The sequence below is a fragment of the Typopeltis vanoorti genome, chromosome 19 (genome assembly GCF_054136105.1).
Source record: "Typopeltis vanoorti isolate ZY-2024b chromosome 19, IOZ_Tvanoo_1.0, whole genome shotgun sequence".
Lineage (NCBI taxonomy): Eukaryota > Metazoa > Arthropoda > Arachnida > Uropygi > Thelyphonidae > Typopeltis > Typopeltis vanoorti.
Window position 1 is genome coordinate 95574680 of NC_143567.1, and position 112575 is coordinate 95687254.

At 35.3% G+C, this 112575-nt stretch overlaps 2 protein-coding genes across 2 annotated transcripts; both read right to left on the minus strand.

The window, feature by feature from the left end:
- Positions 1-4403: 4403 nt before the first annotated feature.
- LOC150096371 (putative ammonium transporter 3) lies at positions 4404-66585 on the minus strand. The gene is made up of 8 exons (XM_090409044.1): positions 66567-66585; positions 66266-66475; positions 45684-46233; positions 37538-37609; positions 35003-35054; positions 27961-28021; positions 12842-13158; positions 4404-4655 (listed from the first exon to the last, which is right to left on the minus strand). Exons 1-8 carry the CDS (start codon positions 66583-66585, stop codon positions 4404-4406), a joined length of 1533 nt encoding a protein of 510 aa, XP_090265170.1.
- Positions 66586-77758: 11173 nt separating this feature from the next.
- LOC150096372 (putative ammonium transporter 3) lies at positions 77759-107385 on the minus strand. Its single transcript, XM_090409045.1, has 8 exons — positions 107359-107385; positions 96538-96653; positions 89938-90487; positions 85834-85905; positions 85105-85164; positions 84278-84351; positions 80892-81208; positions 77759-78076 (listed from the first exon to the last, which is right to left on the minus strand). Exons 2-8 carry the CDS (start codon positions 96641-96643, stop codon positions 77759-77761), a joined length of 1497 nt encoding a protein of 498 aa, XP_090265171.1. The 5' UTR covers positions 96644-96653; positions 107359-107385.
- Between the last annotated feature and the right edge of the window lie 5190 nt (positions 107386-112575).

The following is a 112575-nucleotide window of genomic DNA, read 5'->3' on the forward strand; positions in this document are numbered from 1 at the left end:
ATTCTAAACAGATCATTCAGAAATCACATACATTGATTAAACAGACCAAGAAGATGTGGTTGTTAATCCCTTCTATCTGCAATATCTACTCCTTTAAGCCAAATAGTCTAAGGGAAGGATAAATTGAGACTAAAAAACTAGTTTTCCTGATTTTATAAATTTTAAATCAGTCCTCGAACCATGCCCACTGTTCGTCTTTATTTTCATGACTGTGAATTATCATATTTACTCCTTCTCAGCCATTTAAAATATGTATGCATTTGAAATAGCTATTTTTTATTTACATTACTATCCAGTGCTATAAGGATTACTTGCTTCATGGCTGTACTAATGCAAAAGGGTGACTACTACTTTGACTGCCGTCCATTTTTCATCCATTCAGTTCCTTAAATTTGTATTATACTATAGCATGTTTTGCAATCCACAGTTTTCTTTCAACCTATCTGAGTAGTGATACTTTTTTGTGTGTGTGTATGTATATATCTCCCCATCACGAACAATTATAAACCTACAGCATATTAATATCGTGGGTAGCACAAGGATTTTTTCATTTTATTATTTTTTTATATACTTTGGAAACCCCACTCTAGAGGACAAACATGGCATTTTTTTTTCAAGTCACTTCAGACCTCTATGCAATGAAATTCATCTCCCACCTAATGACATTCATATCCATGTCTATGGGAGATGAACCTGCTGATAAACTCTGCTAACCAGGCTGTCAAAATGGACCAGAAATTGACTTCATGGTTTTCACAGGATTTGAAAAAGCTTTATTAGGACTTTTCAATTGAAGATGTGTTGCTGACCTCATACAGAAGTGGCAGGATTTCCTGCTCCTGATAACACAGGTTTTTCATCCTGCAAAGCAGACAAACTGGCCAGAAGAACACTTGTAATCTACAGCCACAGAAGACACTGTAGAGGATTAAACACACTATCACAGCATTAATTAGGTTTCAAAGGTGTCAGGTTATTTGGCTGTGAGAAGCCTTTGAGCCTAATATGAAAAAGGAAGATGGGAGATGAGATTTAATTTATAGCACTTTTTAGTTCAGTTAATCCTGAAGATTTGTACTTGATTTATTTAGGAGCATAACATCTGCATAAAGAGCTGAAGAATAAAACCATTGAGATACTTTTTAAGTATGACTCAGACTAGAGAAAGGAAAGATCAACCATAGCATTCAGCCTAGAATAAGTCAAATTTCTTGAATGGCAAGAAATTTAAGTGTAGTGATGTGGGCAAATGTCAAAATGAAAATTTGGAAAATTGAAACTTATGTTGCTTACTCTTGTAGATAAGCTATACTTGGTTATTACATAGCTTTTAATTTTTCAGGAAATGGCAGCATATATTAGAATATTTTAAAATAAACTTTAATCAGTACTTCTTATATTTTGGCAATGTTACATTGCCATCATCAGGGATCACAAAAAACTGATATGTTTACAGGCACTAACACTGGGCAAATGAGACTGAATAAAGGCAACAGAAGTCAAGCCTAGAGTCCTAAATGGTTCCATCCCCCCTAGTGGGCTAAATTGGGTTGTCTTGGCAATTGGGCTGACTATCTTAAAATGTACGCTTCCCAAATTTGGGTAGTCTCATACACCCAAATTTGTTGAGATTTGGAAATTTCTTCATTGCTGAGACAGATTCAATGAATAGTCTTTCATACTTGTATTTGCTGTGGTGTAATATAGTGGTCTTCTTCCAACATATGCTGTGGTGGATGTCCTAAGCATGGTCACAAGTCCTGAGTGGCTGTATTGGTGGAACTGGATGTAGTCCTTGCAATTGGATATCCTGATATTGGAGTAGTATTCCAGTTTACATTGGGAAGGAAAACAACAGTCTCCCATTCCTAGATAATCGGATTACATGCTAGCCTGATGGATCCCTGGCATTCTCCATTTACAGAAAACCTACACGTACAGGTAGATACATTCACCAGCAATCGCACTGCTCCCCCTTCCCAGCAATATCGGATTATTGAGAGTTTATTTTTCACTTGGTTAGACTATAATAAGTTTAGTTTAATCCTTTATCCAAGTGTGAGCAAACAAAATTTGTGCCTGAAAGTATCTTCAGGGTACTACTGGGGTAAGGTAGTACAACACCAGGCAACTCGTTGCAAAGGTGGATAAAGATCTCATCACTCTTATCTCAGTATCTCCCATAATGCAAAGCACATCTCCTTGCGGATATGTGTGAATATATCTGCAAGGAGATGTGCTTTGCATTATGGAAGATACTGAGATAAGAGTGATGAGATCTTTCTCCACCTTTGCAACGAGTTGCCTGGTGTTGTACTACTTTACCCCAGTCCTGAAGATACTTTCAGGTGCAAACTTTGTTTGCTCACACTTGGATAAAGGATTAAACTAAACTTATTATAATATCGGATTATAAAAACCTGTATAACAGGGCAAAATTAATCAGTTTGGATAACAAGGCCCTAACTACTGAACTTGACCATATCCTTTGACACTTTCTTAGCCAGTGGTTATAATCCCCAAAAAATATTAAAACCATGTAACCACGACCCCTTTCCCCTTCCCTTTCAAAGCAGAGATTACTCAAAATCAATCACCATTCCATATATGTGGGGCACATCTGAAAAGCTAACAAAAATCCTAAAGAAATATGACCTTACAATCAGTTATAGCCCACATAAGAAATTGGCATCTCTTATCTGCTCCACAAAAGACCAACCACATCCCAAAGACCTACCATGCTCTGTATTAAACTTGATTATATTAAACATTTATGATTATTTTGCTCTGTTTTATACAAGAATAGGAAAATATTTTGAATACTTATTGCAAATGAAGGTAATTTTATTTGCAATAAGCATTAAAAATATTTCCTTAGTGTTTTATATATATTAATCTCTCACACACACACACACAACAGGTTTCAGAACTTATGGCACTTCAGTGTATGGACATTATTAAATGTACATGTTTATTAATATAATTGCACTTTAAAATTGTTAATGGCAATCAAAACAGTTATCTGGTTAACAATGGGAACAATATTTTGAATAATAATCATATAAAACAAGCTAATCTCAGAGATGGAAAAAAATTTCAATTAAAATGTCTTATAAGCTGCTAAAATACCTCAATACTATGAGATTTTTCCTGACTTTTATTTTATACAAAACAACAAAAGCAGTGCCTTTGGTAAGTCCTAAATTATAGTCAAATAAAAACAGTTTAAAAAGAATATCAAATTGTTTCTGATACTGCCTGTATGCTAATCCAAAAGCTGTGCAGTTATTTCTATCAGTTTTATGAATGTAATTGCCAAATTTTTTAAATCAGTTTGAAAATTGGAGCAACGAGACAATTTCTGATGTGATATACATATGCACAAATAAATTGCATCAGTTCTCCAAGGATAAGCTTTGCTGGCATTTAGCAGTTAAATACTTCAGTTATTTAAATGCATTTTTTGAACTGAAATAAATCCCAAACATCAAATAGGGTTATATTTTGTAGTGTGCTTATGATCATATGAATATTTTTGATAAATTTATTATTAATGAATGTTTTTGATAAAAAAATACATTTATTAGCCACTGATATTATACTAATTACTGATTAGACTTATAGTTGGCTAAGCAATGGCTAGTTGCTTCTTCACAGATAGTTTATCTGCAAAGAGAATAACGTAAAGCAAATCTCATATAAAACTTAATATTTGTTCTGCTCTGTGTAGATATATACTTACTCGGAAGAAATAACCAATCATTGGTAAACAAAAACTGCTAGGTTTAATAAGTAATTACTGTAATGTTACTGAATAAATCAATTTTTTAATTTTTTTTTTTAAATTAAGAATCATTCTGTAATTATATGAATGATTGATTGTAGACTACTTCAGAGTATTTGTGGCCATTTCTTGATAGACTAATAATCTGACTAGGTTAACTAAGTTCGTTAATTTAGTGAATATAAACCATTTCTCTGTTATAATATTTTTAATTATAGTTAATTTTAATTCATATTTATATTACATATCATTTTTAAAAGACAGACAAAAGAAAGCTTTTTGATATATTAAAATCAAGGAATAATCAGTGAATTTTTTATGATTTTTTTTGTATTATGTTATCTAATAAATAAATTATATTTTATAAAGACATGAGATCCACAAGTTTCTATGATGATATCATGTCAACAATAATGTGAAAATGAAATCAATAACCTTCATTAATTACACTGAGTTGAGGAAAAGCATATAGAATTTTATACAGTTCTTTAAGCCTTGATACTTTGATCTAAATATCACAGCTACTACCTATTGTGGTCATGAGCTGATTTGTTAATAGGCAACTTAAGGTTTTGACTGCATTTATTTATGTATAAATATATTTATTTAGTTATTTCTCTCAAGACCAGGCTTTTTTTGGTGTTACATTTGTGCTTCTGGATTCTTCAATCTTTTCTTTTGCTTTCATTTTTGACATGACCTGCTCCTTATGTGTTACTATCTTTTTTTCTTTGTTGAGAGGAATAATAGCTGCTACCTCAGGCAACTCTTCTTGTCCTTCATCATAATATATGACGTTATGTTCTACTACATCTGCTCCTTTTAATTCATCATCCGGAGACATCCGAATAGGGATGAATTTATTAATCAGCTGTGGAATAAAAATATTTAATTAGTACTTTCTGACTTAAAAGATATGACTATGAAGAGTAGAGGAGGTCTCAAACTAAGATTGGTTTCAGGGCCATATTTTTTGTGTTGCAAATGTCTGCAGATCTGCCATATTTTTAATTTCTTCCCCTTAAGTGTTATGTCCTGGCATGACCCAATTGTGAGGCTTTATAGAAACCTAATTAATGCTATTGTACAATGGTTAATCCTATCTACATAACTCAGGATTCATATTATGTCATCATGTTCATGTTAGGAATTTTTATTACAAGTATGCTAAACACATAAGCATAGTTAAATATTGTTTATTAATTAAAACAGTTGGCAATTAGCAAAAAAAAAAGCAATTTTTATAATAAGTATGAAAGATAAAGTTGTAGCATTTGCATATTTTATAATAATAAGTATGAATACGTATGAATATAAATATGAATAAGTATGATGATAGCACAGTGGTAAAAAACACTGACCATGCATGCAGTCAGGAATACATATCCATACTTGAAGTAGAAAAAGCCATCAAAGGCTTGAAATGTGGAAAGGCAGCTGGAGTGATGATATTCGACCAGAAATGCTGAAGTATGGTGGAATAAGAGTCTTACAGTGGCTGCACTGCATAGTTCAGAAAGCCTGGACAGAGGGACGAATTCCCGATGATTGGAGTAAAGCTCTCATAGTACCCATATATAAAAAGGGAAATAAAACCGAATGTGAGAATTACAGAGGTATTTCCCTACTGAGTGTTCCTGGCAAGATCTATGCAAGTATACTTGAGAAACGGTTGAGAAGAATTGTGGAAGAAAAGCTTGGTGAAGAACAAGCTGGATTCAGGCCAAACAGAGGCTGTCAGGATCAGATCTTCACTTTACGACAAATAGTCGAGAAAGCATGGGAATATAACAAAGATATGTATTTAAGTTTTGTCGATTTGGAAAAGGCATATGATAAGGTGCCAAGAGAGAAGCTATTCAATACGCTGCAGTTATATGGTGTTAATGGGACATTATATCAAGCAATACTTAGTCTTTATTTGAGTTGTAAGTCAGCAGTTAGAATTGAAGGAAGTACAGGAAGATGGTTTAATGTTAAATCTGGTATGAGACAAGGATGTACGTTATCCCCTCTGTTATTCATTATCTATATGGATCACATTATGAAGGAAAGTGGTATTAAACATGATATCAGAATTGGAGATGTTAATGTCAGCTCTTTGCTTTATGCGGATGATGTTATACTTCTAAATAAATCCGCTACAAGTCTGCAAGATTCTCTGACTAAATTGAATAGCTGTTGTAATAGACATGGTATGAAGATCAGCAATAAAAAGACAAAGAGAATGAAAATAGGCAGAATCATTGAAAATGTCAACTGTGTTGTGAATGGAGAACCTGTGGAACAAATGAAACATTTCAGCTACTTAGGCACAATTTTTAGTGAAGATGGTAAATTAAATATAGAAATAGACAACAGAATCAGCAAAGCTGGTATGGTGGGAAGTCAATTGAATAAATTCATATGGAATAAGAGAGAAATTAGTCGGAACACTAAATTAGCTGTATACAAGACAGTGTTCAAACCAGTTTTAACTTATGGATCTGAGAGCTGGGTCAGAAGTAAAACACTTGACCAAAGACTAGAGACTGCAGATATGAGAGTCCTGAGAAAGATTATAGGCGTGAACAGATGGCATCAGTGGCAATATCATATTAAAAACGAGGATATTAGGAAAGAACTTGATATTGTCAGCATCCAGGAATGTGTTAGCAGAGCTAATCTCAGGTGGTATGGTCACCTAAACAGAATGGGCGAGGAAAGATTAGCAAAACAAGTGTTCTCTGCCAGGTTGGCAGCAAAACGACCCAGAGGAAGACCAAGATATAGGTGGATTGATACGGTACAAAGTGCCTTAGACGATAGAAATATAAGATCTGATAATGTTGGAGTCTTGACAAGTAACAGACTGATTTGGAGGAAAATTGTAGATAGGAAGTTAGTAGTGATATAATTTTTTAATGTAGTACTATCATATCCTGTACACCCCTTGTGGGTATATGGCAGGAATTTGATGATGAAGTATGAATACATTTATAATAAGTATGAATTTAAAAATTCACTCAGATTGAAAAGGTGCTTGTAAGTCCTTCATTTCTTCTTATAATAATATCTTTGCATGTCTTGCTGAGGAAACTAATAGTCTCCTATCACATAACTCAGGATTATTATATACTATATATACTATAATCCTATCTAAATAACTCAGGATTCATATTATGTCATATTCGTGTTAGGAATTTTTATTACAAGTATGCTAAAACATAAGCATAGTTAAATATTGTTTATTAATTAAAACAGTTGGCAATTAGCAAAAAAAAGCAATTTTTATAATAAGTATGAATTTAAAAATTCACTCAGATTGAAAAGGTGCTTGTAAGTCCTTCATTTCTTCTTATAATAATATCTTTGCATGTCTTGCTTAGGAAACTAATAGTCTCCTATCACATAACTCAGGATTATTATATACTATAATCCTATCTACATAACTCAGGATTCATATTATGTCATATTCGTGTTAGGAATTTTTATTTACAAGTATGCTAAAACATAAGCATAGTTAAGTATTGTTTATTAATTAAAACAGTTGGCAATTAGCAAAAAAAAGCAATTTTTATAATAAGTATGAATTTAAAAATTCACTCAGATTGAAAAGGCGCTTCTAAGTCCTTCATTTCTTCTTATAATAATATCTTTGCATGTCTTGCTGAGGAAACTAATAGTCTCCTATCACACCATTATCCTTGGTCTTGTTGCTCCGTTATCCTAATGGACTATGGGAGCTGATCACTCTGCATGTCCATTTAAGGGAAAATACACACTGCATGCCTGTTTACCCTGGTATTGTTGCTCATATATGATAATGAACTATGAGAGCTGTTCACTTTGTATGTTTGCTTACGTCACTCTCACCTAAACTTCATTGTGGTTTTCGTCATTCTCACCTAGATTAATAGTGGTTTTCTTGAAATAGGTAGATCATGATGTCATGTGCCTTTCTCTGCTGTTACATAAGTGAGGTTTGCGTGAAAAAATGCCTGTTTCCATTTCAGATCACAACCAATTGTTTTAATCAGAGATTGATATAGAATGTCCATCTGTAAATTGAAAGATGCTTACTTGCCAATTTGAAAGTACAGTGATACCGTACTTTACAACACTTCGATTTATGAAGATTCACTTGTATGATGCTTGTCAATTATGACTAAGCCCATTTATACAATGCTGGATTTGTTCAAACAGTGATTTTAGCAACATGATGCTCCTTTGAATCAGTCAGTGTGCAGTTTTCATGAAATGTTTATTTATGATGCATTGCTTGCTACATCTCTTTGCATTTCTTTGTGTTTTACTGTGAATTAGTTTATAATTCAGTAAACTTTATAACTGTTATTTTATTTTATTGTTGTTAGTAATGGCAAATAAAATTCAAAGTAAGTAAGGATGTTGTCACTTATAGTGAAAAGAAAACGCATAAATTTGGTGATGTATACACTGCTGGGTAAGGATGCTAGTAGTACATGGGATATAGTTAAGGATCATTTGGAAGAAGGAGCATTAAATTGTATACCTAGGGTAAGGAGGGTTAATCGGGTAGGAGTTAGATAATATCATTATTTAACTATATTACTTAAGATAATATCTTAAGTAATATCATTAAGCATGAGCTGCAGAAGAAGAAAATGCTGTGGAAGGTATATAAAGAGAAAGGTGACCAGCATGGCAAAGAAGACAAAATCAGATTATGAAAAATCTAGCCAAGCTGGCCAAAGGAAATCCCAAAGAGTTCTTTCGTTATGTAGCAAGTAAGAGGAAGAATGACTATGGAAGATTAACCTTAATGAGTGATGATGGTCACAAGGAGACAGAAGCAGATAAAATAGTTGAGTTTCTGAGTGACCAGTTTGCAAGGGTATACATCCTAGTCAGGTTACTGCTTTAACATATGTGACACCCTGACGTGGAAACAGAGGTGGATGAATTGAAGGTTCTTAGGATATTGAAGAATCTCAATGTCAGTACAGCTGTGGGATTAGATGGGATATTAGTTAGGGTTTTGCAAGAATGTGCAAGGCAGGGGAACTGGCAATGCCTTTGACTAGGCTCTTTAATTTAAGTCTCAACTCTTGTAGAGTTTCAAGGGAGTGAAAAGAGGGCAAAATAATTCCCTTGCATAAGGAAGGTTCTAAGACAGCTGTAGCAAATTAGACCAATCAGTATCTAAGGTGTGGTTGTAAAAGAGAATTCAAGAATGGGGTAGATAAAAATATGATGCTGTATGAGGGTCAACATGGCTTTGTGAAGGGTCAGTCATGCCTTTGGTAATTTACTAAATTTTTTTATAATAGAGTAACATCTGAGTTGGAAAAAGGAAATGGCTACACTATGATTTTTCTGGATTTTGCAAAGGCATTTGACAGAATACTGCATGGAACTCTGTTATGTAAATTAGAATAAATGGGGATGGACATGATGCTTCATGATGATTTAAATGGGCTGTCAATATGGGCAAAAGATAATGGGTGTCAGTTTAATTTGGAGAAATGTAAAGTTATGCATTTTGGAAAGTATCAATATGGTACAAACCATCTATTATATTGATGGTATTGTACTCCAGGAAATAGAGGAAGCTAGAGATTTAGGAGTGGTGGTAGCAATATGTCCCTAAACTTTAACCCTGTCTAAGGTAGCCCATAAGATTACCTGACTATTGAAGAACACATTAACATGTAGAGATAAGGAAGTTGTTACTCCTCTTTATAAGGCCATGATACACCACATCTGGATTACTGTGCTCAAGTCTGGTCCCCTCGGTTTCTTTGGGAGAGGAAGCAGTGTAGAGGATTTGGAGACAAGTGACCAAGATGGTGAGTGGCCTGTGGAAAGTTCCCTATGAGGATGTGTGGTTGCAGAAATTGGTTGATAAGAGAAAAAGAGAGGAAACATTTGAAACATATGATAGAAACATTTAAGTTGCTTAAAGGGTTTTATAGAATTGATGCAGGGGAAATGTTTCAGTACTTGGCTAGAGGGAGCAGAACAAGGGGTCATCCCTGGAAGCTGAATAAAAGTGTGGTTAGTAGGGGTGTGAGGACTAGATTTTTTGCTTGTAGAGTTGTGAATGAGTGGAATGGGTTGCCATTCATTTGCAAGTGCTTTGTCTGTTAATGGGTTTAAGGAGAGGTATGATTGATTTGGTCTTCCACAATGAGTCTTCGGACTGTATAGAGGTGTTCGTATAATAATAATATAGAGATAAGCCGAAGGATAAACTTACTTTGTACTACTGTTGTTAGTGAAGTGAATAGTGCTACACTAGTTAATACTATAGTTATCTGTAAATGTGACATCTGTATTGCTGAAATGGAAAAATTTAATTGTGTAGACTGATGAACAAACTGGTTGGTGTGTTTCCCTTAAGCTAAGCTATTCACAATGAATTTTTTGTTTGCATATAATGTGATGTAAATAAATGCTTCATTTACATCACAGAACACAGCGATTTGTTGTGCATATCCCACAGCATGGCCACCTCGTTCACCTGATCTCAACCCCTGTGACTTTTGGTTGTGTGGCCATCTGAAGCGTCTGGTGTGTGAAGGACATGTTTCTGATTTAGCAACCTTGAAAGACAGAATAATGCAACGTGAGGTAAATCGATGAAGATCTGTCACGTTTTGCTGTGGAAAATGTTATTCACAGAATGCAGTCTTAGAACATCTGAAAGGAGGACATATTGAACTACATCTGTAAGTTATACGAACACGAAAATTGATTTGTTGTGTTTTTTCTAGCCATTACTGTTTAATTAATCCCAAACCACATGTTTATAGTGCCAAATGTTCCCTGGTGGCAGAATTTTGTACTGTTTTTTATCTTCTTTAAATAAAAACCCCATATTCCAGAGTACTCACACCTAGTTTGGTTGAATTTCGTCCAATACATTTTTCGCTACAGGACTCTGAACATCTCTTTAATTATGGCCATCCTGTATATTAAGTATGTATGTGTGTGTGTGTGTGTGTGTATGAGAGAGAGAGAGAGAGAGCTCTTCTCTGGAAGTTGTCTTCTGTCTTAGGTTCAGTAGTTTATGGGAACCTACTCTATAGAGATTGATGGCTTTCTTAATGTATTGATTAGGTGGCATAATTATCACACTGTGAAATCCCACATTGTAGAGAATGAAAAGTATTATCTTTGAGGGCTCTATGAAATGGACTAAAAACTTGTTGCAAAGAGATGATTGCAAAAAATCATTTATGCGATGACTTTTGTTTCATTGTTTATGATGAATATAACTATCATTTGTCATTTTAGCAGCTAAATATTTTTGCCGAATAGCAACTAATTACTAATCACAATGTTGGTAGCAAAGATGATAATATCTAAAGTTCAATGATCTTTATGATGCAAAGTGATTCCTTTAAAGAACTGTTACATAAGGCCGATCTGATATGGAGGTAGCAGAGTTTTTTCTCCTGGAAACTTCGGTTTTTCATCCCACGTACAGACAAATCACCTTCAGAACACACAATATACAGACAGAAAATACTGTTGTTGGTGATGATGGGTGGTAGATGCCGCTGTTGGTAGTAGTGTCATAGTAGGAGAATTAAATAGTAGGGGAGAGGTTGAGATGTATTTAGTAAAGTAGAGTGCTCTCCCATGATGAGAATTTACAGGGTGTTCGGGATAAATTTGACATATTTATAATTAATTATATTTTTCCGTAAGTTACATGTATTAACACACACTTCTCTTCATTTAAAAGTTTGGACCCTTCTTCATTCATATACAAGATGTCAGAAAGGATGGATAGCTGGAACCCACCTGAATCATGGAAGAGAATAACTTGTATCATGATGATTCGTGCCCGCCATCAAAATAAGGATATTACGACTGCTGCCCAATGCTCCCTGAATACAGTAAAAACAATCAGGCATGAACTAGAGACTTGCAATGGTGACTACGAGGATGTAGCAAGAAGAAAGATCCCTAGCAGACGATCTGACTGCGTTCGTACAGCAGAATTCCTTGCAAATCTGCAGGAACAGGTGTTGAAGAACCCTGGCATTGGAATTCGGGCTTTGTTCGTGGAGTTGCTAACTGTAGTCAAGCCCTGGATAACAAGGGTAGCCAATGGTAGGCCGTATGTATGGCAGCAGGATTCGGCCCCTTGCCACACCTCTGGGAAAAGTCAAAAATGGTTGTCTGAAAATTTCTACGACTTCACCAGTCCAAATGTTTGGCCTCCAAACTCCCCAGACCTTAACCCCATGGATTATTTTGTATGGGGCGCAGTTGAAAAAGACACCAATCGCACTTCCAGTAATACAAAAGCCCAGTTAATGGATAAAATTAAAACAGTTTTTGCGGCCCTTCCCAGGGAGACTGTAGCATCAGCTTGTTCGAGGTTCCGAAGCAGAATTGAAGCTGTGATCGATGCTAATGGTGGTTATTTTAAGTAAATCTTGTTGATAGTATTGTAATTAACTCTGCCTGTAATGTTTTTTTGTCAATTCATTAAATTTAATAGATACAAAGAAGATTTTCTTTTTCCTTACGAAACTGTCAAATTTATCCCGAACACCCTGTATATGGAATAAGAGAGAAATTAGCCAAAACACTAAATTAGCTGTATACAAGACAGCATTCAAGCCAAGTTTAATTTATGGATCTGAGAGCTGGGTCAGAAGTAAAACACTTGACCAAAAACTAGAGACCACAGATATGAGAGTCCTGAGAAAGATTAGGGCATGAACAGATGGCATCAATGGCAATATCATATTAAAAACAAGGATATTAGGAAAGAACTTGACATTGTCAGCATGGCATGGTCACTTAAACAGAATGGGCGAATAAAGATTAGCAAACCAAGTGTTCTCTGCCAGGTTGGTAGGAAAAAGACCTAGAGCAAGCCCAAGATATGGGTGGATTGATACAGTAAAAAGTGCCTTAGAACAGGAGTTGGCAATGCAGTGCCCACAGTGAATTTTTAGTGCATCCTCAGAGAAATTGAACTCTCTGGAGGTGTCACATAATAATAATAAGAAGAAGAAGAATATGCAATAAGATAAATTACACATGCAAGAATGTAGTATATGAAAGACTTACCCAAAGAAGAATGAATGTTGTTGTCATACTCCAGCTAGCCACCACAAGAATGGCTAGTAATTGTATTCCAAGGAGATAGAATCCTCCACCATTAAAAACACCTTTATTACCTTTATTAAGATTCATTAGATTGTCATTATGGATGAATAAACCTACAGCTATCATTCCCCATATGCTTCCAACAAAATGAACAGGAATTGCACCAACAGGATCATCAATATGTATATAATCAAACAATGGCATTGAAATATTGGTGAGTAGAGAACCAATTATACCAATGACTAAGGCTTCCCATGGCATAAAAAGAGCACATCCACCTATAAAAAAAAAAAAAAAAAAAAAAAGGAAAAAATAATAATGTGGCCTTATTCCTCTTTCCACATGGCAATTGTATTTTTCCTGTCATTAAACAAAACAGTCTGAGAACTATGCAACTAACCAACATAAAGCATTGCCTATAGTTATCTTGTACCAATTCTTAACTAACCCATCCCCCCCCCCCCCACGTGACATTCAGACGACTAAAGGAAAGGATTATAAAAAGTTTCACACTTAACATAACAATTTTGCTTCACTTCACATTACAAAAAAGTGAAGCAATATTGTTTCACACTTGACATAACAATATTGCTTCACTTTTTTGTAATGACTGAACCTACTTAAAATTGAAGAGAATTTTCCAAGGCTCATCAGTATTATCATTTTCTGTTCTGTGTTCTCAGTGGGTATATCAGATATTATAACAATCTGACACATTAAGATTTCATGAATAGCTTCTGATCAGTCTGTTATTTGATCAGGTCTTAAATTTCATTCTTTCCATACATGCCTAACTGCATCAACTCGTCTATTATCTTAGGTCATTTCCATGCTATTTTTGCTCTTCATACACTTGTCCCCCATTCCGTTTAAGAAACCTTGTATATTAGCTCTTCTTCTGCATTGTTAAATATTAACAATGTCAGATTCTTTAAAACTGATATTTGTTTTTAATATGGTTTTATCATTTATGCGATTTGTTCATTCCCAAATTTCCCTCAGAAATCTTCTTTGAATTCATCATGTATATGAGAGCCTGTGTAGCTCAGTGGAAGTGGTGTTTGCACTCCTCAGCAGTAAACTGCTGGAAGATAGACTTAAGTTCAAGTCTAGTGGCCAATTAGAGGAACTTTTTCTAAGCCTTTTTTACGACCCGTTCCTGAGTTAGTCTATTTCTGGCACAGGTAAGCATGTTTTTGCTGGCCTAGTTGGCCGAGTGGTTAGTGTATCTGCTCTCCAGCCAAAAGGTTGCGGGTTCGAATCCTGCCGTGGGCATGGATGCTTGTGATTGTCTATGAAAATACTAGTGGTGGTGGTGGTGGGTGGTAGATGGCATTGGTGTAGTTGCAGTTTATTATAGTTGGTAGAGATAGAGTTGTGGAGTAGGTGCCCTCCCTCAATGAGTCTTTAGACTCCCTGGAGGTGTCATGTAATAATAATATATGACATATTATAAAGGCATATGTACCAAGAGAGAGAAACTGTTCAAAATGCTACAGTTGTATGATGTCAATGGGACATTATATCAAGCAATACTTAGTCTTTATTTGAGTTGTAAGTTAGAATTGAAGGAAGTACAGGAAGGTGGTTTAAGGTTAAATCTGGTGTCAGGCAAGGATGTGCATTATCCCCTCTGTTATTCATTATCTATATGGATCACATTATGAAGGAAAGTGGTATTAAACCTGATATCAAAATTGGAGATGTTAATCTCAGTTCTTTGCTTTATGTGGATGATGTTATACTTCTAAATAAATCTGCTGCAAGTCTGCAAGATTCCCTGAATAAATGAATAACTGTTGTAATAGATATGGTATGAAAGTCAGCATTAAAGACAATGACACTGAAAATAGGCAGAAACATTGAAAATATCAACTGCATTGTGAATAGAGAACCTATAGAACAAGAAAAACATTTCAGCTACTTAGGCACACTTTTTAGTGATGATGGTAAAATAAATCTTGAAATAGACAACAGAATCAACAAAGCTGGTATGGTAGGAAGTCAACTGAATAAATTCATATGGAATAAGAGAGAAATTAGCCAAAACACTAAATTAGCTGTATACAAGACAGTGTTCAAACCAGTTTTAACTTTTGCATCTGAGAGCTGGGTCAGAAGTAAAACACTCGACCAAAGACTAGAGACCACAGATAAGAGAGTCCTAAGAAAGATTAGAGGCATGAACAGATGGCATCAATGGCAATATCATATTAAAAACAAGGATATTTGGAAAGGACTTGACATTGTCAGCATCCAGGAATACATCAGTAGAGCTAATCTCAGGTTGTATGGTCACTTAAACAGAATGGGCGAGGAAAGATTAGCAAAACAAGTGTTGTCTGCCAGGTTGGTAGGAAAAAGACCTAGAGCAAGACCAAGATATGAGTGGATTGATATAGTAAAAAGTGCCTTAGAACAGGAGTTGGCAATGCAGTACCCACAGTGAATTTTTAGTGTGCCCTCAGAGAAATTATTGTAAACTGCTTTATTTGTGCCTATTAAGACGAGAGACTGCTGATCATAAGTAGTTTGAGTTGTTGATGTCATCATGATATCAATGCGACTGCTCTCACTACCCTTCACACCACTTCTAAACGTTGTTAGAACCCTTTTTTTTTTAGTATGTCTGTTTGTTGAATCACTCCCGCTATCAGTGCAAATATAAAATACTTTGTTTACAAAGATATTTTTAATCCTTTACAATGTATCAAGCAGGGAAGATGGCAATCTGATCAGAATGAAAAGAATGAAGATATCAATTCTTGGACTCCCAGAGGTTAGATGGAAAAGAGATATAAGAACAGATGATGGATTTAGATTTATTTACTCAGTAGGAGAACAACAACAAAAGGGTGTTGGAATAATGTTGGATAAAAGGATAGCTGATATGGTGGAGGGATATTGGCAGAGATCTGAAAGAGTGATTGCTTTGAAAATAAAGGCCAAACCTAGAAATATCCTCATAACTCAAGTATACTTACCAACAACAGATCATACAGATGAAGAAGTTGAAGAGATCTATCAATAAATAGAGGTATGTTTACATTTGAAAAATAACAGAGATATACTGATAGCAATGGGAGATATGAATGCAAAGATAGGGAAAGGAAGAGAGGATGGGCCTTGGGGCTTGGGAGAAAGAAATGAAAGGGGAGACAGACTGGAGTTTTACAGAAAACACATATTGATAGTGACTAACACCTGGTTTCACCAACATGAGAGAAGACTGTATACTTGGAGAGCACCTGTACAGAGAGATGAAGAAATCAGATTGATTATATATTAATTAACTCAAGATATAGAAATGTAATAAAAAATGCAAAAACTTATCCTGGAGCAGACTGCAATAGTGACCATAACCTGCTCACAATTAAAGTAAAAATCAGATTAAAATGAATAAATAAACAAAATGCAACTAGAAAAATAAGAATTGATGGACTAAAAAGGAAAGATATCAGAGAGAAATATCAAGATGAACTAGAAAATATGATCAGCAGTATTGATACTGATAGACCCCTAGAAGTAATCTGGATTGATCTAAGAGAGAAAATCAAGGAATGTGCTAAACGTCTTCTGGGTTGAGGCAGAGAGGAGAGGAAGAAAGCCCTGGATTACTGAGGAGGTGATAGAAAAAATGGAAGAATAAGAACAATGATGAAGCCCAAGTCAGGTATAAAGAGATCAATAAACAAGTAAAACTTCTGGCTAAAAAGGCAAAGGAAGACTGGCTCAATCAGGTCTCTGCAAGGAAATAGAGGAAAATGATACAGCAAAGGATATGAGAAAGGTCTATGAAGGTTTTAATTTGATTTCATGGAAGAAGAGAAGGATAGAAAGCAGTGCTTTGAGGGATGAAAGAGGAAAGATTTTGTTGAAAAAAAATAAGATGGAAGAAGTATGTTACAGAATTTTATGGGGATGAAGGTAATATGGAATATGATCAGATAGAAAATGATGATCCCCCAGAAATTAAGGAATCGGAAACCGAAGCAGCCATTAAAAGAATAAAGGATAGGAAAGTTCCAGGAGTGGATGATATTCAAGGAGAGTTACTGAAGGCATTGGGAGAGAAAGGAATTAAACTTCTATCATCATCTTTAATAGAAGTCTGGAGGAAGATAGAATACCTAAAGACTTCGTAAGATCTATTTTTATTCCTATTCCCAAGACTACAGAAACGATGGATTGCAGCAAGCACAGAACTATTGGCTTGATTAGCCACGTTGCAAAAGTCCTAATCAACATAATATATAGAAGAATGGAACAGATGATAGAGAGGGAATTAAATTAAGCATTTAATTTTTCAGGGTTTGGTTTCAGGGGAACCAGGGAAGCTATCACCACACTACGGATATTGGGGGAAAGAATGATCAAGTACAATAAAGATTTTTATGTATGCTTTGTGGACTATGAGAAAGCTTTTGATAAAGTTAATCACTCTGTTTTATTTGATATTTTGCATAAAATAGGAATCGATAAAAATATGAGAATTTTGTTCAGAATATTCCAGAGGCCTTGGAAGATCTGAAGGATGGAATAAAGATAAACGGACATCTGATAAATAATAAGATATGCAGATGACATTGTACTTATGAGCAAAACAGAGGAAGGCTTGCAAAGAATTTTGAACAGACTGAATAGGGTTGGAAATTAGAGATATAAAATGAAAATAAACATTCAGAAGACAAAAGTGATGAAGATTTCAAGGAAAGGAAATGATTGAATGGAAATCACTGAACGGACAAAGAGTAGAAAATGTAAAAAGTTTTGAATACTTTGGGAGTTGGATAACAGAAGACAATAGATCTAATTATGAAATTAACAACAGAATTAAAAAAGCAAAAGCAGCATTTTTCCAAATATGCCACATATTAGGGAATAGCAATCTGAACAAACAGTCGAAATTAAGAATCCTCAAGACAATGATCTGGAGCACGGGGACATATGGATGCCAGTCCTGGACGATCAATAAGGAGATGAGTGACCGACTGAATGCATTTGAAATGTGGTGCTTGAGAAAAATGGATCGTATCAGCTGGACTGAAAGAGTGAGCAATGAAGAGGTTCTTAAAAGAATCAAAAGAGACTATATGGCTAGTATCCAAAGAAGAAAAATAGCATTTGCAGGACATTTCCTAGAAGAACCCCTCATAAAATGATGAGAGGTTCTTCGGGAAAACTTCCCAGAATAGTATTGCAGGGGATGGTGGAGGGAAGGAGAGGAAGACCCTGACTGCAATGGAAAGACAACAATGTTAGAAGCTGCAGATTCACTTTTTGAAGATTTCAAAAATAAACCAAAATAGTTTCGGCTATAAATACGTTGCAGTTATCAGCAAGAACTGTAACTAGAAGAACTGAATCAATTGCAGTTTATTTAGAAACAGAATTAGCAAATGATACGAAAAAATGTGTTTTCTTTTTGCTACAGCTGATGAATTGATAGACATAACAGATACATCACAATTAGCAATTTCAGTAAAAATGGTATTTGATGATTTTTCTACAAAAGAATAATTTCTTAAAATTCTTTCATTTCACACTAGAGGAGAGGATATATTTTCCATTTTTAAAGATTTTGTACTATACAAAAAATTACCAATTCACAAATTAACTTCAGTTACTACTGATGGTGCACGAGCAATGACTAGTAAGGAAAATGGATTTATTGGCTTGTGGACAGGACCCTTTATTTCCTAAATTTATTGCGTATCATTGTCTTATTCATCAGGAAATGTTATAGGCTAAAACTGTCAATTTTAAACATGTAATGTCAATTGTAACAAAAATTATTAATTCGATAAAATCAAAAGCAACTCAACACAGGTTATTTAAATTACTTTTGAAAGATGAAAATGCTGAAAATGACAACCTACTATTACATACTGAAGTGAGGTAGTTGAGCAGAGGTAAAATACTTGAGCAATTTATTATTCTTTTGCTGCAAATAAAAGATTTATTACATCAAGAAGGCGATTTTTATGAAGAATTCGAAAATAAAAATTGGTTAATAGATCTTGGGTTTCTAACAGATGTAATGGCAAAGTTTAAATATTTAAATCTACAATTACAAGGGAAAAATTCCCATATTGCTGATATGATTAGTGCAGTCAGTGCTTTCAAGTGTAACTATTGAAATCCCATCTGATGAAAAATTCGTTGTCACATTTTCCAAATGTAAAACATATCAATGAAAGTTTGAATAATGAAACATTTAGCACTACATCGTATATAAAAATCATAGAACACAGTATTAGAAGAGTTTTCTTCCCACTTTCAAGATTTTGCGACTTTAGAACCTGTTAGATTTTTCCTAAATCCGTTTAACATTACTGAAGCCTCTTTCAAAGCTTTCCGTGCTTCATTTTCAACAGTTGCCATTTTTTCTTCAAACAGTTTATCCTTCATAAGTTCCTGATATCCGGACCGATAAAAATACCTTCTTTCAATTTTGCTGTAGATAATCCCGGAAATGTTGCACAGATGTATTTAAAACACTATCCTTCTTTATACCTGCTAAAATTTCCAATTACTTCGAGCTAAGTAATACAGAAGACTTGGAAATGGAAATAGTTAATTTACAAAACAATTTTAAAAGCTCATCACGATGACAAAATGTTCTGGAAGTTAGTAGATAGAAATACTTTTCCTATTCTGAGAAAATGTTCGCTAAAAATTTATTCATATTGTGCAACTACATACAACTGTGAGACCCTGTTTTCAAATATGGCATATTTAAAATCAAAATATCGATCTCAACTTACAGACTCGCATTTGGATAATTGTTTAAGAGCAGGTACTTCAAACTATCTGCTTGATTATAAAAAATTAGCAGATGATGTAAAAGGCCAGGTTTCTCATTAAATCCTATTGAATTTATATTTTTTGTATTCATTTATTTTATTTTTTATGGTATTTTATATTCATTCATATATGACAAAAATATGATGTTAAAGCAAGTAAAATAAAATGTTAAAATTTGAATTCTTATATTTCTTAAAAACAACTAATCATAGAATCTCTAAGCCTGAAATGAGAGAAAAAATGCCTGTGTCATGAGCCCTCTGTAATTTTCAAATTTTATATTGCACTCTTCGTATTAAAAAGGTTGCCACCCTCTGCCTTAGAAGATAGAAATATAGGATCTGATAATGTTGGAGTCTTGACAGGTAACAGACTGATTTGGAGGAAAGTTGTAGATAAGAAGTTAGTAATGATGTAATTTTTCATGTAGTACTATCATATCCTGTACACCCCTTGAGGGTATATATATATATATATCAGGAATTTGATGATGATGATAATAATATATTGCTAACTTGGTGTTTTAGCTGATTCTTGGGTTTGAAACTTCTTCTGATCATTGTGAATGTTAGTGAAAGTCTCTGTAATGGTGGAAGATGATTTTTGTTGCACATGTGAGATCATTACCAAACTATTGAGAGGTATCAGTAGCTTGAAAGGGTACCATGTTGGTTTGCAGTTCCTAGATTATCTAACCCTTGCTGAAAATCTGTTGGGTTTAACTACACATGTTTTGTGGACTTGGAGAAGGCATACATGAGTGGAATACATTTAAAAAAAAAGTTTGTGTGTAAATAGATTATAAATAAGAGTTACAGTAGTGTACAATCCTGCCTTACATCTGATATAACATTAAACTTCCAATATATCCTTAAATTCTAACTGTTGGTAAAAGGTTCTGTTTACGTTATGCAAATTTTGTGTCCTAAATAATTCTTTCCTTGATATTAAGATGGCCTGGTTGGCCGAGTGGTTAGTGTATCCACTCCCCAGCCAAAAGGCTGCATGTTCAAATCCTGCAGTGGGCATGGATGTTTGTGATTGTCTGTGAAAATACTAGTGGTGGTGGTGGGTGGTATATGACGTTGGTGTAATTGCGGTTCATTGGTGGATACGGAGAGTTGTGCAGTTGATGCCAATAAGAAACAGAAGAAAGAATAAGTGAAGGAAGACTCACCAGAGAGAGATACAGAGATATTCGTCTACCCCCCCTCCCCCTATATTGAGATAGTCATATACATTACTGTTTCACAAATTGAAAACCTTGTCTGATATGGTTACATGAAGACTGTTGAACAGTTGTTTTAATCTCTATTAGTTTCATGTGCATTATAGTACACTTCTTCAGAAGAGTGAAATGAAAATTAAAAAACAGGTAATATTGGAATCCTTTTATTATTATGATTCATGACCTCCATGGGGGTCACAAGACTCATCATGGGAGATGCACTCTAGAAAATGCAGTTATCATACCACTTCTTGAACTCATTCACTGTTCTTGCTCTCTCACCACTCTACCAGGCAATGCATTCCACGGTTCACCTACCATCCGTGCAACGAAACCACTCCTCATCCCCTCTTATCCATGACTTCCTTTCACAACTTCCAGGGATTGCTCCTTGTTCCACCAAACATAGTGTGTCAACCCTGTAACTACCTCTCAACAGTTTAAAGGTCTCAATCATGTTAAAAATACCAAGCAATTTTAAACCTAGTTTTACTCCATTTCCCAAGTAACCAAACAGACAAACAAGTCAAGTTTGCGCCTGCAAGTGATGCAAGTCTAGCTGATCCTACAGGTAGTGCAAGATCAAGGCAACTCGTGGTAAAGGTGGTATAAGCTCTGATCACTAATCTTAATATTTACCCTTAATGCCAAAACACATCTCCAAGAAGGCGATGTATGATGTTTTGTATTAATTTTGTATCAGACCTTATGCCACCTTTACCACGAGTTGCCTTGATCTTGCACTACCTGTAGGATCAGCTAGCGTTGCATCACTTGCAGGTGCAAACTTGACTTGTTTATCTGTTTGCTTACTTGGGAAATGGAGTAAAACCAGGTTTAAAATTGCTTGGTATTTTTAACATTTATCATACCCAAGGTAAAATACTTTCTACGGTCTCAATCATATCACCACTCCTTCTATCTTCTAAACTTTTTCAATCCACATTCTCTCAGTCTTTTCTCATAACTAACAGTGTATCCAATATCTTTATCCACTCTTTCTGCAGTCTTCCCAAAGTTAATCCCCTTCAAATCATGGGGACCAATATGGTCTAATCAAGGCTTTATTTCCTTGATCAGTTCTCATTATTGCCTCAATCCTCTGGTTTACCATCGCCACCATTTCAATATGTTCCCTGAATTTCAGGTTTCAATTAATCATCACTCCCAGATCCCTTGCCTTCCTCCACTTCCTCCAGTACAATTCCTCCAACAGAGTATGGAGTATCCCATCAATGTATCCCCAACTTCAAGACTTGACATTTAGCTGAATTAAACTGATACCCCCCATTCATTGCCTATCTTTCCTTTTGTTTCAGATCCTCTTGAAGGGCTGCCACATCTACACTATTACTAATAACCCCTTCTAGCTTCACATCAGCTACAAACTACTAAATATTGCACTGCAATCCATTAACAATGCCGTTGATATAAAGGTTAAACAATACAGGTCACAGTACTGAGCCCTGTAGGACCCCACTTGTAACCAACCTTCTGTTTCCATCTTCTGTCATCTTCATATCATATTCTGTCGAACCATCTCTCAGTGATTTCAATAATCTTTGGGCAGGCTGATGCTATCAGTGTCACCAATTCATCTCTTTTATCTGGATACTCCTGACATTTATATAAAGAATCATCAAAGCACTGTCACAGTTTCTATAACTCATTATCCCCTCCATACTCTACTGGATTCAGCATTACATGATGTATTCTCTCTTCTTCCAAGCAACTATTCCTACAGGAAGCCACCCTTACTACAATCCACCCAAGTCAGTGTGCAGGTGCAGGGATGCACCTGCACACTGACTTGTTCAGAGAACAACATTCTCTCTGGATGCATATATTCTTCCGTATTCAAATCTGTCCTCAAATGCCCTCCATGCATCCACATAATCCAAGCCTCTCTCTTTTGATACACTCTGGCTGTCATATATTCATTATTGATGCTTTTCTCCATAGCTCTGAATTATTATACCTGGGCAACACACTCACTATCTTCTATCTCTCTGTCTTCTTCTATACAACCTCAAGGATGAACTTCAGACTGCTCGCCACCTGATTTACATTCCCTCTCAAGTCATTTGTGCTCGCCATCACAGTAATCTCCGACACTCTTTCGCCTTGCTTAATTGTCATAGTCACACTATCTATCTTGGCCACCATGAATCATCGAGTCACTATACATTATACTCCTTACCACTCTGTTTCTTTCTTGCTTACCTGTCTCCCTCACTCTCTCTCTCTCTCCTCCCCCTTCTGATATTTTTTCTCCTTGTTCTCCCATTTACCTGCCATCTTATAATTTTTCCATCCTGGTTCCTGCACTGTCTCACCTTTCTCTTATTCTCTTTCAATGGTTCTCCTGTTCTCTCCATTTCTATCATTCCTATACTCTCTCTCACTCCTACTCTGATTCACTTTGCATTCATTGTTTACATCTCGTAATCTCTTCTCTTATGCTTCTCAACTTGTTCCTGATACATTCCACTTCTTCTTTCACTGTATTTATCTCTCCCTTTCTTTTTGCAAGTTACCTACGCTTGCTCAAAATTCATCATCTTGGTCAACACCATCTTTCAAACTGCACTCCCTACTTTTATATTCTCATTCATATGCCGCTTGTTTTCCTCACCCTTGATCACACTACTCATCTCTCTCTCAGTCAGTATTAACCTGTTCCTGACATAACACTGCTGAGGTCCATTATGCTAATTTTTCCTAAGCAAAGAATGTTTGCACTTGAGGTATCTTCATGACTAGTCTACTTATATATAGAAGCTGTTGATTTCACTTCAGTTACCTCAGTGTACAAGGTAAAGGATTAAAACAAGGATATAATTTATTGTCAAATGTCGTATACTTGTATCCTGGCAGTAAAACTTTACTATAGTTATCTCTGATCCAGAGATTTTAATAATGTCGTGGAACTTCTATGTAGAAAATATGATGTACCCTTGGTATCTTCCTGGGCCTGGCTCTCACTGATGAAACTTCAATAAATATCAGAACCAGTCTGGTTAATGGTCCTTCCCATAATTTTTTGCATTATGGGATGCTGAGGCAACTGATGTGAAGTCGATAGCTTTTATATACAAGTAGACTAGTCATGAAGATACTTCATTCACAAACTTTGTTTGCTTGGGTAAAGGATTAAAACAAGAACATAGTTTCTTGTTATATTAATTAGGAATTTTTTCACATTTCCAATGATTCTTTGAATGCTCTGATGAAAGAAATTGTAATCAGTGTATGCCATTTCTGTACTAGATGATTTGTTTGCGTTGTATGTACAGCTAGGAAGTTTTTTTTTTTTTTTTTAAAACTTATCCTCAATATGTTTTGACATGCATATCTTCCCTGACTGGCCACTTTGTCTCACATTAGCAAATTCCATAGCAACAAGTTTAAGTAGTTAATTGGTGAGGTTTTTGAGGGTGAAGGAGACTAAATCTTGTTTACTCAGAAGAAAACTACTTTTATTCCTTGTTGATTCAGTATTTTTGAGATGTTTGTGAGAGATCCTATGTAAGGAAGTTAGACTACACACTGAATCCTTACAAAAATAGTAGAAAAGAGCCTAAAGATGACTAAGAGACTCTTTTACAATGTTCTCTATTTATTTTTTATTATAATTGTTTTTGGAAGCATAATGGCTTCTTTTCTCAATACTGTTAGCAGTGCTTTGTCTTGTAGGGAATTTATGATTCTGTATGTGTTATTACAAAATCAGTGAGTATAACATTTCTTACAGTACAGAGAAAAGAAGTCAAGAACTCACACACACAAAAAAAAAAAAGGTAGAAAACATACTAAAAGAGCCTCCTAAAAAAAAAGAATGTAGAGGGGCAGTATTGCTCTGCCCATGCATATGATGATATGTCATGAATAAAATTTAAAAGATATTGTGGCAACAAGGAGTAAAAGTGGTTTTCTTCCTGGTAAACAAGATCTTGAGTTTCTTTCACCCTCCAAAACTTCTCCATTCACCACTGCAAAAAAAAAACTTTGCATACACAAGACCAGTTGTTCTTGTGGAATTTGATATGCTGAACAAACAGGCCAGTCAGAGAAGATATGCATGTCAGAATCCATCAAGGAAGAGCATGGAAAAAAAAACCTCCTGCACAAAAGGTCATAATCAAGACAAGCAGCATGTATAACATAGATAGACCATCAGTACTATGGCATTGTATAGAAATAGCATACATTGATTACCATTTTTTTATTTAAACATTCAAAGAATTATTGGAAAAATGTTAAACTCTAATCAGTGTAACAAGAAACAAGGTATGACCTTGTATCAGGTTAGGTTGTGTTTCATCAAAAACCTGGACATGCAATTTTTGGCCATTCTATACATCACATTGCTAGTCATCACAATATATTAAGTATGCATGTGCAGCATTGTTAGTCTATTTCAGTTCTGTATTACTGATACCATTAGCTTGCTTGTTGCAAATCTCAGTCAGTATGATATTTCACTCTCCTGAAAAAGTATATTAGAATGCTCAGAAAACTAGTAGATTTAAACTTAAGTGTTTAACAATTTCCACATGGTAATTGTACTGGACAAAAACTTTCAATATGTTCCCCATCCACAGAAGTCTTCAAAGCAATACTGTTTCATAGAGTTGCAAAACAACATGTAGATAATTTTGATAAGGCTAGAATTTTCTTCTCCCTAGTGTTGTATGCATGTATCAAAACAGATGTAAAATTTGTAAAACAGTATGTACTTGGCATTTTAAAGCGAGATCAAGCTTCTTTTCTTTATTTTTGGAATTCATCAAACTTAGATTACTCTTACTGCTCTGGATAGTTTCTCTGTTATGGAATGAGACACATCCTCTAAAACTCAACATTCTGTTAATATTTCATAAAAGTTATTGAATAAGAACAGCTGATAAGCAAAATGATACTTAGATTAAAGACTTTAAGTCTCATATGGAGCTTTCACTATTTTTTTCCTCTTGCAAAACAGACAACCAAGCTGAAGAGAATACATAATTAACAGACATTATTAATATTATTATTACCCAAGACCCCATGGAGTCAAAGACTCCTCTAGGAGGTCCTTTTATCATACATACAGCTCATCATACCATGCTTTAAACACAAATTCTCTGCAGACACCACACTCTCAGGCAAGGCATTCCAATCATTCACAACTCTGCATGAAAAAAACCTGCTTCTCACACCCTCTTTATACAATTTCCAGGGATGACCTCTGGTTCTCCCCTGATCTCCCACTATTTTCTGTAGAACCTCTCCAGCATTGATCTGATAACAACCCCTTACTAACTTGTAGGTCTCTATCATATCTCCCCTCTTCCTCCTGTCCACCAGACTGCAAGTTGCATCTTCTCAATCTTTCCGCATACTTGACATTCCAGAGGTTGGAAACTACCTTAGTCGGTCAACTCTGGACCCTTTCCAACATCTCTTCATCCTTCTGAAAACCAGGTGACCAAATCTGGGCACAATAGTCTGTGTGTGGCCTAATCGAAGCATTATACAGTGGAACAAGAATCTCCCTACTTCTACAAGTCAGTGTCCTCCGCATCATTCCCAGAAGCCCTTGTGTTGTCTTCACAATTTTGGTTATGCGTCCCCTAAATTCAGATCCTTATCCGCTATCACTGCCAGATCTCTTATTTCCTCCACCTCCGACAATATATCCTCACCAAGCATAAATTCTGCATCCCATTTTTGTTTTCCAAATTTTAAAACCTTACATTTTGCAACATTGAACTCGCATCCCAATTCCTGTGCCCAATCACTCACTCAATTTATTCAAGTCTTCTTGTAAGGCCACAAGATCTCTACTCTTCATGGTTCGTCCCAACTTTGCATCATCTGCAAACAACTGAATATCTCTATCCAAATCTTCACCAATATCATTAATATACAAGTTAAACAACAGTGGCCCTAAAACAGAACCCCGAGGCACACCACTAGTAAATGTATTTTCCTGGATATCACTCCCCCATACACAACTTGTTGATACCTATCAGATAGCCAGTCTCCAATCCAATGCACCAATCTAATATCTAACCTCATCTGCTCTAGTTTGACTATCAACTTATCATGAGGTAATCTATCAAAAGCCTTTGCGAAATCCAAGTATATTACTGTGTATCCTTCTGCTCTGATTATAGATTACAGAGATTGCCCTATCATTACTAAAATTAGGTTAATAAGATGCCAGGCTATTAGCCATATACAAAAGATTTGATTCATCATATTATTTGGTGAGAAAGCCAACATGGCATAGTATTCTTGTCAGATCTTATCATGTTGTGTCAACAAGGTTCTTACTTTGTTTGCCTATGGTACTTATGTGTTATAGGTTTCTAATCTCTCATTATAGGGGTTAACATAAAAGGAAAAATTGCATGAGCTATAGCTCATATGTTTAAGTAATGCTTTATTAAGTATCTGTTATTCAGCAATTTCAATATGCCATCAACGATGAAACACCATTTTAGATGGTCAATAAAATTATCTATTACTAAAAAGAGTTGGGATACCAAAAACTTATATTATCTTGTATCCAATGCTTTAAATGTTCACCTTTGTTTATTTATTGCACTTTTCAATGAATAGGACTACTTTTCCTTTCTGCCATCAGTTTTGAAACCTAAATATACGTGATAATCTCAACAAATAGTTACTATTCTATTTTAAGTGAGTTTTCACAATAAGAACTCATAAAATGAACAGTTTATTATAAGAAGTTTTGCAGTTATGAGGTTCTTTTATGCATTATTGCTATGGAAGCAGCTTCAGTTAAGAAACTGAAATATGGAGCAACTATTATCAGTTTTTTTTTTATCCACTTATATTGAGCCATATCTATAATTAAATATATACTTATCCATTAAAATTTAACATAGTTTAAAATATGAAATTCATGTGATGGGATACTGGTCTTATGAATTGACATTCCAAATAACTGGCATTTTTAAGCTCTTACATAAAATTCTAGTAAGATTTAATGGAAAATATAAGTAATAATTTCATGTGCATTTGATGAAACTACCTGTAATAGACACAAGAGAGGACATAATGCCATTGATGAGATTAAAGATGATGAATTTCTTCTTTTTTAGGACATAGCTAAAAAAAAAAGAGGAAATTATGTTAGTTTAAAAGGAATGTTGTAAAGATGCAAATGACAAAAATCTTTCATGGGGAAAGTTTAAATTGTAAACACACACATTTCTGTGATTATTTGGACTAATGGAAAGAAGAGGATGTATGGATAATAAAAAAAAAAAAAAATGCAAATAATCTGAACTTTATATTTTGTGTTTTACAAAAATACACTCATGAGCCAAAATATGACTACCCAACTGTTTCTGACTAACCAGACATATGGTTGGCTGGTGATGGCAGTATTCTAGTATGGGAATTGTTTTCATTGATTTATCTAGGTACCTCTCTTCCCCACTGAACACACCTTGACTGCTAATTCTTACCTGGGCATTGTTTTGGACCAGGTATTGCTCTACATGATGATGATGTTCAATGCATCTGGACTCTTCCAGCAAGACATTGCTAGTATTACGTTGTGCAAGCATGGTTTGAATAGCATATCCAAACATTCTGTGTTCTTGTTCACTAAATTCTCCTGATTTGAATCCCATTGAATATTTCTGGGATCACATGGAATGCAGCGTGTGCTGGCCAATTCCAGTATTTTTGCTCATTCACTGACATCCAGGATGCTTATTCTGTCTAGTTTGGCCAGAATATCTCAGGCCTTTCATAGTCTGGTGAAGTTAATGCCAAGATTAGTGCAAACAGTTTATCTCATCCAAAGGAGGTCCAACATGCTACTAGGTAGGTGGTCATAATATTTTCCTCAAAACATGATCTCTTATGACTTTGTATAACAGCTTATGCTAACTAATGGATTTTGGGTTAGAAAAATCATCTGAAAAATTATGTATAAGAAGAAAGTTTTTAGCATGTACATCCCAAGAAAATGTGACCAACTGTTGGCATGTTACTAAATTACCACTCCGAGGAATACACTCATTGCTCCTTTGGTAAGACATACGCTAAGAACCACAATCTTCTTACACACTTCACACTCATTGTGTTCTTTTACAAGTGCCAATGGATGGATCACATTGGTGTATGTGATTTTATGAACCAAATTTTCTGTGTATACACTATCTACCAATAATTGTCCTTACACTTTAGCAATTTACAATTGATACCAGCAGGCAAACTCTAATATTGGGTATGTCTGCCTTTGGCTTTGATCACCTCCTGCATCCTTTGAGGGAGGCATTCTACCAATTTGCAGCAGACATCAGGTGGAATTTGTCATTCTTCCATCAAAGCAGCACTGAGTTCTCTCAATTGGTGCTCCAGTTTGTCCCATAGGTGTTGGATGGGACAAATTATGTTTTTCATGAAACCATGTTTCATCAAATTATAATTTGATGAAACATGGGAATTAAAGGGTTTTAAGATATGCTCCTTCTTGTGATTATATCAGTTGCTTTAATATCATTTTTATTCTAGGTGTTTATCAGAACTTTTCAGCTCCCTCCCCTCATATATTGCATAATTTTATTATTCAAATCTTGGCAAATTAAAGAATCATGTGTTGGATAATCTGTAAACTGAATAATCGAGAGTACACTGTATATTCAACTTCTGCACAAAAGATTGTGTATACAAACCTGTAGTAGATCAGTGTCGTGTGGATAAGAAGAAAGAATGGAACACTATAATTATCAAATCCACCCGATCTTGAAATATTACTCAGACATTTTGGGTTGTGCATCCCTGATCCTATGAAGGTTCATGCTCTCCAGAAGAGGACAATCTAACTGATAAACCCTTCCTCAGGAAACCAGATTGTGTTACAAAAGGTTAGAGGTGTAAGCAACTGTAACCTATTATGGCAGAAACTGGTTTCCTGGTTTACACCTCAATCCAAGAAGAGAAATGTTATGTTTAGAGATCTGGGTATTATGAAGAGTAAGGGACAGTGAAGTGAGATCTTTCTTGAGAGAAATAAGATAGGAAATAGTAAGTGCAAATATAATGTTTGTTGTTGTTCTTGATATCTTTTGTCCATATCATTAATTTAGTTTAATTCTTTATCCAAGTGTAAGCAAACAAAGTTTGCACCTGAAGTATCTTCAGGACTGAGGCAACTTATGATAAACGTGGACCAAGCTCTCATCACTCCTTGTCTTAGTATCTCCCATAATGCAAAGCACGTCTCCTTGCAGACATGTATAATGCTATGCATTAAGAGAAGGGCCACTACCCAGACCGATTTTGACCTTTATTGAGGTCTTGTCAGTGGGGGCCAGACCCAGATAATAAGGTGGTACACCTTTTGGCAACTCATATAGGTAAATATGACTTCTCTATTGCTTCTGCCTTAGTATCACCACCTCTGAGTCTGACTTCCACTGATGAGACCTCAATAAAGGTTGAAATCAGTCTAGATAGTGGCTCTTCCCTTAATGCATAGCATTATACATCTCCTCAAGGAGATGTGCTTTGCATTATGGGAAATACTAAGACAAGGAGTGATGAGAACTTGGCTCACCTTTACCACAAGTTGCCTCAGTCCTGAAGATACTTCCAGTGCAAACTTTGTTTGCTTACACTTGGATAATGCGCGTCCATAGCGCAATTGGAAGAACGACGGTACATTGTGCCCTTCGATTGGAATAGGCCTAAGTTTGATTCTCGTCACGACGAGAGGAATCTTTGTCTGGACGATTTTCAATCGAAGGTGAGTTAGCTGATCTCATACGGAGGTAGCAGGGTTTTTTCTCCTGGAAACTCTGGTTTTTCATCCCACATACAGACAAATCGGCCCTTCAGAACACACGCAATTTACAGACATAGAATACCAGTTGTGGTGGAGGTGGGCAGTAGACAGTAGATGGCATTGATGGAGATGATTCATAGCAGAGGTTCGGTGTAGCGGTTGAGACAGTTGTAGGTGCCCTCCCGCGATGAGTCTTCGGACTCTTCGGAGGTGTCAGGAATAATAATAATAAAGGATTAAACTAAATTTATTATAGTCTAACCAAGTGGGAAAAAACTTCCAACATTTTTGTCCATATCGTTCTTTATTTTTTTTTTAATCATGTTGTGCTATCAAATTACTGATCTACCTCATCTTTGATGTCAAGTTACTGGTGCCCATCAATTATCAGACAATCTCTTCACATCCTCTCCAGCACCATTCATTCCATTCGTTGCATTTTATTATTGTTGCAGTATCCATTACCTTTGTCTCCTTATCCACTTTTCCCATGTTTCATTGTGTGCATTTCAGTCTCTCTTTCTCTGATTGTCAAGTTAAACTGCCATACATCATTGCTAGTAGTACACACCCTTTATAAATCTTTTTTTTTTTAAACAGTTCAGTAGAATTTGTTTATGAATATCTCTAAAACAGGTTAAAACTTTCCATCATAATTGTTATTTTAGCTCATATTTCATTTTCAAATTTAGAAAAAATGTATGAATTCATTAGTTCAGTCTGTTTTGATTTCTCCATATTTATTTGTAGGCCTAGGTTTGTTTAATTTAATTCTGTACCATGTAATTCTAGTTCTTTTGATGATGTTGCTGTTAGTCTTCAGTGAATCATAGATTACCCATATATTCTCATTTACTTGAAAACCTCCAAAACTCTTTGAACACTAAAAGGAGTATATATGCATTACCATGCTTCTATCCCCAAAAACAGCATTGATGTATGTTCATCAAATTTTAACTATAGTGAAGCCATACATTTATATCAGTTTTTGAATTTATCTTAGCTACATCCCAGTTTTTTGTTCATGCATTTGTGCCATAGAAGGTGAGTTTTGTCTAAGTGCAGGGATCACCCATCTTAAACTAGTAGACCAGTAAAAGTGAGATGTATTTTTAGTTCAACACTAAAAGGATTAATACTGTTTTCTCCTAATTTCAGTTTTCTTATAGCATATTCAAAAGTTGTTTGTGGTGAATAGTTTTGATCAAATGAAGTTTATTTGTTTTACTCCCTTTTTATTTCTGTTTCTCTTTGTTTTCCATCTATATTTATTATTGCTGGTGATCTCTCATATGTATATGAGAGATGATCAGCAGCATAATTTATTACTATGTGTTTCGAAGCTTATAATATTTTATAGAAATCTATTAAGTCAAAGGCTATTTCATACACAATGAAAATCAAATAATGGAAAAGAATATAATATGATATACCAATTTCCTTGGCTTTCAAGGAAATTGGTATTATATTCTTTAGTTTTTTCCATTATTTGATTGAAGCTGTATAAATGATCTAAAGTTGAGAATAGTGTTTTGAATCCTGCTTGTTCTTTTGGTTGATGGCAATTTAATATTGTTTATTCTGGTATTTGCTAGTTTATGAAGGACTGGGAGATACCCTCAATAATGCTCACTAATGCTATCTGAATAACTTGGTAGGATTTAATATAGAGCAACATATCAATAAACATACTTTTTTTTTATTTTGTTTAAGTTTTGAATTTGACAAAATTGAATAATAGGTGATAAAAATTTCAAATTTGAACTTGCTTATTCTTCTTTAAAGAGAAAATGAAAACAATCAGCTAAAGTCTTTTTATTCCCTTAATCCTGTTAATTCCCTTAATTCCTATAATCCTGTTAATTAAAACAAACATTAATTAACAGGATTTAAATAATTCATTGGTTAGAAGGAAGTATATCCAATACTGATTATTATTATTTTTTTAAGATGATAGCTGCTGTAAACCACAACAGGATACAGGAAGAAATTAATGCATATCATGAGAAATTAAGAAGTGGCAATGCCTAATGTTCCAGGAAATCCATATGGAGACAGAGGGTTTTTTTTCCTCTCTCTCTCTCTATCACTGCAGAGTGCTTGACTCTTTTCTGAAATTACAAATGTCCTTTCCATATGATATGAATGCTATCCTATCCTAATTTATGCTCATGCATAGGCCTACACATTTTACCATGTAGGCGTTCAGAACCAAAATCCTACGGAATAGGTTGGTTACTCCTTATTCCTGGAGGTGTCATGTCTGTTGAAGCGTGTTCACAGGACTGGTTTGCTTGTTCTGGGGGACGAAAAACCCGAGTTTACAGGTGAAAAAAATCCCCTACTTCCATATGAGACCGGCCAACTCACCTTTAGTTGAAAGAGACCAGATAAAGGTTCCTCATGTCACTGACGGGAATCTAAGGTCTTTCCGACCAAAGGACTTTGTCTATGCTGACTGAGCTACGGAGGCTTATGAATGCTATATATATATATGAATGAATATGAATATGAATGCTATATATATATACAGGGTGTTCGGGATAAATTTGACAGTTTCGTAAGGAAAAAGGAAATCTTCTTTGTATCTATTAAATTTAATGAATTGACAAAAAAACATTACAGGCAGAGTTAATTACAATACTATCAACAAGATTTACTCAAAATAACCACCATTAGCATCGATCACAGCTTCAATTCTGCTTCGGAACCTCGAACAAGCTGATGCTACAGTCTCCCTGGGAAGGGCCGCAAAAACTGTTTTAATTTTATCCATTAACTGGGCTTTTGTATTACTGGAAGTGCGATTGGTGTCTTTTTCAACTGCGCCCCATACAAAATAATCCATGGGGTTAAGGTCTGGGGAGTTTGGAGGCCAAACATTTGGACTGGTGAAGTCGTAGAAATTTTCAGACAACCATTTTTGACTTTTCCCAGAGGTGTGGCAAGGGGCCGAATCCTGCTGCCATACATACGGCCTACCATTGGCTACCCTTGTTATCCAGGGCTTGACTACAGTTAGCAACTCCACGAACAAAGCCCGAATTCCAATGCCAGGGTTCTTCAACACCTGTTTCTGCAGATTTGCGAGGAATTCTGCTGTACGAACGCAATCAGATCGTCTGCTAGGGATCTTTCTTCTTGCTACATCCTCGTAGTCACCATTGCAAGTCTCTAGTTCATGCCTGATTGTTTTTACTGTATTCAGGGAGCATTGGGCAGCAGTCGTAATATCCTTATTTTGATGGCGGGCACGAATCATCATGATACAAGTTATTCTCTTCCATGATTCAGGTGGGTTCCAGCTATCCATCCTTTCTGACATCTTGTATATGAATGAAGAAGGGTCCAAACTTTTAAATGAAGAGAAGTGTGTGTTAATACATGTAACTTACGGAAAAATATAATTAATTATAAATATGTCAAATTTATCCCGAACACCCTGTATATATGTATATATATCATTAGTCAAAATCTCATTATTCGTATGACTCAGTTCTGGAAATGCAAGAAATAAAGGATACCAAAACTGAGTCAGTCATCTTTCAGCATATGCATTTGCAATTTCAGTGACATTTGATTGTTTTGAATGCACTTTCAGTTTATTTTGCAAAGTTCACGATAAACAACTCTGCCTTATAAAAAAAAACTAGGCAACTTCAACGTACACCATTTTAACAAGAATTTGGTGGAGAATTTATATTCAAGCAGTGAACACCAGTGTAATCAGGAGTTAATGGATTATGGTGCACTGATTGGTTCAGAAAGGGAATAAATGAATGAGTCATACTTTTTCACTATTATCATATGCTTTTATTGCATTATGACTTTTTTTTTTTCAGTTATGAAAATCACTCTACAGGTAACAGTATCATATTTTATGGTTGTTCATCTGTGCATTGAATTAAATTTAAGAGAAATTAAATGCTTAACTTTTTCAGCATGAGTTGGGATGGTTTCTTGAAATCTCTCCCTGGAAAATATCTCTTAAGCTTCAGCTTCCTAGGAAACCCAATTGCTTAACAGTATAAATAAACATAAAGTTTAACTTCTGTTTATCTGTACTAACCATATTACAGATTCTAAAATGATCACTTAAATAGCAGATGAATGAATATATAGTATGTATATATATTTTTTTCTTCTTTTTAATCATCAATCTCACACATGAAGTTTCAGAATGTGTAGCACATTAGTGTGCGGGCATGGCTTAAGAGAAGAAATCTGTAGTTTTATATAAAATTGCTGAACTATGATATACTCACCTAAATACCAATGCCATTATTCCTCCACCAACAGAAGAATTGATTGTGGCTACTGCAGACCTTAATAAAAGAGAGAATTTTATAATATTAAGGAATACTTGCATTAATTTCATTAATTTATTTTATTTACTGCATAGGGAAAAAAAATAGAACATAACACTTGATAAATTGCTTAAGAAACTATTTTAATATGAAAAAGTTTTTCTTAATTGTTAAAATATTTGAATATGTTAATCTCATTTTTCTTTTCCCTATGCTGTCATAGCTCAGTGTTTTGTTTGTTGAAAAATGCAAAACCTTTATTTCAGGAAATAAAAATCATTCAGCAATAACATAAAATGTGGTTTCATAGGGAATATGAAGAAATATTGGTGGTGATGGTGGTGGTGGGGGGGGTTTAAGGGCGGTGATCTTAAATGAGGGTGATAATAGTAGTAACTCAAGTAGCAATAGGCCTTAGAGGATGAAATATATAGTTTGGTGTTGCTGTAATCTAGATGATTCAGAGATAGGTGATAATGATATGTATTGGCAAATTACCTAGTTACAAGTCTGATAATCATTATGAGCTTAATTATTATTATTATTATAACGGTGTCTCCATACTCATCGCGGGAGACCCCATGTTGACACACTAACCATTATTTACACAATACCTACCATACTTCTCCTTAAATTCGTTCACAACCACCCAGAGGCAACGCATTCTAGGAAGGAGTTTTTTACTTTGAGGGTTGTGAAGGGGTGCCTCTCACAATCCTCCAAGTAAAAAATCTAGTCCTAATACCCTTGTTAACCACACTCTTACATAATCTCCAGGGATGGCCCCTCGTTCTCTCCCTTCCTGCACTGGTCTTAAAAATATCATCAGTATCAATCCTGTAAAATCCCTTTAATAATTTATGCGCTTCTATCATATCTCCTCTTCTATGTCTATCAGCTAGTTTTTGGAGCCCACAGATCTTCAATCTATCCTTGTAGGGAACATCCCACAGACCTGCAACAATCTTTGTAACTCGCCTCTGAATCCTCTCCACCATTTCTTCATCACCAAGAAATCCAGGTGACCAGATCTGTGCACAGTAATCTAAATGTGGTCTTATTAATGTGTTATAAGAACAATAACTTCCTTATCCCTGCTTGTTAGTGTGTTCTTTAACAACCATGTAATTTGATGTGATGTTTTGGCAATCTTTGCAATATGCCCTTTAAACTTAAGTTCTCTGTCCACAATAACTCCCAAGTCCCTTGCCTCTTCAACTTGTTGCAGTTCAGTTCCGTTAATATAGTAAACAGCATGTGATCTCATCCTCCCGAAGTGCATCACCTTACATTTAGCCACATTAAACTGACAGCCATTTACCTCAGTCCATTTATACCATCAGCCTATTTAAATCATCCTGCAAGATATCTACATCATCTGAATTGACTATTGCTCTTCCTAATTTTGCATCATCAGCAAACAAGTGGATATTTCCTTTCAAAGTATTCCCAATATAATTGATGTACAAATTAAACAATAGAGGACCAAGCACTGAGCCTTGAGGTACACTAATTACTTGCCTTCTCCTGGACTCAGCTCCTCCGTAAACCACTCTTTGGTATCTATCCACCAGCCATCCTCTAATCCAAATCACCAGCTTCAGATTGATACCCATTTGCTCTAATTTATGCAACAGAGTTCCGTGTGAAATCTTGTCAAATACCTTTTACAAAGTCCAACAATATCACTGAGTAAGGATTTCCTTTATCCAACTCTACTGTTACTTTATTATAGGAAGTAAGCAAGTTACTGAGGCAAGACCTACCTTTCACAAAACCATGTTGCTGTCCACTCAGTCCTGAATTCTAATTTTTACCAATTTCTCCAAAACCTTAACCACCACTCCAGATTGGTGAGATGATTGGTCTATAATTTGGAACCTCTCTTGTGCAGTGGAATTATTTTCTCCTCTTTCCACTCTATTGGTACTTTACCAGAACTGAAGCTTAAATTAAACAGCCTGGTTAGAGGATGTGCTAATTCCCTTGCACATTCTCGTAACACAGGGGCAGATATGCCATCTAACCCAATGGCAGTGTTAGCATTAAGGTTCTGTAACATATTATGCACCTCTATTTCGTCTATCTCTAGACTCTCATCAGTCAATGACACATTTGACACTGCACTATCACAACCATTAATTATTGGGTCATTATTGGACAGAATAAATATCACAGGAGAACTTGGGTTGTTCATCCTGCAAAACAGTCAAACTAGAAATAAGAGCAACAACTTGCACAATCAACAGACATAATACATTGGTTAGCACTTCAAGTGTAATTAATTCATGGTGTAATTAATTAATATATGAAAAAAAAACTTTTTTTTTCATATAGCCATAGTTGCTTTTGCATAATCTAAAGACCAAATCAACATTGTAATTCAGCTCTGTCATGATAAATATGAGATCTATGCATGTTTTATTCTGGTTGGATTGCATTTATTTATTTGTTTTTAATTGGAGTGTGGAAGGAAGGGAGAGTAAGAATCAGAAACTTACCTGGCAGCCATTTTCCATTTGTGTCCTGAAACACCAAAAGTGCTACCACAGTTAAATCCTAACCATCCCCACCTAAAACAACAACAACAAAAAAAAAAACATTTTTAAATTTTTTTTCAGCATCCAAGCACATGTAAAAACTTATCTAATGTAAGAAGAAATGGAATTAGCAGTTTCTTTTTTATGTAAAGGTCAATCACATAGTTCCTTCATAAAGAAGCAAGCTGGAGAGATGCCTTGCTTCAATGTAAAATTATTTTTTACATTGAAGCAAATTTTTACATTAATTTTTACAAATATTTGAATCACTGCTGTACTCTCTCTGTGCAAGAAATTGAAAATGATATTATTTAAATGAATTTTTCACTTTAAATCATGTAAAGCATATTACTATAGCCATTAGCAGTCCAGGACAGTGTCTTCAATGACCTGCTTTAATGAATTTTGTGATACATGTTACCATTTCATCAACGTTTTCCTTTACAGCCTTATCCCTAACTTCCAAATGCAGGTATACAGTGCAGAAACTTTGGGCATAAGATCAATTGCAACCGAATTACCTTTTAGTGTAGGATAATATTAAAAAGCTGAGGAACACCGTCCTGGATCTACTCAAATAGGTTTCCAGGTGGAAAATTAATTTTTAGTTTCTAAAACTGTTGATTCACTCTAAGACGAATTCTATGTATCTACAGGAATCCATTGATTCACTAATAAGTGGAAATATAAGAGAACTAAATTTCGCACTGAAGGCAAACTCACTATATTGCCCATGTTGGCTATCATGTTAAAGCAAAATAAATATCACTTATAACAAATTATTTGAAAAAAATCAGCTAATGCCTTTCATTCCTGTATAGGGAGTAAGAAATTGAAGTCTTGTATTTCCTGAAAGGAAGTAGGCGGAGCTGTTTTACTCCTATTGGAAATTTTCGGTTGCTGGTCTCCGGCTTTAGATTGCTAATTTACTCATATCATGGCTGTTGATAATTTTCGTGGTATCGGGGCAGGAGTACGATAGACAAGTGCTATCATCTTGTGATCCTAAACTCTCCCACTCTTAGGGACATTTTTGTCTGAAATAGATTGAGTTTTAGGTGGATTTTTCTGAGATATGGAGTAAAAAAAACAAGTAAAAAATTCTGTGCTCAACAAACTTCTAGAGCAGCTGAAATAAGGAAAAAGAAAGAAAAAGCTCCTCTAGTCCATGACTAGAATTAAACCTATAATAGCCTTTCATTGCACAGGTAATAGTATGGTTTTAGAAAGTTTTCCACAAGGCTATGCAGGCACCCTGCATTGCTTCTCAAAAAAATCTACTACTGCCTTTTATTCCACAAGGGGAATAATAGTCTTGGCCATTTAGCCTTAACTTATGAAGATATAGTAGACATCCTTAGCAATCATAGACAGGGCCGCCGAGAGGGGATGACATCTGAGACTTTTGTCACGGGCACGGCATCAAAAAGGGCCCGACCGCAGGGCCCCGACGTGTCACATAACTGTGTTTATAATGCATGGTTTTAATTCTCGTAATAATACAACAATGATAAAGGATAATGGCATATCGAGAATGATACTGTGTTTTGTTTTAGACAGACGACTACGCTCTTTAGCTCGCCGTGAGTGTCCGGAAGACACTGATTCTCTCAGCACGGATCGCTGTAGTTATAGCGGGTGACGATGTCAATAGGCGTTCATTGAAGGTTGTTTTGCAGTTTGCTGCGCTAGCTAGTAATTGCATTCACAGTAACGTTCCCTGCCAGAACGCTTCGTTCTTGTTATTATTTTGATAGACGAATGTTTTGTGATTGTTTGTAAAGTAAACTTGTCAGCAATTTAAGTAAATCAGAAGGGTTTTGTCCTCTAAAACAAAAGTGGCAAATGTTATATACACGTTTGCCTGATCATGAAAAATCGCGACCTCATAAAGAGTGATACTTATCCTGGAGGCAATTAGAATGATCTCTAACTAGTAACGGAGTAAACAACAAAATGGAAAATTTAGTTATTAACGAAACAAAGAAATTTTACGAATTGCTTAAAAGATTGCTTCATGTAATTTTATATTTAGCGTCCAGAAATTTATCATTTCTTGGTGCTAATCAACAAATTGGTAATCCATATAATGGGAACTTTCTGGGGATATTAGAATTAGTTGCGTATACTAAAAAACATTTACAAAAGGTAAAAGAATCTCAAAACATCGGCCAACGACTTCAGGCCCATTATATATCGTGGCAAACTAATACTACGATATGTTTTCAGAGATTCTTTAACTCAAAATTGGATAATTCTTGATAGGTTTATTTATAGAATTTCTTGATTTTTTATCATAAAACTGGAGAAGAAATAGCAAAAAAATTATTAGAACGCTTCAATCAACTAGAAATTGCCATACAAGACTGCAGAGGTCAGGAATATGACAATGCTGCAAATATGAGTGGAAAAATAAAAGTTGTTTGGTCTTTTATTGAAAAAGAAAATGAAACTTCTCTTTATTCCCCATGTGCAGCACATTCACTGAATGTAGTGGGTGTAAATGCAGCTAAATGTTCGGAAAGTACAATATATTTTGGAAACTTGGAGCGTTTATTTGCATTTTTTAACTCAAGCCCAATGAGATGGCAAATTTTATTAGAAAAAACTGGCTGTTCCTTCATGGTCTATCTCACACTTGCTGGAGTTGTAGAATCGATGCGGTTAGACCGGTTGCTCAGAAGCTTCCAAGTGTTTTAAAAGCTCTAGAGGATGTAATTTTGACTGGAAATTAGCAAAGGAAGGTCATTCTGAAGCTGTTGCTCTAAAATGATATCTTTCAAGTTTCAAAGCAATACTTTTTGCAACAATTTGGTTTAAAATTTTAGCTTCCATTGACGAACGAAATAAAATATTGCAATGTAGTACCATATCGATTGATATTGCAACAGCAAATGTTGAGTCTCTTCTGAAAGAACTTGAACATTTTAGAAATAAGTGGCAAGATGTTCTCTCTGAAGCTACACTTGTTGCAATTCAATTGGGTATAACTCCAAATGTCGAAAAACGGTCGAAAGCGAAGAGAATAAAGCTAGCAGATGGGGATGATACACAAGGACATTTTAAAAGAACTGTGTATTTTGTTATACTGGATACAATTATTTTGCAACTTCACATGCGTTTCACATCTTTAAAATCATATACCAATATTAAATTTTCAAACAATGAATCATCAAGAAATTTCTGACTCGTGCAATAATTTAATGAATAAATAATAGAAAGACTTAACATTATCTCTGAAAGACGAAATCTATCGCATAAAAAAGATTTATAACGCCACGTTTAAAGATGTTATACCAGGACTAGATTTATTAAATACCATTTATAAATTTCAACTTCACGGTGTTTTTCCCGAAATATGTACTTCAATCAGAATTTTTTGCACAATACCAGTAACAGTTGCCGAAGGTGAAAGAGCGTTTAGTAAACTTTCAACAATAAAAAGCTTCTGTAGATCATCAATACTCCAGGAAATATTAAACGGCTTAGCTTTGCTGTCAATAGAACATGACCTGGCAATGAAAATTGATTATAACGAGATGATTAAAGATTTTTCGCTAACCATAAAGTGAGGAAGTGGATGAGGCAATAAAAATTTAAAAATTCTCTTTTTATTTAATGTTTGTGTTTTGTATATGGTATGTAACGTATCGAATTTTGAATTTATTGTACACTTTTTTAAATAAATGTTTAATGTTTTATGTGACTTTTTATTAAACAAAAGTGATGCACTCTTTTAAGTGGGGCCTGGACCACAGACTTGTCAAGGGCCCGAAGGTTTCTCCTGGCGACCCTGATCATAGATGGTTGGTCCAAGATGCAATTTTAAAAAATTGCTTCCAGGGAAGAGAGTACAGCAGCCATCTTGTGGCCCCTAACAACAGTCATTCCTCGACTTACGTCCGTTCGAATTATGTCCTCTCGAAGATACGTCCATGATCCTGTAAGAGAATAAATAACATTTTCGGCTATACTTTCGAACAAGACACAAGCGAGCGTAAGGTAAATCATGGACAGTGCTTTCAGCGGCAACCTCCCTCAGCATTCGGCACGTGTCTTCAACAGTTCCTCTGTTGATTTTATGTTTGAAAAAAAATTGGTTATGTGTGTGTATTTATCGCTAAATATTTCGGGATGTTTTGTGCAACATAGCCCCCTACACGCACAATCAAAAAACCTAGTGAATCACAGAAGAAGAGGCGAGCAATTGATCTTGAAAGGAAGTTGCAAGTTAAAAAGCAACATGAAGCTGGTAAGTCCGTCAATGTGATCGCACATGACTTCGGATGGTCTCATTCTACAGTGACGACCATTTTGAAAAATAAGGATAAAATTGTAGAGGCTGTGAAAGGACCTGCTTCCATTAAATCGCCGATAATGACGAAGCAACGACAAGGGCCAATCCTATGGAAAAGCTACTTGCATCATCGATAGAAGACCTGAACCAAAAGTGTATACCCCTTAGCACTGTGACCATAACCGCTATGGCACTAAGTCTCTTCAACATGTTGAAGGAGAAAGCGTTTGCACACCATGGCGCTTGGTCGCACGAAGGTTTCAAATTTAGTCGGCGAGTAGAGGAATTTTTGTAAGCCTTTTCTCGACCGGTTCCAGAGTTAGTCGATCTCTGTTAGGAGCAAGCAGGTTTTTCGTCCCGTAAACTCGAGAAAATCTACCGTAGAACCCATACTATTTCAGACATTAAATATATTGTGTTAGGGTTAGGGATGAGATGGCGGCACTTGTTGAGCCTTCTCTTCACTGCGTGCTGCTTAATCAGTGATAGCCTTGGGCCTTCGATCTCTCATTGGGTACCAGTGGAGATTGAACTGCCCACTCAGTTTCCAAAAGTTAGATAGGGCTAAAACGGCATCTCCTACTCCCTATATATACGGGAAATAAAAAGGTGTTAGCTGATTTGTTTTATTCATCGCTTCTTCCGGTTGGTTCATGAGATTCAAGAAGTGTTTTGCACTGCATAATGTGAAAATGTATGGGAATCTGCAAGTGTTGAGAAGGCTGCCAAGGAGTATGTGGAAAAATTGGATAAAATTATTACAGAGGAAAATTATTTGCCACAACAAATATTTAATATGGACGAGACGTCCTTGTATCGGAAAAAAATGCCCGAGCGGACATTCACCCACAAAAAGCTGAAATCTATACCTAGTTTCGAAGCTCTTAATGCCCGTATTATGATTCTGTTACAGATAATGTGGCTGGATATAAACTGAAACCATTTGTGATATGACACAATGAAAATCCACAAATCTTGAAAAACATTAGGAAGCATGCCAGTTCATTATCAGAGCAATAAAGTCGTGGATGACTAAAATATGAAATTTGGCATATGAAAAAAAGACATTAAAAAAGTTTGTGCATGATTTTGGAAGTGTGTAATTATGATTATTATTATTATGTGACACCTCCAGGGAGTCCAAGGACTCATCGAGGGAGAGTGTGCCAACAGCATCGAACGATTAAACCCCTTCCAACTACTAACCGCGCTCAAGCGTGCTTAAATTTTTCCGTAAGGTTGTTCAATTGGTAGAGCAGCAGAGGCTCTACCAATTGAACAACCTTTGCTGACAAAAAAAAATAACAAAAAACTTCCCATGCCGGGAACTGAAATAGTGGGCCTAGCAAACAATCTGAATCTTGAAGTGAATGATGATGACATAGTTCAACTCATAGAAAGTTCCCCTGAAGAGTGACCCCCGAAGAATTCGATGAAAAAAACTGTTGCAGAAGAGGAAAAACGAGAAAAGGAAGAGGGAAAAGAGAAACAGGAAGAGGTAGTTAAACAATTTACAGTGAAGTGTCTTGCAGAAATGTTCTTTGCAATTAACGATGTTCTCACAATGGCTGAAGATATGGACCCCAATATATATATATATATATATATATATATTAGGGGTCAGCAAACTATGGGCCAAGGAATGGATCTGACCTGCTGCCCACTATTATATTATATTATATGCATGGCCCATGAGCTAATGGTCATTGAATCTGATAATCAAGAAATTGTTGCTTCATTGTTCCATAGTGTTAATGTGATACGGTAATACCTAATACCTAATCACTTGTGTATGTTGTGTGATTCCATGGAGTACAATCAGCATGATCTCATTCAGTGCAAACTTTTGAATGCCATGTATTTCTTAGATATATGCATCACGACTTTATGCTGGTGAATACTGAACCCTCGATGAGTCCTTGGACTCTCTGGAGGTGTCAAATAAAAAAAAATAATAATAATATACTCGTAATACTAATATTCACCATGTTAAAAGACATTTTTAATGATTAAATGCATAAAATCATATCAAAAACAAGGCCTTACTTGATGAGCATTTGCAAATGATTTTTATGGTTGAGAACACTTAACTTTGAACTCCAGTTCAGTATAATGATGTCACAAAAAATAATTTCATACTTCTCATTAATTTCCCCAAACTGCACAATTCTGTATTTTGTTAATAAAATTTTGTAAGTTTTGTTTTATATATATATATATATATATATATATATAAGATATTGGAAAGATAACTTTAGTAGGCGCTGATGGTATTAAAGTGGCTGAGTCAGATGTAATAGTAGAGTTACTGAGTGACCACTTTTCAAAAGTCTGTCACCGAGTGAGAATGTAATGGCAGTATTTAAATGCAAATACTGCTGTAGGTTTGGATGGGATATCAGCTCGGATAATACTTGAATGTGCAAAAGAATTGTCAACGCCTCTTAATTAGCTATTTAACCTATGTTTGAGCTCTGTTAAAGTCCCTAGGGAGTGGAAGGAAGATAAAATAGCTGCTTTGCATAAAGGAGTCTCTAAGACTGCAGATGAAAATTACAGACCAATCACCATCTCGAGAGTGGTGGTAAAAGTATTGGAAAAGTTGGTCAAAGACAGAATTCAGGAATGGGTGGATAAGAATGTGATACTCTATGGGTCTCTATATGATACTCTAAGCATGGTTTTCTTAACGGTCGGTCTTGCCTTAGTAATTTATTAACTTTTTATAATAGTTACAGCTGAGTTGGACAAGGGGAATGGCTACACATTGACTCTGCTGAATTTTACTAAGGCTTCTGAAGGACACCCCATGGAATAACAAGGGTGTGCGAACCAGATTTTTCGCGTGGAGAGTGGTGAATGAATGGAATGCGATGGCTGATTCAGTTGTCAGTGCTTCGTCTGTCAGTGAGAAGAGGTATGACAGATATTGTACGAATAGTTTGGGTCTTCCGAGTCTACTGACGCTGTAGACCCAAATTGCCATGGAGTTCCTAGACTCATGAATCTATGAACTTCATAACAATAATAATATTGTCTGAAATACTGTGAGTGTTGTGGATACTTTTATTGAGTAGCATAAATAACCTGCCTTCCTGGGATTTATAAACCCAACTTGCCTGCTTAGAGATCGATTAATTTTGGAATCTGTTTTTTGTTTGGAATTAATTTTTGGTATCTTTCTAAGCCTTTCTGGAAAGAAAGGTTTAGAAAACTATTCTCATAAAGCTAAATAGGCCTTTAATTGTTTATACGAATATTTCAATTACTAATAAAAGCAAAATAAATCTGATTTGTTTATTCCTCAAAGAAAGTAGACAGAACTTTTTTGCCCTAACTTCGACCAAGCTAACTAGGGAAGTAGGCAGCTAGTCCCCAGGGTTACTGGTGAAAGCTACAGATTTACCAAAGAGCCGTAGATTTTATAGGTGATGAGATAATAGCAGAAAATTGCTGCCATTACATATTCCTAACCGTAATTAGTACTTGTTTGAGATAGCGTTAGTTTGAAGTTTTTCAGAATTGTTGTGTTAAAAAACCAAGTTCCAGGAGAAATATATATATTGTACTATATACTACAATGCTGCACTGACAACCGTGTATATTATTTAAAGTAATATAACTGATTTTTTTTAACCAGTTTTATTTTACCGTTAGTTTTATTTATTTATTTTTTTTAAAGACGATTATTCGTTTAAATAGAAATGTTGAATGTGGAGTTTTCGTGCAATTTCGTGTTCAATATTTTATTTAAAAAAAATTAACTTTTTCCACTTTATTAAAAATCATAAATGAGCTAAAGAGCATTACCAGAGTATAAACATCCCCAGGAGGGCATTAGTTGGAGAGGCCATTGGAAGTGGCTCAGTCCCATGCTCGTAGCGTCCAGTGCGCGGTTTTACCATCGCTGCGGCCACCAATGCAGATGATCCACCCACTAAATGTACTGCAGAACATCCAGCAATGTCCACTACTTGGAGAGAATTGAGGAAACCGTGCTTCCCCCAAATCCAGCCCGCAGGTAGACAGTAGACAAAGGTATTGATGAACGAATAGATGCAATAGGGCACAAAGTTAAATCTTTCTGATATGGCCCCAGAAACTATTGTAATTGCAGTAGTGGCAAATGACAAGTGAAAAACGTAAGTGGCATATAAAACCCCCATCTCTTTATCGGATGTATCAACAAAGTAGTAACCAACACCAAAGAAAGGGGTAGTGCCTTCATCTGTACCGTAGCTCATGCCATAACCGAACATCCAGTAGCCTAGTCCTCCAAAGATAACATCAGCAATATTTTTGAGCATGATGTTCACTTCGTTCTTTCTGCTAACACATCCAGATTCTAGAAGAGCAAAGCCTATGCATACAAATAAAATAAAAAATTCACATAAATTATTTTTAGCTATCAACATTTAATATAAAAGCAAATTAGAAATGTAACCATTTCAAATTATATATTGAAATAAAACTAGTAAATGTAAAGTTCCAGAGAGAGAGAGAGAGAATTAAGATGTTAGAACTGAATAATTTTAAAATTGTGTTTTACTGACATGTTTTGACAATGATTCAATCACTGATATTTCAAAAGTGAAACACATGGACTTTTAATTTTAACACTAACATTACGTAATTATTCCCAGAATTCGTTGATGTCGCTAGTGCAGCATGGTATTCTTACTTGCGTCTTAGCGGTTGACTATGTTATATTTTATTTTTTTTGTTGGTGTGATATTTATGAACGTATTTGGCAGTCTTGTGTTGTGTAGAATAGAATTAATGCATTTACAGTTGACTATGTTATATTTTACTTTGTGTGTGTGTGTGTGTGTGTGTGTGTGTGTGTGTGTGTGTGTGTGTGTGTGTGATATTTATGAAAGTATTTGGCAGTCTTGTGTTGTGTAGAATAGAATACAGACAAATCGGCCCTTCAGAACACACGCAATTTTCAGACAAAAAATACTAGTTGTGGTAGTGGTGGAGGTGGGCGATAGATGGCGTTGATGGAGATGATTCGTAGTAGAGGTTCGGTGTAGTAGTTGAGACAGTTGTAGGTATCCTCCCGCGATGAGTCTTCGGACTCCTTGGAGTTGTCACGAATAATAATAATAATAATAATAATAATAATAATAATAATAATAATAATAAAGCAGGCAAGAAACTGAAATAGCAGCCTAAGTTTCAGGAAGTGAACTATGAAACCAGAGGAAGGTAGTGTTTAAAACTAGAATAGTCAAGAGAATTTCTTTATAAGGTAAGCCTAACTACAATTGCTACTATATAGCGATTTTTTTTTCTTCAGGTTGCTCATTTCTATATATCTTTTGTTATAATTTATTATTATTACCTCATGACATCTTTAAGGTGTCCAATGACTCATCGAGCGAGGGAGCTACTCTACAGCTCTTCGTCTCCACCATTTAATCTATCAACTACACGGAATACCACAACCACCACAATCAACACACAAAGCCATCTACTACCCACGACTAGTATTTACCTTGTTGTAAGATTTTAAATTAAATATAACGAAAGCTAGCTTTTCATATTGATTTTATTTTTAGGATACTTTTCTTAGGTTTATAATAGTAATAAGAATTGCATTAAATTAAATTTAAAAAATGAAATTTAATAATTAAAAAAATAATTAAATAAAAACGTTTTCTTTATTGGAGAAGTGTATATATATATATATATATATATATATATATATATATATATATATATATATATATATAGTCGTTTGCACCTACAAGTAGTGCAAGTCTGGGCGACTCCGTACGTAGTGCAAGTCTTAGGCAACTCGTGGTAAAGGTGGAATAAGCTCTTATCACTATTCTTAGTATTTACCCATAATGCAAAGCACATCTCCTTGAGGAAATGTATGATGCTATGCATTAAAGGCAAAGAGCCACTACCCAGACCGGTTTCGACCTTTATTATAAAGTGTATAAATATTTTACCAAAACAAGTTTCCATAAGGTGCTTTGACCTTATTTTAAATAAAAATCTCAGGATGAGAGATAGATGTAGGAAGTGTTTGCTTACTTGGGAAATGGATTAAACCAAGTTTATATTTATATACATATAAAATAGCTTGGTATCTTTATCTTTAACGTATATTATACCCAAGGTAAAAAAAACTTCCTACATCTATCTTTCAACCTGAGATTTTTATTTCATAAGGTCAAAGCACCTTATGGTAACTTGTTTTGGTAAAATATTTATAAGCTCTGTACATTATTTCAGACATTAAATATATTGTGTTAGGGTTAGGGACCACGAGATGGCGGCACATTTGAGCCGTCTCTCTTCACTGTGTACCGCTTAATTAGGATAGCCTTGGGTCATCTATCTCTGATTGGGTACCAGTGGAGATTGAACTGCCCACTCAGTCTCCAAAAGTTAGATAGGGCTAAATGGCTTCGCCTACTTCCCGTATACGGGAATAAAAAGGCGTTAGCCGATTTTTTTTTGTGGTATTTCTAAGCCTGGCTCCCACTGGTGTGACCTCAATAAAGGTCGAAACCGGTCTAGGTAGTGGCCCCTTGCCTTTAATGCATAGCATCAAACATCTCTTCAAGGAGATGTGCTTTGCATGAAGGGTAAATACTAAGAATAGTGATCAGAGCTTATTCCACTTTTACCACGAGTTGCCTAAGACTTACACTACGTACGGAGTCGCCCAGACTTGCACTACTTACAGGCGCAAACTTGACTTACTTGTCTGTTTGCTTACTTGGAAAATGGATTAAAACCAAGTTTATATATACATATAAAATAGCTTGGTATCTTTAACTTATATTATACCCAAGGTAAAAAAAAAATGCCTACATATATATATATATAAGTAAAGAAATTCATGCTATTGAGAACCTATAATATAATATGCAGGAATTTAACTTAACCTCCGTACAGTAGCTAGGACTGCAGAATCCTAGGAAAGGCCTGGATTTGAATCCAGCTAACGACGTGAGGAATCTTTATAAGGACTTTTAATTAAAAATGAGCTAGACGGTCTCTTATGAAAGCAGCAGGATTTATTATCTAATACTCAGGTTTTTACTTCTGCAAAATAGGCACACCTCTGGAGAATACACAGCAGACAGTATACTGGTCTTATATAGATCTCATACAGAGATGACAGAGTTTTTAATCCTGCAAAACAGGCAAACTGGCCAGATGAACGCATGCCGTTTACAGTTATTATGCATTGACCGCATAAACTTAGTGACTTCAGCCTTTATGCCAGGCAACTGCAACTGGTTTCATGGTTTTAGTTTTTTCTACCATAACTTAAACCTATTCGACACGAGTTCTTTTCTACCGTTACTTCCAAGTTTGTAACCTATCACGAAACGAAGTTATACGAAAAACCAGAAGTATCAAGCATTAAGCAACTGTATCCTTTATGCTATAAAAAATCTAAAGCGAATAAACATTAAAACAAATAATATTTCTGTTGCCAACCAACAATTCTGAACGAAAGCACGTGGGAAAAAATTATCAATAAAGTCAACACAAAGAATTCTGTATTGTGCTATTTTTTTCTTTAGGAAAGAAAAAAAAAGCACTGCTGTAAACACTGTGTACATGCAACACAAGGTGCTGTAGACATTATCTACGTGCAACACAGAAAGCCTCATAGGACAGGTACAGGATTGGTTCACAGCCAGAAAACATTCTAGTCTGCATTAAAAGTTAAACTATAGGAAGAAAATAAATGTTGATATATTTTGAAGAGAATAATAATATTAAATCAGAAAAAAATGAACTGATGCTTTTTTCTCCCCGTATAGGAAGTAGGCGGGGCCGTTTTAGCCCTATCAAACTTTGGAGACTGAAGGGAGGGACAGTTCAATCTCCACCGGTAGCCAATCAAAGATAGCTTGCCCAAGACTATCACAATTATTATTATTACGTAACACCTCTAGGGAGTCCAAGGACTCATCGAGGACACCTACTCTACAACTCTCTGTCTCCACACTCAATTCACCAACATGAACCGCAACTACCATCATCTACACCAACGCCATCTACTGCCCATCATCAACACTATTATTTCCACAAAAAATCACAAACATCCATGTCCACGGTGGGATTCGAACCCGCAGCCTTTTGACTGGAGAGTGGATATGCTCACCACTAGGCCAACCAGACCGGTATTATACATGGCATCTGGTGAAGAGAAGTGACTGAGAAGTGCCGCCATCTCGTGGTCCCTAAATCTTAACACTATGTTTACAGTCTGAAAATAGTGTGATTTCTGTGATCGATTTTTTTTTTTTTTTTTTTTTTTTTTTTTTTTTTTTTTTTTAGTTTACAGGACGAAAAACCAGTTTCCGGAAAGTGATCGACTAATTCAGGAACCGGTCGAAAAAATGGCTTAGAAAAAGTTGATGACTAGAATAGAACTTACGATGCTCTTTCTTCGGGTGGTCTAGCGCCGTGGGAGACACATGCCACTTCCACTAAGCTACACAGGCGCTTGAATAATAATACTAAGGATTTATTTTTTTAAGATGATGATGATTTCTAATTATTGACATAAACTTTTTGAAATTTAATCGTCGAAATTTTAAAAATATCACAGAAAACACAGACGTTATTACTTTATTTGTTTGCATATGTTTCTGGTTTTTACATGCTAAAAATCGAATCACTCTGCAACATTTTCTGGCTAGTAACATGAATATAGTTAGCCGTGCTATACTGTACCTGGAGTATCCATCAAAAATCTATTATGAGTCAAGTTTGTTATTTCCGAGATATTGTGAAATTATACTTTAAAATAAAATTATAATAAAAACATTAAAATAAAATTAGTTTTGAAATCTGTAGTCAAAATAAAATTTTCACTTTGGTAATTGATACTTTATAGCAAAACCACGTTTTTTAAATTCTTTTGCTCTTTTTAAATTAATTATATGTACTACCTGAACTTAGCAGGCCATTGCACATCTTTCTAAATGAAAATAAAATGGTTTGATGTAAGATCAGGTGGAAGACAAGAGTGTACACTGTCTCCAGTGGCGGATTTAGGCACAGGCGGAGGAGGCGGCCGCCTCGGGCCCGCAAGGGTAGGGGCCCCCGGCCCGCACTATATATTTTTTTTAAATTAAAAATTTGAAAAACTAATATTCCATTTTGTTTCAATTTTGTCTTAATTCTTGGAACTACTGTCTGCGCTGCTGTTTAATTGTAAATATATAATAAAATAAATTCTATTTTCATTTTTGTTTTCCAAATCGACCGCTTCAAATAAAGGCGGTATAAACGGTTAAGGAACCAATGAAATTCTTGTAACCTTCAGTATCCTTTATCCTTTGTTGTGGTTCGGTTGTTGTAATTGTAATTATAAAATAATTGTTTTCAATATATATGCATATTTAATATTTTAGCCATGAAACGAACGTACTTGTTCCGGGGCAGAAAAAAGAAAACGACGAAAGGAAAAAGAAAAATTAACGCTCTCTCTCAAAAAAACTCTTTAGAGGTTTTTTTTTTTTTTGACTTCATCTTCATCTAAATTTCAGAGCAACGAAGATCTTCAACCAACACGCGATGAACGAGACGAAAAAGAAGAAATGATAAGTCTAAAAAATGATAACATAATAGAAAACGCTGAACGAAATGAAGAAAATTCTGCGAAGGAAGAAGAAGGTGCCAAATATGACGAAACAACCGACAATGCTGAACTTGAGATGTGCAAGACACAGAGGAAAATGCTGAAGAGAAAAAGATATATATATATATATATATATATATTTTTTTTTTTTTTTTTTTCTAAATCTACGCAACGAATTTACTTACAGACAGTTTTGCCGATACAAATTCTAAACATATTAAAAGAATCAGCGACACAAGATGGTCATCACGAGCTGGTGCCGTATCTGCTTTGCGATTAAATTATAAACATATTAAAACTGTTCTTATTAAAATAGGCGAAAATGAACTTGAAAAACCAGATAATAGATTGCAAGCCAAAATATTGTCAAAATATTTCGATAAAATTGCAGTGTTATCAATATTATGGGATAGATTATTGCAAAGAATAAAGAACACAAGTCTTTCGCTTCAAGAAGTTCAAACACACTTGTTGCAATGTATAAAACTTTTAAAATCTTTGCATAATTTTATAATGGATGTACGAAATGATTTTGAAACCATAGAACGACAAGCAAATCTATTAACTGATGAAACAAATTATGAAATAAACCGGATAAAGAAACAAAAAAGACATTTTGATGAATTAAATACAGCATCAAATAACACGAACGAGACAATTCTAACAGGTGGCAAATTGTTCATCGTAGAAACTCATAATATGATTTGTGATAGATTGAGTACCGAAATTTCCACCAAAATTAATATGTATTCTAATGTGTTAAGTCATTTTCAATTACTTTTTGATCACGATGTGAGTAAAAACGACATAAACGATTGCATTTCTAAATTGGGAAATATATATAAGAATGATATTGAAATTAGCTATTTCAATGACGAAGTACATCATTTCTTTTTATTTATTTTATTTTATTTTTTTTAACAATGCCTATTTGTAATGCTTCTGCAGACAGATCTTTTTCCGTCCTTAAGCGTGTCAAGAATTATTTAAGAAATTCATTGAGACAAGATCGACTATCAAATTTGTCACTAATGTTTATTGAAAACGGTGACGCACCCAGGGAGGGGGCTAAGGGGCCCTTCCCCCCAAAGAAAAAGGAAATAAACACTAGAAAATTTTCCGAAAATCTTTTCCTAATTAAAATTCTTTTGTTTATATATATATATTTTTATTAATATTGTGATCCAAAAGTGTATTCGTAAATCGTCTACTCTCCCCCCCCCCCCCAAGATTAAATCCTGAGTGCGCCACTGATTGAAAATTCTGTATTACAAGAATTAGAATTTGATTTATTAATTGACAAATTTGCGGCTGCAAAAAAGGTGAAAAGTGCCAGTATAATTTCATAAAATACTTACGTACAAAATACAGACTGTACCTGAATGTGATTATAATATTATCGAATTGTTCCTATAATATGTAATATATAATTAAAGTTACCTACCTATTTTCATATTTATATATATACAAAATATTTTATAATTTTTGTTGTGAAGTAATTATTGTTATGTATGTATGCGTATGCATTGTGCAATTATACATAAAATATTAAAAAAAATTAAAATTAATTATTTGTAACTTAATAATTTAAAGGGCCACGAAAATCGCAAACACCTCGGGCCTCTTAATGCCTAAATCGGCCACTGATTGTCTCCACTCTTATTCGTCATGTCCGTGGATCATATTATGAAGGAAAATGACATTAAACCTGACATCAGAACTGGAAAGGTTAATCCCAGCTCTACTTTTGCAAATGTCGCTATACTCCTAAAATAAATCCGATAACAGTCTACAGGATGCCTTAACAAAATTGAATGAACAAGTCTAGCATGGAAATCAGCAATGAAAGACCAAGACTGTGAATTTAGACAGAACATTGAAAGCATCAGATGTACTGACTGGAAAAAAATATGGAACAATTTTTAGTGAAGATAGCAAATTAAATATGTAAATAGAACAACAGAAGAAACAAAACTGGTGCGGTAGGGAATCAACTGAATACGTTTATGTGGAACAAGATAGAAATTAGTCAGAATGTTTGACTATCTGCATACAAGACAGTGCTCAAACCAGTTTTGACTTCTAGATCTCAGAACTGGGTAAAAAATCAAACAGTTGATCAAAGACTAATACCACAGATATGAGAATTCTGAAAAAAAAAATTAAGAGGAGCGAACAGATAATGAGTTCTAGAAATTAATATTAAAAATGAATATATTAGAAAGAAATTCTACATTGTTAACATTCAAGGTGTGAAGAGAGTTAATTTCAGATTTTGTGGTCGCTTGAACAGAATGGGAGAGGAAAAATTAGCAAAGCAGGTGTTTGATGACTGGTCTGCATGAAGAAGGCCTAATGCAATTAGAACTGCCTTACAAGACCGAAATATATGATCTGACATTATAGGAGTCCTGATAGATAATTGACTAATTTGGAGGAAACTTGTCGAAAGAGTAACGTAAGTTTTTCATGCACTACTATAATAGTATTCTTCTTCTTCTTCTTCCTTTCCAGGCTTATAGGCCTGTTCCGGACTTAATCCCATATTTTTAAGGGTCTTCCTCTGCATCGAGTACCTTTTGGGTGGTAATTTAGAATTTGTTTATGTATTCTGCTTCTATTCATTTTTACTATGTGTTCTTTCCATTTTTCTCTATAGCAAATCACTGTTTTATTTAGGGAGGTTGTAATTCCAAGTTTTTTTCTGATTTCTCTGCTTTTCGTTTTATCCATTATTGTGACTCCTTCAGTTCTGCGCAGAAATTTCATTTCGGATGATTCAATTCTTCTTTCATCTGCTTTTTTTATTGTCCATATCTCACTGCCATAAAGTAAGGTTGGTTTAGCTACTGTATTGTAGATTCTTATTCGCGTGTGTTTTTGTACACAATTGGGTTTAAACATTTTATTTATAATGCCTGTTGCTTTTAAAAAGTTTGATATCTTTGGTTCTATATCAGCTTCATTTTCATATGATTGTGCAACCTAAATATTTGAATGAATTTAATTACTCTATTATTTTGTTGTTTATTACTATTTTGCTTCTTATTGTCTTATTGGATTAGCACCTCTGAAGGCCATGACTTTTGTTTTGTCTGTTGATATTTCCATACCATACGCTTTTATCAGATTATTTAGACTGCATAATGATTTTTGTAGTTCATCTTCATTATTTCCAAGGATTATTTGGTCATCAGCAAAAAGAAGAGTAGCTAATCTGGTGTTACGGTTTATCTTGAATCCTCCTTCATTAGTTATCTTCCATTCTTTTATGATTTTATCTATGTATATATTAAATAAAACCGGTGAAAGAGGGCAACCCTGACGTACTCCTCGATTTATTGGTTTCCAGCTTGATGTTGAATTATTGTACTTCACACAGATATTTTATTATCTTGATATATATTATATAAGCCTCTAAAGCACATATGAGCAACCCGCGGGCCGGATCCGACTCGCTACTTAGTTTGATCTGGCCCTAATCTATTTCAGCGAAGTTTGTCTGATTCATGGTGGGAGAAAACATGGTGTGTTCTACTAACTCACATTAAGCTGACGTCATATGACTTGCGCAAAACACACTATGTTTTTTCCAACCAAGGTCTCGTTCTCACTTTGATTAGCGGCGTTTCTGAACGTGTTACAACGTGTCAGTTCGGTACTTGCGTTGGTGTTGTGCTTTGTTTAGTGCCTGCATTGATGTATGTTCTGTTCGGTGCCTGCGTTGATGTTGTATTCTGTTCAGTGCCTGCGGTGTAGAAGACAGTTTTGTTTGACTGAATATCGCTTATAAATTTGGGATAATGTCAGAGGTTATTGCAAAAAAAAAGAAAAGTAGATGCAGAGAATCGTCAATTTCAAGACAACTAGACGGAGGATTATTATTTTATTCTGAATAAAGGTTTGCCTGTATGTTTGCTGTGCAACGAATCCGTACAACGCAGCACCACAGCATTGTCAGAGCCAGCTTTGTGGTAAACGAAAAAATCGCTAAGCATTCTAAGTCATTTGGTGAAGGAGAAATTATAAGAATGTCTGCTGGATGTTGCAAGTATAATATGTCCTGAAAAGAAAAAAGACTTCGAGAACTTCGAGAATATTTGTTTGTCGAGATATCATCAGCCATAATTTCTGATGTTAATTATGGCTGATGAAATCGAAAAAAGTTTAAAAGAGAAGATTGCTAGATTGGAAGCATTTTCAATTGCTTTGGATGACAGCACCGGTGCCTCCGATACAGCACAACTAGCAATATTTATTCGAGGAGTTGATGCGGATTTCAATATCACAGAAGAATTATTGGCGCTTCTGCCGTTAAAAGGAACAACTACTGGTGAAGATATATTTGAAACAGTCAATACAGTCTTTGAGAGATTTGGGCTTAAATGGAGTTTACTATCTGGCATATGCACTGATGAAACTCCTGCAATGGTTGGTGGACAGAAGGAATTTATTGGAATAGTTCATGAAAGAGCAATAGAACTACAGATCCATCCGGAAAATTTAACACATTTTCACTGCATTATCCACCAACAAAATCTGTGTGCAAAATCGATTAAATTCACAAATGTTATGGAAGTTGTAGTAGCCAGTAATAACTTTATTAAGTCACGTGCACTTAATTACCGCCAATTTAAGGAGTATTTGGCAGACCAATTTTTGGATTATGAAGATGTGTCTTATTATTGCGAAGTGAGGTGGTTGAGTAAAGGTAAAATGTTAAAACGATTTTATGATCTGAGACAAGACATTGCAGATTTTATGGACATAAAAGGAAACACAATTAACCAAGTAAAAGTTGATGAGTGGGTGTGTGATTTAGCATTCCTTGTTGATGTCACCGGATACCTAAACGAACTGAATCTTAAATTGCAAAAACAAGGACAATTGGTTCATGAACTGCATGGACATGTCAAAGCTTTTTGTAATAAACTAAGATTGTTGGAAAGTCAAATAAGAGCTAAAAATTGTTATCATTTTCCTACTCTAGCAACTCATAAAAATATCCCTTATAATTGTTATGGAGATGAACTGAAGGCACTAATAGAGCAATTTGATACAAGGTTTGCCGACTTCAAAAACAAAGACTCCACATTCGCTATATTTGCTCGTCCGATGGATGCTGATGTAAATAATGTGCCAGAAAACTTACAAATGGAAGTTATTAAGCTTCAAGCGGATTTAGTGCTAAAATCACAAATTAACAACATTGCTTTGACGGATTTTCATAAATGTTATTTGATGGAAGAAAAATATACAAATTTACGCGCTGTTATATCGTGTTTTTCTTATATCTATTTATATAAATCCTATCAGCTGTGCCATTTGTTATAACTTCTTATTTATTTTATCTTTAATTCTTATTTAATTTAATCATTTATTCTCCTATATCTTTCCTTTTAAACTTCATTCTGTACTTAATTCGTTTCTTTTACTTAAATCTTCCCCCCTTTTAAACAAGCAGTTCTTTGGCCTCTCTATAATTTAACCACCTGTAAGTTACTTAATGTCTGGGGCCTTGTTCTTGTATGGGACGTGACCATTAACATATCTTCTGAGACAGTCCACCTGATAAGCATTGAAAAATTTATATTTTAACTGCGCCAGCCAATACCGAGGATAGATGAGACTCTTATCCAGGATGGCTCTCTCAGAATGATACACAGTAATTAAACTATAATAAAATTTAATCTCTGTCCACTAAATTCTTACATGCAGTCATGGTCCGCTTTGTTTAATCATACACGTGGGTTCTTCCCGCTAAGTTCGATAGTAATTTTATGAGTGGCTGTTTGAATTCATATACTAAATCAGATCAGGCAAGTATTAAGAAGCATATTGATTAATAAAAGACATTATACAAGTAAGCATTACTACTAAGTAATCTGAATCATTCTCAAGTAATATCTTTGGTTCAATACTATTAAACAAAATACATGAACAAACTTGCTTGGACCACCTCTATATGCAACTTAACATTATCTCATTAACACTTATCACACTTTCTACCCTCACGTGGTCACTAGTTATATTATCTAACACATTACTACTAATTCATACAGAATAAACATGGCCTTTCTAGGCAGACAGTTCTCAAACAAAATGGGCCTATGCCAAGTTGTAGATAGTATCTTAAAGTTCCATGAAATAAGTCCACTACACAAAATTGTTTTCTAGAAAGCACACAATTCCTCAACTGAAAAATATATCACGAGAGTCTACGTTACCATCACTGGAATGATACTCAATGTTTTCTTCTGCCTTGTCTAGAACATCAAGGCTTCTTCTCAGTCTACTATCCGTCTGGTCACCTACTACACACTGTACAGCCGGATTCTCCGTGGGAAGGAAGATATGGCTCAGGGATTAGCCAGAACGGACGGATCTACTTGGTTCTTCCATCGCACGACATAACACAGCTATCCTAGTCCAAGGAAATAGCTAGCCCTACTTGATACGCTACGACAGATGCCTCATATCTCTCACGACCACCTGGAACTTCTCCGTAGGTGCGGACTGGACCAACGTCCGAGCGATCAGGAAACCGGAACCAAAAAAGGCCTCGAGTGGGGGTTGCTTGACCCTTTTGTTTTCTTTCTCTTCTCAGCTATAGCGATGCCCGCCATCGCGGTCACGTGGGTTTACGTCACGGCGTCCAGCTCCCTCTATTACATCGCACGTACGCTTGTTGTGTTTTTCTTGAAAAGTGCTCTGGTTTCTCTTTCTCATAACTCCCCCCCTCCCTCGGTATACGTAACACTGGACGGTCAAAAGGTGACCCTTGGACTCTGGCTTACAGGTTTTGCTACCTTATAACACATGAAATGGGGTTCTTAAATGAATTTAACACTTTCATTAATTTCTTTATCTGACTCTTATGCACAACAGGTTAGGTCTTACAATTTTCTTTCATTTGTTATACAATTTCTTACTCCTAATTTAGTGTTATATACAAAAAATTACCTTTCCAGTATATAGCCAACACACCACATTCTCTGCCTATTTTTAAATAAAGTTGTTCCTGAATAATTCATGTTAAATCTTCTTTCTTAGTTTATTCAGGACACAACAGCACCTTTTCAAGAAAAATCATTTGTCTTTTCGGCAGCACATATATGTGTGAACAGTATTTTTCGAGGATGAAATACAATAAATCAAAAATTCGGACAAGAATAACGGACGAAAACCTCGAAAATTCTATGCGATTATCCTTAAGTAATATTAACGTTAATATTGATAGTTTCGTAGTTGAAGCACAAGGCCAATCTTCACATTAAATTGTTATGTCGTTCATTATATCATAAAATTTATGTAGAGCTTTATACCAAAGCATTATATTACAAATAAATGAAATATGAAGTAGCAACTTGTTTTTTTTTTAAAAAAAAAAACTTGTTTTAATTCATTTAATATTAATTTATTTCATTTAATAGTTTGGTCCGGCCCTTGTTGACTCGGAGACAGAATGATAATTTGGCCCCCGAACTAGGAAAGGTTGCCGATGCCTGCTCTAAAGAGTTGGTTTGGTATTTTATATTCTTTTAGGATTTCCCATAGTTTGTCTCTGATAATTTTATCAAATGCTTTGATGTAATCTATGAAAGCTATGTATGTTTCTATGTTCATTTCTCTGTGTTTTCCGATTAACAATTTTAACGTAAATGTGGAGTCTATGCAAGACCTGCCTTTTCTGAATCCATTTTGTTCTATTAATTGTGGGTCTATTATACGTTTAAGTTTATATGCTAAGATTTTTACATATACTTTATAACAGGTACTAAGTAAGCTGATTCCACGATAATTATTAAAATCAGATTTGTATCCTTTTTTGTAGATGGGAATAACTATTGCTTTGGTCCAATCTTGTGAGCATTTTCCTTCTTTCCAGATCATATTATAAAAGTTAAGTAACCTGAGTGAGAATTCAAGTCCTGCATATTTGATAAGTTCCAAGTTTATATTGTCTTCTGTAGCCGTTCTTGTTTTGCTTTGGGTTAATGCTTCTGTTAATTCTTCTGGAGTGATGTTTTCCAAGTTATCAGAGCTGTTTACAAAGGGTACTTTTCTGTTTTGAATGTTTTCATCATACCATAGATCTTGGTAGTAATTTTGCCACGTTTCTATTTTAATGGTATTAATATCTGCTTTTTCTTTAGTTTCATTGCTTAGATCTTTGAGGATTTTATATGCATTAGATCTTTTGAGGGTTAAATAATTTTCTTCAGAATCAAAGCTTTGCAAGCCTGTAAAAATCATTTTTCACATATTAACTTCATCTGTTGCATTATTAGCAAACGTCATCAACTTCTAGCCATTAATCATAGTTTCCGGCGCCACAGCAAACTACGTGTCACACAAAAGTGGACTTAGACGAAGAGAAACAACCTGAAAAGGAGCTTCTTCATAAGTGGTTGTTTCATAGATTACTTTTTAGTACGCTATGGCGATCTATTTCGATCGCCAAATCGTAAGGCTATCCGTCCTAAATTTTTTGTAGTCAGTCCCTCCGATTTACCTAGCACACCTTAATATGGAAGCAAGTCGCTATGAGAATATTTACTGAGAGTATTACTGAAAGTAATTAACCTCAGGAGTTCCACGTTTTATTAAAAATTCGAGATTCAGCTTGATTGAACTGGTTGTTGTGGTGCTTTGGATGGGGAAGTTTCGTACAGAGTTTATAAATAGTTCTGAGACTATTGAACTTTTATTTTTTCTTTCCAAGTTTTGAGTCTTATTTTGAAGTGAGAAAGCGACAGGGTTTATGGTCTTATTAAGACATGGATCCCGGAACTTGCCACTATTTATATTTCAAGCGCAGGCCATTGAAAGAGTTAAGCGAGCGAAACATATTAAGTCATGCTAGACGGTTTTGAACTCTTACAAACGCATCTAAGTGGTTGTGGGTACATGCTTTTGTGAAAAATAAGTAAGAATTAAACAAACAAATGAATAATGAATAAATGAAATGAAATAAAATAATAAATCAATAGAAAAGATATGAATATGATTAATTCAATTCAATAATGTAAGAAAATAGTAAAATAGTACAGAAATCCAGTATATCCAAGACGGTAATAAGGAAATTGGTACTGTAAAATAATATATGAAAGGTTAGGAAATGAAAAAAAATTTTTTTTTTAAAAATAATATTTTACTACTAAAATAGCTGTTAATTCTTAAGTATTTTATTAGTCGTTTACTAATTTTGAAATAGAATCAGCTAGTTTCGCCACCACTCAAATTGGGCGTTGGCGAAACTAATTGTTACCATCGTCTGCTGTTATTTATTTATTTATGTAAAAACCCGGAAGAAGCTGCCAGTTTGAGCGTTGACAAAGTTGTTTTGTTTCAAAATTACAAAACGACTTAAGTCCTAAATAATGATAATAATTATTATTAATAATAATCGGGCTGCATTTATGCGATGCAAGATAATCTGATCAGTTTTAAATCTAACTTAACTTGGTACAATTTCATCAAAAACCACAGGATACCGTTAGCGGATAAATACTAATCAAACGCACCAGGGTAGCAAGAAAACACAGTAGAAATATTCGTCGTTGCTGAGCAGCGACCTGTGCATGTCATTGCCTGGCGTATATTGATCGAGTAATTATTTTCTGGAATGACGCTGAATTTAATTAGCGAACTTCTATTTTGAAGATCCTACTCGATTCTTGGAACTATCCAAACAAAATGTATTCATAAATAGCAACAACATTACTGTAGTATACCTCGTTAGTAGACTACATTGTCTGGCATGCTAATAGTGGATGACACGACAGTTTGACCGAAGGATTGTGTAAAGGGAATGCGAACTGATCCTGCATTGGAGTAATTCGCATTCCTGTTACACGATTGGGATGGAAAAAAATTGGTGCGGATCAATAAAGAAGTTTACATAAAAATTTCGATTACAGAAACAAATACACTTGAAAAATCTGGATTATTCGTGGTCAATAAAATGATTTCAAATTATTAAATGAAAATATCTTATATATAATAGTATTTTAAAATTCTACACCATTAAAAATAAACTGATATTTACCACTAAGACAACTGTTTGTGTCGACTATCATAATCCTAACCTTTTAAATAATTGCAAATTGGATGAATGAATGTTTATGAAAGCCTTTAGTAGTAAATGAATTGCATTAGTGGCTTTAAACGTTTGGTCTAAGGTGATAAATGTGTGAAAGGTTTGCAACCTTTCGTGAGCTTTATTTACAGAAAAAATAATGGGTAATGCACATCCTCAAAATGTGCATTACCCACAGAATATTTCTGGAAATTTTCGAAAATGGTTCTATTAAGGATCTGATGAGTCTGCATAGTTTTTGAACAAGCTTATAACCCACGCATACCTTAATGTTTATCCACGGATCCTTTAACAGGGAAATCAACTAACACACGTTCCATTTCAATTCGAGAAAATCCGAACTCGCATAAGACAGACGAAAGAAAAAATATTGTACCTAATACTGAAATTGAAATCGAATTGAAATTCCTGATATAATTCATCCTGATAGATACTGTCCTCCCGATTTAAATAAAGTGTCACTTATTGCAGGAGGAAATAATCCTGTGGGACACCATCTATGAAAAATGTGGGAAAACGAAGTGGAAGGCATTGCCAGACGGATCTACTTTATTCTCATATAGCACTCGCTAGACGTATAAAAAAATAAATAAAAAACTCCGCGTACCAACGGTTGGTAAATGTTTCTGTTAATGAGCTTTAAATATCTATTAATTTCATAGTATCTTCAGGTTCTATTATTCTAAATATTTCCTTTCTCTGAAGCAATTGAATCAGCAGAAAACAGCAAATTTTAGTGTATACAGTGGTTCAAATTGGTGAATTTGGTAAGCCTTTCCGAGTGTTTTTATGTATCGTCCTTGCTATGTAACAAGATATACACTAAACACATCATGCGTTTGGCATCGTACTATCACCAAATTTAGTTTACATTCTGTTAGCTGGAGAATCTCTTATTTCATCAGCAATGTTCCAAACTTCTGGTTTATAGAGCAAATAATGCCTCCACAATTTTTCTGAAAAAGTTACGTATAAAGCAGACAATGTTGAATTTGAAGGGAGAATTCTAGGACTCCAGGACAAAGTAAGCAGTTCATGAAATAGTTCAAAAACCCTCAGTAGTATTTACTGTTTTGCATATGTATAGCTGTGGAGCTGGTTATGCACGGTAGATTTCTTTAAAATAACTTCGAACTTTGACTTGTAGAGAGGACGGCAGTTAAATGCTTATAAATACAAAACTTGTTTCTTTTAAAGGCGTACAAAATAAACCAAGGTTTTTAATAAAACTGTCTTATATTTTGTCTATACGTGAATAAATTGAATATCGCACGCACGAATACACACACATTCATTGAAAGAGATATTGAAATAGGATACCATGTTGCAGGCCTATCTGTTTGTCTAATTGTTGACAAATTGGACCATCCCAGGACAACAATCAGTGCTACCTGCAGTGGACAACCCACCACACTCACCGAAAGTGACCGTAGGTGCTACAAAGGATAATATGTAAAAAATCGCCATTTGTCGGCAGACACGTTGAATGCGAAGTTCCGGGCATCGACTGGAACACGCATCTCTACAAAAACATCCAGAACCGAGGCTCACAACATGGGTTTCCATGGTAGGACCGCAATATGCAAGCACAACATTACCCACACTAACATGCATCGTCGTCTTCAGTGGTGCAAAGAGCGTGGAAGCTGGAAAAGATGTATTATGGAGCGATGAATCACATTATATCCTCTACTGAGCAGATGAATGTGTGACAGATGCCTGGTGGCTGTCTCTTACTTTTGTGCATAACCTCAACTATGAAATTTGGTTGTGACGGTGTGATGGTATGGTCCTGTTTTTCCTAGTTTGGCCTCGGTTCTCTGTGTTTGGTGCCATGAACATTGCACTCTAAGAGATGTCTGAACGTTCTGGACAACGTAATGCTTTCTATTTTGTGGCGTTTCTACCGAGCTGACCATTTTCTCTTTCTGCAAGAGAATGTACTGTGTCATAAAGCTGCTGCTGCTGTAACTACGTGGTTCGTGGATATGAACGTCATCAAACTTGACTGCACTGGACTTCACAGATCCTAATCGCAACCCTATTGAACATCTATGGGATGGACTGGAGCATCGGGTGAGGTCAAGGGACCTCCACCACACAACAGTCCAGCACCTCATCACACGCCTACAGGAAGAATGGTAAAAAAAAAATTCCAACAGATCACTATGATACGCTTGTGGAAAATATGTCGCGTAGGATTGCTGCAGTTATCACAGCAAAAGAAGGTCCTACATCTTATTAAAGTGGATGCCATGGCTGTTTGTTCCTCACACCATGGTGTCTGTTGACTTCTTTACAAGCAGCCTGTTAGAAAGGTCACACGCAAGAAATTAAAATAATCATTAAGGAAGAAATTCAGAGATTACAATGCCTGTTAGAGTGGTCATAAAGGAAGAAATGAATAGGAGGTAAAATAATAAATAATAGAAATATCTGCAGTTAGATAAATGAAACAGATTATGAGAACTAAAAAAAATCCACGAGAGTGAAATTGAAAGGAAGTGTTTGAAGGAGAATGGGAAATTTGGCGATAAAAAACCAGCCTCCGTAGCGCAATTGGAAGAATGACGGTACGTTGCGTCCTTCGATTGGAAAAGGCCTAAGTTCGATTCTCGACGTGATGGCGGGAATCTTTACATGGACTTTTTCCATCGAAGGTGAGTTAGCCGATCTCATACGGATATAGCAGGGTTTTTTCTCCCGGAAACTTGGGTTTTTCATCGCATGCAGACAAATCGGCCCTTCGGAACACACGCAATTTACAGACAAAGATACCAGTTGTGGTGGTGGTGGTGGGCAGTAGATGGCGTTAATGATTGGTAGTAGAAGTTCGGTGTAGTGGTGGAGACGGAGAGTTGTATAGTAGGTGTCCTCCCGCGATGAGTCTTCGGACTCCTTGGAGGTGTCACGAATAATAATAATAATAATAATAATAATAATAATAATGTAGCATGTTGTATGAAGTCCTAAGAGATAAAGTATTCACAAATTCACAAATATTAATACTGTGGGAATTTATGTAGTCGATATGAATATACGAGATCATTAATGAAAGAACAAGAGATTTAAAAAACCAATATCAGTTACTAAATAAAAGGAAACCGAAAAACGCATTAAGGATGAAAATATGATAAGTGTGAGATCTGATTCCCAAAGAATATTGTTATCAGCTAAAGTAGAACGCTAAAGTAATAAGTACTGGATACTTATTCAAATATACTTTTTGAATAAGTACTCGTACAGGACAGCTCTTTGAATAGTGAACATTTGTTCACTTTCGCAGACAATTTTGAAACTGAGTTGTATGCAAATAATGTAAAGATCATGTTGGAAATGATAAATACTTTTGGACGAAATAAAATTATATCTACAATACACATCAGTACAAATATCAAGAAGTAAATAAACGATCGTGTATAATCTTAAAAAGATGAATTGAGTGTTATGTGAACATAGAACCGTTTTTGTATACTATAGAAAAAAAAACAACGAAAAAAATATTATCACTTCAAAGCATTTTGCCATAAAAACGGAATTATAGTGAAGAAATCTTTCTGCAAGCAGACTCGAACCAGTTTAACAACGCAAATCACATGACCTTGACATATCCCCCTTTAATACCAATCATTAATCCCAATTCGAACAACTTTGCCATTGAAGCGAAAAGTTGGATATATGACATTTTTTTTAAAGTATACATTAAATCCCAAATTTTATTACATTCCACCAAGATGGAGCGGAATTTTTGCAATATATATTTTGACAGTTAAACGCCTTTTGGTCTCTCACTAAATGGTTCGATGCAACTGAGTCATCTTGCGTACGTTACGATGGACATTATGCGAAGTACATCTGAAAAGCATTCTGGGTACAACTTTCACTATAGAAGAATGCTATGGCAAAACAGGCTTTTTTTATGAGTGCATAATAATTTTCTCTTATGTTAAATATTGGAGACTATCATACTGAGAATTATTTTTGGCCTTCGATAACCGTTTTTCGAGAACCCCCCCCCCCCCCATAGGATCATTGCTTTAATGATATTCGTGTGAATGAATGAATATATTAAAAGCTATGCATTGTGATATGCTTAATAATTATATTACCTCATATATAAAGATGAATTCTGGTCTTTTTTCTTTGTTTGTTGTTCGTTATACATATTTACATATTTGCGTTGGATCGAATGGTTCTAAATTTTGACCCCAGGATAGTTTGTATTAAACGGCATCGCTAAATCTCTCTTCTGTATCCGGAGAATAACTGATAATTAAGATTTAAAAACTTAAAATTTGTACATTTAAAGAATTATTAATAAAGATAAATAAACCTAACCACACACTTATGGAAAAACTGAAATACTGGAATAGCACTAGTCAGTTATAGGCTTAATATGTATCAAATAAGCATTCAAAATCTAAAGGGTTTTTCATTAGCTTTCTTGCACGCAGTTCTGTTTAAAAAATGCGAAATTATCTGCTTTTCTAAATTATTATTTTCAGTTTAATTAGTAAAATAAAATACCGATACAAGTTGTTTCCAAGAGGACTGCATTTCTAATAAGAACACAAAAGACTATGTTACACTTCAAGTGTAGTTATGATATAATTATGTTTAAAGAATGTCCAAAAAATATAAATAAAATGGTAAATGACTTACCTGACTGCATAGTAAAAATGATAAAAGAGGTGGTCATGACCCATGTTGCGTCATCTGGTGTCATAGTTTTCATCTGTGGGGTGCTGGTCATATTGTGCTTTATTTTTCCATCGGCGTTCATTTCTCCAAACTTTTTGTAATTGTATTTGGACTGATTACTAGCGGTTAAAAGTGTTTCACGTACCTCTGATTCTGTTTCTAAAATGCTATCTACATAAGACGAAGTTGGTGTGCAAGAGAAAGTAATGCCTTTCCTCTCAGACTGTACATGGGAGTGTTTTCTGCAGTGAGTACATTTTACCTTTACCCTGTTTAGCCATTATGATTCTAAGAGTACATGATGTCGAATCAATAACTTTTCGCATATCAATACACGTATTTGCTGAGTTTCCAATTTCTCTTTCTCTCTCTCTCTCTCTCTCTCACACACACACACACACACGCACTCACGCATGCACGCAAGCGAATTTTCCTCGTTGTTATTGCTCAAATTTCCTGTACAGCCTTGGGATCATTAGCGACACTAGTAGCATGAAAATAAATAAACAAGCCAGTCGCTAATTTGCAAGTCTTTTACGAAATCAATCCCCTTTTCTCATATATTTTTTAATGGAAATCGAGAAACTTATAAGAGTAATAAGATGAACGTCTGTATTTCAAGATTTGAAAGATAAATGGTTAAAGGAGCCTTTTCAGCCTTTCTTTTTATTTTGCTTGGCTTATCTCGAAACGGGATTTTTAAACATCGGATGTTAGGATAGAATAAATTAAATATTGATGTCTACTTTATATTTAGTTTATGAAGTTAATTGCTTATTAAATTCTAGAATAATAGCAATAATTAGCAACTGAAATCTAGTCTCATATATTGCTTTTAATAGAGAATATTCTGTATTTTACATGCATATGGGATTATCGAGAACTGTTTGAATTCAGATAAACCTCCGTCTTTATATAAATAAATATTGACATTTTATCAGTTTGGATTCTAAAAGTCAATCAAACGGTATGTTTGACGATCTCCAGCTGAACAAGTCTTCTAAAGTAGCCTCTCAATAGGTACTTGAGTCTGGGGAAAAACGTCAGCAGATGGTTTAAATGAAAAGACTTCAGTGAAGTCTTTTGTTACATATAATTTTTGCTTTTTTTTTCTCCTAATTTGTAGTTTACCTTACTTTTATTATCATTTATTACTTTTTATTTTCGTTTATTTATTTTATTTTTATTTTATTCTTATTCTTTATTCCTTAAGGCTGTGTAGCTCAGTGGATGTGGCGTTTGCATACCACGGCGCTTGGCCGCACGAAGGAAGACTTGGTTTCGAGTGTAGTCGGCGACTAGAGAAAATTTTTCTAAGCCTTTTTTCGACCGGTTCTCGAGTTAGTCGATCTCTGGCACGGGCAAGCGGGTTTTTCGTCCCGTAAACTCAAGAAAATCGACCGTAGAACCCACATTATTTCAGACATTAAATATATTGTGTTAGGGTTAGGGACCACGAGATGGCGGCACATTTGAGCGGTCTCTCTTCACTGTGTACCGCTTAATTAGTGATAGCCTTGGGCCATCTATCTCTGATTGGTACCATGGAGATTGAACTGCCCACTCACTCTCCAAAAGGCTAAATGGCCTCGCCTACCCCCCATATACGGGAATAAATTAAAAAAAAATGCGTTAGCTGATTTTTCTTTATTCCTGCATTCTTTCTTTCTTTTTCTCATTAATTTTTTTTTTCGTTTTTCATTTCCATCGTTTTCTTTATTTCATTTTTAGGCAAGCTCTTTTCTAGTATAAAAAAAAATAAAGAATTAGCTTAGCTCGCTAAAATATTTGTTTCTTCCATTCTGAAATATTCATTTCTTCTCCTTCCCCCTCCCCCTGCCAAATCAAAAGTACGTTTGTTTGTGGCATAATATATCTTATCAATAAATAAGATATATCTTATCATTTAGCTACTAAAGCAGAACTTATGGTTTTCGTAGAAACATATCCGTATGCCATATAGTATGTATATCACATGAAACGTATTTATTATGTAGAGAAATTTCTGATGCACTGCTTTACCCAATTGTCACAAGATACCCATCCGATTATAGAAAAATGGATGCGAATAAACAATATGCGAATTATGTGGCCTTTCAAGGATGGAGATCAGCGGCTCACTCGGAAGTATGATGTTGCTTACTGAACCATGAGTATACGAGAGAAAAAAGTAACAGCGGTTTGTAAAGAGAATGATATTATATGAGGAAAACATCTGCACAAATGTGCGCAGCAATTAATAGTTAAGCATTCTTAAGTCCACAGGTGATTCAGAACTCAATATATAAATAGTTAGGCTTAAACTATTGACTGCCAGGAGCGTGTTTCTTGAGCTTTAGCTGAAGGTGAGTTAGCCGGTCTTTTACAGCAGAATTTTCTTCCCAGAGATTGTGACTTTTTTTCATCCTGCGAAACAGGCACACCGGCCAGAAGAACACACGCCAGAAGTTGAGAAGTCGTCTTGAGAAGTTGGTTATCTCACCGTCAGATCTTGGAGAATCTATACTCAGAGATGCGAAGTCACAAGCAATTATTTTATTTTTTTTTTTGCAAGCGTTTTCACGATAGCTGTATACGAGGTGTGGCTACCAACATACCCCCCCCTCCTCTATCTATACACTGTTGCATACGAATTTTCCATTGTTGGAAGCAGTGCTGCGAGTCATCAGGCGTTATCTGCTTCAGTAGCGCTGCCGTTTTCTTTTTTACCTCATCCACTGACATCATGGAACGGCTGACAGTGGAGCCGGACTTGCAGGAGAAGATCATCACATGTGATGAAATGTGGATTTTCCAGTACGATCCAGAAACAAAGACACAATCGATGCACTGGAAAACTCCCGAGAATAAAAAAAAGCAAGAATGAGCAAGTCAAAACTGAAGGCAATGCTGACCGCTTTTTTTTTTTTTTTTTTTGATATCAATGGCGTGGTAATGGTTGCATGGGAACCAGAGGGTCAGACAGTTAACCAACATTATTACCTTGAGGTTCTGGCCCAGCAGAGAGAACGAGTGAAGAAGAAGAGACCCGTTCTGTGGAAGAACAAGGCTTGAATTCTCCATCAGGACAACGCTCCAGCTCGCAGTGCACTGTCTGTAAAGCAGTATCTAGCCGATAAAAAAGATCCCGGTGTTGGTCCATCCATCTTACCCGCCGGACTTAGCTCCATAGGACTTTTACTTTTTTCCAAAGTTGAAATCCGCATTGAAGGGCAGTCATTTTCAGTCAGCGGATGAGGTAAAGGAGAAAACCGAGCACTACTGAAGCGGATGACACCTGATGACTTGCAGCACTGCTTCCAACAATGGAACATTCGTATGGAATGGTGTATAGATAGGGGAGGGGGTGTGTTGAACTCCGAGAGGGAGAGAGAGAGAGAGAAAAAAAAACATCGTCTCTATTTCAGATCAGTAACCCCCCCTTTCGGTTAAAAGCCCTTATAAGCGTTTCTTCAAAAATGGGCCTCGTATATCCTAGACGGTTTTCATGATTCATTGACTTACTTTGGATTTTGTAAGAAAAACACCACTTAAATATGAAATTTCAAGTGCTGTACTTCATTGTTGTATCCGAGGGTTTCCTGGCTTTTTATAAAAAACACTCATAGCGTTTCTGTCACTTTTTTTTTTCATAATTTTTCACCAGAATAAAATGATGAGACTGTATATGAAAAAAAAAAAACGTATAAAACACCAATTGTTAGTTGTAGTGAGATTTTTTTTAAGTGCTATCAGATATTCTATCTACTTCTTTCATTCTTCGAATAGGTAGCACAATGTGGTGTTTAAATTGCCTCTAGAGATGAAATACGTAAACACAATCTCATTATGAAGTTCTTTCACCTCATTGACTCACGCAATGTTGATTATGCTGTAGTTACAATTCGACGATTCTTATAAAGGATTCAATCTTCTAGTTGCTACAGAACGTTCAATTCCAGCTATTGCAAAATCATTTAATAAACAGACATGGGTTTACCGTCTAGAAAATGGGTTTACTGTCTAGAAATGTTGTCATGCAAATAATACCTCTTTAAACACGGAAGTAAATTCGTTATGAAAACAAACAAACAAACAAAAAAAGGAGTTAATAATGAAAAGAAAAATTGCTGAACGAATTTCGTAAGATAATAGTCATCATCTGTGCTACCAGTTTTGAAAATGTTCACGATAAATGGGATTATCCTTTGGAAACAAAAACATAAATTTAGCTTTGTTGTGCTTTTGGTAAAATTGGCATCATCATTTTGGGAAACAGAAAATATTCCGTTTATATACATAAAGAAGAGCAATTGGCCTTCATATAACATGTAAAACATGTAATGATTTTCATTAGATTCTAACTACTTATTTATTATCGATTCTTGTAAGAAGAGCAGATGTTTCAAAATTCGGCAGAGGTACAATCGATATTTTTCAAGAAATCGTCAATACGCGATGACCTGTATTATAAGATCTGCTAATATTCAGTAGGCAGATTTTATAATGCTATATCTGTTTATTGTTGTATGATTTGTTACATATATTATTCATAAATATTTCGAGCTGCATGATCAGCATGTTTTTTAATTTTCACTTGGATGTATTCATTGCTGTTATAAGCGCAATTTTGGTTCCGCTTGAAAATTTTAGTTGATTTTATGACAAATTCGAAAATCATCAGCTTCCCCTCCAATTTGAAAAGCAACTATCATTTACGCTCTTAAACTTAATATCAGCTTTCTTTTTATGTAAATTGTCCATCGACATGAAATTTTTAGCTAGTCCACTATACCAGTTCCTTTTTTTTTGGGGGGGGGGGAGATCCCTCGACGTGGGAAATAATGCGGCTGATTCCGGGAATCAACTGAGAAGTCACCAAAGAAATCGTTTTACTAATTACACTGGCCAACAAAAAAAATTTTTTTCTGCTGATTATGATCTGTCACTTGTTTTTTTACTAATTTGGGTGCGCTGATTTCAAATATCAAACCCATTTTTCTCTATCATGTCAGATTTTTCCTCTATGGCATTTTCTTTTTGCTAATTTGTAAGTTTTTGATAGTTTTAAGGAGGCAGTACTATTTAGAGGATAAAAAAAAATCGATTTTTTAATATTATTTTCTGAAAGTATGTACAGGGTGTTCGGGATAAATTTGACATATTTATAATTAATTATATTTTTCCGTAAGTTACATGTATTAACACACACTTCTCTTCATTTAAAAGTTTGGACCCTTCTTCATTCATATACAAGATGTCAGAAAGGATGGATAGCTGGAACCCACCTGAATCATGGAAGAGAATAACTTGTATCATGATGATTCGTGCCCGCCATCAAAATAAGGATATTACGACTGCTGCCCAATGCTCCCTGAATACAGTAAAAACAATCAGGCATGAACTAGAGACTTGCAATGGTGACTACGAGGATGTAGCAAGAAGAAAGATCCCTAGCAGACGATCTGATTGCGTTCGTACAGCAGAATTCCTCGCAAATCTGCAGAAACAGGTGTTGAAGAACCCTGGCATTGGAATTCGGGCTTTGTTCGTGGAGTTGCTAACTGTAGTCAAGCCCTGGATAACAAGGGTAGCCAATGGTAGGCCGTATGTATGGCAGCAGGATTCGGCCCCTTGCCACACCTCTGGGAAAAGTCAAAAATGGTTGTCTGAAAATTTCTACGACTTCACCAGTCCAAATGTTTGGCCTCCAAACTCCCCAGACCTTAACCCCATGGATTATTTTGTATGGGGCGCAGTTGAAAAAGACACCAATCGCACTTCCAGTAATACAAAAGCCCAGTTAATGGATAAAATTAAAACAGTTTTTGCGGCCCTTCCCAGGGAGACTGTAGCATCAGCTTGTTCGAGGTTCCGAAGCAGAATTGAAGCTGTGATCAATGCTAATGGTGATTATTTTGAGTAAATCTTGTTGATAGTATTGTAATTAACTCTGTAATGTTTTTTTGTCAATTCATTAAATTTAATAGATACAAAGAAGATTTTCTTTTTCCTTACGAAACTGTCAAATTTATCCCGAACACCCTGTACTTTTAAAAATCTGTTCTTCCTAACTTTTTATCAAGAAATTCGAAAAATTCCCGAAGATATAACTTATTATTCAAAGTGGTGTGCAGATCAGAATCGGAGCGCTCACCGCTCTCGCTTGTTAGTAAACGAATAAATGCGTAAGAACCTGCAACGGCACGTACTGGCGCTTTGCATGCGAGAGAGGCCGATAACCGACCTAATACATTTAGGTGATGAAAAGTAGGCGATGACAACTGCCTAAAACAAATGAATGCTATATGCGTCATAGCGGACAAAGAACGATCGAAATCAGTCAATCGTTAATCGATCGTGAAAGTATGATGAGCGCTTATAACGTTTCAATAGAGTCTCTGGTTTTTTTTGTCTTGTTAATTGCATGTTAGTAATGCATGTAATAAGGTTCATTTATAACTGCAACTGCAAAGCAGATTTATCTACATTATTACCCCACACATACATACATGTATATACCTATTGGTACAGCTGTAATATTATTATTCTGCACACCAGCAACTAGACGATATGCTGCACCGAATATAACACTGATGTGCGAAATGCTTTTCAGGTAAGCTAAAAAATAATTTTCCTGTCACTACCTTTATTAGGCTAATCCACAATAGTCAATGTATATAGAGGGATTGCCAAAATCACGATTTATTGAAAAGTTGGATGATTTTGTTTCGTGTATTACTATTACTTTGGCGGTGGTACACATGGAAAAGTACGCGAATTCATCATTTCATATTCTGTGTACCTCCACACCAGTTTTATCTATGAAACCATAAGTAAAAGAGAAATATAAGGTACTGTGGGCAAATAAATTCTAATATGAGTATGCGTATTTGTAGCATAGGATTGATCGATCTTGTGCTGTTTGTGAAAATAGTTTACCACCAAGGAATCGATTAGCTGAAAATAAAGTTAATGTGTGCTTCTTTTTTGATGTCACTAATAATTAATCCTCATACATATACGCATTGATTACCCTATTATCGGAATGCATTTGCCCTCTTCTGCCATGCGTAGAAGTGTCGAGGGGGGTCTCGCATCTGTGGTCGCACAGTATTTGTATGTACTCTCTCAAGCTTGTCTTTTTCGGTTGGCAGAATTAAAAACTCGAGAGTCTTCAGAAAGGGGAAAAAATTTCCATGCCCAAGATCAACTGCTTTTGTGATCGGTTGAAAAAAAAAAGGCTTTGATGCAGTTCTAATCATAAACTAGAGGAATCCGAGCAGTTTATTCACAGTACAAGTGAAAATAGCTAGATATCGACCGCTTATTATAGCAGTACATAAGAATAGCTCGACAAGTGTATTTCCATTTCCACCTGAGGCACTAGTAAAGAAGAATTTATTAGGAATCGTTCGAAATTTTCACCGTTGATTGAATATGTTAAGACACAGCATTGAAAGGATAATAATATGATCGAGATTTATCGTAAGATAAGTTATTACGAGCAAGAAAATACATTTTCCAGTCTTAACAAATAATTTATTGAACTCAGGGATACTATAGTGGAAGATTATCGAGTGCCTAGAAGTGTTGTAAGAGTTTTCCATAATGTGCAAGCTATGATGATCATACCGGTAAGAATATCTATTCTATAACTAACGTGTGATAGTGTTGCTTATGCCAGGAGAACTTGGTCAAATTTCGTGTGGCTGGAGCCAGCTAGTCCAGCCTGAATGAGTGATATTATAAAACATTTCACTGTGAAACTAATGTGAGAAAGTTCATTGAAGAATTAGTTCGTGTTTGAATCTGTTATCTCACAATGTGGATGTAAATTCAAGACTGAGCCTTTTAAGAACTATTTTAATCCTCTGATAGATATTGATGATGTTTGATAACATTGAAATTTGTGATTATTATATGAAACTATAAAGAATTAATTTTTAAGTGTTTTGCTGAATATTATTGTTGTTTAAGGTGAAACTATGTTGGAATCCTAACGGATGAGAATTGTGAAAGCCTTATATATATGTTCTAGCAGTAAACGATGCGCTCAGCTGAGTAGAATCTAAATACTTTATAGAATGCATAAATTATTTTCTAATTATATTGATCTTAATAGAGTTCTTGTTCATTATGTAAGAATAATTTTGTGAGCGAATTAAATATCTTGTTTAACTTGATCCTTGTGCTTGCCTAATTTCAGTTTCATTGCACCGCTCATTAAAATACGAATCTTGCGGGAAACCCTATGTATAAGTAAGAAAATATCGTAGTAAGTTCACGTTATTGTTGTGCTATTTGATGCTTGACTCCTTCACAATAATTGTGTCATTTCAAACATAGAGTGGCGCAGTATAATATAATAAAATTTTCTTTATGTTTGACTGTGGAGTCAACCAACAATTAGCAGATATAAGGTTGGATGAAGAACAAAACCAACACAGCCAATATTTTAAGATGATCTCTCTTTGTGTCATTTTGAGTTTTTAAGTGGCGTTTGCACTCTACAGCGCTTGACCGCACAAAGAAAGGATTTGGTGGTTCAAATCTAGTCGACGACTAGAGGAAATTTTTCTAAGCCTTTTTTCTGCCGGTTCCCGAGTTAGTCGATCTCTGGCACGGGCTAGCGGGTTTTTTCTCCCAGGAACTCGGGTTTCTAGTCCCATAAACTCAAGAAAATCGACCGTAGAACCCACACTATTTTCAGACATTAAAAATATTGTGTTAGGGTTAGAGACCACGAGATGACGGCACTAGCTTGCCGCCTTCTTCACTGCATACCGATGAATCAGTGATAGCCCTAGGCTAGCTATCTCTCTGATTGGTTACCGGTGGAGATTGAAATGCCCACTCAGTCTCCGATAGTTAGATAGGGTAAACGGCTCTTCCTACTCCCTATACAGGAACAACATAGGCGTTAGCTGATTTTTTTGAAGTTATTATTAAAATTTCGCTAATTTTTTATTCCGAATCCGAGGTTCATATTATATATTATATATTACAACTCTGTCTCCACCAACTGACCGCAACCATCGCCATCTACCACCGATCATCACCACCACCACCTTTTTCCACAGACCATCACAAACATCCATGCTCACTTCGGGATTTGAGCCCACAGCCTTTTGGCTGGAGAGCAGATACACTAACCACTCGGCCAGCCAGGCTGGCAATATATCTTCATCTTCATCTTTTTTTTATTCATAATATGTATCACTATAGGTAAAATGGCGTTATGCAAATGCAATTAATATTACTACATGGTGGTATTTGATAAAGCTTGATTTGTGTGTCTCAATTGCGTGAGTTTACAGGCCGGTGTGTCTGTATTGTGGGAGAAAAGATCCTAGTTTTCCTGATAGTGAGACCAGATAAGCTTACTTTACTTATTTGCAGTTGAGAATCCTTATAAAGAATTTTCACCTTTTAGACGGATTCTTACACAGGTCATTCAAACGAAAGATCATCTCCGATGTCGTAAAAGTACAATAAATAATAACTGAAATTATACAGATTACTAAGTATCTCCAAAATGTTTATTTTTAACTGGCTCAGCTTTGGTACTATTACGGATGCCACTTTCATGATTAGACTTTTATAAAATGATAAAGGGATACGGACTTTAAACATGTTGGTCTTGTCCTCACTCGACGTTCAATTTTTTATTTTTATTTTTTTTCATACACTATAACACACCACCTTCACATGTCTCTGTTTGCATATGGGATGATGCTGTTGTGAAAAATAACGTTCTTCTACTCTATAGGGATCATATCGGAACTGTGTGCTGGCACTCCAACTTTTGAGCTCCCATTTCTCAAGTTATCGCGACAGCTCAGAACCTTCATAGTGTAAGCTACACTGAAGAGTATAGCACGTCAATGTTCAGTATTCATTTTTCTGAAACTATGAAAAATAGCTAGCCTGGTTGGCGTATCCAACTCTCCGACCAGCATGCTGAGGATTTAATCCCCTCTTCTCCATGGACAAGAATGTTTGGGATTGTCTATAGTTGGGAAATGAATGTCATCGCCCTGCTACAGACTGCTCTCTGGCTTATTTGAGGACTGAAATGGCGTGATAAAGTTCCATTTGTTTTTCTCTAGAGCGAGGTTTTGGCATCATATAAGTAAAAAAAATTAATAAACAATTAAAAAAAGTGTATAAAATTAATAAAATTAGGAAAAAATCCTTAGCTCACTCACCTTATGCACTCTACGTTTATAAAAACCCTTCTTGGATGGGAGCCAAGGATATTTTTCGTCTAGTCTAAAGAGAGGCATCATTGCACTATAATATACAATCTCTCTTTCTTTCCCTCTCTCTCTCTCTGCTTACATACAGGACCTTACTTTGTGATAGATAACGTTCTTTTCTTCTTCTGCTTCCGTTATACTCAAAACTTCTATCTGATTTGTAAAGTAAAAATCTTTATTTGCTCGCTGTCTAATCACAGCGAGTTCTGCTTTAGGCATTTCAAATCCGAGCTTCGTTTAGGATGACTCTTTGCAAGAAGCAATTTTTGTTTTGTTTTGTTTTGTGGTGAGCGAGACTTTGAAGTCATGCTTTCTCATTTTCAGCTACTTTTATAGATAGTAGTTGCTCAAAATATCTCGCTTGTAGTAATAATAAGAATGCTTATGTTGTGCTTGCTATCGTTTGTTGTTTGAATGTAGTTTGCAATTTCCAAAATTTTTCAATACGATTCCTGTCAATTATTGACCTTGCGCGCATGCGCTAACGTTTTCATTGCGCCAAATATGCAACAAGGTTATGTATGGTCTGGAGATTTAGCCAACCAAGGGTTATCATTTGTTCATCCAGTTCAGCGGTTAGGATTGTGACGGTTCTGGGAAAAAAATGCGGTGAAGCTGTATTGCCATGCAAGGAATAAAAAAAATCAGCTAACGTCTTTTATTACCTTATAGGGAATAGACGAGACTATTTTAGCCCTACCTAGTTTTCGTGAAAGCCATAAAGAATCAATACAATTATTATGTCACGTGATGTCCAGCATAATTGCTTCATTGTTGTATAAAGTGGACATTTACACTTCAAGAGCACCAACACTTGAAGTTATAAATATTTTATTAGTGCTATCGAAGCAGGCGGTTTAGGAACTTCGATAGTAGATTTGACGAGTTCTTATTTCACGGCTGCGATGTACATTCAAAGCACATTATCTGAACCTTGGTGATTAGCGTAACGTGGAGATACATCACATTAACCTATTTTAAATAGACGTTAGTGTACATCAATTAAAAATAATAATAAATTGTGTCGACTTTGACTCATAATGTTGGTTCAAAAATGAAGGCAGCCATTCTTCGGGAGATGGATGCTCTCTGTGTGTTAGTGTGTGCGTGTTTTAAGGATCATAATATTTGAACAAATAGAAACACGTAAAATTTAGTTAACGAAAACGTTTTTAGTTTTATTGGCATGAAATATCACTCAGCTTATAAAACTTCAAGAAACAACGCAAGCTGCTCTGTGTTTATGGTTCAGGCTTCTTGAATTCTTCCAATAACTGGATTTTAACTCCTTATTTATGATCGTCATTTTGTCGTCATCGTTGTCCAAATACTTGTGAATGAGGTACGTATCCCACTGACTTCTGGGTGGTTCATGTTTTCTGTGGTGATTAGGTGCCAATCCTTCTTTGTCTAACTTTTCCATAATTTCTTCATAATCGTAGCCGTCGTGACGAATATCATGTTCGTTAAAGTCTGCTCCAAGAGTTTCATCAGCTATGGACATACGAATGGGAATGATGAAATTGATTGTCTGAAAGAGAAAGTGGAATATTAGTTCAAATTATGCATTCATTATACTACCTCATAGAAATTATATCTTCCCATAGATATAATTTCGTATTCAAAATACTAATAGATGTCGTATCCAAAATAGATGAAGTCAGCCGAAGTTACTGTTTGATGTTTCAGTAGGGATTTTAGTGTTGAAGTGGGCTGTTTTTCGATTATTTGCTAACTAGAGATGAAACACGTCTCTCTTTATATTGATCTTGTCTTATATGTGTACTGTTAACATTTTGATTGCTTATTTATGTTGGCAAACTTCCTGCTGATTCTTTAGATACACAACCCTCATATCTCTGGGTTACACTGTGCTACTTCTTTTATTTAGTTCCTTGATGAAGTAGACGTTGAAACTTTTCTGTTATCATAATCCAAAATCATAAATTACATAGCATAAAGTATTATATGTGTATGTTCTTTTCGAAATCGTGAGAGTGTCACCATTTCCCCTTTATATCCCCAACAATATCATGGGGAAACGTCCTTTTCGTAGCGACACTCCCTAGAAAAAGAATGCAGTGTTGTCTCTGGTTTCAAACGTTTGTTAAAAATTAAGCTGAATTTTAGACGTATTCTTCGATTAAACATAAATACAGTTGAATGGCTGAAATTCAAGGATTTTTTGCTACAGAGAACCCTTAAATTTGGATCGGATATACCTCTCTACGCACAGAACATTGGGGCGCTATCTACAGATGATCCATTGTTCTTCACCCAAACTTTGAATGCTTAATGATATCTAGACTGCATTCACTAATTTATCGGCATGTTGGAGATTGACGAACATAATGCACAGAAGTGAGCTGAAGCAATTGCACATACCGCGAATTCAACTTTGGAGGCGCTAAGTGAATATCTAGAACGCGTGTGATGATCAAGATATAGTCGGTTTTCGTTGGAAAGTAAATACCTGAGTTTGAGTCTTGTCTGAGATGCACGAAATATTTTTAACAGTTTTTCGTCTGAAGGTGAATTATCTGATCTCGGATAGTGGTGGTAGTTTATTCTCCTGGCAACTCTTTTTCATCAGTCACCCAAAACAGATAACAAACATAATTAACAGACGTAATACATTGGGTTGCATCAGTCTTAGTTGATTCGCCCATTTTTCCCATCTAACGCAACCCAGCCTAACCAATTTTTGTTGGTTTATCTTTACAGAAACAGTATATCGAGAATGGAAGAACAATATTACATTAGTCTCTTCAAAATCTCTTCGATTCAATATATTTTACCACATGTTTTTGAAATATCATCAGATGGGATCTCAAAGTTAGCGAATTTCGTTCATTTTTCTTATTATACATGGATTTTTTCTATTTTGAGTAATACCGTTATGGCACTTGACTAATTCGATCAGTCAAATGCTTTGTTTGTACTAACTCAGTTACTGACGCTCGCACTCACACTATTCCCCTTGTAGTTCTTTTTTTTTTAGTAGCTAGTTGTAGCACGATATAGTATGAATTTATTGGTGATATTCAAAGTAGTTTTCTGTGTTATGTCTTAATATCTTACTATCAAAAATATCTTTGGTGGTTCCTGAAATTAACGATTTCCGGTATTTAATATAAAATGGCATTACGCACGAATAAAAACACGTCATACGAATTGTAACACTATGAAATGGTAGTCGCTTTGGAGATGATAACAAATTATAAATGTTTTACAGAAACAGTTCAATTATGTCAGTTATACACGTACCAGCTATTGAATTAGAAACCTTAAGCAGCGTATATGCAAAATACTTGCTTCACTTTGTTCTAGACAACCATTTAAAAATGTTGCTGGTCAGAAATCGTCAACAGTATCGATCACAATGGGAAAAACAAAGGATCGTTTGAGGTTTGATAAAGGGCTTATTGTGCGTGCCCGTCTGGCTGGAACCACGATTTGAAAACAGCAGACCTGACAGGTTTCTCAGATGGTGAGATATCCCGTGTGTTTAATCAGTGGAAAAATAACCCACATTTTTGTCTGAGAGGTGCAACTGTGGTCCTAAGACTGCCAGGAACGAGATTGCCGTCGTCTGAGAAAGCCTGTACGGACAAACAGAACTTTCTGTGTGCAGCAGTTGACTGAAGCATTTAATGAAGGCTGTTCCCAACGCATAATATCACCTACTATGCGCAGGGAATCGAAGAGGATCAGAAATGGCAGTCGCCATGCCTATATGGAAACTACTGATTTCCGCGAAGTTTCTAATTCAGTGGCCAGTATGTGTAGCGCATATAACATAAATAAATACCATACTTAAAACAGAAATACCCAATTTTCTGTATGTTTTGGAAATACTGAATTTTTTTCACACTCGAAGATGCCACCAGCTACTACTTGTTTGGGATAAAAATCCGAGTTTCTTGGATAAAAAGGATTCTATTTACCAGCTCCAAAGATCGACTAACTCGGGAACTGTTGAAATGAAAAAAAAAGCTTCTTGCAGCGGGTAATTAGAATGGAACCTATACGATCTTTCAATCTAGCGCACTACAGACATTACCACGAGGCCACACATGTATCTTATACTATTTTAATTATTTAAAAACTCAAAACTATGCATTTAATTTTAAATGTCTGACTTATGGTGTTAATACAGGATTATTATTGATTAGGTAACTCCAATGTTTTTCTTGATTCACTCGGAACTTGAACAAAATAATTATGTTAGTCATAAAAAACTAGTTAAGTCTAATATGCACTACACGACTCGAAAGGCGTACAGAAATAGTAAACTTTAAATGTTTAGAATACTTTTATTCACTGAAATATAAATGCAGTATTACCTTAAGTGAGATAAACGTTACTGACATACTCCAGGCGGCTATGCATACACAAGCAAGAAGCTGAACTCCAAGGAAGTAGAAACCACCTCCTTTAAACACCCCATTGCGGTTAGACGTTAAATGTAATAGTGTGTCAGCTTCGACAAATAAGCCAACAGCAACCATTCCCAGAATTCCACCAATGCCATGCACAGCAACCGCTCCAACAGGATCATCAATATGGAATTTATCCAATATTGGTGGCACTTCATTGACTATTAGAGCACTGAATGCTCCCACGACTATCGATTCCCAGGGTCTCAGGAATGCTGAGCCAGCTGAAAGAAAATGACATTGTTAGTGTATTATAGCATCTCTAAAGATTTTATTGGGATTTGGTGATTCCTAAAATTATCATTGACCACATTGTTTCATGATTTGGAGAACCAAAATCATAAAGAGAACTTAACCATACTAAAAAGCCTTCCCATAATTTATTGAAGGCGTAACATAATGTTGGACTGTCCTCTGCACTATTGATATATCAGATTATCAGCTCCTTAGTATTAGTGATGATCTAATAACAGTCTAATACGGACCAATATTATCGTCAATATTACATCGTTATTAGATCATCGCTAACACTGAGGTGCTGATGATTTGATATATCGGCAGAGGACAGTGCAGTGATTAATTTGAAATATTCCATTCCGAATGTGAGACAGGTTTAAACGAAGAGTTCTACAAACTGAGAAGCGTATACAAAGAAGTAAATATCCACACAGAAAAGGAAGAGTATCGTTTTTATTTTTATTTTATTTTAGGATGCGGAAATGATAGATGTGACGTGTTTCTGCCAAGTATGTTGAGTAAATATCATTTCGAAAGAAATACGATCTTATATGAAAAGTTGGTCAATTCACATTACTTGTTTTGTGAGATGAAAAACCTTTGTTTCCTAGAGAAAAATAAACCCTTTCACATTCCTAAGAGACTAATTAACTTATTCAATTGTGTTTTCAATTATAAAGATTCAACCGCTCTTAGAAGAGATTGAAACCCAGGTCTTTCTAATCTATTGCGTTTTTGACTGAGTTATGGAGCTGTTTCTATATTAAAAACAGTTTTCAATTTCACTCTTACAAGAAGTCTTGCTTTGTGTTCTATCCTAGTGAATGATGGCATAGTTGGTCGATTTTGAAGCTTGAAATGTTTGAGCAAGTGCTGCCAATTGAGAACGACAGAACAAAGTGCCCCATTTACCAAAGTGGAAGAATAAACATAAAATAGTAGTTTGCTAAGAAAGCCCATATTCCAGACCAAATTAGATGCTTTGGAAATATCAAGATCAATTGCTTAAGTTCCTCCTAGCATTTCCGTGGTTTATGTGCAGAGTTTGCCTGGCGGAAGCAATTCAGTCAGTGAATGCTATACTTATTATTGATCAACTGATAAGTTAAAAGGATAGAGAAAAAGAAGATGTTCGTTGATGACATTCTCTGTTATTCTGAAGTGACTGCATTGAGATCAAAGAGAAATCAAAGTTCGCTAGCAAACTTTTATGTTCCTTTTTTTAGCAATACCTCAAATATGAATTAACTTTCGGTTTGTAGGATTGATGGGACAATAGGAGAGTGTCCAGTTGCGAGAAGGGTATTTATAGAGAAAGAAATGAACAAAATTGGAAGAAAGCATACCATCGGAACCAGAAGATTTGCTGTCTAGACCTTTTGATATTCTTTTAATATCTTTGGAAAAAGATACAGATATGCAATACTTTGTTTTTATCGCAATATATCGTTGTCTAACCCAGCTTCACTTTTAGGTGTTGATAGGGTGGTGTTATCTTGAGTTGAGAGAAATCGAAGCATTTCGACAGAAGTGGCCACTCTAGTTAGTATCACAAAATACATTTAAACTTCAGGCAAGTTATCTTCTTTCGTTCCTTTCAACACAAGATGTGATCCCTTTTATGCATTATATATAATGTATTAAAAGTGCCTTATTAGAAAGAGGTCATAAAGGAAGAAATTTAATTTAATAGTTGTAAAATAATAAATAATAAAAATATCTGTAGTTAGGTATATGCAATGGATTTTGAGATTGAAAAGAAACCCACGAGAGATGAAATTGAAAAGAGTTATTTGAAGGAGAATGGGAAACTTCGCGATAATGTTCGTGGTATGTTCGTGGTATGTTGTATAAAGTCCTGAGAGATATGCAAATATATGAAATTAGAAAGGAGGGGTAGAATTAGTGAATAATTAATCGAACTGTTTAACTCTAAAATAAATACTGCAAACGGACCTTAGAACAAGTGTTTGTTAATTATATTACTGCGTAAAATACTGTAGGAATGTATGCAATTAATATAAATAGACGAAAAAATTAATATTAATGCAAGAACAACTGACTTGAAACCAATGATTTAAAAAACAAATATCTGTTACTAAGTTGTTAAGTGTGGAATATGAATTCCATAGAATCCTGTTTATATAGGTGCCCCCCTCCATAAATTTCCGATGATATCTGACCAACATCTTGTTTCAGATCTTTATAGATCATCCTCGATCTCCTTCTTTGGCGACTTTCCCTTCTCTTTTCTTTTCTGCCAGTCCATCTGCATTTACATGCTTTATACTACTTCACGATATCTTATACTTCTGTCATCTCTCGAATTCTGTTATTTCTAATTTCTTTTTGTATACATGTGACTGGCTAACTCGGTAACTCACCTTCTGTTGAAAAGTCTGTCCTGATCAAGATTCTTCGTGTCATTCCAAACAAAGGGCCTTTTCGAAACCGACTGAGCTATGAAGGTTCCCATAGATAAATTTCCTAGCAGATAATCTTTGTATAGCAAAACTCTCTTTGTTTCCTAGTGTGAATAATACAAGAATTTCTATTATTGCGCTATCTAGTTTTTTCATGAAGCGAACTGCTGGTTGTCCGAGATAAATAAGTCATCTACAATTTCAACAAGACGAATTTCAGTTTCAACTTGATCTGAATTTTTCATAAATTTTGTTTTAGTTAGGTTAATGTTTAAACTTTTTTTCCCCAACTTTTTCTGTTAAGGTCATTTATCGCCTTATGCTATCAGATATCTCAAAAACGTAAGTGCTTAGATTTTTTTCCATTCCACAGTTTCTCCGTGATACATTCCTAATGACTTCTAAGTCAGCAGAAAACTGAGTGAGTGGTGTTCTAATAATTTGATATGTCTGGCTTGGATGGCCTGTTGTGCATGGATATCTAAAACTATACTAGACTTTTTTCTTGCTGATAACGATGCTTGCATTATTAAGTATTCCGAAAACATATTTTATAATATTTGTGAAAAAATATATCATATGTTATGGTTATTTTAATTCTCGATCGCAGTCTTATATTGTTATTATACTCACCAGTGACTCCAACTAACGCACCTAAAATTCCATTTACGATATCTCCAACTGCAAATATTTTATTTTTTAGATATCTGGGAAAGAAACAAACAATAAAGGAAAACGTTGTTATACTTTTATTCATTTTATCTAGTGTAAATAGTTAGTGCTAATTTGAAATATGAACTGGAAAAATAAATTTTTAAATGCACTTTTGGTTATTTTTTTATGTTTGTGCGAATTCGTTATTAATTCACTGCTTGATAGTTCATTTATGTTATAACATAAACTTTGTAACTTTGTATAAACGTGCTTGTAAGTTTAGTTATAATAATATAGTGATAAGTATTTGATATATTTTAATTAAAACTTATAAAAATAATGCTGCTTATGTGTTTCTGACTTGAACATTTAGGTTTCATGGTAGATGCTTTGTATCGAATACGCTGTCACCCACTTAATGTGTTTTTTCCTTCTCACACTAAAGATTTTAGACGATATCCCAGACCTTGCATCCCTGACCCGCTTTAGAGTTTTTAATGGTTCTCCATTAACACTGTTTTAAAATCACACTAGATGAACAGGAATTATCGTAATCTTCAGCGTTTTTCCATAAGTAAACACACTTTTGTTGCTGTTGTTAAAGGGGAAAGGCGTTGATGAATTTGAAGACATTTAATATATCATCTGAATGATGTATTCATGTATTACATTTTGTGTTTTTAATGGTTTATTGCCAGTTATTATCGAATAAAACTGGACAAGGGAAGTCACGGTTTTTTATGTTTGATAGCTACTGTTAATATAAAACTACACTGTTTATAAATGAAAAGGCATTTGCTACTCACGTTACAATGATAGCAACAAGACCTCCTCCAATTGAAGCATTGATAGTATTGATAGCTGCTCTGGAACGAAAGACAGGATAATTATTATTAGTTTATTTTTTTATTTAAGTTAAGGTATGAAATAATTGCATTAATATGTTTAATTAGCTCTATCATTCCATATTCCTTCTTCTGCAACACCTAAAATATTTCGCACTGCGAACTCAGTGTTCAGTATTAATGCTAGCTTCTACCAAACATCTTAAGTGATGTACGGCTTAGCAGTAGTATGGTTTGCTCAGCTAGATTTATTTCTTCGTTTTGATTTAACCCGTTTAGCCTCTTCAGTTAATCCTTTTGTGTTTTTGATGTAAATGCGGTTTAGTTTCTCGCTTGTTTGTCGTGTGAAAGTAAGTAATGTAAAAAAGAACCAAGAATTTGCATCAGTTTTTATTTCCAACTAGGAAAAAACTGTTTCAGAGCCGACTGAAATATTTCAGATATTTCAAACAGCATTTATCTCCAAATGGTGTAATGAAATTAAAGCTCCGAGTACGGAGATCGAACACTTGAGAGATCTAGACCGAATCACAAACAGTACTCAACGACGTCTTAAAGGAGAAAGATACCGACTGCTTCTACCAGAAACAGAATAGAAACACTTAGTTCGGTTGATAATGAATCGCAGCGCAGCAGAGTAGCAGTGGCAAAAGTTTTAGTAAAAAAAATGCAACACATTAAATAACTTACCTTCCAGAATAATGCCATTTGTTATTGGTGATACCGAAGCTACTGCCTGTATTGAAGACTAGCCAGCCCCACCTGCAGAATTAGGAAGGGTATGCATTTTAGGCTTCTCTAAACTGTTAGAGAACTTGTCAACATATTGTAGGTATGTCCAAACTGGAATAATACAACAGCTCCTCCCCCCCCTCCCAGAAACATGTTCTTTGGTGATGCCAGAAACAACATTGCAATTGCTGTGTGTTTCCATCAGAAGTATAAGTTAAAGGAAAATAAGGAAAACGAGTACACATCAACAACAGAAACTTTCTTAGCATGGATAGACCCATTTGCTACGCAGCAGTCTCTTGCTTGCAATTTTATTTGAACTGCGTGTTCTCTTAAACACGCTAAAGTTTAAGTCCAATAATGATCACCTTATTAAATGTTTAAAATGCTCGCGAATGTCTGTGGAATCCCATAAATGAAAATGTCTGGGACTATTGTCTGCAGCTCTTAGAGTAGACTGTTCTGAGCTAAGATAAAATGGCAAATATAATAGCTCCCTTTTATAGAGAAAAATCCCTAGTAGGCAAGATCTTAATGTAAGAAGTAATATGGCAGTTTCCAAATTCCTCTCATTACTTTGAATTATTTATTCTTACTACGAAACAGTATTTCAAGATCAGAACCGGACATATACGTATGATATTTTACACGAGTCCACTAATTCTAAGTTCGCGTGATATATTTTCTTGTCATAATATCTTTCATTTTTTATTCATGCCTTCTGAAATTGCATTCCTCCTCTTGTCCAGAGCCAGCCTTTTGATTTTTCCGTTTTCCCTTAATTTTTCCACTGATAACTATATACACTGCAATAAATGCAATAATAGCATCTTATTCATTTCAATATTTATATACATATCATATATATATATATATATATATATATATATATATATATATATATATATATATATATATATATATATATATATATATATATATATATATATATATATATATATATATACAATAAATAAGGAGACATTTTTGTTACTTTTATGTATGTCTACAGCCACACCGAAGAACGGTTTCTGCAAAAAAAAAGTTTCGACAAGTGCTTTTGCTCGTGCATTTTAATTTCAATAAAACATGATTGGGTGTTTCTCCAATGTGGACATACCCTGAAATTAATGTATTAAAGGAAATCTCTTCATATGACTATATTAATTAATACAATGTTATTATAAATAAGCATTTGGAAAGAAGTTTAAAAGGATATCGCGTGGAAATTTGTTAAAAACTTGACTAAAAACAGATATTAAATAATAGTGTATAGTGGAACAGACTAAAGAACACAGGTGACCAAAATGACACTCTGGGCAAAGGATTCGAGTTGAGTGTGGCAAAGTGTAAAACTATGCACTTTACGCTGAAAATATTACATTGCGAGAAATTAACGAGGCCAGAGATTTGGGAGGGAGTGATAGTAGACAGGAAGTTAAAGTTTAAGGGTCATCTTGCAAGAGGTAGTAATATGGTACCAAGAATCACTTGATGTTGAAAAGTACATTGAAAAATAGGCATAAGGAAGTTATTATCCCTGTTTATAAGGCTTTTTGATACAATTACACCTGGATTATTGTGTTCGTATTTGGTCGCCTTCATTTCTCCGAGATGAGGGAGTGGTGGAAACGATGCACAGGCAGGTGATCAAGGTGATATCAGATCTCTGGATTGATTTGTACGTGGATAGACTGAAGATGACTAAGTTACACATTCATTGATTCTCCATTCTTCATCTAGACAGTGAAACAGCTTAGTGTTATGGGAATTATGTGATCCAAGAATGATACATCTATTGACGTTTTCAGAAGGTATCAGAAGCCATCCACGTTATTTTCTCCTTATAAATAGAGAAAAAAAAAGTTTTCTGACATTGGACTATTAATTGGTGATGCGAACAATTATAAAATGGATCTGCTAATCATGCAGCAATATGCCGATTCTCTCTCCAAGCCGTTGACCAAAGTAATACGAAAACATTTGGTAGGTAGTTATTATACCAGAGTGATGCGAGACTTCATACAGTGTACGAAAGCAGTGCACTCATTAATGTTGAGACTGTGCGACTCTATCAGGTACAGTTTAGGTAGAGTAGCTATCCAGTAGCCTATCATTTTGCAAGCATACACTTACAAGATGATAATGATGCTTATATCGTGTCGCTGCATAGAAGGCTTGTGTCCTGAGAACCAAGTTTCGAATGTGAAATCCCATTTCTCTAAATCGAATTAACAGACATTCTGTAGGATGAATGTATAAATGAACCGGGTTGGTTTGGTTATTCTCAAAATTCATAGTTTCAGGTGGTTCCATACCTATACACTGCTTGAAAAGAAGTCAACGGATATCCCCCATGGGCAAGGTGCATCGTGCCATGAACGAGTCACGTGTTTGTAGCTGGTATAAATTGGAGGAATATGATGCTCCCCAAGTTAGTGCAACTGTTTCTAGGTGAAATGATGGGAACTGACGGTGTTTAAAAGAGGCATTGTGATAGGATGCCATATTGCAGGCCTATCTGTTCGGCAAATTGTTGACAAATTGGGCAATCTCAGGTCAACAAACAGTGATACCATACTGAGATGGAAGCGAAGGAGTCAACTGCAAGTGCTACTCGCAGTGGACAACTCGCCACACTCAGCGAACGTGACCATACGATGCTATGAAGGATAATATGTAAAAACCAGCATTCATTGTACACATTGAATGTGGATTTTCGGCCATCGTCTGGAGCACGAATCTGTACAAACATTCAGAACCAAGGTTCTCAACATGGGTTTCCATGGTAGGATCGTAATACGCAAGCTCTACATTACCCGAACTAACATGCAGCGTCGTCTTAAGTGGTGCAAATAGCGTGTACTGTGGGACTTGGAAGCTTGGAAAAATATGTTCTGGAGCGATGAATCACGATACACCTTCTACTGAGCAGATGGATGGACCACGTGTGATGGACTCCTATGGAAAGTCTCTTACCAGAGTGCGTAACCTCAACTACGAAATTCGGAGGCGCCGGTGTAATTGTATAGTCCTGGTTTTCCTGGTTTGGTCTCGGAACTTCTGTTTATGATGCCATGAACATTGAACTCCAATAGATATCTGAACATTCTGGACAATTGCATTGTCCAGGATGTTCAGATACTTATTTCCAATATATACCTATTTTCTAATACATACTTATATTCCAAAATAAGGCCAATTGCCGTAATTTGTGGAGTTTCTACGGAACTGACCATTGTTATCACCCTGTCATAAGGCTGCGACTGTAACTGAGTGGTTTATGGACATGAGCGTCACTACACTTGACTGGCCTCCACAGAGCCCTGATCTCGACCCTATTTAACATCTTTGGGATGACATGGAGCGTCGGTTGAGGTTAAGGGACGTCCGCCCAACAGTGCAGGACTCATTACATGCCTACAAGAAGAATGGTCCATAATTCCCATTAGTCGCTGAATTACTCTTATGGAAACATGCCCTGTAGGATTTGTGCAGTCATCGTAGCGAAAGGAGGTTCTACATAAACACTACACTATATTACTGTTTTACATTATGAGAAAACCGGTCTGGGTAGTGACCTCTCCTCATAATGTAAAACGGTAATACATCTCCTAGGAGTTATACTACCAGATGTTGACTTACTACACTATATATTAAATCCAATCCTTTAAGAGTTTAAAAGATACAAAAAACATTATCTGTTTACCGTCTTGGTTGACGGAGTGGATAGAGTCAACTCGCTATTTTCTATGTATATGTTATTTAGTAAGTGGGTGAAGATATTAGATTCCACATCTTTATATCTTAGATTCCATTCTTTAAATGATAAAGAATGGAATCTAAGATATATATCCAATGTCATCTTTCTTTTACTGTAAGTTCAAGGGTTTCTCTCACAGTGCTGAGATATATACACGATATTATCTTTAGAAACCAGAAAAACCGGATAAAATGACAAATATTAAATTAATTAAATAAAAAAGAACAAAGATATGTCAGAAAATAAACAAAAAATCGGACAGTGTCATTGTCCGTTATTATATAGGAGTAACTACTTACCAGAGCGTAAATGTGCCCACAACAGCATTGCCAGGGTTGCCCATTGGTATGGGATCAGTTCCATTGACGTAGCGGTGTAATCTAGGTTTCAGCATCCACGCTGCAACTAAAGCAGATGCTCCACCGGTGAGATGCACAGCGCAGGAACCGGCAAAGTCTATCACTCCTAATTTCATCAGAAATCCGTGCTCTCCCCATATCCATCCGGCAGGCACGCAGTATGTGATGGTGTTGACGAAGGAGAAAATACAATACGCATTGAAATCGGCTCTCTCTGCCATGGCTCCAGATACAATGGTTGTAGCTGTGGTAGCGAACGAAAGTTGAAAGATGAATGTAGCGAAGACTATGCCCATGTCATTAGATCCAGCGTCCAGAAGGAAAGATCCAATTCCGCAAAAAGGAGATGTTCCTGGTCCTTTTCCGTACTGAAGACCATAACCAAACATCCAGTAAGAGAGTCCACCGAGGACAACGTCTGCAGCATTCTTCATCAAGATGTTGACTTCGTTCTTCTTTGATACCACTCCTGATTCAAGTAATCCAAAACCTTTAAGTAGCACAACAACAAGTGAAATCCTTACATGTTTCAATCACTGTCGAATGAATATAATAGTATAAATAGAAATGAAAAAAAAAATTAGTCGTCATGAAATGTTCATCACACATACAAACATGCGCAAGCACAAACCGGAATTTTTTTTTTTTTAAACCAAGTCTACTGTTTCTGTTTGATCTTATGGTGACAATAAACAACATTTAGATTTGTCATAAAACGTGACAACTTAGATTTGTAGCAAAATGCAACAGCTCTTTTTCTTATGAAAATATCATTCTTTCTACATAATAATCGTTTTCATTGTAAAACTCAAGTGGATATTAAATCTTTATTTTAGTAAATACTTTTACGCACCGACCGAGAGTTCGCTTACGGAAAATACAGCTCCCCTATGTTTCGAATTCCTTAGTACTGAGAGTTTTTGCTCTCCTAAGATTTCTGCCTGGTCTTTGACGAAAACCAACCACTTTGAAGCAGCTGTCAGACCAGAGAAACCTTATCAAAATGGACCAATAGAAGGCGAATACATGGACGCTCTAATAGCGTGCATGTCTCCTATAAGGTCCGACTAGGGCAACTCGTAAACACCGGCGAGTCTATTCCTGTAAGCTCTGGTCAAATTTCACACGAACTTTTATAGTTTCTGTATTCGGCTTTGAAATAATGCTGGATTTAATATCCACTTGATTTTTATAATTTTTGCATCACCGAAGTGAAGCCTTTTGGCTCTTTATTTTAGTAAATATTTTCGTTGTAATTTATTAAAATCGAAAAAGCACAATGAAATTCATACGTGACCTAAAGATTAATATAATTAAAAATTATAATAGATCCTCCGTAGCTCCGTCGGTATAGACGAAGTCATTTGGCCGGAAAGACGTGGGTTCGATTCCTGTGGGTTCAAAACCTCTTGAGGCACCTTTATCTGGTCTCTTTCGACTAAAGATGAACTAGCCGGTCTCATACGGAGGTGGGGGGGGTTCTCCCCGTAACTCGGGTTTTTCGTCCCTCGGAACAGGCAAACCGGCCCTGTGAACACAAGCATCTACAGACAGGACACACCTGGAGGCACAGGGCTAACCACTTTATCCTCGTCGCGGTTTCAAATTGTAATAGGTCATGCCTAATACGAACGTAACGGGCCACTAGGCCTAATATAAGTAAGAGGAGGAAGATAAAGTACAGTAAATCATTACTTTTAGGTATATTTTTTATTTAGAGATAGTTATTAGAATTTTCGTTACTTTAGTTGTCTGATCTTACGTCCCTCTTCGTTGTCACTATTGTGTTGTTGGTTCTACTCACCTCAGAATTCGCTGACTGAATGAGCCGAAAAATCAAATCATGTAAAAATGACATCATCGCATCAAACTGTCTTTTATATGTAAGCGTTGAATAATCAAAGAAAATTTCTTTTATTACTAAGTGTCAATATTCAGAGAGCAGTAGTTATGAGAAGATTAATTACAAGTCCATTGTAGCCCAACTTGAACACCACTACACAAATCCTCTGTCTTCATTTTTCCGCTAATTTTGTCCTCTAAAACGTTCTTCGTCCATCATTCTTTCATAGTCTGCAGTTATTTCATTCAGGTATGAATACTTCTCCACTTACCAATCTCTTGTTCGCGATTTTATTGAGCGAAACCTGATTAGTTTTATTTTTTATTTTTTTTGAATAACGACTTCACATATGTAAGAGAAAACTAAACATAATTTATTACTCCTATACATCGCATATTTGTAGACAAAGATAAGCATATTTTTAGACAGGCGACGCGGGAATTACACAAAGTCGATTTAAATTGAACATAGGGAGGATCAGAAAATTAAGCTGCAAAATATGAAACAACAAAGCATGGAATCAAGCAAGTTATCAAGTAACGAAAATCAGGTAACTTTGATTGTAAAACGGATATTATTTGGTATTGTAACTCTATCATAAAAATACTATTGATGCAGGGTTATAATTTCAAGTTTCCAGTATGAAAGAAGGCATGAAAGGGAAAATCGTTAGTATAGAAGAGCTTTTATAGTTAACAGTTCGATGCATAGGCTGTGTAGAAGGAATGGATGCGAGTTTTTGGATATGTGGAGTGAGTTTGAGGGAAGATTGGATTTGTATAAAAGGAAAGACCTACACTTAAATGCGTTTGGCATCAGGACTCTTGAAAACCTAATAACTGGTATGAGACTTAACACAGAGCGTTATGGGAACTAAATTATGATGGGAGTAACGGTGAGAATCTGTAAGAGCGACATTGTGATTTAACTGTGGTTAAATAACAGTCTCAGAATGGACATTATCATGGAAATGATTACGAAGAGAGAACGTTTCGATTTTGTGTTCATATGGTTTGAACCTATCAAGCATGTGCAAAGATGTCTGCACAACTAAGGTACTAGATAAGCAGCAGAGATCTGCCAATTGTCCAACTATCTCACACAGACTATAGAGATGAGTGTACAAAAAGAATGCACGTAGCTTATTCTGTCTGTACACGAATGGCAGGAGTATCAGAAACAATTGGACAGAGTTTGTTTCTTGCTTTGGTCAATGTTGGGCCCTCGGAATGTAGGCATTAGTGAGACCTGGCTATCAGAATCAGACATACTAACTGATATCAAGTGTAAAGGGTGCAGTATTTTTTAGGAAAGATAGAAAAGGTAGGAGAGAAGAGGCATGCTGCTAAAGATATTGGATGACTTGAATCCAGTTAACATTGAGACTTATGACTGTAATACTGTAGTAACAGTTTTTCATCTGGCAGTGAGTCTGCTATTTATTATTTGGCAAAATATCTTTCTATATTTCTACGAAATTTTACTTTGAAAACCACCTCTTATCTTAAATGTTTTCACTTCAAAGAAAAAAAATAAAGACCTTCATCCTCTATAGTCTGGAATGATGGTTTCCGTTGATGTAGTTTCGTTGTTTACGAATATGCAACTTCAAGAAACTCTACTGCTTTTACAAGTAGATTTCTCTATTGACATCGTCAATTTATTCAAGTTTACTATCAATGCCAGCTATTTTATTTGTCATATTAAATTATTTCAGCAGATCGAAGGTACTGCGATGGGTAGTCCTATATCACTGATTATTTTATGGAGCATTTAGAGGATTTGATTTCTAAGACCATTTATCCTAGATTTGGCATTTGGCTACGTTTTGTGGATGTCATCTTTGCAATCTGATCTCACTCTGAAACATATATTTCAGTTTCTGGATAAAATTAACTTTTTACATACTTGCATCCAGTTCACCATTGAACGTGAATCTAACAACAATCTTCCCTTTTTGGACACTTTAAAACATCGTAACTCTGCTAGGAATATTGATTTTTCTGTTTACAGGAAGCCATCCTTTACAGTCAGATATATATCCACGCATCTTCACATCATCATCCTTCACAAAATATAGGCATTATCAAAAGAGTTGTCCACCGAGTGCGCTCACAGTTTGTTCTTCTGAGTATCTTCCATTAGAAGAATGAAATAAAATAAAACTTATTCTATATTACCTAATGGATATAGCGAAACCTTGATACAGAAAATATTCGATAATTATCATCGCAAGTCCAGATTGCAATCGGATGTTAAAAGGATCAGCATACCCTACCTTAAAGGAATATCTGAACAAATAGCAAGGGCTCTTCGCAGATATAATTTGTACGCCACTTTCAACCCAGCCCTGAAGTTGTCTTCTTCCTTGTTTCGTTGTTCATTCTGATATAGTGGAGAAAATTCAACGGGCAGTGTTAAAATTACACCAGGATTGTGGAACACTAATTATGAAGACAGACCACTTATCAAAGATACATTATTACCTTTATCCTTGTACGGGATTATCGAATATCCTGATCTTGTCATCTTTGCTACTTTGGATAGATTGGCTGTTCTGCTACTATTCGAATTGGATTCTGAAAGTTCAGACCTTGCTTTTCATACTATCGACACTAGACACAGACTTCACTGGAACCATACCAAGATGCTACACTACAGCAAGTTCAAATGTGAACTTGCTGTGGTGTAGCATCTATTTTTTGAATAATTTTGCATATTTTATGACTAGTTCTTGTATTCAGAATTTAATGTAGTTATAGTTTTTCTTTCTTCTTTCTGAAAGAAGCTCATGACTTATTGAACCAAATAATAGCAGTCATAAAGTATATTTAGTTTTCTCTTACACGTGTGAAGCCGTTATTCAAAAAAATATAGTTTGTCTAATGCGCATGGCTCTGTTAAACAACTAGAAACCTCATTAGCATTCCTTGGAGATATCTTTCTCACTAATCCAGTCAACCATTTTGCTTCAATATGTGGCTCTGCAACATAAATGGCATGTTTAGGAGGTGATTTAATTAAGTATAGTGGATTGTTATATCAAACGTTTGCAGTTTTCGTTATGATTTTCATTTTATATTTACGTGTTATGTTTTCTTATGATTTTCAGTGACATATGTCGGTTTTGAGGGAAATTTTCATGATCAGCTCGGTTAATTGTTTTCGATATACATTTTAAGTAATATTTCCTTCTTCAGCACGAAAATATTTGTATGAAAAACGTTCGCACGTACACAGAATAAAAATAAATAAATAAATAAAATACCATAAACTATTTGCCCACGAAGCACGCGTAATCATTCATTCAGATCAGTGATTTAAACATTCTAATCGTAATACTAGTAAAACCACAAAAAAAAGAAATGAAGATTGTTTTGTGAACTAAGTCTGCTCAAGTTGTGCTTAGGTAAGAATTTTCCTAGATTTGCTTCTTTAAGAGATCAAAGAATAACATAAGTACTTGCAAGGTAAAGGAAAACAAAGAAAAATGTTTTTTTAATGATGGAGAAACTGACAATCCTTCAGAATATTGAAAATAATTATTTATTTTACTTCACTATTTGAAAACGAGCCATCTGAAGCTGAATGAACATGGCGCAAGAATAAAGGGTCGAGAATCACTGATGTAACGAATCGTTCACAAGCAGATAGCGTGACAGTGCAGCCTCTCGTCTCAAGGTTGTTACATAAAATCGAAATTACTGGACCCAGCTTTGATGACAACAACATCCTAAATTAAACAGAGGTTATTTCCTTCAATTTCGCTCCGCTTTGTGTTTGTGTACGGTTGTTGCGTTGTATTACTGGTCTTCTCTTATTGGGAACGATTCTGCTTAACTGTATTCGAAATCGTTATTTTCTTTGGACGCAGTCTTTATAGGCTTAGAAATAATTTAAGTAACCTTTATCTTTTATTTCCTGCAGAATCTTTATAAAATGTTTATTTTATTCTGTTATTCACGACGGTATTCATAACTTACGTAATGATTTCTGAGTGGAGTTTCAACTGTTGCGACAGTAGAGCAAGGGGCCTATAAGATATTTTGTGAGGGAGAAGGGGGAGGAGAAGTCTAAGTGGTGTATAATTTTTATGAACAATCTTTGCTGAATATTCTGCCATTACGTGGGAACATTCTCTATATTATTCTTTGTGGAAAAGGTAGCTCACCTTATTTGACTTCATGAAATTCGAAAGACATATTTATTATTGAAGAGAGAGAGAGAAAGAGAGAGAGAGTTTGTAATGAGTCACTAACACGCGATTCGTTACATGGCACAATGCACCTTAACTTCTTTCCAAACAGTGTACTTCGCAAACTTTCACGTCTGTATTACATCTCCTCTCTTCCTTTCATATACCTAACAAAGTATATGCAATTTGTGTGTGTGTGTGTGTGTGTGTGTGTGTGTGTGTGTGTGTGTGTGTGTGTGTGTGTGTGTGTGTGTGTGTGTGTGTGTGTGTGTGTGTGTGTGTGTCAGGTTTTTCTTAATTGAACTAATAGAATATGAAGGCATTCGAGGAATGAATTTCTCGATTTGATATTGATCATGCAGTTAACTACAATAGTACTTAAGGGAGGTAAGGCGCAATTTCCTAGTAGAAAAACTGTTTTACTCTCTAAACGTATGGTCGATTTAGGATCAGTAAGATTGCATTTTACACATCAGTTTTAATCCATTAAGTTTTCACTTACCTGTCTGCATCGTAAATATAACAAAAGAAGCTGTAAGAATCCAAGTGGCGTCATCTGCCCCAACAGGATCAAGACCAGAAACGTCTTCATCAGTGACATTTACCATATCTGACAGACTAAAGAGAACAGATTCATATCAAGTTTCAGGTTGCTACAGTATCTTGTACTTACATCTTTATTGTCGACTAATATAGATTTTTTTTTAAACATAGTTACCTGCCATAGAAAAGGGGAGGATCGTCCAACAGAACTCACTGCATTCTCTTCGAAATTACATTGTATAGAAGTACCTATTTATTCACACCAGCTGACGCTGGCTAAAGTATTTTCTCAAACTATCCAACGGCAGCAAGGAGAACATCGGATTTCGATTTTTCTTCTTGAATTCAGTTCGCTGAATTAACAGAGCAGGTGGTTTTCATTTCTTTTCATTTCAAGAATCACATCGAAGTATTCCTTATCGATTTCTATGTTGGAGGAGAAAACATCCGTAAGGCAAATCGACAAAAACACTTTCAATCGGATACACGTTTTGCATAATTAACACTAATGAAAGATGATAAATGACATGTCCTATTTTCTGTACTGTGACTACCGACTTTTGTAACAAAATGTCTTTTTTCTATTATGATAAGAACAGTGTTTATGTGACGGTGAGTATTTATAGTGCTTGATTGATAAAGCCATTTTTTTCAAATGTGTTTATCGAAAGAATTACCATTTGCACTAATGGAATGTTCATTAGTTCAATAACAAGAGGAAGACATTAATTTTAAATTAATCACAAAATTTATATATATATATATATATATATATATATATATATATATATATATATATATATATATATATATATATATATATATATAAAAAAATCAGCTAACGCCTTTTTATTCCCGTATACGGGAGTAGGCGAGGCCATTTAGCCCTATCTAACTTTTGGAGACTGAGTGGGCAGTTCAATCTCCACTGGTACCCAATCAGAGATGGCCCAAGGCTATCACTAATTAAGCGGTACGCAGTGAAGAGAGACGGCTCAAATGTGCCGCCATCTCGTGGTCCCTAACCCTAACACAATATATTTAATGTCTGAAATAATGTGGGTTCTACGGTCGATTTTCTTGAGTTTACAGGACGAAAAACCGGAGTTTCCGGGAGGAAAAACCTGCTTGCCCGTGCCAGAGATCGACTAACTCGGGAACCAGTCGAAAAAAGGCTTAGAAAAATTTCCTCTAGTCGCCTATAAGCTATACAGGCTTATATATATATATATATATATATATATATATATATATATATATATATATATATATATATATATATATATATATATATATATATATATATATATATATATATAATGTCCAAGATGGCGCTCCTCCGCACTAGCACCTTAAAGTTAGAAATTACCTGGATGAAAATTTGCCTCGGCGTTGGATTGGACGTTCAAGAACATGTCTCTTACATGTTGGCCACCAAGAAGTCCGGATTTAACACCCTGTGACTACTTCTTATTTGGGTACATAAAGGACAGATTTTTTGTTCCTCCCCTTCCTACAAGAGTGGACGATCTTAAACAACGCATCACAGTAGCTGCTGCGACTGTTGACATGGAGATGCTGAGAAGTGTTTGGAAGAACTGGACTATCGCATTGATATTTGTTGTGTTACAAAAGGGTCACACATAGAACACTTGTAACTTACCCATGTAAACTTCAGGACGTGCTCTTCAAACCATGTAAGTATTTCTGCCATGCTATTAAAACTCTTTCTTTAAAACTTTGAAAGTGTCTATTTCTTTTAGGCTAACCCTGCATATTGGACACAAGCTAATGGCGTCCAGTATACAGTATATACACATGCTTATAGTTGGACTATAAGCTGGTTAGAGACAGAATACGAATGGAAATCTTTCAAGAGCACAGTATGGGTTTGCTAAAGGGAGCTTTTACTTTAGTAAAAGTAAAAGCTCATTTTATAATAAGGTGACTAGTGTATTGGACAGAGAAAATGCTTATATAGCGATTTATCTGGATTTTGCTGAGGACGCAGAAAAACAACTGTCTGTTTTTGGCCAGAAATGCTTTACAGCCAAAACACTTATTCTTGCAATCCATTGCATTTTCAGATCACGTGTGTCAGAATATTTGACACGATCCAGATGAAATTCTCAGCTGATTAGCTAACTTGCTGATGGCGGTGCATCCATTTTCAGATAAAAAGTTCTTGTTTTGCTCCACATTTTCGGCCACTTCGCTGTTTGATGGACAATATCGATGTTCAACATCATCAGCAGATTTCCCTCCCAGTTTGAACTTAGAATGCAGAAGCTCGTGAAGTGAATGTTTTCGCTTTCCCCCTCCAGAAGCAAGTCCGTGAGAAGTTTTCACAGCTTGACGCATTGCATCTTGCATAGTTATTTAGTCTTTCATTTTGCAGTCGCAAATGGAGCTATAACATTAAGATAAGCGGCGAATGATTTTTGATCCCATCAAAAAGTTCTTGTGTGTGTGTCATCAGACATTTATGAATACGACCAACATGCCTTACATTACTGTGTAGTACATTTATTGCGAAAGACATAATCTAATAAAGCTTAGTGCATAAATACAATATTACATATTTTTATGCATTGTAAAGGATAATTAAAAATTCTGAAAAGTACTTTCAATTTTTTTTTTGGAATAATACAAAATTTGAAATTAACTCCTATGTTACGTATTATGTTTTTTCTTTCTTTCTCTTTTTTCCTTCTCGAAATCTGTAAACAACTCTGCATGAAACAGGGCAAATGTAGACATTCGAAAGAACTATAAAAACAACAAATAACTTAATAACAGTAAATGGAAATCAAAACTGTGCTTCTCTCTTCCATTATACCACTTAGAACGTTATTAATGAGAAAGCATCTCGATACAACGTTGAAAAAATGCATTTTGTACTTTCTATAATGGTACTAAACCACGTTTGTCACGAAATGTTGGGACAAACACGTCTATAATTTAAACATGACATTTCCTGAGTGTAGAATGATGGCTTTGGCAATCAACTTACAATATTGTAATTGTAGAAGTAGCGAACACAGTGCATAAAAACAGTAAAAGTACTCCTCAGCCTCAGAACTCACCTCAGCCTACAGAACATCAATCACCTGCCCCCCAATTCTGATTGCCAAGCCATCCTCCAATGGAGTTCAGATAACCTCGTCAATTTCAATGCTAGGAAAATTCAGTTCTGTCTTATTTCTCATAAAAAAGAACCATTTTCTTCCAGTATTATTTTTGACTACACTCAAATTTCCAGACAAGGCCTCTGCTGGCATATATGCATCACAACCATTGCATCCTCAGCTTCTAAAATTTCTTTTTTGCTCAAGACGTTATTACTTCACCCCTGAACAGCTGTTAACTTTATACAAATCGCAAATCCGCCCAGCTATTGAATACTGCTCTCATATTTGGAGTGGAGTCCCCAAGAGCTCCCTCAAAAATGCCGGACTCACTACAGAGAAGGGCAATTAGATGGATTAATAACCCATCTCTTACCAGCTCACTCCTCCCACTTTCGCACAATCATTTGGTTTCTGTAATATGTGTATTCTATAAATATTTCAATGGCAAATCTTCATCTGAAATAGTATCAATAACTTCCCCACTCAGTACTAAGTCCGTTGGAACAGTGCCTCTGCCGCCAACATCCCTTCACAGTATACCTTGAAACCCACAAAACAAGTTTCTTTTCCTCCTCCTTCATTCCCTGCTACTGCTGTTTTGTGGAACAATCTTCCCCCCATATGGGTTTCTCAAGGAATACACTATACAGGCTTTTAGATCAAATGTAAGCAAGTCTCTCCTTTCCCAACCCACTACCCATATACGGTACTAACGTACTATAGGTTTATTAGCTAACATCTCGTGTATGGGCTCAACATAAAAAAAAATCTCGTCACCTGATGGATAAAAGTCAACATTGCAGGATGGACTTGATGGGCAACAATGTTCAGATATTCCTTGGAAGACACCTGACCCCAGCAATATCAGGGGAAACGTTTCGTACTAACAAAACAGATCCCACAACACATCCTGAATCTTGAGTTGCTTACAAGGCAAGCTGGGTTCATTGCTTCATGGGGCTCCCGCCAAACTTTCTGTCTACCGTCGGTATAGACGAAGATGTACCATGCGTTGCCGGACTACATGACTTTTTATCAGTTTTTCCAGTTACGGCGTTGTAGAACTTTACCGTTCTTCGCAGAAATCATTGGTCTCTGCATAGACTGCCAATACCGATCCTCTTCAATTTCTTGAGCATGGTCCGGTGAGATATGGGACGGAAACAGCCATCATGAAATGCAACAGTCTGATGCACAGAGGAAAGTCTATAAGTCTATTTGTCCGTACAATCCTTCTCAGACGATCTCGTTCCTGACTGTCTTAAGACCACAGTTACACTTCTTAGACAAGCAATGTGGGTTACGTCTACACTGATTAAACGCCCGGGATATCTCACTTTGGGGGAAACCATTTATCTTTACTGTTTTCAATATCGTGATTCTAGCCAGACGAGCACCCATAACATTGAACTCTGAAAGATCCTTTGTTTTTTTCCATTGTGATCAACACTGACGATCACTGACCCGCAGCATTCTTAAATAGTTGCCTAGAACAAATTATGACGCACTTGACCAAGTTTTTTTTTTTAATATAAGATGCGTAAGAGATGTATACATATATCTGCATGAACGTTTCCAATTCAGTGTCGGTATATGTATATTCTTATACACCTGCAGCTTTACATTTGTAATAAGGCAATAGTGGCAGCCTCGTTGGTCAAATGATAGATTCTCTTATCTTTGACCTAGAGGCCGTGCGTCCAAATTTTTCTAAAAGATTCTAACCCATACCATTCTTTTTATTAGAAGAATGAAGTGGCTTGGAAACTATGTTAGTCTGTAGAACAAGGTTGGGTGATTATCCGGTGTTAGTTTACCCACGCTGTTATCGTGCTGTAAGTCTGCAGCTTTTCATGAGTTCGATCAAGAATAAAAATTCTAGCGATGGGCAACCAAAGTGGCAAAGTGGTCACATCATCACAGAGCTCCCCCCCCCCCCCTTACAATATATATCCAGTCAGTTGTTGCGAAATGTATGAAATAGTGAGTGATATACGATCACTTAATACAGACTGAATAACTTGTGTTAAAATTATAGTTAGCTTCCCATACATTTCAAAGATATACTTTATAATGGAATCATAATATAAAATCACTCACAGACTGAATAACCTGTGAATGGAGAGCATGCAACGTAAATAAACAGATAGACCTATAGAATATAAAAGACGCCAATTTCAAAAGTAGAAGGCATTTTTCATGAGTTGTTTTTTACAGGTATTTAGCCACTATATTTCGTTTGCAGAATTTAATAAAAATTCACCAAGGCTCAGTAAAAGAAATACAATGTTAAATATGTGAAGAAAAATAACAATTTTGCAATGACAAACGTCCTAAATGATGCATCGTTGTCTGTTTTGGATTCCCAATGTGGAATTGAAAAATCAACTTTGGCAACAGCATTTTCTTTCCAAATGATGTTTGGCCCAAAGGAATGAAAGTGGACGCTAACCACCAGCAATGATTTTTCGTATTCTTTATCATTTTCATTCAGGAGATGGTTTTGCTTGTTTGCACACCAATAGAAACGTCACTCAGGAGTCCTCAAAAATCAATGGAATGAATTATTCACGTTAGTGCAGCTAAAACATGCTGCACTGACATGTAATGCACCATGTTAAAAGTATTGGTAATTGTTTCGAAAACACACGGTCATTCACGCATCTTTTACACTCTCCGGTGTTCTAATCGTGTTATCGACTCTGCTGCTGAGATGCTTTACACGAACTTTATATTACGCCGCATATAAAGTTCGGCTTATTTTTATCTTTTTAGTTACAAAAATTCTTCACTGTCCTTGAGAAACGTTTGTGGCATCGCTGTCTCTTTTGTGCTACCTGTTTTGAGAACTCGCTGCTTTAGTCAGTTAAATAACATAATACTCAATGTCTGTTGCGAATCGATCATTTTAAAACAACAGCACTTTCACTTTTCGTGCGTTTTAAGCACACTTAAAACGCACGAAATGACTGTACTGCAATTCGCACAAAGTGAAGTTCGCTTTGTTTTTGTTCGTCCTGTGCGTGATGATGTTTGAGAGGCGAGGAGTAAGAAAACAAGTACTTCTGGAGATTAAATGTTTATGAAAACATTCCATTTGCTTGCTTTTATTAAGAATACATACTTGGTTTTCAAATAAAACACGTTAATAAACTAAATGCGCAGCACTGTTCAAATGATATTTAATGTGTTATTATGGAGAAAGTTTTACTGCATCAAAATTCCTGAATCAAGTTTTTTCTTCAAAACCATACAGATAGGAATGAAATGTTACGTCCAGTGTTAGATAGATTACTTTTTTAGGTTTATGTGTTTCAAAGGACAAATTATAAACTAACACTGCATGCAGACGTAATGACCTAACATCCAGGTATCAACTATGTGGTTTTGCAATTTACATAATTCATTATTTAAACAAAATGTTTACATAATGAATTTGTTTAAGAAAAAACACACAGACACGCAAGTATTTTACAGTAATTATAAATGGACAGATATACGGAAGATATCTGTCAATTTAAAAGGGGGGGGGGTAAGATAGAAATACATATAACTGCGTAAGAGTCAAATTAAACAATGAAATTACCTATTACGTAACAACATGAGGCGACACCTTTCTTCCAAGTTGGAACACCTCACGCTGGTGGCAAGCTGTAATGGTGTGGAGGATCACAAGAATAAAATCTTTTTTCCTTGAAACATCAAACTAGAAATCGTAAAGAGTCTATGTTTTCAAAGCCTTTATTTTCATGAAAAAATACAAGTAATATACTCCGAAGGAAATTTTAAATTGAAGCACATCCTAGAAGTATTTCTGCAATTCTTGCAGTAAGTTCTTTATCATAATCCAAAACCTACATTCCGAATTTACAGTTTAAAAAAGATGTATACAGAAAAGAGGTTGTCGTATTCTGTATATTCCAGATTTATTGAAAATCTAATATTTATAATATTAATAAGCAATTCTTTTATGACCTGATTTATATAAGATTCTGTTCATTGGACATCAACAGATACCGTATGGTCACTTACATGCTCGGTGATGTGCCACACCAATGATCCTGTTGTATGCTTTTCTGGAGGTTTCAACTCTCTGAAGATCAGTCACTGCAGACAGACACACCATCGTCCATCTCACTGACAGTCTACCCCTTCCTCTTTTTCCGGGAACTTTTGCTTCTATTACTGTTTTGAGAAATTCCACTTCCACCCTTTCAAGGTGTCCAAAGTATTTCAACTTTCTTCTGTCAATATCCTTAAGGAGCCTTAAAGTTCTACTGATGTTTTCTAGCACCCATCCATTTCTCCACGTTTCAGTGTATGATACTCACCAGATCTCAAAAGCAGCTATCCTTTTCCTATCGACTTCTTTAAGTTCCAAGTCTTATATCCATAAATCGCTGTTGGAAAAGAAGCTGCATCCGAAATCCTCAACTACGTTCCCGTTGAGATAGCTCCATCCTTCCAGATTTTCATATTTTGCTTGTCATTGGATTCTCCGCTGTATTTCAACTTGGACAACGGCTGAAATGTCAGCTCCGTTTTCCACTCATAATCGTTTTTCCTGTACATGTATATCGGTGCGTCCATTAATCGTAATGCCTCCTCACACTATGACCTTCGCACCGCCGTATCTATCCCCCTTCTTGAGATGGTAAGCAATACCACTTTCACGCCAGATCAAATGTCTTCTAGAATTGGAGGTAAGACTAAAACGACTCCCATCTGTAAAGAGTACTTTAGCCTATTGGTGTCTTGTCCAATTGTTATGGATACAACACCACTGAAAACGTGCTCTACGATGAGCTGTGGATAAAAGGATGCATATACAGGCCTTCGGGAATATAGGCCTCCTTGTCGCAGACGTCTTGTCCCAGTTTCTCAAGATATCTGCGCACCTGTGCTTGAATGGAGCCGACTTGCAAGCTGACCTGACGTGGTGTCGATTACGTTTTGCTGTTACCAAAAATCTCTCTTCGTGTTTCGTAGTAGAGCGAGGGAGACCTCTTAGAACACGTCTGGAACATGGAACAATGAAACATGTCCATTGGTTTGTAACGCTTTCCTGAGCCAGTATACAATACTATGTGGATTCCAAACTCCCTGGCAATATCAGTAATTCTGCGGCCTTTATAAAGCTTTCCAATAATTCATCTCCGCGTGAGATAATCTAGATGACGTCTGAGACATTACAAGGCATCGAGGTTCGCAACTTTATTCCTTCACGAAAAGAGCTTCCTTCAAACGCAATTTTCTTAGCACAGCATTTTGACTTCTATCCTGTTGAGTGCTACCAAGCGACCCCTTTGCGCGATTCGAAAATCTGAATGTGTACCCTGTTTCTACTCGAAATCATTAGTTATACAAATTGCCACAAGCTGATTCATCTGAATTTGCGGCTGTAATCTTCAGAAACAGTGTTCGTCTTAAGATTTTGGACACCAGTGTAGAAAGATGCGATCTCATGCATGCAACTGAGATATTATTTTAAATAATTATTTTCTCGATTATTTAAAGAAAATAAATAATCTTTATGGACTTAAATTTTCTTTTTTAACTTTTCCAAAATACCTGACACATACCGTACTACAATGTCACACGTTCAACAATTACTGAAGGCTATGCATGTCGTACCCCTCATGCAACAAAGCTACAACAGTATGAATGATTGCGAGTTTGGTGGCCGATTATACGGCCTCCTTTACATTTCTGAATAATGTTATTAACTAAAACGACATCAAAACTGAGATAATTACCAATAAAAATCAATTTAATGACTATCATAATCAAGTCATGCTTATCTCGTGAAGTGTGCAGGTATTCGATTTTAGTATTCGGTCCAACTTTTAATCCGAAACACCAGTTATCAAACAATCTTATTCAGGTTGGTTTATTCTAAACTATTAGATTTTATCTAATCTAGTGGTTGTTTGGAATATGAGCTATCGATTCACAATTATTAAGAAAGAGCTTTAAAATACTTTATTTAACATTTTAACTTACCCAGAGAGAGATAAAACTTCACACGTCATAGCCAATCTAATGTTCGTATTATGAAACTTAGAGGTCAAAAAAGTAATCGATGGATTGGACAGCAGTTGTCGAAATTTATTAGCTTTCCTCAAAAGCCTTCAATAATTATATTTACTGAATAATTTCGAATGTTCAGAAATGATTTAAATAAAAAAAATATGCATTTTAATACATTGCTTATCAATCATCATTTGTGATCCATGTAATAAGTGCGACCATACATACAGAAAAAGAAAAATGGATACTTGTTTATAGCCTTTTATTGAAACACATAACGGTGGTTCTACAAGTTTTTAATAACGAAAATGATGCGTACCGCAAACACTGCTGCATAACCAGGGGGACGGTCGTGCATAGGCACTGCGGAACTGCAGCACCCCCAATTTTTCTCGATATATAAATATATTTATTAATTTATTTATATTTGCTTGTAATCTTTAATTTTATCATGAACAATCCTATACAATTCTCTTATTTTGTATAAAAATAATAAAAATTCATCTTGTAGTACTTGGAGGGCGAAGGACGCTAGCAGCACTGTGTTTACCACAGTGTCATATTGCTACGCGTGCAAGCATATGCACATCATAGTGAGATGTGGCACTGTCCGTCGCCCAGTTCCACTGTTATTTATATGCAGTTTGCGCAGGTAGTAGAGTGTTCGTAATGCTTTTCGTGTTTACTCCGTCTTATTTTATTTATTTATTTTTTATTTACTTATTTAAAGGATAAATTAGCTAATTTTAAGAATAAATTGCCTACAGAAGAAACAGAATTAACCACGGAAGCATATCCCATGATCAACAAAGATAAACTTGAAACTGAACTTCGAGTATTCTACAGTAGACCCGACATGCATGATTGTAAATTAATTGACTGCTTAAAATTTATAACAGAAAATAATTTAGATTGTGTTCTTAGTGAAATTACTGTATTGATAAAAATTCTCTTGGCAATTCCTATGACTACATCAGAGCCTGAACGCTGTTTTCAAGATTAAAGAGAATAAAAACGTTTCTGAGGAGTACTATGAATCAGGATAGATTAAATGCACTTGTAATGATTTCAACGGAGAAAAAAATTCTTCAACAGTCACATAAACATCAAGGAAAGAGTGATTGACGTTTTCGTTCGAAACAAAACAAGAAGAATGGATTTTTTTTTAAGTAATTTTGAATTATTCCAAACTGTATAATTTTATCGATAATAAACAATATTCTTTCTTTTTTTTTTAATTTTTTGCCATAATTTTGATATTTTGTCCAAACATGCATACACTGTACTTACAGTGTGTATGTACATTTCGAAAGTTGCACCCCCCCCCCCCACGATTTCAAGCCACGAGCCGCCACTGTTCATAACATTCAATAACGCCTCCTCGAAAATTGCCTGTTGAAAATATGCTTTTTGTCTGATACTTTTTGTTTAGAATGCGTATCTTTACCTTAATATGACAAAGAGTTAATAATCAACAGTGCGTCGTAATGTCGGTATTTACTGACTCCATGTATTTTTTTTAATAATCGTAAAATACTTCTAGAACGGTGATTTAGCCTAGGAAACATTTTTATAGTAATTTCTTATTAGAAATAGTGCACGATCATAAAAATTCTTACCATTTTGCGATGACAATCGAACATGCGCTTTTTTTTTTTTGCAAAATAATTAATCTATTTTTATCGAAATGCAGAAAGTTTGTGATCTTTAAAGCTATTTAACACTGATAAAATTTAAACACACTCTCTTATTTTTCCTTTGCCATGTACCTTCCATCACCCCGTTCTAACATAAACACATCTCTCCCGGAAAAAAACATTTATGTGTTTATCGTGACTGGAAAAATAATCCATATAAATTATCTCGAAACATGATTTTGTTTGTAGTTGCTCAATTTTGAACAAATGTGACATCTAGCGGCGTTGACCACAATTAACAACTGAGCAACTTCCAGCGTAGTTGAAGTGGTCAATAATACTGTAAATCATCACTTGAAAATGGTCATTAGCCAATCAAATAATAAAAGTTAGTTAATTATAGATTAATATATTTAATTATATTAAGCCAGGTTTTCGTTTGTAAAATTTATTATTATTATTATTATTATTATTATTATTATTATTATTATTATTATGTTAGGAATTTTAATAATAATAATGACATTACCTTTGTTGTGTTATAAATAATTTCAAAAATATTTATTTGGCACAAGCATCGCAAATGGATATCGATGCTTACATAGAAAAAAATAAATTTTGTATGATTATTTGATATTTATGGTTACTTGAAACGGAATATAGCCCTTCTTTCCATCGTCATTTTTCACTGATGGAACCATAGCAATAGTCGTCTAAAAGCATTTTTAATAATTGTTCAGTAACATTTCGAATCCACCTCCAAAACGTATTGTTTCAAATGAAAGTTATAAAAGTAAAAAAAAATATAATATACTAATTTTGTCACTATCACAAAATAAACCATGTTGTTAAAGGTCAAAGCTGGATAACTGGGAGGACACCCCATGTAGTCTTTTAAAGAATGCAGAAAACCGACCTGAGCTTCTATCCTAATGTTTCTACTTGTGTTTCTAATCTTTATGTTCTCGTGGTGCATCCCGTTAGTATCTCTCACTAGATATTGAATGAACGAGGATGGACTAGGAATCTGAGATTTAGCCGACCAAATTGTATTATTTTTATTGGCTTAAATCAAAACAACATGATAAAATTTCATTAGCTTGCTGGAGCGTCGCCCGGTTAAACAAAGACTCCGTTGTTTTCGTCACGGGACCAGGAAGAACAACAAAAAGTCAGCTACTGGAACAAATCCTAACTCAAAATCAGCAGAGTTCAACAATTGCGCCATCAACATAGAAGCATCAACTGAAAAGAAATGGAACTAGCATAAGAATTGAATGAGTACCAGATAGGCATTATAGATGTTAGCAAAATAAATAAGACAAAAACAGGTGAGATAGGAAACTGGATAATGAGAATTATTAGTGCCTATGGTCCTACAAAAAGTTCTTCTAAAGAAGAAGTGGAGGAATGTTTCGATTCATTAGAGAAAGCAGCTGACATAAAGAAAATGGAAAAGCGGGTCCTTTTTGGAGATTTAAACAGTAGAGTAGGAAATTATTACAAGATATATAGAAATGTTTTGGGAAAATTTGGAGAAAAGAGCAAAGCTAATAATAATGGTAAGCACCTGCTGGATTTCTGTTCAGAACTTGGACTAGTTCTTACTAACACTATGTTTGAACATACAAACGTGCACAAATTAACATGGAGAGGAGATGCAAGAAACAAGAGCTGTCTCATTGACTATATTATAGTTGATAGCGATGTTTTCTCACTGGTTCAGAACACGAGTTTACAGACGATTTGAAATCGGAAGTGATCATCATTTAGTTCTGAGAAGCGAAGCATAACATTGAATATCATATTGAAAATAAAAGTGGCTAAGAACGTTTTGAAACCGAATTAAAGTTGAGCAGCTTATAGAGGTGAACTGTAGACTCAAATACACAAATATTATTTAAGAAAAAAAATGAAAGAGTTCGAAAACAGAAACCAAACCTTGGAGATTCAATTGCAAGCCCTGAAGAAAACATTGATTGATTCGGTCAGAGAAGCATGTGGTAAGTTGCCTGCAAGGATAGAAAATCAGAACTCCACGATAAACTCAGGAAGTTAAAGAGACAGTCGAGGTGAAGAAGAAAGTATATCGAAAATTCCTGACAAGTAACTCAACTTCATCTCTGAGAGAATACAGGGACGAATGTAAGAAAGCTAAGCTCTCTGCAAAACTAGCTAAACACAAATAATGGGAATACTTTGGTAAGAACATTCAAAAATTAATAATGTCAGGAAGGTAGTAAAATATTCTGGAGACTATTGATAAAGCTTAGAAATGGAGAAAAAATATTGTAAAAGCAATCAGTGATGAAGAAGATGACTCGGAAAATGAAGATAAAGATGTTCTAGATATCCGGAGTAATTTCTTCGAAAGATTGCGTAATGAAACAAGTAGTGGAAAATATTCAAGAGTACATATCAATATTTGAGGTAGAAAAAAAGCCATCAAAAACCTGAAACACAAAAAGGCAGCTGGAGAACGTGATATCTGAACAGAAATTCAGAAAGCTTGGTTAGAGTCGAATTCCACATGATTGAAGCAGAGCTCATTAAATCTCAAATCATTGGGTGTTGAAAATGCTTCTTGCGAAGTCTCCCAATGATTTGAGATTTGTCTCAGATGAGGAGGGGTTAAAGGTGAATGTTACTTTTTGTCTCTCTCTCTTTCTCTCTCTCTCTCTCTCTCTCTCTCTCAGCTGGGAATATCTAATCAGTTGGCCACTGATTTTGTACTCTCTGAGGTGTGATAGAGCAGTGATCAGGTGAACCATCATCTAAGAATTCACTTCAAAGCATATAGATCGGTTTCATCAGGCTTTAATTCAACGCGGAATCATTTCGAATGACAGATTTTTGACACGATGACGTGTTGCCATTGCAGAAAAGTAAACTACACATTTATTAATTTTGATGACATTCCAGCAGAATGGAAAATGTTTACTATTCTGGTAAACAGCAGGCTAGAATTGTAAATGTTTTAATTTGTATCTTAAGCCAATTCCGGCAATAGAAACAGCTTATATGAAATCATTTAAAATGCTATAGGAAAATGAACAACGCATTTGTAACTTAACAAAATGAATGAAAATATCAAGTTTCATCATTATTATTTTAGTAATTGTTAGCCGTGCAGGGAGTTTTGCAAATGAGATACAAAACATTTGGTATTTGAATATGCAAATCGACATTTAAAATGTTGATAAACATCCTGTATCACGTTTATGATTATAAATCACGTTTATGATTATAAATTCGTTTATGAATTTATAATCATAAACGAATTATGATTATAAATTATGATTATAAACGAATTTATGATTATAAATTATAAAAAAAACATATTCCAATATATTTCAAACAAGGAAGGTAGTTTATTTCCAACATATTTGCGTAATATAATCAGTGTGTCATTTCCTTCTCTATTCTCAAAGCAAACCGAATGGTCTCTATTGATCTACTTCTAACTATATGCCTAGTCTGGCCGCAAAATATACTCAGTGCTTTTTTATTAACCAAGTAACATAGCCGGACTTTTATTAAGCAGAATTCTCGTACTAATAGAGAGAAATTCCCATATTATTTTACATGTTCCCATTCTCTCTTTTCTGATCGTTCAGACCGACTGAAGCTTCTCATAACTAAATTAGCTGAATAGGATAGTCAAGCTAATGACTATTGAAATAATCTTTGTCTGTTGATTGCGCATGGTCTCTCGCCGGTTTCTATGTTTTCATTGGGAAGGGAAACACATCTACCTTTCTATGAGACTGCTTAAACCATAACATCAAAAGTCCGTTGTTGACTAAGCTATGAAGGCGATACGCGGCCTCCACAGAAACACAAATGAATCTACTTTACAATTTCAATAACGTATTTTGTCTTTCAAGAATTGATCCAAGATAGTTCAAGATAAAATAAATGCGACATCTGACTTAAACTAACTAAATCAATTGCGAGCTCAAACAGTAAAAGTAGTTTTGTGATGTTTTCCTGATGTGATCATTTACATCAGCCTCATGTAAAAAAAAAAAAAAAGATCAAGAACGTGACGATCTGAACACGAAAAGTGTTCCTACAGATGTTCAAACTGCGTGCTCTGAAAACAACATAAGTTTTATGTCGCTTTTTAAACTTTTTGTTTCTACATTGTCATCTGTCTCATTTCTCCTTAAATTCTTCTACTACAATATGCACTGAAGTTTTTCTTTTTAATCGTGCATAAATCTAGTGTTTAGACCACACCCACTACATTATGGAAAATACTCTTTAACACTGTTCATCGTATTATTGTGTGAAAAAAAAATTAGCATCAAACTACAAGTATTATTTATCTAGGAAATTCATTCAGAGTCTCCACTTTTAAAACACTCTCCAGCTATCTTTAACTTACTAGTTCCCTTTCATAAATATTTATGTGATTGATTATTGAGACATATTAGAGAAGCAATAGCAAAACATATAGGATGTTATAGCTATTCGAAAGAAATTTTAGTTCATCTGTTTTCCATACATAAAATTAATATTGATGCAGATCATAGCAGATCCTTTAGTCAGGTAAACTGGTATCCGTATTCGTTACACCCTTTTTCCTTGGAAGTGCAATAATATCCGTTTCCATTTACTAAATAACGATATTTGCTTCCTAGAAATGATTTCTCGATAACAGGAAATTTGAAGTTGCGTTATATCACTCACATGGGAATGGATCAGAAGGCATTACTGACGAAGCGTTTCTCGATACGGTAAAGCTACAGGGAGAGTGAAAATGACATTGTTGCTTGTAATGTTCTTCGAGCAACACTATGATACGATACTGAAGACGGTATCATGTTATTGAATTTGAATGTTTAGATTTTCTATAAGTAGGGAACTGTTTGGAAAAGAGGACTTTAACTATCACCACAATCTCATTATTGAAACATTTCAATTATCTTAAAAGTTTTGAGATTCTGGGTTATGGAGGCTCTCGGCTATTTTCCCCATATTATAAAATGTCTTATACATTAACCTCTGAAACGATAAGTTCTTAGTCATGCCTTATTTTCTATTGGTGATGTGTTTAAATTTACAGGTTTAGAAATATTGTTCAGAATACGTGGATTGCAGATAAGCATAGCGGTAAAGGTACATTTACAGGGATGAATAAAATTAATTTTTGAATTTCACGGGAATCAACATTTGAGTGCAAATATAGCTTGC

Bases quoted from the DNA above. Each gene is read 5' to 3' on its own strand.
- LOC150096371 (XM_090409044.1), bottom strand. The intron at 46,234-66,265 runs GTAAGTCATTTA...TTGTATGCATAG, and splicing joins CATTTTTACTATGCAGTCAG to GCTTTGCTCTTCTAGAATCT. The intron at 35,055-37,537 runs GTAAGTTTCTGA...TCTTTTATTAAG, and splicing joins AAATGGAAAATGGCTGCCAG to GTCTGCAGTAGCCACAATCA.
- LOC150096372 (XM_090409045.1), bottom strand. From the start codon at position 96,643: ATGGTAAATGTCACTGATGAAGACGTTTCTGGTCTTGATCCTGTTGGG. The intron at 90,488-96,537 runs GTAAGTGAAAAC...TGCTACTTAAAG, and splicing joins TATATTTACGATGCAGACAG to GTTTTGGATTACTTGAATCA. The intron at 81,209-84,277 runs GTGAGTATAATA...ATTTTCTTTCAG, and splicing joins TGCGTTAGTTGGAGTCACTG to CTGGCTCAGCATTCCTGAGA.